Source organism: Esox lucius, chromosome 14, assembly GCF_011004845.1.
Source record: "Esox lucius isolate fEsoLuc1 chromosome 14, fEsoLuc1.pri, whole genome shotgun sequence".
NCBI lineage: Eukaryota > Metazoa > Chordata > Actinopteri > Esociformes > Esocidae > Esox > Esox lucius.
Genome location: NC_047582.1, coordinates 683,496 through 798,824, shown reverse-complemented (window position 1 = coordinate 798,824; position 115,329 = coordinate 683,496). Strand labels below are relative to the sequence as shown.

The 115,329-nt window shown below is 41.6% G+C and overlaps 1 protein-coding gene and 1 long non-coding RNA gene across 5 annotated transcripts; one reads left to right on the top strand and one right to left on the bottom strand.

Annotated features, from left to right (window-relative positions):
• Nucleotides 1-5,505: 5,505 nt before the first annotated feature.
• Nucleotides 5,506-6,083, top strand: LOC117595554. The gene is made up of 3 exons (XR_004576782.1): nt 5,506-5,602; nt 5,688-5,767; nt 6,038-6,083. It is a non-coding gene; the product is annotated as an uncharacterized LOC117595554 (long non-coding RNA).
• A 37,650-nt stretch (nt 6,084-43,733) lies between these two features.
• Nucleotides 43,734-115,020, bottom strand: scarb2c (scavenger receptor class B, member 2c). 4 transcript variants are annotated; one of them, XR_827437.3, is made up of 13 exons: nt 114,356-115,018; nt 113,569-113,726; nt 111,114-111,258; nt 110,769-110,960; nt 110,475-110,566; nt 93,413-93,532; nt 90,448-90,617; nt 89,228-89,346; nt 88,679-88,752; nt 63,967-64,018; nt 58,598-58,750; nt 56,163-56,315; nt 44,679-44,767 (listed from the first exon to the last, which is right to left on the bottom strand). XR_827437.3 is itself a non-coding variant. In XM_010865264.4 (12 exons), the coding sequence occupies exons 1-12, from the start codon at nt 114,476-114,478 to the stop codon at nt 44,561-44,563; spliced, it is 1,605 nt and encodes a 534-aa protein (XP_010863566.2). In that variant the 5' UTR covers nt 114,479-115,020; the 3' UTR covers nt 43,734-44,560. The 4 variants fall into 4 exon arrangements, 3 of the variants coding, with proteins under 3 accessions (XP_010863566.2, XP_010863567.2, XP_010863568.2); XM_010865264.4 differs by lacking the exon at nt 56,163-56,315 and having other exon boundaries at nt 43,734-44,767; nt 114,356-115,020; XM_010865265.3 differs by lacking the exon at nt 44,679-44,767 and having other exon boundaries at nt 55,511-56,315.
• Between the last annotated feature and the right edge of the window lie 309 nt (nt 115,021-115,329).

Here is a 115,329-nt window from a genome sequence, read left to right as displayed (position 1 = left end):
TCATGTCATATGCGTCATTTCTTTGCTGTGCTTGTGTCCATATTTCCCTGTTCATGACTGATGTGAGGGCAAAGCAAAATATCCTACATTAACAAGATTCATAATACACATAGCTTACTGACACTGTTAATTTGTCTGTTATCATTTACATGCTGACTGGAGAATGTTGATGTGTTTTGTGTAGATGTAATTAGAGATTGGATTTCATTACATTTCACAAGTGCAGATACAAATCCAAAGCTTGATAAGCATCAGCCGGAAGATGCAATTGTGACTCAACCATCAGTAGGTTGCAGATGTCTGTGTCACATGGCACTGTTGGTCGAAATGTGCACCTACTCTGACAAAGCTGTAAATCGTCTCTTTCCACTGGGGAAACGCAATCATCAGTTCTGTGGAGTTCAAGGAACATGTACATGACTCTGGGTCGACCACTGGGCACTCTGTCATTCTTTGATGGTCTGATGACATGGGAATCCCATGGGGTAGTCTTATCTAAATCATCCTGGAAAAAAGGTTTATTGGGAAGAAATTAAGTGATTTTTGCAATTTGTTATTCTTTTTTAAATTTTATTTAGGGCCTAACATAAAATATTTAACAAAATGATCTGCTCTTGCCAACAGCATGAATTTAGCTATCTTATTTGCTTCAGCAATCATAAGCAAAAAACCCTTTAATTTCGCACATTCACAGTGTGTTAGCCAGGAGATTCTAAAACGCATAACTTGAAAAAGCTTTTATGTGGTTTAATGTACCTAAACAACGATCAATCATCACCAAATTTCTCTCTCATGTTGCTCCTCATAACCACTGAAAACGGTGATCGCTGATCCTTGTTTAGGTACATTAAACCACGTTAAGCTTTTTCACCTTAGGACAAATAAAGCCCAAGAGAACCGTGGAGAGTCAACCCACAGCTGCTCCGCTGCCCTGCTTAAAATGTGAAGCAGAAACGCTTAATGTCAGATAACATCCATAATAATTAGACTTTGGGTTCAATTTTTTTGGTGATGATTGAACGTTGTTTAGGTACATTAAACCACGTTAAACTTTTCACGTTAAGCGTTTTAGTCCCTTGTGTAAACAATAGCCAAGCAGACGCACAGTGATTTGTGACAGCTTAGGTTTACAGTAACAACGTCTATGTAGCTTACCTGGATCATGCCCATGAAGCAGAACTGAATTAGACCTCGATCTGTCCAAATATGCACCGTCGAACAATCCACGGTCCTTTAGATCAGCAAACAGACAGATGTAAAACTCCATTGATTCTCTCCTGAGGAAGCCCCACCAACTTTCTATCCTCTGATTGGCCGTGCTTGCCCCTTCAATGTAGCTGTCAATAGCAGAGCCATCGTGAATGTTGCGACGGAGAAAGCGCTGACAGTCTCTGACTTTACCATTCTCAGTACCTCGGTCGCCTCGGACAATCCTTGGACAACCACCCAACCTTTCCACTGCCTCCATGTAGTAGCCACCAATAAGTTTTGGGTCACTGCTTGTGGTAAATGCATTCATCCAGATCATTTCCCGCGAAAATCCGTCAATGCAGCCGTTTATACAGATGCCAAAAGGCTTCAATTTGTCATAAGAGTCTAAGTGCCAAATATAATTAGGCCCTATAGCAAAGTAGTTTCGGCAACGTAGCCGTCTCCTCACTCTGAGTTCAACACTCCTTGGCACTAGTTCTCGTAGAATTAACCAAACATCCTCTTTCCTTATGTTTAATCCATTCTCCTTGCATTTTGTGTACATCCACCTATATCCGTGGAGTTGGCCAGATGTTTGTAACTGTTCATAAATGAATGAAATTGCCCGATCCGAATCGCGGTATCCCTTGCGCCGGAATAGATTACAAGACTTTAAATCCGTTTTAAATGTCGTATCGAAACAATATAATGGTGACGACTTACAAGCAAATCAGCAATATCCTTATAATGAAGACCTAGATTAAAATATAGTCCAACTAACTCCTGTACTGTAGTCATTTCTCCAGCTGTCACGGTCTCCAGTATGGCCCAGGCTACATACGACTTTCAAGTGCTCACACAACAGTTTTGCGTGCTCACGTGAAACTTTGATGTGCGCACGTGAAAGTTTCACGTGGGAACATGAAACTTTTTTTTTTTGCTCCTGTACAGAATGGACTTCTTTGGTCTGTATTTCTCATTTTAGTTTAGTAAAAAAAAAAAAGATTTCGGATTTGAAATTGTTGAAGTCTAACACTTCCCCGAGTTGGTTTATTTGAAAGGAGAATAACACACCAGGAGTCAGGTCAATTACCTTACCGCATATTCCGTTTATTACAAAAGCTTTTGGAGACAAGTGTAGCAGCACAATGTCTGAACATGAACAGTCATAACAGCATTATTTATACTTCAAACACGCCTAAAAAGTGGGGGCATTAAGGTAGCCAAGCAGTGTGCCATTGGTCCAATTTATGTTCTATACCTTATATGTGTACATGCAGCACAAGCGTCATATTTGGGGTTTATGTCTTCAGCTTGAAGTTCCTCAGTGTGTGTGTGCGTTGTCAATCTGTGTCCTGTTCCCTGAGACACACAAGCTAAATCAACTTCCTCTTCCTAGCAACCGCCTAAATAAGACTTCCTGTTTTTCTACTTGCAACTTTCAGCAGACATTCAACATTTGGCCTTAATGCTCACAACAGTCCAACAGCCCATACATTCAGTGTATCCACAATTCCCCCTTTTGATCTCTCCCCAGAGAGATCAACCCTATTCGCCCAGCTCCAGTTCTCCCGGGTCGTGCTGTTCCAGTAGAGGCATCAGCATCCCCGGTGGCGGTCCTGGAGCCTTCTCAATGGCTGAAGAGATCACTCTCATAGTGAGCCCTCTTATGCATGGGATACAACAACACCCACAAGTAACCATTATAGCACAAAATGTAGCAAGCGATAAAAGAACAGACATTATCAAACCTTTCCACTGGCCGAACATTGAGGTCATCCATTCCTCCAGCGGATTATCTACCCCAGAATGCTCGTATGCGACCCCTTGACAGTCCAATTCAATGCCCCCAAATTTCCTCAAGCAGGTGTCCTCAGGTGGGGTCGCGAACCTCTTCGCTGGGGGAATGAAGACCCGATGCCAACCTGGGAAACCTGTAACAACATACAACACACATAATAATTCCACCAATGTCCATGTACCACTTCATTCTATTATCATCTCCCCAGACCTTTCTCTTGGTACGAGTGGTAGGAGCCACTCGGTGTCCTATACCCCCTTTTGTTACAGTATTCCTCAGTTCCTTCCCCTAAAAGTCTATTCCCCTGGTGCCGTCCTTTGTCTCCTTCTCTCGCTCGTAGTCCCGCAGTATCCTGGGGTCCGCTCCTGGCACCGGTCGGGCTGGTTTTAGTCCTCCTTCTGTCCACACTGGGGCAAGCTCCTCCTTCCCGGTTTGGATGAGGTCCGTCAGTGATCTCCCTGGCTCCTGCGCTGGTGTACACTGGCTCCAATGGTACCAGGTCTCTCCTTTGTCCCTCAGGCGGACCGCATGGCTTGTTCTCTCCACCACCTGATGAGGACCCGTCCACCTTGGCTCCGACCACTTTCGTTTGATGACCTTCAGCAGCACCCACTCCGCCTGGGGCAGGTTCTGGTCCAGCGGGTGCAGGTTCCTCTGTTCTCCGACTCTGTTGGTGAATTCTGAAACGAGAGCTCGCAATTCATCAAAATACACTCTGTGATCTTTGGGCCACTTTTCCCCTTCCGGGACCGCAGGCCCCACGGCTGGTCCTGGAAACTGCCCCCCCGTCAGCAGCTCGTATGGGGTGAACCCACTGTTTACAGAAGGTAGATAGAGCTACTGCACTATTTGAGCTATCGTGTCCTTTGCATTTTATGATTGCTACCTTTTTGGGCAGGTCCAGGGCCTCGGCTAGTTCTCTCATCTCTGCCTCGTGTTTAATCGGTTTGTCCCCTGCTGTTCTAAACCCAGCTTTTAACCACTGTCCTAGCTCCACGTTTGCTGCGCCTACCGCGTATGCCGAATCTGTGTAAATGTTTACTCTCTTCCCCTTGGCCTGCCTGAGTGCCTTTATCACTGCTCTCACTTCTGCTCTCTGGGCTGACTGCAGCCCCTGGAGCCTCTCTGCTTTCACTGTGACTAGACCCTCTGGTGTTAGTTTCACTACCGCAAAGGCCGCTCTCAGCCCATCTTGTTCGTGTCTGAAACAGTACCCATCAGTGAAGAGGTCCTCTGCTAGTGGGAGACAGAAAAAAGCATTAGCCAGGTCAATGCAGGTGAACCATTTTTAAACAGGGGTCAAATTAGTGAGTGCTACATACGGGTTAGGTACCGGTATGGTGGTTGTGAGTAAAATGTCATTAATGGCTCTGAGATCATGGGCCATACGGTATTTCCCTGTCCCTTTCTTTTCGACCGGGAGGATAGGTGTGTTCCACGCGGAACAGGACTCCTCCAACACCCCTGTGGGCCACAAACCATTCAGTGTTACATCCAACCCTTCCTCCGCCTCTGGTTTGTGTGGGTATTGGGGCAACCATATGGGTTCTCCCGGGCTGATTTTAAAGGTGACACGTCCGTGGGGCCCTTGGACCACAGTGAGTCCGGCAACTCATTAAGTCTTGCCGTGGCTACAGGGTGATCCATCTTTTCCCTCCCATGATCCCGAGTTATCTCCCTTCGCTCTAAATATACCCAATCAGTCCCTGGTGTACGGTGGCCAAGAAGTGCAAAGCAACATTACAAGAATGAAACACTTTTACAAAGCCCGACACAAAATTGCATTTTGGAAAACATTTTACCTACCATAAAACACAAATACATGGGCTAAACACTTTTACAAAGGACAAAACAAATTGACATTTTAGAAAACAAATTAACATTTTAGAAACCAAATTAACAAGACGCAAAACACTTTTACCAGCCCCGAAACAAATTTACAAATGATAGATTCTTCACGGAAAGGGAATGTACCACATACCGGAAGTGACTAGGTGAAAGCGTGTGATAGGTGTTGTTGGTGAGCGCGGTCAATTCGTGTGGTCGTATGAAGTTGAATGAAGTTTGTGGTGACCGAACATGGACTCCGGCCAGTTCATGGAGTACAGAAGCTCGAAGTCACAAGAACGACAGTCTTTTAACTATGGGCCAAAAGGAAAATACAAGCCTAAAGAAAGAAAACACGTCCAGGTAAGTACTGACCGTCCTATACAATTTTGCAATGTTCTATATGTATTTGTGTGTGTGTGTATTTATTTTACCTTTACATTAATTATATCTTTATTTTACTAGATAAACGTAGGATTGATGGGGCCACATGGAACTGATGGAACTGATTTAAAACCTCTAAGAGGGAAAAACACTCCGTTATTTACAGACCCAGAGGTAGCAGCACCTGATCTACTCAAACAAACTGTCCAGAAATTGAGAACATTTAACAAGGACATGCCCGAAGGACCTTATGTCTCTTTTGTATCCAGACTGCTCAGGAGGTGGTCCATGTGCCTGGGTCAGAAAGGTCATTTAAATTGGCAGAATATAAAAAGGAAATAGGAAAGGCATATTCCAGGATAACTTTTTTCATTTGCCTTGAAAAACACTATAAAAGAGGTTAGTGGATCTCATAATTTTTAAATGTTTACATATGTTTAGATACTCTGCTGGAGTTAATGGTGGTTTGATTTATTTTTTTCAGAGTACAATACCTCCGATTCTGATTCTGAAATTGTCATCACAACAAGGAGCAGAGCTGAATTAAATCGAGCTGACACTTTGGTACATCAGTTATTTCACTTTTTTAAAACCTTTATGTATGTTTGTATTTATTCGTTTTCATATAATTTATTAGATGTTCATTGGATTTTAAGGATAACATCAATGTCCTGGTCAATATCTTAGTGAAAAAAGGCTTGTTTTGATTATTTTGCAGTTACTTTTATACAGTAACAAAGACAAACATTAATCATTGATATATACTGTATGTGGTAATGGAAAAATAACGGAAGCTGTTGAAAGTTGTTGATCATTTTATCTGTTTCCTCTCAGGTTTTTGAACCACAAAATCAAAGTACTCCCAAATACAAACTGGAAGATGAATGGTAGGTGTTGCACACTTGGACACAAAGGAACTTTCAGGCGTGCATGGGTTGAAATTATTTCTTTACTTCTTGACTGGAAATGATAATAATAATTCATATTGTATTGGGCTACAGTGCTTTCACCACCAGGTAAATTGCTATTTTATTTTCATTTAACTAACAAAACTGATATAACTACTAGCAGAAATTTCACTACTTATTCACATACACATCATAGGCGCCGATTTATGTTTTCCTCCGTGGGTGCTCATAGGCGCACGCCATTTATATATATATACACCTATTCATTTACTTATTAATAAAGCCGTAAAGTAGATCTTTCAAAATGTACCACTTATCACAAATACAGGATTGGAGATGAAAAGTTTAACTGACACGTAGGCCTAACCGCGATCAGTTCGTGGGAAATTTATGTTTTGCGCTATTATCTAAATATCGATTAAAAAAACGACACATATAGTTTCTGGGAGTTCTCCCTAATTTCTGCTAACGAGTTTTGATAGTGGCATTTTTCATCTGAGAAACGCTGTGATTGGTGGATAGGGAGCAACCCGGAGCAGGCGACTGGTTATGTCGCTGTCACTAACATCGACATAACCATCACAGTGTGACAGACTCTTTACATATCACCAACGGCAAGTTTAATTTAAATGAATGTAGCCTACTGGCGACTGGCGGTCTGGCACACGTGGGTGCTCGTGCTCGGTATTTCGTGGGTGCTCGATATTTTCCGTGGGTGCTCGCTATTTTCCGTGGGTGCTCGAGCCCCGGAGCACCCACGGTATCGGCGCCTATGATACACATTATACATACATTTATATTGCTGCACGAAGCTCAACGTTGCTACATGCAAATCGGCTGTTTCTGTAACTGACTGGTGGTGCCCCTCGCTCCTACCTAAAGGACCCACAGCTTGCCTGTGTGAGCTTTACTTACATCACAGAATAAACCTACTGAATACAGTTGCTTTTGCAGGTGAATAACACAAATTAACCAAACCAATAAAAAAACATGTGAGAATTAAGTGGGGGGTATCCATTGTCCCACAGCATGTCGATCCTATATAGGTACTATAGGCCTTTATTGAAGTGGCACGGTCATCCAGAACCAACTAAAAGAACTCTGACACGTTTCTGCATCTAGCCTTTATCAGGGAGTCAAATAAATGTATGAGAGACAATGTGTTTTTTCCAAGTGGTAATCAACCATATGAAACTTGGCTGTATACATAAGTTTACATGATTTGACTATTGTAGGCCTGAAGGACACCTGCTGGTTTTCAGATGTCTACATCATGTCTACAAAAGTACCTTATAGCTTTATATCATGGAGCTAATCATTTTAATGTTTTATCATGTTTCAGAGATGCACCAGGACAATCATCAACAATTCAGCCAGGACAGGTAATAAAGCAGATTGTGGCAGAATGACATTTCTTGCTTTCGGTTTTGTTGTTTCAGATATTTTAATCTGTTTTTTCAGATAGTAATATCTGATGCTGAGGATCTGGATCCACCTGAAACAATCCAGAAAAAACGTCTTTCTACAGGTAAGTAAAAAAATAAATAAGATAACGACATAATTTTAATTTATTAACTGATTACATGGGGAAGAAATTTTTGTTTGTAATATGTTTTAACATGGAAATGGTAATTTCCCAACAGTAAATACACAGACCTGTATTCACCAAATGTTGAGCAAGAGGACGAAGAGCCGGTTGCTGTCAATGTGAAGAATTTCCAACGCATCCGCACGGTAATATGTCAGCTTTGATTATAGCACTCTAGTTTTTTCACTGTAAAATAGTTTGGTATATCTAGAAATAACCACATGAAGTAACTTTGTCATTACAGAGAGGAAACGCACATTGCATTATCTGACATCGTAGCAAACCTGTCGCTTCCTATTGATCATAAAAAAGTCAGCCGGTTCAACATCTCAAGGGCTAATGTTTGGGATGGGGCAGTCAGAGGTTTCAAGCGTACAACATATTCTGAGACCTGTGACATGCTGGTGAAATTTACTGATGATACTGGTGTTCTGGAAGAGGGAATTGACACTGGTGGTCCAAGACGAGAGGTTTTTAACTCTACTAATGAAAACACCTAAAAGGACCGGCCCATTTTGATGGACCAGAAGGACATTGGTTCTTAGTCTACAATGCAAATGGTATGCATATTGGTTAGATGTGTACTATAGGCTACTAATTTTTTGGTTAATCATTGATATATATCACATGACATATGTGATACACATTATACAGTATATACAGTAATCCATTATTTTTATATTGCTATATGAAATTAATTCACAGCTTGTTAGGGAGGATGAATACTACCTGGTCAGGAAAGATGATTGCTGTGTCAGTTTGGCATGGAGGTCGCAGGACCCCATTTCCTGTCAGAAAGATCTTGTACATTATCTTGCAGGCCAGCCTTCATTCAAAGCAACAATAATTTAATAACTGATGAAGAAATAGGAAAAAGCTTTGCAAGAGGTGAGAATAGCATAAGGCTTTGAAAAAAAGTATGGCAGGGCAGAATTTTAGCATAGTTCTTGCAGTGTTTTGAGAGAATGTTTACTTCCATATAAATGTGAATTAATTGATTTCATTAATTTATTAGTTTTGGATAGTGTAAGATGCTACATAATGTCATTAAAAAATAGGCAAAGAGATACAGTGCACACAGTTATTTACTGGGGTGTTTTATGCCCATTTCATTTCTTTCAGATTGAGAATGCTGCTTCATTGGATGCTCTGCGAGAATGTATGATGAGACACAGCACAATGTTACAGACAGCAAGTTGTCTGAGACATGTGGCTACTGTGGATGAAAAGAAAGAAATCGTGTCAGACTACCTCCAATGGTATATTATTGACCGAAACTCATCAGAAATTGACAGGTGAGATGAGATGTTCAACTTTTTTATGTAAGAATTTTTTGTTTGAAATGCCTCATGGTCCCCATCTTTGGTTTTGCAAGCATCTATATCTGTTATCAATTTTTCACTGTGAAAGACTTTGTCCCTTAGTGTATTTCAACTGATAAGTGATTTTGCTTCATACTCAGTCAAACTACAGTGCCTTTATTAAGTCTTCACACCTACATACATACATACATCTTCTTCCGCTTCATCCGGGGCCGGGTCGCGGGGGCAGCAGTCTAAGCAGAGATGCCCAGACTTTCCTCTCCCCAGACACTTCCTCCAGCTCTTCCGGGGGGACACCGAGGCGTTCCCAGGCCAGCCGGGAGACATAGTCCCTCCAGCGTGTCCTAGGTCTTCCCCGGGGTCTCCTCCCGGTGGGACGGGACCGGAACACCTTCCCAGGAAGGCGTTCCGGAGGCATCCGAAAAAGATGCCCAAGCCACCTCAGCTGACCCCTCTCGATGTGGAGGAGCAGCGGCTCTACTCTGAGCTCCTCCCGGGTGACCGAGCTTCTCACCCTATTTCTAAGGGAACGCCCAGCCACCCTGCGGAGAAAGCTCATTTCGGCCGCCTGTATCCGGGATCTTGTCCTTTCGGTCATGACCCAAAGCTCATGACCATAGGTGAGAGTAGGAACGTAGATTGACTGGTAAATCGAGAGCTTCGCCTTGCGGCTCAGCTCTTTCTAATACATCGACCGCATTACTGCAGAAGCTGCACCGATCCGTCTGTCAATCTCCCGTTCCATCCTTCCCTCACTCGTGAACAAGACCCCTAGATACTTAAACTCCTCCACTTGAGGCAGGCACTCTCCACCAACCTGAAGTGAGCAAGCCACCGTTTTCCGACTGAGGACCATGGCCTCGGATTTGGAGGTACTGATTCTCATCCCCACCGCTTCACACTCGGCTGCAAACCGTCCCAGCGCATGCTGAAGGTCCTGGCGTGAAGAGGCCAACACGACAACATCATCCGCAAAGAGCAGAGACGAGATCGTGTGGTCCCCAAACCTGACACCCTCCGGCCCCTGGCTGCGCCTAGAAATTCTGTCCATAAAAATTATGAACAGAACCGGTGACAAAGGGCAGCCCTGCCGGAGTCCAACATGCACTGGGAACAAGTCTGACTTACTGCCGGCAATGCGGACCAAGCTCCTGCTTCGGTTGTACAGGGACCTGACAGCCCTTAGCAAAGGACCCAGGACCCCATATTCCCGAAGCACTCTCCACAGGATGCTGTGAGGGACACAGTCGAATGCCTTCTCCAAATCCACAAAACACATGTGGATTGGTTGGGCAAACTCCCATGAACCCTCCAACACCCCGTAGAGGGTATAGAGCTGGTCCAGTGTTCCACGGCCCAGACGAAAACCACACTGTTCCTCCTGAATCTGAGGTTCTACTATCAGCCGTATTCTCCTCTCCAGAACCCTGGCATAGACTTTCCCGGGGAGGCTGAGAAGTGTGATCCCCCTGTAGTTTGGAACACACCCTCCGGTCCCCCTTCTTAAAAGAGGGACCACCACCCGGTCTGCCATCCCAAAGGCACTGTCCCCGACCGCCACGCGATGTTGCACAGGCGTGTCAACCAAGACAGCCCCACAACATCCAGAGGACTGAGGTACTCAGGGCGGATCTCATCCACCCCCGGTGCCTTGCCACCGAGGAGTTTCTTGACCACCTCAGTGACTTCAGCCCGGGTGATGGACGAGTCCACCTCTGAGCCCTCATCCTCTGCTTCCTCAATGGAAGATGTGACGGCGGGATTGTGGAGATCCTCGAAGTACTCCTTCCACCGCCCGACGACATTCCCCATTTGAGGTCAACAGCTGCCCACCTCTACTGTAAACAGCGTTGGTAGGGCACTGTTTCCCTCTCCTGAGGCGCCGGACGGTTTGCTTCATACTCGGAGGTGGGAGTTAAAGATCTCTCTGACAGGAGACTCGGCCAGACGTTCCCAGCAGACCCTTACAGTACGCTTGGGCCTGCCGAGTCTGTCCAGCTTCCTCCCCCGCCATCGGATCCAACTCACCACCAGGTGGTGATCAGTTGACAGCTCCGCCCCTCTCTTCACCCGAGTGTCCAAGACATACGGCCGCAAGTCAGATGAAACGACAACAAAGTCGATCATCGACCTGCGGCCTAAGGTGTCCTGGTGCCATGTGCACTGATGGACACCCTTATGCTTGAACATGGTGTTCGTTATGGACAAACTGTGACTAGCACAGAACTCCAATAACTGAACACCACTCGGGTTCAGATCAGGGGGGGCCGTTCCTCCCAATCACACCCCTCCAGGTGTCACTGTCGTTGCCCACGTGGGCGTTGAAGTCCCCCAGTAGAACGATAGAGTCCCCAGTTGGAGCACTTTCCAGCACCCCTCCCAGAGACTCCAAGAAGGTCGGGTACTCTGCACTGCCGTTCGGCTCATAGGCACAAACAACAGTGAGAGACCTATCCCCGACCCGAAGGCGCAGGGAAACGACCCTCTCGTTCACCGGGGTAAACTCCAACACATGGCGGCATAGCTGGGGAGCTATAAGCAAACCCACACCAGCCCGCTGCCTCTCACCATGGGCAACTCCAGAGTGGTGAAGAGTCCATCCTCTCTCAAGGAGTGTGGTTCCAGAGCCCAAGTCGTGCGTAGAGGTGATCCTGACTACCTCCAGTCGGAACCTCTCAACCTCACGCACTATCTCAGGCTCCTTCCCCGCCAGCGAGGTGACGTTCCACGTCCCTAGAGCTAGTTTCCGTGTCCAGGGATCGGGTTGCCTAGGCCCCTGCCTTCGACTGCCGCCCGATCCTCTACGCACCGACCCCTTATGGTCCCTCCATACCGGGCGACGTCACGGAACTCAAATAATTTTTCATCATTAAGGGGTGTTTTGAACCGCTCTTAGTCTCACCCGTCGCCTAGGACCTGTTTTGCCATTGGGAGACCCTACCAGGGGCATATAGCCCCAGACAACATAGCTCCTAGGGTCACTCGGGTACTCAAACCCCTCCACCACGATAAGGTGGCAGTTCATGGAGGAGGTCTTCACACCTTATAGATTAAATTTAAAATATATATTAATCAATTTCCTCATCAATATACACACAATACATCATAATGACAAAGCAAAAACAGAAATTAGATCTCAAATTTCTCCTCCTAGACTAACTCTTCCATAGAGGAAATCAGTCCAGTTACCCCTTAAAGTGATCTGAATCTATTCTGGCCTCAGTTCCCGTAGAGATCATGACATGCAGAGATGTTTTAATATCTCTTGTGAGTGTCCCTGAATATATTATATAATATAAAATCTGATATAAAGAGTGTGGGGATGTTCATGGGCGAGGAATCCAGGCTGGAATTACTTCCAAAGGTGTTTAAACTGCGTACTGAGAAAATGGTTTCAATAACTTGTGAAATGGTGATATTTCAGTTGAAAATTTACATTAAATTTGCTACAATATCTAAAAACCTGTTTTTGCTTTGTCATTATGATTTTATTGGTGTGTAGACTGAGGAAAAAAGAGTTGTTAAAGATGCACTTTAAAGTGCAGTTGCTTAATTCGTTTCTATCTAACAGTATAACATGTATACTGTACACTATATATGTTATATTATATGTTCTATATTATGAATATAGTGTCCATGTTCAATTTGGTGAATCGCTGTTTTAGATCAAGAAACAATAACTTTGTTTTCTATACTAGAAAGTGTAATAAATACTTTTACTATGATTAATTTACTTCACACTTAAATTTTATAATATATTTATATTAAATGTAATACACTTATACACTGCTGCCTGTGGGAACACAATTCAGTGTTTCACCACTAAAGAAAAAAACTTTTTGATCATTTCATAGATGAGCCATTTCTTTTAGTCTCATGTACAGTTCTGATGCAGACTCCCAGTTCTCAGGCTTCTGTAACTGATTGTGTTCCATGGCAGAGTCCAGGTACTCCTGCATGTTTGGGTCCCCACAAGGAGTCATTGACAGGCTAGCCTCAGGAAGGGCATCCAGTTCAGCCTGTTCAATTTGAAATCCACAGTCTCTGGAGCCAAACCTATGTTAAATAGAATACATAATTTAAGTTAATGTTATATTAATACTTTGATCTGTTTATCACCAATGTATCACCTGTGTGGTAAGTAGTAGAGTTCATGGGGCACTCCTCCTGGACATGCTGCTGTTCTGGAAGGGCGAATCCTGTGACTGTTCCACAGTTTCACACACTCATCCAGGTCCTTCTGAAGTATATACATGTTTGAATAATAAAATCAAAGTTTAGTTGTAATGACATTTATGGTCTGTGCATCTTTTGGTCATTCCATTTTTCCAGAAACAACTACTTTTCCTGACGGGAAGGATTTGTTTTACATTTTTTATTGATCTTTATTGTGCTAATTTTTCATCACTCGTTCCTGAGAAGAAAAATCGAATGACTAAAGATGCAATGACCCTTTATGAAGACAACTCACCTTCCCTTACTAAATATAGACCACCAGGACTCAATACGCTGGTTATTCATAGATGAGCGTAGGGTACATTGAAATGCAGCCATTATGCCATTCTCAGTGCCACAATCAGTCCTCAGTCTCATGGGGGTGACATAGTGAAATAGTGAGCAATCACTGTTGGGTTGTTATTTGTTGGTCCACATTCAAGCCACAATACTTTATGTGAAAATCCATCTATGCATCCCGAAATGGCCAAACCGAATGGCTTAAGTTTGTCATAACCATCTGCGTGCCACATATAGTTAGGTCCCATTGAGTGATAGGTTCTTCTTGTAAACCTTCTGCGTGCTCTGTTCTCACACCCTCGAGGATTAAGCTCCCGGAGGAAATTCATCACATCATCTCTCTTCAAAATTGTCAATGGTGGAACGGGACTTAATGTGGGATGGAAAACTATTCCAGAACATGGGATCAGCAACAGACAAAACTAGGCTACATCATCTTTCCTAGAGGGTGGGTCCTTGCTTCTTCTAAATATTCTAAATTGTTTATTTTGAAAGACCAAACATCTTGCCCATGTATATGATCTGATGTTTTAATCCTTAATATAATTGATGCAAATGTTCTTTACTCTTATTTACTCTATCTCCATTATATTCAAGTTCACAGTAGCAGAGGACTTTGAAAATGATGCATAAAAGACCAAATTCACCAGAATGCAGGGAATGAAGCATCTGACACTCATTGGGGAGGACCCCCAGACCCTGCTTCATTTGTGTCCCCCAGGTTTGGGACCACTGGCAAGGTGTCCCTTATTTTTCCACTTAGAAGGTGGCAACCCTAATCTAACCCCACGGCACGATTGACTAGATAACAATATGCAGTTGACTTGTACAGCTGCATTTGGTTCATTCAGTAAGAGTCATGCACATCTAGCTAGTGTTAGTGGTTATACAAATGCGCACATAAGTTTGCATACCTGGCAGAAATTGTGCTATTTTGGCATTGAGTTACAGCTGGGAAATACCCACACCTTGGAAAAAAACTGAAAATATTTTAAACAGACCATAAGGGGACCTAAAGGCTATATAAAGCCAGCGCAAGTACAATAAGGTTGACTTTCAGTACCTCAGGCTCGGTGAGTGAATTGGTTCTAAATAAGCACAACTATAAATATTGTTGAGCGTTAGGAAACGCCGGGTGGCAACATAAAAATTCCTTCTGTTGGAGGATTGATCGATAGGACCGTTCCAGACTTAGGACATGTGTCATAAGCCAGGGTGGAAGCTAACTGACCTTGTAGTGGGTCAAGTTACGCCTTACGCTACATTCCAGTGCCTGGTAAACTGAGTTCGGTGTAATCCTACAGCAAGTGTGAAATAACCAAAGACGCTTGGCGCCATCACCCAATTAAAAACTGAGGTCTGATAAATAATGGGAGGTAAGTTGATCGGGTGATCCCAGAGGTAAAGGCCGCGAAAGTTTGTAAATGTGACTTTGGTAATTTTACATGTGTGTGAGAGAGAAAGAGAGCAATTACACAAGAATGTCTCTTTCTCTCTCTCTCCAGTATGTGTACAACAACACCTGGTAGAAGCAAGTCATTAAAAGAGTTTTGTGGAGCCACGGTGTTTGTTGATGTGTTAAATAAACACATCAGTATCAAGAGGGAGTTTTGTAGCTTTACTGGTATGTATCCTATATTTTGAAATGGTTTGTGCCCCACCAATTTTTTACATATAGAAACGCCACCGAATGTGACATTGCTTGTATGTTAAAATGTTTTAAGAAAGGTTTTAAAAAACAACTGCTGTTTGCATTACTAAACACACCTCACACATAAATACTTCACCTTATAGATGTGGCTTTATTTCTGCCTTTAAAGAAGGATGTTGGGTGGAGTAGAGTAAACTCAAGATGTTCAGTATATCCAGGAAACAGATCTCCTTACAGTATTGAGACCAATTCAAGCCAGAAAACTGGTATCTGCCTGGGCCCAGAAAAGTAAGTATATTTAATCTCATGTAAAATTATTTAAGGTCATCCACAGGGTTTTTATAACCATATATTATTTCTAGCCAGTTAGTACCCATCTAGCAGCCGTTATATTAACATAATATTATGTTTTTCTTTACAGACTCAAATACTGATACATGCTCAATGCCCATTGTCAATAGTCCATGTAGTCCATCAACTTCATCCTCCTGTTCCTCATCCTCACCATTAAGCAGCCACTCCAGAGTTGCTCCAGACTGGGTAGACCGTTTCAACATTCAATGGGAGAAGCTTCCTGAAGCAATGATTCAGTGTTTAGAAAGAAAATACCAAGTTCACGTTTATGTTGAGAAATGGTCAGAATGGTCAGAGAAATGCTGTTGCCAAAAAGTTAATCGCCAAGTACCCAACATCCTTGCATTGAAGGGGATGTAGTTGGCCCAGCATATCATTCACTGGCTAAACTGCTTCAGACTTGTGTTGACAATGTAAAAAGATCCAACACACCACAGTAGTTTATGTAGGGTATATTCTGTCACTTTGGTAATTTATGACCCTGGTGGGTGGGGCTTCCAGATTGATCTGACAGTGGGCAGGACATCTGGTTTGTTGGGTGGGACTTCCTGTATGACGTGTGTTAGAGCAGTGACCGGAATAACGTATGCATGTCCGGTGACTTTGTAATTCATGATTGCATTGATGTGTCCATGTTTAATGTTTTAAAAGGATTGATAAATACCCCGGACAAGTGTTATAACAGGTGTTTGATGTTTAACAAATGGGTCTTAGGGTTCCAGAATGTTACATTCCCAAGCAATAAATGTTATATCAGCAGCAAGATGTTTGGTGTTTAACAAAAGGGCACCAGGGTTCAGCAATGCTCTAACCCCCGGCATTTTATGTTCCAATAAGTGCTACAACAGATGTCCTAGAACCGATGGGTGTTAACCTTCCATGTTTTACAATGTGGATGTAGCATGATGTCACAAGCACAGAATTACGTGTGGGAAACTCGCTTTTTTGTGCAAGATATAAAGAAGGGGTCAGGACTTTCGATTTAGGAGAGTTTCTGCCCATTCGATTTTTATTTTAACAAGAGCTGGGGCTTAAGATCAGATCTTCCCAACGTAATCACTAATTCATATTTAACCAGTCTAACAAACATCAACTATACATCTTTTGCTGCTGGTTGATCTAAGGACCCAGGGTGAAACCAGTGCCTAGGGTTGGTGATACGACCCACGGTCGGTCTCAAAAATCTCAAACCTCCCAGAAGCATTTGCTGTATTCAAATTTGGATACACATCAGCCATAGGTTGACAAATCAAGTGTGTGTGTGGAGTCAAATAATGTAATGTTTATTAAGTTGTGTTATATTGTGATAAATATGTATTATTGTACAAACCCGATTACAAAAAAATTGTGAGTAAAAAAGGAATGGAATAATTTACAAATCTCATAAACTTATATTTAATTCACAATAGAATATAGATAACATATCGAATGTTGAAAGTGAGACATTTTGTAATGGCATGCCAAATATTGGCTCATTTTGGATTTCATGAGAGCTACACATTCCAAAAAAGTTGGGACAGGTAGCAATAAGAGGCTGGAAAAGTTAAATGTACAGATAGGGAACAGCTGGAGGACCAATTTGCAACTTATTATGTCAATTTCTAAAATGTTTGGGTATAAAAAGAGCCTCTCAGAGTAGCAGTGTCTCTCAGAAGTCAAGATGGGAAGAGGATCACCAATTTCCCCAATGCTGCGGTGAGAAATAGTGGAGCAATATCAGAAAGGAGTTTCTCAGAGAAAAATTGCAAAGATTTTGAAGTTATCATCATCTACAGTACATAATATCATCCAAAGATTCAGAGAATCTGGAACAATCTCTGTGCGTAAGGGTCAAGGCCGGAAAACAATACTGGATGCCCGTGATCTTCAGGCCCTCAGACGGCACTGCATCACATACAGGAATGATACTGTAATGGAAATCACAACATGGGCTTAGAAATACTTCCAGAAACCATTGTCGGTGAACACAATCAAACCTGCCATTCGCCATTGCCGGCTAAAACTCTATAGGTCAAGAAAGAAGCCGTATCTAAACAGGATCCAGAAGCGCAGGTGTTTTCTCTGGGCCAAGGATAATTTAAAATGGACTGTGGCAAAGTGGAAACGTGTTCTGTGGTCAGACGAAGTTCATTTTGGAAAACTGGGACGCCATTTCATCCGGACTAAAGAGTACAAGGACAACCCAAGTTGTTATCAGCGCTCAGTTCAGAAGCCTGCATCTCTGATGGCATGGGCAGCCTACACATCTGGAAAGGCACCATCAATGCTGACAGTTATATCCAAGTTCTAGAACAACATATGCTCCCATCCAGACGTCGTCTCTTTCAGGGAAGACCTTGCATTTTCCAACATGACAATGCCAGACCACATACTGCATCAATTACAATGTCATGGCTGCATAGAAGAAGGATCCAGGTACTGAAATGGCCAGCCTGCAGTCCAGATCTTTCACCCATAGAAAACATTTGGCGCATCATAAAGAGGAAGGTGCGACAAAGAAGACTTAAGACAGTTGAGCAACTAGAAGCCTGTATTGGACAAGAATGGGACAACATTCCTATTCATAAACTTGAGAAACTTGTCACCTCAGTCCCCTGACATTCGCAGTCTGTTATAAAAAGAAGAGGGGATGCCACACATTGGTAAACATGGCCTTGTCTCAACTTTTTTGAGATGTGTTGATGCCACGACATTTGAAATCAACTTATTTTTCCCTTAAAGTGATACATTTTCTCAGTTTAAACATTTGATATGTCATCTATGTTGTATTCTGAATAAAATATTGTAATTTGAAACTTCCACATCATTGCATTCTGTTTTTATTCACAATTGTACAGGGTCCCAACTTTTTTGGAATCGGGTTTGTATTATATTGTGTATAATAAGGGTATAATGTTCAATTTGAATCCAAACATGGCATGGTTTAGATTAAAGCAACCTTGTTTTCAACATAATAGGACTCCTAGACATACAGAGTGAACCCTGGTCTGATATATAATCTAGTCATATTTTAATGTCATGTATGAAAGGACAGGCATCACAAAAATGTTCATCTAACTAATATCAGACAATAGTACACTGTAAAAACCAGAAACCAGGCAAGCCTAGTTCAAATAAAATGTGTTAATCGTGCACTCTCGAAAATCAAACCCAGGTCGCCCACGTGAAAGGCTGTGTCATTAATCACTACACCACAGAGCTGTACATTTACCAGGTGTCAGTATAGCCTCTTGACATTATATAATTTTGTCATGCATTAAAATCACGCCAAGTTTGAATATTTCGTTAGTAACCATTAACCATTGCAGTATTAAGGCCAGTCAAATGTGTAGTTTCTAGGAGGCACCACAATTAGAGAAGGGGTGCATATGAATCTAATACAGTAGATTCAAGCATGCCTGTTCAGTTAGGCATCTTGCGTTGTCCTCCAACATTGACCACTGACCAACAATAGCAACCTGTCAGTAGATAATAACAATATTTCAGTTGCCCAACGCACTTGTTTTGGCAACCCTGCGCGCTTGTAATCTACAAAAAAACTAAAACGCAGTAATCGTGTAGACTAACTTGCGGAGAATAGAACGGAAAAAACGATTTCAGTAGGCTCGTCAGGGGCTGCTCTGGAAACAGCATGTCAGATCGCGTAGGCCAATGTCTACTTGTAGTCTGCCTACTACATCCCAGCAAGAAAACGGCCAGTGGGCCGCCGGTGGCTAGTCGCTTTTATGCAATAAACCCAGCGGGATGCCGCACGCCCCAATATTAGGTTTTATTTATAATAATCCTTTATAATCATTTTGGTCATATCACAAATGACAATGAACTGAATAAAATCTAAACAATTTATTTCAAAGAGTGCAAGATGCAAATTAATTGAAATAAAACATTTACAAAATCAAATAGTGCAAGAAAACGTGTCCAGCAACAGATAGTAAAATTACAGTATTTGAATGTGAAAGTACAAAATAAACATAATACAATACAAAATAAACAAGGGCTATGTGACGACTGCGCCCTCTGCTGCCTCTCCTCCCCTTGCAGCAGACAGGCACCAGCATTCGACGTCACCGGCCTTCTGACACCACCGCCCATCTCATTATACATTTCACCTGTGTCTTGTTTAGCGCACCTGGTTCTCATCCTCATCATTCCACCCAGTATATATGTTCCCTCTGCTTCCCCTGTCTTGGTGTGTTATTGTCTCCCTGTAAAGAAGAGCATTGTTACGCTTCGTCATTCATTGTCACTATCATTAAAGAAACCACAAAGACGTATCGTTCTCCTGCTCCTCCTTTCCACTCAAAGCCGTGACAGGCTAGAATGGCAGTAATATACATAAGTATGACCTAGCAGCAATCAATAGTTATTGAATATCATAGATACATCAGTGCAATAAGCTTATGAATGGTGGCATAACACTATAACTACAGTCAGAATTAAGAACATTCACACAGAGCTATAAATATATTAAGAGGATAATGCAATCATATATATGGGTCATTCCTGGGATTCAGTAATATTTCAACTTGGACTTTTTAATTTTTTTAACTACATATGATTACATTTCTAAATACCCCACATTATTAGGCACATATCAAACCTTAAAAAAATCGTATTTTCCCATCTCAGGCTTAAAGACTTTATTATTTTAAACAAAACTTGTTATAGTCATCGCAACATCACGTGGCGGTCGGGGACAGTGCCTTTGGGATGGCAGACCGGGGTGGTGGTCCCTCTTTTTAAGAAGGGGGACCGGAGGGTGTGTTCCAACTATAGGGGGATCACACTTTTCAGCCTCCCCGGGAAAGTCTATGCCAGGGTTCCGGTCCCGTCCCACCGGGAGGAGACCCCGGGGAAGACCTAGGACACGCTGGAGGGACTATGTCTCCCGGCTGGCCTGGGAACGCCTCGGTGTCCCCCCGGAAGAGCTGGAGGAAGTGTCTGGGGAGAGGGAAGTCTGGGCATCTCTGCTTAGACTGCTGCCCCCGCGACCCGGCCCCGGATGAAGCGGAAGAAGATGTATGTATGTATGTCACATTAAACACTTTTTTGTTAGCCAAACCCCCTCGACCTCAAATATTGATATGAAGAACCCCCCAATTCTCTGATGTTGGTTAATAGTCATATAAAAAATATATTTTTAGCAAGTGATTTATTTAAATTTCACAATTTTATAAATTATTAGCTTTTCATCAACTAGAACCCCAGTTCCTTCACATACCCCATGGGTTTAGAAGCCCTAGTTTGGGGAACCAATTACACATTTTCTACTCTCAACTTATGATTCTTCTGCCTGTTGCACTTCACCTTGACAGTAGCTGTGGCATCTCTGGCATATGTTCAGGACTTTGTGGTGGAGTTCTTATGTTTTGTAATGCTTCTCTTCTTTCCTTGCTTCTTGTGTATGCTGCTCTCCACTCTTTATGCCTCTGATGCTGTGCTCTCTCACTTAGGTCACACATTTTTTTTTCTTTCCTGCTTCAACATTCCTTTTCCATCTCTGCCTCTCTCTCTCAAGGTACTGTGCCCTTTTTTCTGGGTCAGCATCTCTGTGTGCACGAAACTGCCTTTGCCTCTCTGCTGCTGATGTGGGTGCCATTTCTGACTGGGATGCCTGTTGAAGTTTAAGTGGACACATTACATCAAATATTTTATCTATAACAAAAATATGAGTTATGATTTTTGTAATAATATATATATACTGAAATTACATTTTTAAATGAAATCATTGATTAAATTAAGTGAATAACTCAACCATGTCACAAAGTTTACAACCCCGAAATGGCCACTGCTCTTAATGTAGTGTATAATAGTAGGCCACATGGCAGCCAATGAAATAAGTATATTTAAAATAAAATTTTGAGAAGTCATCATTTTTCATCTTAATTGTATGTGATGGGGTTGAGTTGATAAGCTTGACAGTACCCTCCCTGACTATAATAGACATAAAAAAATGTATAAAAAGTGTAATATCACTCAGTTTCTTCTGCACCATGCTATTGAAGAGAGCTGAATGATAAATTATGTCACATATGGGTGGAGTCTAAATTATTATGGGCGGAGAATGGTTGGCGTGAAGGGGTTGAGTTCAGACTGAGGGACATGACTTTATAAGTTGTTTTTTATCAAATATCTAGCATTTGTTATTTTTATTTTTTTTCAGAAACAAAAACACAAATAAATACTTGCATTATGGCCAAAAATTATATACACTGTGCACATTTTATTAATTATTTTCCAAGTACAAATTCAGCGAAGAACCTCAGGGACAAGACAAAATGCTTGCTGTAAGACAGAAATAAGATTTATTTTTATAATAAAAATTATTTAAATGTAATAATTATTTGTATTCATTATAAAGGACATACCAAAGTATTGTGAAAAGCTTTTTACATTTCATTTTGGTGAACCACCACTTTCAAAAATCTAGGGGACTGAAATATTACCGAATCCCAGGAATGACCCATATAACACTGTACATAGCAGCAGTAAAAAATTTTTAATAAATACAGTACTGCAGCTTAGCAGCAATATTGATTGTGCTGGAGATGTCATTTATATTCATGGGAGGTCCCTTGTACCGCCGCGACATCTCCCACCTGCACGGTCAGCGGCCCCTTTCTGGTACCTGGGGACCTGGTTCTGGACAGCCTCATCAATGGCATCCCAGTTGGAAAGATTCTTCCGTATGGGTCCTGTAATACAGTAATCAGATATTGTACTTAAATGGTCTGACATGATTTTGAGAATTGCATGACATTCAAGAAAAATGAAATGTTTCATGAAGACAACATGCTAGCGCAACTATAGTCTTGTTTTTACCTGATTGTAGAGCCAGCTGTGCCCTCGGCTTGACATTCTTTTCAGTCAGACGTTTATCAGAAGCTAAAAAGCCGCTGGTGGAAAGCCGCCTGAGATGCAAATTAGCTTATGCAAATTGAGATCAGGAGAAAAGCGGCAAAAGCTGGTGGTCCGCTGGCTGTATTACATTATAGCCGCCGGTGGCCCGCCAGCATCAAAATGGCGGCGGCGTGCCAGCGATTGCTCACAGGGATTTAGGCCTATTTTTTTATTGCCGCGGGAGGGGGGGGGGGGTTTGGTGGTCGAGATTAATGTGTTATTATGAATATTAAATCCAATTATAACGGGAAGTGAAGAATGCGACTTGAGTTGTGGGTTTTGTCCAGCCTGCGCGACCTGGCCCAACTCCCTGTGTTTAACACCTTGCGTCTGTATTTTATCTGCAACTAAAAAACTTTGCTACAGTGAAATCTTTATATTTCTGGACGTTTTCAAACAACTCTAAGACATAACTTGTCAAGGCTTACGCCTACTATTGAGCAATAGAACGGTGCTGGCAGCACGGACACACACACTTCTCCAGTCCTCAACCTGATCATGCGGTTGCCACAATGAAATTAACTGAAAATAGGCCACATGAAAACTAAGTAAATTCTCTGGTTAAATAGTTCTCAAAGCGACCCAATTGTGAATCCATAATGGACAGGGAAACAATGGAACTTGTTTGTGGCTACTTGATTGACAGCGCTCATCGGATAGTTTGCACTCAAGTGTCCAATCACAGTGTTCCAAGCATAAAACACTGCAGTCCAATGAGGAAAGCTCTATCAAATGGGTTAGGTCCCGTCCCATTGCATTTGGATGAAACTTCACACCATCCAAATGAAATGTCTATTGCATTTGGACGACACACAAGTTTACACCATCCAAATTAAATGACTAATGCATTTGGACAACACATAATTTTACAGCATCCAAATTAAATGTCTATTGCATTTGGACTATGCAAAACTTTTTGGACCATCCAAATTAAATGTCTGTTGCATTTGGATCATGCACGAGTGTACACAATGCTAATGCAATTAAAAAAGATATTATGGTTCATTTGGATTACTTGTCTTTGCAATCCAAATGAAATATACAAGTGGGTATGATTGAGGTGTTCCCATTCCGTCTGTGCACACTGAAAACACTGTTACTGGAAACTTGACACTACACAACCTGTATTAATCCAGAAGAATCTGACAAGTAATTGGCGAGATTGCCCGGTTAACAGATACAGGTCTTGTAGATGTTTTAGGTACAATATGCAGGCACCATGTATGAAAATATATTAAATACTGTTCAATTACATCCTACTCGATATTATGCTATGATAAATTTGATTGATATTAAAGTCTCAGTAAAAAGTGCAAAGCAGTTTTCCAAAATCACAAAGCATATCATGCTCTTTTTCTAAACAAATTAATGTTCTATATTGGGCTAGTTTTGGGATTTGTAATAAATCATTTGCAGTATTAAGCCCATTCAAATGTATAGTTTCTAGGAGGTTACACAATTAGGGAAGGATATTGAGACAACATTGACCACTGACCAACAGTAGAAACCTGATGTTAACGATCTTTCAGTTGCACACCGCACTTATTTTGGCCACCTTACAAGCATGTTTTCCCTGCATAAACAAACACAGCAAACCAGAAGCCCAATAGAAAGGGAAAAGCGATTTCAGTATCTCATCAGGGCCGCTCTGGAAAAGGCATGTCAGACTGCTTATGTCTATGCGTAGTCAGTCTGATACATTCAGGCCTATTCAGTTTTTGAATGGGTGTTGGGAGTAACATTTTGTTATGATTGTTAAATCCGATTATAACAGGGAAGTGGAAAATGTGACTTGAGTTGTCTCTGTTTTGTCAAGCCTGCCACGACCTTTCCCAGCTCCCTCTGTTTAACAACTTGTGTCTATGTATTCTATCGGAAATAAAGAACATTGCTACGGTGAAATCTGTATTTTTCATACCTTGTAATGGCTTACGTCTACTATTAAGATATAGATCGGTGCTGGCAGCCTGGCACTAACAAGACACACCCACTTCACCAGTCCTCCACCTGATCACGCACCTACCACATTGAAAGTAGCCTAACTGAAAACAGGCCACATGCTAACAACATACATTTTCTGGCTAAATAGTTCTCAAAGCGACCCAACTGTATGAATCTCATTTGTCTGCTACATGATTGACAGCCCTCATCTGATGGTTTCTTGTTCCAAGCATTAAACACACAGTCCAATGTGGACAGCTATATCAAATGGGTGAGGTCCTATTTCATTTGGACAAGGCATAAGTGTACACAGTGCAAATACAATGTGTATTTATTCATTTATTTGAATATTTATTTATTTCATATATTGGCACATTTAGTTGTAAAAGTCCCTTTGGCAGTAGGACCAAAGGAACCTGCCCACTTTAGTTCCTATGACTATCATTAAAAAAGATATTGAAGAAATATCGAAGGAATTATGTTTCCATTGATTGAAGGATTGATTGATTATTAATAAATCCATAATTACTTTTTCCACCAAAACAAAGCTTGAACAAGTAAGTCAGCTTTCTCAGAATAATATACATCAACTTTGAAGTTCATATGACAATTATTGAAAAAGATACTGAAGAACTGAAAAAGTAGATGGGTTTCCATTGATTGATTGATTATTAATAAATCCATAATTACATTTTCCACCAAAACAAATCTTGAGCAAGTAGGCAAGCTATTTTTATAATAATATACATCAGGTTTTAAGTTCCTAGGACAACCATTGCAAGAGATATTGAAGAAATACCAAATTAAACAATTAAATTGATTTATTGATTAGTGATAAATCAATAAAGATCTTTTTGACAATATGAAATGTGGTATAGTAGCATGTGGACTGATGTTGATGAGAGTCCATAATTAGACCATATTCGTCTTCTAACATTTCGGCAATTACCTGGTTTACTCTTTTATCTCGGTCCCCAAATGTGGAAGGGAGCCTGAACGGAGGGACGAATGTGAATGTGTGTTGAATCTCGAACATAAAACTGATTTCTCCTCGCTAAATTCAAGTCCCTTGACAAATAAAGCCATCAAAATAATTTGACAGTATAGCAACCAATACAGATCGTTTGTCACTAGAAATAATGAGAATTAAACACACACAAAGAAACGATTCCGTAGCTTTTTCCATTTGCATGCCCTGAACAGAAAAACTCCACGCTCAGTCCCATGAGAGCATCTCTTTACAACTAGATTTTATGACATAAAATAGAGCAATCGACCAGAGGAAATCTTTCCTTTTGTGAAGTGCAGTCAATAGCAGGTGCAACAATTAATTTATTCAACACCTGCCTAATACCTAATGATGTTGGTAAGACGCGTTATAGAGACACCGTTGTAGAGACGTGTTCATGTTAAGATCTTCAATTAACAATTAATGTGTCATGTCCATGTTGTGTGTGTGTTGTGGACGTGTTGTCTGTAGAAACGTGTGAGAAAAAACGTCTCCACTGATGGACTGTGTTAATTTAAAACGTTATTTTAAGGTGCAGTTCAGATGTTAAGTGACTTTGTACGTCATACAGTTGTGCTCATAAGTTTGCATACCCTTGGAGAATTGGTAATATATGTACCATTTGCAGTGGTGTAAAGTAACGAAGTAATAATACCTTGTTACAGTAGTAGTTTTATGGAGTATCTGTACTTTACTGGAGTTTCTATATTTCTGTCGACTTTCACTTTTATTTCACTACATTCAAAAAAATATGTATATACTTTTACTCCGTTACATTAACAATGGATTTGTCGTTATTGTACACAATGGAATCTTGATATAATTCTCTTCATAGAAATGTCCGTAATTGTACTCGTGCCGCCAATATTTCAATCATTTCGGGCACACACAAGAGGCACTTCATGCGGTAAGAGAGCTCTGAAATTGTGCTACCAATGAACCAACGCTGGGCTTGTCATCTTCTCAACTCGGTTTCTACAGTAGATGCTGCGAAAGCAACTGCCAACGATGCATACAATAAAGTGTATCAATCAACGTTTTTGTAAGTGTCACGCACTCTGAAATAAATGCAGAAGATCTACTCTAGCAGCCAAAGACATGGAAGACTCTTGGTCCCTCCAGCTGCTATCCCCAAATGTTACGCGTTGGAATGCCTTGTTCCTGTCAAACGCTCATCAAGACAATTAAATATAAGGGAGAGGTGTCCATGAGAGTCGTCTGCCCACTGGGACTCAATGGTCCCAATGTAACTTTGAATTATTAGGTTACTTTTTTTGTCCATTTTAATGTATGTTAATGCCATGTAATGGCTTCAGTTCATGGAATGTCCTTGACTCATATCCAATTATTTCATAATATGAAAGCTCATCTAGGAGGAATTAGCATTTCTTTCTGTAACACAATATTTACTGTGATTTAGTTTAGTATTTACAATATTTACAGTACATTTTCTCACACACACAACATCTCAAAGCAACTGGATGGATTCCTGGCCTGTTCAGCAGATCCCAGGAGGGAGAAAGTGGAAAGAGGGAGGGAGCAAGAGGAGACAGAAGGAGGAAGGAAGCAAGAGGAGAGAGTGAGAAAGCAAGAGGATAGGGGAAGGGGAGAAAGTATTTGAAGGAAAAAGGGGGTAATAAGGCAAATGGTGGGAACACGGAAAGGAAGAGAGCAAGAGGAGAAAGAAGCTGAGTGATGGAGGGAGAAAATAAAGCATGGAGTAAGAAAACCATTTGTCAAGTTTCTTTCTTTTTACTTTTGTACCTTTACTTTTGACATTTTAACACCAGATAAATAATTTTGAAACTTAAGTTTATTTAATATGAGCTGCTTTAAGACCTTTACTCAAGTGATTTTCTTATTGATGACTTTCACTTTTAATAGAGTCACTTTTAAGTAGTGATAGATAAACAAAGCTTCATGAGTGTTATTTTAGCAGCAGGATATTATGCTGGCAGCACTCAGATTTTCTTTATCACAATAAAAGCCATCATTGAAATTTATAAGGCAATATAGTTCTTTCTGGCAACTCGTGTCACGTCCTCCCTACCTTGAGGTGCCGTGTTTTGGTTTCTCCAGGTTGTCGGGGCAACGCATTAGCATTACCAGCTGTTCCCTATTATCTACCACACACTTGTTCCCGCTTGGCTCATCACCGGCTGTATATCTGAGGAGCCCTGACGACACGTCCCTGCCGGATCGTTGATCCACATTCGTATGTGTTATGGCTCATAACGAATTCCTGAAATACGCCTTGCTATTCGGTCTCAACTAATCTTGTCTCCCTGTGACTATAGGAACCACAGCAACGGGCACCGAGGAGGGCACCATGGCACCTGTCCTCCAGGGAGGTCAATAACCACCGCAACAGCCGCAGGCCCCACGGTCACCCAGCTCACCAGTAGTAAATGTGTTTACTCAGCCCCCAGGGCAGGATAGAGGACGTAGTGGGGGACCAAGATACCAAGTTAGAGAAACAAAGGGGTCCAGTGGGTGTGTGTTGGGGATGTAACCAGGCAGGGCACAATAGAGGAAGTTGCCCCACAAACCCGTGGCCTGATAGAACTGGGCCAGACCAAGGGCCCAACAATTGGGGTAGAGCATGGCAACAGCCTCAGCCCCCTCGGGGTCCTGTAAACCAATCAAAAGACCAAATCAAAGATACTGAGGGTGTCCAGAGAATCCTGAAGGGGAGGGTCAGTTTATAGCAATAATGGTACAAACTGATAAGGAACCAATGCTGCAGGTTCAAGTAAATAACAGAGGCACACCAATGATGGTAGATACTGGAGCCACTTACACTTGTGTAAATCCAAATTATGCCTTGCACCTCCCCATGTCAGGAAAATACGCTAAGACAGTAGGATTCTCGGGACAGACGCAGCTCGGGACAGACGCAGCATGACTGCTCCAGTACACCTAACTACGAGCGGACGCTCGGCAAAACTTCCCATTTTGGTCTCAGCAAATACCCCTGTAAATTTACTGGGAAGAGACGCATTGTGTCAATTAGGATTACAGATACAGTGCTCGCCGGATGGAATAATGATAGAGGAGACAGGGGTTGAAAAGCAAATGATGAGGCAGCAGACATCATTAGCAAATGTCTACTGGATAGGGGACATAGAAGAAGAAGTAAGAAGATTGCTTCCAAATGGGGGAAATACATTGAAGCACAAATGCCAGAAGCCAGGAGACCCTCAATGGTTTATCACTGTACATTGAGATATGACCCAAATCAAGACATATTTCTAGAACAGTTGCTGATGCATGTAAATGGGAAGCCAGCTCCTATTACATCTCAATACTTTCTAATAGGTAAACAAGGGGCAGCAATGAAAACATGTGATTCACAGGGATCAGATTTAATCTCTAGATGGTTTGACGTGCCTGGGTCAGACCCACACATCACCTTGCTGATAAATAAGGGTTTCACAGCTAAAGATCTGGGCCCAATGATGAAACGAGCTAAGCAGGAACAGTGGGAAAAGACAGATAACCCGCTAATCTTTTCCTCTCCCAAAAGGGATTTAATCAAGGTTCTTTGTTTTGCAGAAATGATTGGGGAGCCACAGGAATTGGAAATCTCTACAGGCCAACAAATGCAAGTAGGGGAAATTATTGATAAGCAATTATTGGGGAAGCTAAGAAAAGAAATGGAACAGGTGATTCCGGAGAAGGTATGGTCACAACATGACATAGATGTTGGGCTGGTAGAATCTGCAAACCCTGTATACATACAGGTAAAACCCAGCACTAAGCCTGTGTGGAAAAGACAGTATTACATGAAGCCAGAAGCAGAAGCAGGCATTAAGCCAACCATCGAGGGCCTGGTGGAAGCCGGGGTGTTGGAAGAGACAGCCAGCAAATGTAACACCCCCCTGTTCCCAGTCTTAAAAGCAGATAAGAAGAAGTGGAGACTAGTCCACGATTTACGGCCAATAAATGAGATTGTGCAGGACTGCCAAGCGGAGGTACCGAACCCACACACACTGCTGACAAATATCCCAACTGACGCCAAGTACTTCACAGTAATAGATTTATGCAGCGCCTTTTTCAGTGTCCCTCTGGCAGAAGAGTGTAGACACCTGTTTGCTTTTACATATGGTGGGAAACAGTATAGATATACGCGCCTACCTCAGGGGTTCAAACACTCCCCACACATATTCAACCAGGTATTAAAGGCAGATTTGGAGGAACTTGTCTTAGAAGGAACATTAATCCAGTATGTGGACGTTCTGTTAATATGTGCTCCTACGTTGGAGCAGTGCCATACATATTCCATAAAAATACTGCAGAAATTAGCAGAAGGGGGACACAAGGTGTCCAAGAAAAAGTTACAATACTGCCAGACTGAGGTTGAATACCTGGGCAGGACGGTGGCTTATCAATCCAAAACTATAAGCCCGGCCCAGCTAGAAGGGGTAAGCAAAGCCCCGCTGCCACAGACAGTAGGGCAGATGATGACCTTTTTAGGAATGACAGGATTCAGCTCAGACTGGATAGAGGATTACGCGATGTTAAGGGTAATAATATTGACTGGGTCATGTTGTTAAAGAGTACTATTTTGTTGCAGTCTACATCCTAATGAGTGAACTGTTTAAGGTTTGATACCAAGGTTTGACATGGTATCAAGAGGATGGATTGTCAGGGAAATTTCTTTAATAATGTATTCTAACTGATTAAACGACTGAGCAACTGTTTAGATGAGAAAAGGAATGTTGGTTGTGCTGTGGGAAAGGAAGTATGAGGTGTTGAGTTAAACAAAGCTCCAGCAGAACGGGGGTAGATACAGATCAATGGGTTTTAGGACAGATAGGGAAGATACACAACAGGGGGTAGGAAGGATAAGGAACATAGGTGGTTTTATGGTGCGACCATGTGGATTCCTTACCCCACCCCACCCCTGCAAGAAATGATGAAAAATGCTGGACAGCAACAGTTGAGCGCCCGATTGAATTGCAACAGTGATGCATTGGCAGCTTTTGAAATGATAAAACAAGATATGCAGTCTGCATCTGCCCTGGGAACACCAGACTACACCAAGCCGTTTTTATTGTATGTCGCTAATAGAAACGGGGGATATGCGACAGCAGTTTTGATGCAGGACACCTGTAGTGGCAGAAAGAAACAGCCCATTGCATATTATAGCATCAAATTGGATTCGGTGGCACAGGGATACCCGCCCTGTTATCAAGGGTTAGCGGCAGTCCAGTATGCATATGACAAGGCCTCAACCATCACCATGGGATACCCAGTAATTATCCACACCCATCACAAGGTGGCAGAAATGATAGAAAAGGGAAGGTTTGTTTTGACAAATTTGAGGTTGTTGGACTACTTACCTTTGTTGACATATCCAGATATAGTTATCAAGCGGTGTACGACAGTTAACCCAGCTGAGAGAGTCCCCCTGGGCTATGAGGGAGAGCCCCATAATTGTGTGGCCACGTCCTTGACATTCACTAGGCTTAGGCCAGATCTCCTGTCAACCCCAATCCCGGGGGCAGAGGAAGAATTATTTGTGGATGGATCATGTTATAAGGATTATGAAGGAAATCATGCAGGATTCGCAGTAGTCAGAAAAGACAGTAAGGGCCAGTTTCAGACCATAGTTATTCAAGCATGTCCACAGCCATGCTCCATTCAACTAGCGGAGCTGAAGGCTCTGGCAGCTCCTTGTAAGGAAGGACGAGATAATGTAGTGAACATCTACACTGTCTCGGCTTATGCACATGGCGTTTGTCATCTGTTTGGAGCAGTATGTAAGCAGAGGATTCAGGAAAACTGATGGAACACCCATCCTGCATCATAATCATATTCAGGATTCAGAGGTGGGGGACTCGAGTCACATGACTTGACTCGAGTCTGACTCGAGTCACAATTTTCAGGACTTGTGACTTGCTTGATTAAAGTATGAAAATGACTTGACTTGACTTTGACTTGAGAAAAAGTTACTTGAGACTTGACTTGACTTGAAGTGGAAGACTCGACAATGACTTGAACTTATAATAAACAAACAGCAATACAGTTATTTTATATGTTGTGACATCAACAGCACTAATCAGCGTAAGTGCCTTTAACGCTGCACAATTCAAACTGCGCCAAACATGGCAGACAGTAACGTTAGTCGAGCTCCACAAATAGTATCGTTTGGATACAAGGACTTTGAACTGGACCGTGTGAATAAAAAAAGATTTGCCAGATGCAAAATATGCAGCAACGTCAAATTTCATTCGTCATTTTAAGAACCACAAGGAAAGGTAAGAAAGTAAACTCAGTTTCACTAAGATCTATAACGATTAAGTAATGAATTAATCTTTTGTTTGTCATAATTTGGCCTTGGTTGCATATTTTATTTTATTTTTTCTTGTTAGAAATGTGACCATTATCATTACAGAATACATCTGGTAAATAGATGTAATGGAATTTGACTATAACAGTGGCATAGCCTGAATTTTAATGTTGATGGGCATCTTAAAATGAGCGGGCATGTATATTATTACACGTAGGCCATAATGTCTGTATTAAATGTGCGCATTTTCAAGTGGTTGTGGACTGCGTGTGGAAACTAAAAAGCATTGTGCTTACACCATAACAGTTAACTTTACTGCATGAAAGGCTAACATGGAGGCGCCAATGTGATTACTAGCACCTAAACATTTGAAGAGTTTTTTTTTTTTTACTCATACAGACAAGAATAATTACAGCGTAATTACATATTAGGCAGTTTTTCAGTCACAATAATTAGTTTATAAGGTTGTTATTATTATCCCTTATTACATGTATTGGCTGAATTCCAGTGTTATTTCTTGATAACAGACCGTTGCCATTAAAAACAGCGCGTTGCTATGGACGCAGCAGGATTCTAACCAGAGACGGAACGGACTATTTTCTTTAGAGGAAGCAATAGAATCGTTTTTAAATCAATAAATTCCTTTTGAAATCAATATTTTGTGTCAAATTATTGATTTATTTGGTAGGTAGCCATGTAATAAGCGGGATAAGGTATAGCGAGGCGGTTGTTATAGCGAATACAACCCCTTCAGGCTGATTCAAGATCCCCAAAAAATTGTACCGCGGAGGAGAAAAATATTTGATTTTGAAATCGAGCTTCGCACCAAGCGCACGTCAGAAACAGAGGACAGTGTGTGTGTGTGTGTGTGTTCATCTCTTTAGTACTGTGACTTGACTTGACTTGAAACTTATAAGGACTCGACTTGACTTGCTTAGGGTGAACCCTTGACTTGACTTGACTTGCTTGATTTATCTGAACTGTGACTTGAGACTTGACTCGAGACTTGATGGTTAAGACTTGAGACTTGCTTGGACTTGACCATGTGTGACTTGTCCCCATCTCTGTCAGGATTTAATGACGTCTCTACTACTCCCTTTAAAAGTAGCCATTGTAAAGTGTCAGGCACATAAGAAGGGAAATTATTATATCATTCAAGGAAATAATGCAGCAGACGAAGCAGCTAAATTAGCATCAAAGTGTCACAGTGCGATAATGGCACCTTCCATATTATTAGAGGCAGCCCTCGGAATGGATGATATTATCAGGATGCAGGAAAGAGCTAGTGTTTATGAGCACAATGTATGGCTTAAGCGAGGAGCAACTAGAGATGAGACAGGCCTCTGGAGGGCCCACACTGGACATTTAGTGGCACCAGCTGCCCTATTACGAATCCTGATCACCAACGCACACGGTTTCGAACCATTGTGCACGAGGTGAAGTAATGAGGAAAATTAAGGAGCAGGGATTTTGGTCACCATATATGCAGGCGACAGTGGACTGTGGCAGAATGTGAAGTATGTGCACAAAATAATGTCAGAAAAGGGATAACAATGCATGCTTGTAGTAATTGATAGATTCAGCCGATGGGTAGAGGCTGTGCCCTCGAAAGACCAAGGGGCAGGAACGGTGATAAAGTTTTTAACCAGGGAGGAGATGCCAAGGTTTGGCATCCCAACGAAAATTAGCTCTGACAATGGGTCTGCTTTCATTGAGAGAACGCTGAGGCAGGTGGTTCAGTAACTTAGAATTAAGCAGAGACTGGGATGTGTTTATCATCCTCAGTGCCAAGGAATGGCAGAAAGAGTGAATGGAACACTAAAGGCAAAAATCAACAAGATCTGTGCCAGTGCTAGATTGAACTGGGTCGATGCTGGCACTAAGTGAGTTACCGCATGCAGGCTAACAGAATAACCCACCTAACACCGCATGAGATGCTTACAGGTTGACCCATGCCAGTGCTCAGGGGTCCTTATTAAGGACCGCCATTGGAACAGTTAGAACAAGAACTCAGAGAATATGTACGACAACTAATTGCTATACATGAAGTTATTTATCAACAGGAAATCGCACGGGCACCAGAACCAGAGGACGTCCAACCCCGGGCAGTGGAACCAAGAGACCAGGTTTACATAAAGGTCTTCAGGAGGAGGTGGAACGAGCCGAGACGAGAAGGACCATATTGAGTGGTCCAAGCAACACGAGTAGAGGGCAGCAACACTTGGTACCACCTAAACCACTGCACCAAGGTTCCACGGGGAGCAGGACAAAGGCCACAGGAGGAAGAAGAAGGAGATGATGCAGATGATTCAAGTGAACCCGAACCAGCAGGGGTTGAGGGAGACCAGGGACACCCTGCTCTACCCGAGGGGACACCATCGCCTGTCGGAGCAGAGTCCCCGGGAGAAGGCACGTCAGGTGTGGGCATGGGGCATGATGGTGGTCTGTCAGCTGTTGCTCGGTTGTACGCTATGGCCGATGCTATTAGCCCAAGGAGAGATGTGGCGGAAGGTGATGGAGCAGCTTCCGACACCTTGGAATCCAGCGGCCCGCGAAACACAGGAGAGGCACCTGCAAAAGGTACACTGGGAGAATCAGACGCCTCCATCCCTGAACAAGAGTTTGCCACCATCAACCTTGCAGACCTGGACTGGGAGTAATATGACTGAACTTTTATCCAAGATAAATGACTCAGACGTTGACTTGGACAGAAGGAATGAGGTATGCATAGCGGCACTATTAGCAGGATAATGCCATATCACTTGATCACTAGGAGATATAAGGTAACTGTTTTTATTAGCACAGACAATCTTGGGGATCGAAACCAAACATTCTGGCTAGGAATCATAGAAGGAGGAAAACGTTGATTAGAGGTAAAGGCTCGCAGTGAAACAGGAGTGTGCGGCCCATCTGGTAGGAGACAGGTGCAAAATGGGGAATATCAGGTCCTGTGCAGACAAATGAAATGCAGAATCGGAAAAGGACCTAGAATAAACAAAACACAAGCTAGAGAGTTTTTTGAGGTAAAGGGACCCACAACAACAGTAAGAGAGAGAGGTACCGTGGAAATCAAGGGAGAAACATGGGGACGACTATGGGATAGAAACATAGATAGTAAAGAATTAGATACTTACATACCCTGGGACCAAGGGAGAGAGGCTAAGCGAAGAAAAAGGTCTACAAATCTCAAAAATATACTTGAGGTGGTAGATGTGATAATTCCGAGGAAAACTAGATACGAGGTACAAAGGCCCATCAGAGTACGATCTCAGAGTGAGAACAACATGTGCAGTTGGACAGATGACGCTCAATATGGGCAAGCTATCTGGTCAGGGGGTACGTGCCAGATCAGGGTCACAGAGATAGGAGGAACGTGGAAAATAGTGGTTGAGTATGACGGTAGTGAAGAAGGACTGTTTCTTGAGCTAGTCATTACGGACTATAAGAATAGAAGTAAGATACAACGGATAGATTGGAGGCACAGTGACACAGGCTTGGGAGGCACAGAACTAGCAACCAAGATAACACAGGCTCCGGAAAAAGAGCAGCAAATGATGACCCAATTACCTCTGTTGACACCCGTGAAGAAAGATGAGAGTCTAGAACCCGTAGCACAGGCTTTGACCACAAACACGGAAATGACGACACCTAACACGGAGACACTGTAGAATCAGCAGAAGAGATGGAAGGAGATCATATGGAAACAGCTGAAAAATATGATTGGTACAAATGGGCTCAAATGGGCTGTGTTCACGAGCAGGGCATGGAGGGATGGTGGTTGTACCAATCGAGAAAGGATGGGAAGAGTGTCTAGATGAAAAGTTTAGTCTATGGCAGGGGTGTCCAAACCATTCCACGGAGGGCCGTGTGTCTGCAGGTTTTTGGTTTTTCCTATAAATTGGTTCCCAGTTCACACCTAAGAAATCAGGTGAGGGTAGAAACTAACCAATTAGTAACCTAATTAGTCAATCAAATACAAGGAGAGAGTGAAAACCTGCAGACACATGGCCCTCCGTGGAATAGTTTGGACACCCCTGGTCTATGGCGTGAAGGAATTGATGATGATCGCTACCATGCTCCATGTTTTGTCACTTGTCTGGTCTGGTTAGGAAGCTCACGGATTCAAGCAGAAATGAAGAAATATAGTTACTCTATAACAACGGAGTGTGAGGCATTAAATGTAAGGATAAGTTTAGAAAAAGCAGAGGTTACCCTTCCAACACCGGGCTTGAGGATATTGGTAGACATGAATGTAAAATGTAAAACAACTGTCGCTTTGGATAAAGGAGAGGTATCTATAGTTCAAACAGGTAAAGGCTTTACTTTGCTCCAAAGGGAGGGAACCCAAAGCATTTATTTGGAGCAAGACCAGGCCATTGCGGACATATTTTGGATGTGTGGAGGAAGGCTGTTGCGCTCAGTGTTGCCACGTGGTTGATCAGGCACATGCGCTAGAGTTAGAGTAGCCCAAGATGTGACCATAATACCTCATGTTCAGTTACAAACGAATGCAATACAGCACCTTGAGGGGAAATCGGTGAGGTCACGAAGCAAAAGGTCCTATGTGCCAGATCCGCAGGTTACCATTGATGCAATCAGACAACCAAGAGGGATTCCCAATGAATTTAAAGCAAGGAGTGAAATTACTGCAGGGTTTGAGCTGGATAGTACCAGCTAAGAATGCAGAGTGGATCAATTACATACACTCACCTAAAGGATTATTAAGAACACCATACTAATACTGTGTTTGACCCCCTTTCGCCTTCAGAACTGCCTTAATTCTACGTGGCATTGATTCAACAAGGTGCTGAAAGCATTCTTTAGAAATGTTGGCCCATATTGATAGGATAGCATCTTGCCGTTGATGGAGATTTGTGGGATGCACATCCAGGGCACAAAGCTCCCGTTCCACCACATCCCAAAGATGCTCTATTGGGTTGAGATCTGGTGACTGTGGGGGCCATTTCAGTACAGTGAACTCATTGTCATGTTCAAGAAACCAATTTGAAATTATTCGAGCTTTGTGACATGGTGCATTATCCTGCTGGAAGTAGCCATCAGAGGATGGGTACATGGTGGTCATAAAGGGATGGACATGGTCAGAAACAATGCTCAGGTAGGCCGTGGCATTTAAACAATGCCCAATTGGCACTAAGGGGCCTAAAGTGTGCCAAGAAAACATCCCCCACACCATTACACCACCACCACCAGCCTGCACAGTGGTAACAAGGCATGATGGATCCATGTTCTCATACCGTTTTACGCCAAATTCTGACTCTACAATCTGAATGTCTCAACAGAAATCGAGACTCATCAGACCAGGCAACATTCTTCCAGTCTTCAACTGTCCAATTCTGGTGAGCTTGTGCAAATTGTAGCATCTTTTTCCTATTTGTAGTGGAGATGAGTGGTACCCGGTGGGATCTTCTGCTGTTGTAGCCCATCCGCCTCAAGGTTGTGTGTGTTGTTCCTATTTGTAGTGGAGATGAGTGGTACCCTGTGGGGTCTTCTGCTGTTGTAGCCCATCCGCCTCAAGGTTGTGCGTGTTGTGGCTTCACAAATGCTTTGCTGCATACCTCAGTTGTAACAAGTGGCTATTTCAGTCAAAGTTGCTCTTCTATCAGCTTGAATCAGTCGGCCCATTCTCCTCTGACCTCTAGCATCAACAAGGCATTTTCGCCCACAGGACTGCCGCATACTGGATGTTTTTCCCTTTTCACACCAGTCTTTGTAAACCCTAGAAATGGTTGTGTGTGAAAATCCCAGTAACTGAGCAGATTGTGAAATACTCAGACCGGCCCGTCTTGCGCCAACACGCTCAAAATTGCTTAAATCACCTTTCTTTCCCATTCTGACATTCAGTTTGGAGTTCAGGAGATTGTCTTGACCAGGACCACACCCCTAAATGCATTGAAGCAACTGCCATGTGATTGGTTGATTAGATAATTGCATTAATGAGAAATTGAACAGGTGTTCCTAATAATCCTTTAGGTGAGTGTATACTATAATCAGAAGCGGTTTATCAACTACACGGATACAGCCCTGACAGCTCTGGGAGAACAATTACAAGCTACAAGTAAAATGACATGGCAAAATAGGCAGGCGTTAGACTGAATCTTAGCAGAAAAAGGTGGCGTTTGTGTGATGTTTGGGGAGCATTGTTGCACTTTCATTCCGAATAACACTGCCCCAGATGGTTCCTTCACTCAGGCTATGATCAAACTCAAGCAGTTGAGGAAGGAAGTGAAAGATAATGCAGGCTCAGATGCCCACACATGGAACTGGCTGGAAATGCCATTAGGACAGTGGCGCACTACACTAACTAAAGTAGGGATCGTGCTAGGGATAGTATTGGCTGTGTTGGCAGTAGTGGCATGCTGTGTGATCCCTCTCCTTTGAAAAAGTTTGACCAAGACTGTTGTACCTCTAAGGGCAATGGATTCTGCTGCTAGTTACCTGGAAGTTATTCCACTACAGGGTCACCCTGGACAGTACATGGACAAGTATGGGCACCCCTGCAATGCTAAAGGAGGAGCCCTGAACTGCCCATATGGAAACCCAGACTGTGAATGGTCAGTCAGAGCAGGGGCTGGATGGGCGTGTATTGATTACTATCAGAACTCAGCGGGTAACATTGCTGTGGTGGCGCCTGTTGTGAGCAACAACATGTGTGACGATCCTGTGATAAACGGTATTGTGATTAACCAGGGCTATGAGGAAATGGAACTTCAGGCCTGACTAGGCCTAAAACATTACCCCTGCCCTTACAGAGGAGCATGGTGCCGATATTGTATCAACGGAAAATCAATGGGAAAGTATTTTCGGATGGTCATGATCATTATCCAGAACCTTATGATTGTGCATTATGTCAAAGGGGGGATTGTCTATATTGTGCCGAGAAAGATTGTACTCCAGCTTAAAGAAGGTTAAAGACACCTAAGTGGTTGGTAGCCAACTTAGTACGGGGATACTCACAGTTGGAGTTGATGGTTTTATTACTTACTTTTGTTCTTATATCCACTGTATACTCCTGATTATGAGTGATTTCTGTGTTGTACGCCAGTTGTACGCCAAACAGCATGTGAATCCGAATACTTTGTTAAAGTTGAAATATTTTGTAGATTTTGGCAAATGGGGTGGAAATGCCATCATTTGGAAGTTAGCAAATTGAGTCATGTACTGTAGCGCTCCTGTGTGTGAGGATCGGGGCGGGTGTCTGCGAGGTAAGGTACGCATGGTCTATATTTTCAGTGGCAGAGTTATAGGCATGGGGACTTTTTGAGTATTCCGCAGTTTACAAGGAAAATAATAAAAATAGTAGATAATGAATATAGTTGCAAGCAACAACAGGACGGGGTTCTCCTGTGACATGGTGAGCATAGGGAAGCAGTCATATAAATATTGTAAGCATATGACAGCAGAAATAATCACATGGTAAGCACTTTCATACATTTTAGAAAAACATCTTATGTAGATTTAGGTCATTGACACAGTTTTGTACATCCTGGGGAATGAGGAATGTACACAAAGAATCAGCAGTTTAGTTCAATCAGGATACCAATGGCATAATTGTGGGAAAAAAGCATTTAGGCCCGGCCTGTGGCGCATCTTGTGGAGGAATTGGGTCGGATGTCTGTGTGGAAATAGTAACCTGGTCTGTAATTTCATTGTGCTATAATGTAATGCACACATGAATTGTATGCATCCATACCTTTTACGCTGGTCAGCCATTTTATCTTCTTGTATTATATCTCTTAGCCTTTATGACCCTAGTGTGACATTTATAAGACACAGGTTCGCTGATTGCCAGGTCAATCAGAGTTGTTGTTGATTTTAAGTATGTTTTTATAGGTTTAATTAAAATATTCTCTGTACAAAATATCCAGGATAACGGACATAATTGGTTTTTGATGCAACATCGCACCTCCTGGGGAATTAGGCATGCGGACAAAGAATCAGCATTTTGGATAATTCGGGGTGGAAATAGTGTCATTGTGAATACAAATGTATTTGGGCATGGCCTGTGGCGCCCCCTGTGAGGAATCGGGGCCACGGTATAATGCACACATGAAGTTTATGGATGCATTTGCTTTACACTGGTCAGCCATTTTGTCCACAATCTTGCAGTGTATCACTTATTCCTTATCACCCTATAGGGAGTTATGTATGAGACACCGGTATGCCAGGTCAATCAGACTTATTGTTGATTTTAAGTTTTGCCAAATTTACACTGTACATACAAATCCAAGATGGTGGACTTTATCGGTTCTTGTGGCTTTTTTGTTCATCATGAGAAATGAGGTATGTCCACAGAGAATCAGCATTCTAGGTCAATCAGTGGTCAAATCTATATAATTTTTCCATAATATAATGCATACCTGAGGAATTAGGCATTTTTGACAAAGCATCAGCATTCTTGGTGAATCGGGGTGGAAACAGTGTCAGTGTTAAAATAATTCATTGGGGCGAGGCCTGTGGTGCCCCCTGTGAAGGAATTGGGTCCGGTGTCTGTGTGGTAGGTATACATGGTCTATATAATCGGGTCTGGTGTCTATATGTTAGGTATACATAGTCTATATTTTCATTGTCCCATTATTTATTGGATGCATTGGTTTTATACTTGTCAGCCATGTTGTCCACCATCTTGCAATGTATCTCTTATTCCTTATCACCCTATAGGAAGGCATGTATGAGACAGCTGTACACCAAAGGGCAGGTCAATCGGACTTATTGTTGATTTCAAGTACATTTTCATAGGTTTAGCCCAATTTTCACTGTACAGAAATGTCCAAGATGGGTTCTTGAGGCTTTTTTGCTCATCATGAGAAATGAGGCATGTACACAAAGATGCAGCATTCTAGATCAATCGGGTTGGAAAAGGCATCAATGTGAAAAAACTGAATGTGGGTGTGGCCTGTGGCGCTCCCTGTGGAGGAATCGGGTCGGGGTCTGTGTGGATGATATACATGATTTGTATTTTCATTGTGCCATAATTTAATGCACACATGGAGTGTATGTATCGATACGTTTTACACTGGTCAGCGGTTTTTCCGCCATTTTATATTTCTTATTCCTTACAACTCTACTGGGAGGCACCTATGACACACCTGTACACCAACATTCAGGTCAATCAGATTACCGGTTGATTTTAAGGAATTTATTATAGTGGTCATTCGAGTTAGCATAAAGGGCTTACTTTGTGAAGTCATTGCTCAGTAGACTTTTGACATAGCAACTTGTTTCATTATCAGCCTTGTTCAGAAGTATGGCCTAGAGTCTGGAAATTTACTTGCGAGTAAATTTGATGTACAGTTCAGAAGAAGATTAGTTGTAAATGCATTTGTTAGCATTAGCATTAGCTTGTGTTGAAAATTGTCAGATTTCTGGCAGCTGCCGTTTTGCTGTCCTTTGTGATATCAGCAAACAAATGCTCATAGTGTTATATGGGGGTAGTGTCAGAAGGCACAATGAATATGAAGGGTATAGGTTATTGTTCCATAAAGCAATGTAGACATTAATATTTTGCATACATATATTGTACAGTAATCAGACATTTTATCCGCCATCTTGCAAGATATCTCTTATTCCCAAAATAAATCCAAGGAGGAATGTATGAGACACCTGTATGCCAAAGGGCATGTGAATACGACTAACTTGGTAAAAGTATAAATATTTAGTAGGTTTTGGTAAATTTTCAATGTACAGAAAAATCCAAGATAGCGGATTTTATAGGTTATTGAGGCTTTTTTGTTCCTCGTGAGAAATGAGGCTTGTACAAAAAGATGCAGCATTATTGGTCAAAAAGGGTGGAAATGCCATCATTTTGAAAATAGCAAATTAAATAATGTATTGTAGCGCACCTGGTGGAGGAATTGGGGCGGGTTTTTACATGGTAGGTACTTGTGATAGTAGTAAGGGCTGATAAATGTGTTAAGTTTGAGAGTCTTTTGCAGTTTGTCCCAATCATTAGCAGTAGAAAATGTAAATGCTTGAAAGCTGAAGTTGTTGACTATAGTATGAGCAGAGAGAGGTATTTAACAGAGCACAGCAATCTGTCAGGCCTGATGTTGAGGTGCAAACTGAGGTAAGCCAGGGATTTACCTAAGAAGTATTTATACCAGCGAGTAAAGATTGCAATGATGGGTGTTGAAATTATTGGTGACAAAGTGCATAACATTGTAAAAAACTGTCTAATTTCTTGAAATTAATAAAGTTAGTGGCAAAGCTAGTCCAGCAATGGCATGATGGTAATTTTTACAAGATCTTGTTTTGCAGCATGGTGAAAGACACTTTATTGCAGAATAAAAAATCAATTCTGGGTGGATTTTGGACTGGAGATGGCTAAAATGTGGTTCGGAAAGAGTGAAAATGGTCAAACCAAATACAAACATACTTACAGGTATCAATATACTCTAACTCAGATCCATCTAAGGTGAGAATGTTTGTGGGGCAGAGGAAGAAACAGAATGCATATTACTGGAGTAGAGTTGTTGGATGTAAAAAAATATGCTACATGTAATTGAAGCTATGTTAAAGGGTTGTCAACACCAAGTTAATTGGAGAGCCAGAAAAATGCAGAATAGTGTAACCTATATTGCCATACCATTATCTTTATTTTACCAGGTAAGTATGACTAAAAACAGTAATTTTCTGCAACACCCTGGGAGCAATGTGGGAAACTCCTTTGCTTAGGGACAGATTGTTTTGACCTTGTTGTCTCAGACAGATCTTGCAATATTTCGGTCAGATACTCTAGCCACTTGGACAACTGCCCCATTCTTGGTTTAATAATAAAAAATATTTTTACTTTTTAAAGTGGTTTCTGTAGTCACCTATTTGGGTCATGGTCTTATAGTGATATTCTCAAATTATTTTGTTTTTAGGGAACTTTTTTAAGGCTTATATTATGCTCAAATACCCAATCTACTGTCTAAAACTGTAACTTCAGTCAGAACAGCCTCTGTGCTCGCTTTAATCGTGTGTTGGAAAAACTGAATTTGTTACGTTCGCAAGACCAGAAATTAAAGGAAGCATTGCCCCCAACAGGTTAATAAGGTCCTTAGAAGTAATTTGACCAACTACATGTCAGCCACACATTTATATTAATTGTAGCAGAACCATATGCTAGGAATTTTCTACCCAATATGAAAGCTAAGATTCTGTTGAAAGGAATGGCATATGGAACATATTCCTACGTGAATGACAGCTGGAGATACTTCTCGTGTGGATACTCAGTCTTTGATGTGAGCATGTCTTGACAGATTAAAAGTTGTGCCATATTCTTAAAATGTCTTTTGTAATGAACTTAACTGTGCTCCTGGGGATATTCAATGCCTTGCAAATGTTCTTACATCCTACCCCTGGTTAGTGATTTTGAAAAACCTTATTTCATATTTGGTTTAGATGCTTCGCCATCTTCATGTTTGTTTATTAAGAATTGTAATAAACCAACTGTGGGACCTCCCAGAGACATGTGTATTTAACATATGAAACCCCTTACATGAATACAGGTGGATCCTATTCAACTCACAACGTGAGTCTACAGTCTACAGACAACTGGTTGCATCACAGCTCATTCAGGTGTGTTATAGCAAAGGGACTGAATAATTATACAATCAAATATTTTCTGTTTATCATGTGATTCATTTAGACTCATTTGCATATTTTATTGTCACTTTGACCACATAGACATTTTTGGGTGATTATTGGCAAATCTGATTTGGATTTCATGTTGGAACACAATAAAAGGGGGAAAAGCAGTGGTGGCCAAAAGAGGCTTCATTAGCGTTATTTTAGCAGCAGGATATTATGCTGGCAGCGCTCATATTTTCTTTATCACAATAAAAGCCATCATTGAAATTTATAAGGCAATATGGTTAACAATCTAGTCTGTAAAAAAGAACAACATTGGAACGGACATTAAACATAATGTAAAGACTAGATTGTTAACTATATTGCCTTATATATTTCAATTGAGGCTTTTATTTTGAAATACAAAATCTGAGTTACCACTGCTAGCATAATATCCTGCTGCTAGAGGAACTGTAATGAAGCCTTGAATGGCCCTAACTAGGGAAAAGTCCAATCGTGTGAATACTTTTGAGTGGCACTGTAAACAGTTGGAACAGTACTGCAAGATTGCTGGGTTGGAAGTGTTATTTGAGTGAGGCAATTAATACTTATTGCTCTCCAGATGCCCAACGTGGCAGTTCCCTTGCATTTTGGAAGGGTTGGGTTAAAAGAGGAAGTCAAGTTTCAGTTGGACCTTGGACTGCAAATGAATATACAAATAAGTCAATTTATTTATTACATAATAAAACTTGCTCAGAAATCCTGCCTGGAGGCGTGGACTCATTTTGACCACAGGTCAAGTGTTCTTTGAACACCCTACCATACAAACAATACAGACACAAATGCCCTTGCCTGCCCTTATCAGATAGATTACCACCTCTAATATAAAGAGCAGGTTGAGACTTTTGTCTTACTGTGAAGTCTTACTGCAAAGTATTCAGGCCCTAGACTCTGCTAAACTCTGCTCTCTTCATGAAGTCAGTACAGTACATTGCCATCTTCATGTTCCTGGCTCTGGTTTGCGCAGTTCAGGTAGGGTCATAGGCCTGGATAGCAGATGATGTTAACCTGTGTCTAAACAATGTTACATGGTTTTTGGTTTAACATGACAGTTTATTTTTGCCTTGCTCACTTTCCCTGGGATGTTTTTTTTTTAACTGTTAAAGATGTATATTTGTCAGATAAAGAGTCATAGTCATTTGGAAAAAGAGTAATTGTAATTTTGCATATATTGCTTCAAGATAAAATTGCTTCAGATTGTAGTTATGTTGGGAGACACAGCAGATGAGTAGTAACAGGCCATCTACAGAATATACCAGCTACAGTGAGCCCAGATTAAAATAATCAATTTACAGATGCAGACAGCTCCTGTGCCAGACGACTGGACAGGGATGGGGACAGGGCTGATCAGCCGGGCCAAACGTTCTTTGCTCTGGAGATGGAATACTCTGAAGCCTGTTGGGGCTGGCTGCAGGGACCATGCAGAGTGTGGCACCAAATATTGCAGGTACTGCATTTTAAGAGAGATACAATGAAATGCAAAAAAAAAAATTACCATGCTTATTTTCACTGGCATCCTCATATTTTGTTATAAAAATACATTATCATGAAAATGTCATGCTTACAAATGCACATGTCAATAATTCAATATTTTGTCCTATTTTCTGCAGGGGAAATACATGTTCGTTTCACGTTTTAAACTCTTGAACCTCTTGAAAGATGAGATTGCAGATGTGACATTGGACTTGATTAGCCTGCACTGAATTTTAAAACCTAAGAAACAACAAACCAGCAAGAAACTAAGCCACAAAATGCCAAACCTCACCAACACATTAGATACAGAAAAATACATTTAGCTTAGGGTCAGGTTTGAGACCAGTCAGCAAGATATTTAAAATAACTAACTAATTTTAAACTGCTAATATTTCTTGGCCAAAAAGGTACTAGATACAGTGAAACATAAAATAAGCAATACATTTTGTAATGCTTTATCAACAGTGGTGGTATGTAAATACTGAGATATTCACATATGATCAACAAATGTTTGATAACAAAAATCAGACATGATTCACAAAATAACATGTAGCACGTTGAGTTTATTGAAATGCAAAAGACATGTACAACTGTGACAATTAAAACATTAAATTCTTTGTAAATATGTTAAACCGTTTTTTAAGATTGTACCCACTATGTAAATATATTTGTATGGTTTTTGAGAAATTGTAGTGCAACTATGTTTTTTTTCTTCAAGACTGACTGACCGACCAAGTGAGTGTCTGAGTGAGTGATCGAGTGAGTGACTACCCTTTGTTAAAAGGCCTACGCTGATGGTTCAACTGTGGTTAGAGACGCAGTCAGCCACACAGGAGACTAGGTATTAAAGAAACAAAACAAATTAGGATCAGTTGAGGATAAACCAAAACTTCACTGGCTACAAGCTTCAGTAGCTAAAAATACTAAGACAAAGGTAAAACAGTTTATGGTTATGGACGAACTGCAAACAACATATCTACCATCATAAATCGCTTGAAGTGTTGGACTGTGTGTCCTGAAACTCTGCTCACTCAGGAAGAGCAGGTTAGAGTGAGCGCAATGAGAAATATTGCTCTCTCCCTAATGCGCTTGACAGAACTTTGTGAAGGATTACATTAACTGCACAAAAAACGAACAACAAAAACATAATGTTGATTGACAAACAAGTACTATGCATATTTTTCCCACCACCAATTTTCTTAGAGTTGTATACAGACAATCAGTCTTTCCGTTTCTGTTCCTCTTCGGCCTGTTCAACTGTTTTAATAGAACAAGTGAATATAGTCAGTGGCACCGGCAGCTGCAATCCTGTATGCACGGTGTATACATGATTTTGTTTGTTGTTTTCTTTTTTAACATGTATATCTTCAAAATAAAATTCTGATAACAGATCCTATCTTTGGATTCATTTTTTGAATCGTTACTGACGTCGGCGAAGTTGGATTCACCAGTATTTTGTGCAAAATTAAGTAGCCTAGAAATTAGCAAACGAAAAAAATACAAATAAAATGTAAGGCTTTTGAAAATAGAAAGTGAACTATCTGTCCTGCAAGAGTTTGATGCAAGGGGGAGACGCAGAATGAACTTCAAATAGGTAGGAATGCTAGGCCTATTTAATTTTCTAATATGGCTTTTTGGATTGTTTATTGTAGCAGCTTGGTTTAGTCTTGCTGTTGCATATGTTGTTACTAGCTTTATGCTAAATGTTCTTATGATAATACTGGTAAATGAGGAAATCGGTTGCTTTTAATGCTGCCCTTAATGCATTGCATTAAAATAACACCTTTAATATTTCTAACTTTTCTCAGTCTCCTCCAGTTTTACATTTTAGGAGGAGATGAGGTCCTGGTACACACCTGCGGAGTACCTGGTTTGGGGGGCCCGTTGTTGTCCCTGTCCTTGTCCACCTGGTCATACTTTTGACCTAGTCTAGAATCAAATAGACTCTGGATTTAGCCAAGAGAAATGTATTTATTATTCTAATGGGAATAAATAAACTCTTAATATCTCACCCGGCACAGCCAGAAGAGGACTGGTCACCCCTCTGAGCCTGGGTCCTCTCTAGGTTTCTTCCTAAAATTCGGCCTTCTTAGGGAGTTTTTCCTAGCCACTGAATTCCAACTACTGTTGTAAAAAGGGCTTTATAAATAAATTTGATTGGTTGATTGATTGATAATCTGCTCCTCATTGCTTCCATCCATATACCTTGCATAAGCACATGTGCGTCAAGTACGTAGAAATATGTGCAGGACATCCGACAAAATAACATATTCTAAATTTTGACGTATCTAGTAGACATCAGGCATCAGTGGACATGAGGCGTTAAAACTACTTTTATAGCACGTTTCTCTGGGCTATATATAAAAAAGACAATAATGTGAATCAATCACTCTCTCTTGTTCACTCGCTGAGTGTACATGCACACGTGGGAACCTAGTTAGATGTTAAAGGTAGCCCACAAGCGGCGCAGGGTTCTTGTGGATAGCTACTATAAAATAGAATCCTTCCGGCGCCACTGAATTAGTTACCTGAACCAAATCATTATGAACATCGCAAATAACTAGTTGACAGTCACTGTTTTCATTATAGGTAATGTAGGCCATTAGCTAGCCATCTATAGTACCGGTAATCTGTTTCTTATTTAACACGTAAAACGCAGGTTTTTAGACGCAAATGGTGTTTCATACATTAGGTTTTGGATTAGCACAGGGTCATGAGTTTTGGCCACTTCACACAACAAAGCTGGCATTGGCCCATTAATAGCTGCTCTTCAAATCCCCTCCCTCATTCACCACAATCACTTCTATTCATGGCCTGGGTGAACTAGGCTTGCCTAGTTTTTCTTTCTTGTTTTTACAAAACAAACAAACCATGTTAGGTGGATGCATCTCATGTAGCAAGATAAGTTAAGGAAAAGTCCATTTAAATAAATACAAAATCTACTTCAAAAAGTAATTTCTGTTCCTTTATGAATTGAATTAATATGGAATTGTATCCAACCCTTTCTAAATATGGATTAATCAAACAGTGTGTAGACAACTTAACATCCAGCTGAAAAAATTAAGAGACCACTGCACCTTTTTCTTTCCAAAAAAGTTGAAAAGGAAAGTTTTCAGTGAGGAACAGAAGCGTTCAATTTGCAGTGGGAATTTTAACCATTCTGTTCCTCAATTAAAACCTTGCTTTTCAACTTTTTGAAAGTAAAAAAAAGGTGCAAGTGGTCTCTTAATTTTTTCTGGAGCTGTATATTCAATAAACAATATAATTTGGTTTGTCTGCTTTAAGAAACAGCGTTGCCAAATTATAAGTAACACACAAACAACATTACACAACCAAAACATAAAATGGGAACATAAAGGAAACCTGAGAATGAAATTTTTATATCAAATAGATTTTCGAATTAAATCCTATTTATCATCAAAATAGTATTAATTATTAAGATAAGATAACATGTTGAATCTGTAACATACATTATAACATAAAACAAAATACAAAACGTGAACTTAAGGAAAACAATGGTAGTGCTGTAAGATGAGTGGCATCATAACTTGGGCAGCATGTACTGTACCGGTCAAAGGTTTGGACACACTTCCCATTCCAAACTTTGCAATCTTAAATTACGAAAAGACCCATTATTTCCATCAGCCCATTATCGGTCTCTTCCCGGAGGATACGCAAGAATAAACGTTTTAGAACCAATTTAATGTGCTTTACTGTGTCCTAAGGTGGAGGTCTTTGTGGGATCACGAAATATATATCCCTGCCGAACTGTATCAGTGACATTTTTATCCCATACCGAAAACATCCGTCTGATTTGTTGTAAAATGAATACCCAATCAGACTGATATCTAAAGTCGACCATATCCAATCCGAAATATGCTAGGGATGAGGGATGGTCAGATCTTAATTTTCGTCGGATAGCCTAATTAGGATATCAGATAGAAATGCGTCCGAAAGATAAAAAGGCTGCATTAAGTCCGCTAAAATATTTTAACCTGTCTGGCAGTGGCCATTGATATTACACCTGCATTTTATATTATAGCTGGGCCAGTCTCAGATTTCTCATGATCTACAATTTAGTATTTTCATATATATACACACACACTGCTCAACACAATTAAGGGAACATGTAATCATCACCGTATAACTACCAGTGCCAACTGCCAATCCAACCCATCGACCTACATTCATTGCATAAATGAATGCCATGGCTGCACGAAAGAGGAGCAACGCGTGGTGCTATTTCACTGCTATAAATAAAAACATTGTGAACTGCAATGTATGTAGGAAAGTTGTTCACTACTGTGGCAACACCACAAATTTGCTTAAACATATGAAAGCCTACGAGAAAGAGAACTCAGAGCTGCAACAGAAAAGAAGGTAGGAGGGAAATGCCTCAGACAGACCCCCAAAACAGACAGAGTTCACTATCTTTTCAGAGAGGCAAGGAATATCCAGGTATATGGTAGTGAAATATTTTAGTCAAATACAATCTTCAGCATTGGTTAATATTACGTTAATGTTACATACATTTATTACTAACTGTAATTGGTCAGTGGTCATCATTAGCTGTTACTTATATAGACTATATTCAGACATTCAAACAACATATTCAGCCCATTTTTTACCTGAAATATGGAAATATGTAGTTGGTAATAGACTATAGCAGGGGTGGTGAATCTGCTGCTCGCAAGCAGCATGCGTCTCTTTGCCTGCTCCTGTGAAGCTCTTACTGAGCGGCTGTGGGCTGGGTTAAAAAAAAATATATATATATATATATAACTATATACTGTCTATATATACAGGTGCTGGTCATAAAATCTGAATATCATCAAAAAGTTGATTTATTTCAGTAATTTCATTCAAAATGTGAAACTTGTATATTATATTCATTCATTACACACAGACTGATATATTTCAAATGTTTATTTCTTTTAATTGTGATGATTATAACTGACAACTAATGAAAATCCCAAATTCAGTATCTCAGAAAATTAGAATATTACTTAAGACCAACACAAAAATTTTTTTTTAGAAATGTTGGCCAAATGAAAAGTATGAACATGAAAAGTAAGAGCATGTACAGCACTCAATATTTAGTTGGGGCTCCTTTTTCCTGAATTACTGCAGCAAGACAGTCTGTAGCACTGCTCAGGTGCCACAGCACTGCTCTTCTGCATTGTTGGGTCTGGCGTATCGCATCTTCCTCTTCACAATACCCCATAGATATTCTATAGGGTTAAGGTCAGGTGAGTTTGCTGGCCAATTAAGAACAGATAGTCCATGGTCCTTAAACCAGGTACTGGTACCTTTGGCACTGTGTGCAGGTGCCAAGTCCTGTTGGAAAATGAAATCTGCATCTCCATTAAATTGGTCAGCAGCAGGAAGCATGAAGTGCTCTAAAACTTCCTGGTAGACGGCTGACCTTGGACCTCAGAAAACACAGTGGACCAACACCAGCAGATGACATGGCACCCCAAACCATCATTGACTGTGGAAATTTTGCAGTCCAATGTGGATTCTGTACCTCTCCTCTCATCCCCCAGACTCTGGGACCTTGATTTCCAAAGGAAATGCAACATTTACTTTCATCAGAGAACATAACTTTGGACCACTCAACAGCAGTCCAGTCCTTTTTGTCTTTAACCCAGGCGAGACGCTTCTGATGCTGTGTCTTGTTCATGAGTGGCTTGACACAAGGAATGCGACAGCTGAAACCCATGTCTTGCATACGTCTGTGCGTGGTGGTTGCTGAAGCACTGACTCCAGCTGCAGTCCACTCTTTGTGAATCTCACCCACATTCCTGAATGGGATTTGTTTCACAATCCTCTCCAGGGTGCGGTTATCCCTATTGCTTGTACACTTATTTCTACCACATCTTTTCCTTCCCTTCGCCTCTCTATTAATGTACTTGGACACAGAGCTCTGTGAACAGCCAGCTTCTTTAGCAGTGACCTTTTGTGACTTGCCCTCCTTGTGCAAGGTGTCAATGGTCGTCTTTTGGACAGCTGTCAAGTCAGCAATCTTCCCCATGATTGTGTAGCCTACAGAACTAGACTGAGAGACCATTTAAAGGCCTTTGCAGGTGTTTTGAGTTAATGAGCTGATTAAAGTGTGGCATCAGGTGTCTTCAATATTGAACCTTTTCACAATATTCACATTTTCTGAGATACAGAATTTGGGGGTTTTCATTAGCTGTCAGTTATAATCATCAAAATTAAAAGAAAAAAACACTTGAAATATATCAGTCTGTGTGGAATGAATGTATACATTATACAAGTTTCACTCCTTGAATGGAATTACTGAAATAAATCAACTTTTTGATGATATTCTAACTTTATGACCAGCACCAGTATATTGTATACACTCACCTAAAGGATTATTAGGAACACCATACTAATACTGTGTTTGACCCCCTTTCGCCTTCAGAACTGCCTTAATTCTACGTGGCATTGATTCAACAAGGTGCTGAAAACATTCTTTAGAAATGTTGGCCCATATTGATAGGATAGCATCTTGCAGTTGATGTAGATTTGTGGGATGCACATCCAGGGCACGAAGCTCCTGTTCCACCACATCCCAAAGATGCTCTATTGGGTTGAGATCTGGTGACTGTGGGGGCCATTTCAGTACAGTGAACTCATTGTCATGTTCAAGAAACCAATTTGAAATTATTCGAGCTTTGTGACATGGTGCATTATCCTGCTGGAAGTAGCCATCAGAGGATGGGTACATGGTGGTCATAAAGGGATGGACATGGTCAGAAACAATGCTCAGGTAGGCCGTGGCATTTAAACAATGCCCAATTGGCACTAAGGGGCCTAAAGTGTGCCAAGAAAACATCCCCCACACCATTACACCACCACCACCACCAGCCTGCACAGTGGTAACAAGGCATGATGGATCCATGTTCTCATTGTGTTTACGCCAAATTCTGACTCTACAATCTGAATGTCTCAACAGAAATCGAGACTCATCAGACAAGGCAACATTCTTCCAGTCTTCAACTGTCCAATTTTGGTGAGCTCGTGTAAATTGTAGCCTTTTTTTCCCTATTTGTAGTGGAGATGAGTGGTACCCGGATGGGTCTTCTGCTGTTGTAGCCCATCCGCCTCAAGGTTGTGCGTGTTGTGGCTTTGCTGCATACCTCGGTTGTAACGAGTGGTTATTTCAGTCAAAGTTGCTCTTCTATCAGCTTGAATCATACTGGATGTTTTTCCCTTTTCTCACCATTCTTTTAAAACCCTAGAAATGGTTGTGCGTGAAAATCCCACTAACTGAGCAGATTGTGAAATACTCAGACCGGCCCGTCTGGCACCAACAACCATGCCACGCTCAAAATTGTTTAAATCACCTTGACATTCAGTTTGGAGTTCAGGAGATTGTCTTGACCAGGACCACACTCCTAAATGCATTGAAGCAACTGCCATGTGATTGGTTGATTAGATATTTGCATTAATGAGAAATTGAACAGGTGTTCCTAATAATCCTTTAGGTGAGTGTATATGGTCCATTTTGCGTTTCGTATACCATTGGTCGGGTACATCATAGGACGGTAACTATGTGGTTTGTTTAAGTGGTGTTGCCGTAGCTAGCTGTATATCTTATATTGACAATGCAGGGTAGCTGCTGCTAGTGAGTGAGTGAATAATGGCTGGTCAGGAGGGAAAAGTAAAGCTAAGCGCAAATATGAAGAGGAGCACAGGACATTTTTATCTGAGTGGGAGGAACTGTATTTTTTTGTTGAACGAAATGGGAAGCCTTTCTGCATGATCTGCGAGACTTCCCTATTGCATTTTAAAGCATCAAACCTGGAGCGCCACTTCACCTCACTCCATGCTAACATCGCCCGGGATTTCCCCAAAGGCAGTGAACTTCGCAAGCACAAGGTAAACACGTTGAAACGGCAGTCAGAGAAGCAGACAGATTTTTCGAAAATTCAGGAAGCACTTAGAGACTGTCACGTTAGCATCATATCAGGTACCATGGAACATTGCTCGTGCTAAAAAGCCATACAGTGAAGGGGACTTTGTGAAGACAAGTCTCAAAGATATCATCGCTATCCTTGAGCCTGAAAACGACAATTTAAAGCAGTCTGGGTCAGACCTGCAGCTGTCACGGCACACAGTAGAACAGAGAATATCGGATATTAACAACTCCATTGAAACACAGTTACATACGGACCTTGAGAAATGCCTGTATTCCAGCATTGCTTTAGATGAGAGTTGTGACATTCAAGATAAGCCTCAGTTGGCAATATTTGTACGGTCTATGTCAGAGGACGGCAGAATTAAGGAAAAGCTGCTTGACATTGTGCTGTTAAAAGACAGGACCCATTGCATCGACCTGAAAGAGACACTCATGACTGTTGCTGAGAAGGAAAATTTGCAGTTGTCAAAACTGACAGCAATTGCCACAGACTACGCCAGCTATGTTAGGAGCTGCAAATGGCCTTGTTGGGCTGTGTAAAGCCGGATTTTTGGACATTTCACTGCATCATCCATCAAGAGCATCTGGTGTCTAAGAAGCTGAACTTGGACCACATCATGAAACCAGTGTTAGAAATTGTGAATTTTATTCACACTCATGCTCTCAATCACAGACAGTTCAAAAACCTCATAGCTGAACTTGATTAAGATCTTGCCAGTGATCTGCTTTTCCACTGCACTGTGAGATGGCTTTCAAGAGGTAACATGCTTTCCTGCTTTTTTGAAATGTTGAACCCAGTTAAGCTGTTTCTGGAAGAGAAACATAAAGAATATCTTCAGCTACATGTCCCCCAGTGGATTTCAGATTTGGGGTTTCTGGTCAATATGCTGCATCATCTGAACAAACTGAATGTTGATCTGCAAGGAAAGTAAAAAATGCTGCCTGACCTGGTGCAAAGTGTTTTCACATTTGCCAACAAGCTCAAGCTATTCCAGACCCATCTTCAAAAGAGAGAACTCACACATTTCCTGTCCTTGTTGAAGGCAAGTGGAGGAGCAGCTGAGGTCTTACAAAGGAGCACTGCATGCTATGCAACACTGGTTGAAAATCTGCAGCAGAGTTTTGAGGACAGAATCTGCAACCCGAGGGGAAAAACGGCCACAGATCACCTTCCTCACATTTACCCTTTCACTGCTGAATCAGACTGTTTGAAAGCCCCTTTAGTGACAAATGAAGCAACGTCCCAGTTGGAGATGATTGAACTTTGTGAGGATGACAGACTGAAATCTGTGTTGAGAGAAGGAACCACAGAGTTCTTGAAAACAGTGCCCACAGACAGATATCCCAATGCTAAACAGGCTGCACTCAAGCTAATGTCAATGTTTGCAGCAACTTATGTCTGTGAATCAGTGTTTTCTACACTGAAACAAGTAAAGTCAAAATATCGTTCTGTTCTTACCGACACACACGTGAAAGAGTTGCTTCGAGTGGTCACAATGGAGTACAAGCCAGACCTGAAAAGGCTTGTGGATAACAAAGACTGCCAAGTTTCCCACAGAGTCAGTCTAGCTAAGAAAGAAACGTATAAAACTGTTCTGATTTGTATTATGACTGTCATTAGATCTGTAAGCCGCTGTTGTAGTGCGGGCATGCATGTGTTGTGTGGCTCTTTCCTATGGTGCTTTTTTTTTTGGGGCTCTTTATGCCTGGACTGGTTAGCCACCCCTGGGTTATAGACTTAATTATTTTGTTATTTCACCTAGGAGATTCCTCAAGAGCACTGGATATTTCAAGATTCTCTCCCCTACATGAAAGTACCTAAACCGCTTTTAATAATAAAAGGTATTGGTTTTGGTATTGATGTAATTGATTCTGGCCCTGTATTACTTGGTATCAGATCGAACCCAAATTTTGCGGTATTGCTCACCCCTAATGGATGCCTACCGGTCGAACAGGTCTACAGAGGACGCCATCTCCATGGCTCTACACTCTTCCCTGACCCACCTGGACAAAACCAACACCTATGGGAGAAAGCTATTCATAGATTTCAGCTCAGCTTTCCCCTCTAGTCTGGTCAACAAACTGCATGACCTGGGGATCAGCCCGTCTCTGCAACTGGACTATGGACTTCCTAACCAACAGACCCCAGTCTGTCAGGTTAGACAACTTCACCTACTCCTCCCTGATCCTGAACACTCATGTACCACAAGGCTTTATGCTGATTCCTCTCCTGTACTCCCTATTCACCCATGACTGCGTTCCTGTACACAGTTTCAACACCATCGTCAAGTTCGCAGACGACACCATGATGGTAGGCCTGATTAGTGACAATGACAAGTCAGCCTACAGGGACTCATTGTGGATTACAGGAAGTCTTAAAGCTGTAGTCATCATCAATGGTACTGAAGTGGAGCGTGTGTCCAGCTTCAAATTCCTGTGTCCACATCGCAGAGGACCTCTCCTGGTCCCTCAACACCTCAACCTGGTTGCTCATGCTATCCTACTACATAACTCTTGTATTTGCCTCGTTTGCACATCTAGAATGCCATTTAGAAATTGCCACCCGAACAGCTATTATACCACTTGTAACATACACTATACCTAATACTTGTAAACTTTCTACCCTCCTCTATTTGCCTCAATTGCACATTTAGTATTGCCATTTGCACTTCATTTGCCTTCATTGCACATCTGCACATTCCACTTGTAATATATATACACACACACACACAGCTCTGGAGACCACTGCACCTTTTAGTTTCCTTTCAAAAAAGGTTGAAAAGGAAGGTTTGGAGTGAGGAACAGAAGGGTTAAAATTAAGAGACCACTGCAAATTGAATGCTTCTATTCCTCACTCAAAACTTCGCTTTTCTCTTAACTTTTTGATTAGCTTTTTTGGAAAGTGATGAAAAAAGGTGCCAGTGGTCTCTTAATTTTTTCTGGAGCTGTATGTATTTGCGTAATGTGGTAAAAAAATGAAAAGATGTGGATTGTGGTGAGGGTACCTGTTAATGGTGTGGATCAACTGTGCTTTGGTCAGAAATATAAGATGGCCCAACAAACCAGACATAGAATTTCTCAAGCCAAATGAGTCTGAAATTTGCATTAAACACATATCAAAAAACCATGTCCCAGGGTTGTGTAATCTGAGAATGATTTCCCTGTGCTAATGTCAGCAATCCAAATGTGGATATTTAGGTACATTTCTAACTTGAAACAGAAAATTTTGCAGCAACCAAAAATTCAGCCAACTTTCAGGTAGTACATATAAAAATATGACATGACACTCAATTTAAAAGCCAAATTAAAATGTAAACACTGTAGGAATTGTTAACTATAAGGTGAAGATCTCTCAACAAGTTGCTTACCAATATCCTTACAGTAAATGTTAGTTTAGCTGATCTATAGTCAGGTTATGATTATGGGTAGAAAGCTTGATTACATTTTGTGGAGATGGTGTGCAATCTGAAACCTTAACACAGTGAAGAACTCTTGGCAGGGCAATCCTGTCCTCCTAGGAGTCCACATCCTGTTGATGATTCTTTTTTCTGTGGACCTAGGGATTTAGAAGGGGCTGGCGTTCAGCAGAAGAGCTCTGACAAAACAAAAGAACAAATATATTATATATATATATATATATATATATATATATAGACATATACACTCACCTAAAGGATTATTAGGAACACCTGTTCAATTTCTCATTAATGCAATTATCTAATCAACCTATCACATGGCAGTTGCTTCAATGCATTTAGGGGTGTGGTCCTGGTCAAGACAATCTCCTGAACTCCAAACTGAATGTCAGAATGGGAAAGAAAGGTGATTTAAGCAATTTTAAACGTGGCATGGTTGTTGGTGCCAGACGGGCCGGTCTGAGTATTTCACCATCTGCTCAGTTACTGGGATTTTCACGCACAACCATTTCTAGGGTTTACAATGAATGGTGTGAAAAGGGAAAAACATCCAGTATGCGGCAGTCCTGTGGGCGAAAATGCCCTGTTGATGCTAGAGGTCAGAGTAGAATGGGCTGACTGATTCAAGCTGATAGAAGAGCAACTTTGACTGAAATAACCACTCGTTACAACCGAGGTATGCAGCAAAGCATTTGTGAAGCCACAACACGCAAAACCTTGAGGTGGAAAAAGAGGCTACAATTTGCACGAGCTCACCAAAATTGGACAGTTGAAGACTGGAATGAGTTTACTGTACTGAAATGGCCCCCACAGTCACCAGATCTCAACCCAATAGAGCATCTTTGGGATGTGGAGGAACGGGAGCTTCGTGCCTTGGATGTGCATCCCACAAATCTCAATCAACTGCAAGATGCTATCCTATCAATATGGGCCAACATTTCTAAAGAATGCTTTCAGCACCTTGTTGAATCAATGCCACATAGAATTAAGGCAGTTCTGAAGGCGAAAGGGGGTCAAACACAGTATGGTGTTCCTAATAATCCTTTAGGTGAGTGTATACCTGATCAGATGTTTTCAAATGACGTGACCAAATGTTAATGTTTTGAAAACAATGTTAAAGACAGACTTGGGACTACAAACTTTATGTTCCTACAATGAAAGGACAATGGATTTAATTCAAACAATGACTAATAGATTAAAGTGCAGACTGAAAGCTTTACTATTTAGGGTTTTTGGATCCAGACAAGCACATTCCACTTTTTGGCCTTGAAAAACTTGGGGTCACTGTGCTGCTGCAAGGTGCTCTCCAATATGTTTTAAGGGATTTACATGGATCTGTGCAGAAAATGTTTTAGTACACTTAAATTCATCCAACTGCTGCCGTCAACTGCTGCCCACCCCCAAACATTTCGTGCCATCCCTTGGGTAAACATTCATATTTTTCTCATTTGTCCACAATACCTTATTCATGAACTCTACAGGCTCTCTTGGGGTATCCAGGATTTAAGTCTAACTAGTTTTTTCCCCCTTCATTATTGTCTAACATTTGTTCTTCATCATTATTTCCTTCATCATTGTGAGCATTTTGGTCATCCACAGAGATTTTATCTGGTCTACCAGGTTATTTGTCTTTGTTGAGCTAACCTGGGCTGGCTTGCTTACCAAACAGTTGATTTTGGCATCCCTCATTTTAGCTATGTTTCTGATTGATTGCATCATGCTGGCCACATTTTTGCAGATTTGCAATTCTCTTTGCAAGTCTCTTTTACTGCCAATTGTCCAAATACCTTTGGACCCCTTAAATGGGGGGAATTATGTACAAAACACTGTCATTTCTATATAATTAATCTGGTATGGTGAAAATACACACAAAACCAAGTACAGAGCCAAAACAACAAACCCAGTTCAAATGCTTATGCTATCCTGTACATGTGTATTTTTAAACATTCAAAGAAGAAAAGGCCAACTAGGAGTGTTAAAGACTTTTTAAGTACCCATTGTTTCAATAACATCCTAAATGGAAAAAAATCCCTGTATTCTTCTTAGATAGCTGCGTGGGAGCGCTCAGGATGCAGCCAAGGTGGCACATCTTTTTTTATACTGATGCATTGTCAAAAAATGTATTCTGATTGGCTGAAGGCACTTTGCTATCGGGAACGGCCCCTCCAACTGCTAATGTGCCAGGAGTTTTGTAATACCCCTGCTTCCTGGTATGTTCCTTAAACAATGTAGATGGACATGTCAATTACATAAACCCTACCAAATAGAACACAGGATATTTTCATTAAGTAATATCTTACATGGGAGAGTTTAGTGCATGACATTTGACCAGAGCTCTAAAGTGCACAATCACCAATGCGTCTAGATGGTATCAGGCAGGCTAGCTGTTTTAAGCATCTGACCTGTAACTGAATGGTAACAAGACTGAATCCCTGAACCCGACCAATTTATGGGTGCTCACTTCTGGGATCCGTTGACGACACTGGAGCACCATGAAGACCAGGCCCAGGAGGATGCCTAAGGCAATCAGTATGAAGGGAATATTGACTATGATGTTTCCTTCCTCCACAATCACTCCCAATTGCTTGGCTGACCAATCATCGATTACGACACTCTGTGGGGAGAGAAAGAGATGTTAAAAATATGTTTATGGCATGTTTATGAGATTCGTTCCATGCATTATAAGTGAATGCAATACAATTTCAAGGAAAAGCATAAAAGGGTCCCAGTAGCTCACTTGATAAGAGCATGGTGCATGTAACTCTTGGGTTTTAGGTTTGATTTCCATCGGTGGGGGCAGTACAAAACAGTATAAAAATGTCTGCACTCAGTACAGTAAGTTGCTCTAATTAAAAGCATCTGCTTTCAGATCCTCTACAAATCACAGAAACACATTTGTTTTATTTAATGTATGCTCTCAGTAGACAAAACCTCCCATACTGAGATAACAAGGTATCAAGATTGTCCATCCACAGCCTATAACTCAGACCTGATGCCTCTGGGTTTTGTCTAAAAAAACAACTCCTGAAGAAAGATCCTTGATGTGGTGTCAGTTCTGGTCTGTTATATCAAATTATATCTATCGCATTGACTCCCAATGGATCGTGGCAAATCTACCCCATAGGCTTCCACACCTAGCCCTTCTGCTTTATTCCAAATAGTTTCTAGTAAGTCCAGTAGGTGACATGATAATAACACCCCCTGGTTCTCTCTGAAAAGGAATTCATAATAATCCAGCATTTGTGCAGGGGAATTCAGACATTAATAACCAAGCTGCGTGGTACAGAAAACCACCCATGCGCTGCCACTACATAACGGTGGTGATACTGACCTTAGTAACTATCATCTTCAAAATTGTCTAGCCTAGCTAAAACTCTGGAGTCTTAGTGTTAAATACACTGTTGTGTTCTTTCTCAGGTCAAAACTGCATTCTGAATAACCATTAATCTGGTTTAAGAGCTGGCCACAGAACTATTACTGCTACTACATTGGTTATAAATAATACTGCCAAAGCACTGGGTTTTGGTTAGGTGAAAATCTCGTTCAAAACACACATTATGGAGTTGGTGAAGAAGCAATGGATTAGAACTAATTTCATTTTTCAAAATGAAATCATGTCTGCCTTATTATAGAATATAAATCATAGAATGGAAATTACAAATTCCACTTATACGTCAGTCTTGAATTAGGGTGAAGTGAAATATATACATTCCTCACAGTCAGTACTAATCATTGTTTAATACAGTTCAGTTGATTTAAAGCCCCTAACTCAATGAAATGAGTTACAGGTAACATTATGAGTAACATGAAAGTATTTCAGCATTCATGTTAGATGCTTTAATGTCTATAAGGCATTTTAAATGCTTGATAACTGAACTTGTACCACAGTACCTGTCAAAAATGTACAGTACCTGTCAAAAACTCTTGGACATACTTGACTCATTTAAGGGTGTTTCTATAGTTTTACTATTTTCTATATAATAGTAAATAATAGTGAAAACATAAAAACTATGAAATAATACAAAATAGTAAAAACAAAAAATACCCTTGAATGAGTAGGTTTATCCAGATATTTGACTGGTACTGTAAATGTTTTTCATAAATGTGTTTATATATTTTATTAAATATAAAAAATATAAATATTAAACAATATTGTTTGCTATGACAGGGCTCAATTGTAAAAGGTCTGTCAGACTCTGTTTAAATAAAAATATATATAAAATTCTAGGCTTTGCAATCAACTTTAGTTTAGCCTGTAGTTGCATGTAATCTAAGCCTGGTTACCTTTGTTCCAGATAACTGCTCTCAGACATTCCTGGCTCATAAATGGTGATGTTGTCTCATGCAAGAATTGTTAAGCATTGTTGTGAGAGACCTGTTACTCCAACCATGTTTTTGGACTAGGAGTGTACTGACTTTTCACCTACTTTGGAACAATAGCCCATTAATATAGTTTGACATATAACTCGATAACAACAACAATTTCACTCAGCAGTACCACAAAGCGGAAACAGTTGAACAACAAATGAGCATAGATGGGTATTTATGAAATTAAAAGGAACTATTGGGAATTATCTACTATTCATAAATTGCTTGAAAAATGTTTGAAAGTTGACCTTTTCTAACATCACCACAGACTGATTTACTGCAAAAGCTTATGAGACATCCATGAAGGAGATGTAAGAAAAGGTCAAATAAAAAAAAACTGTGACAGATTCATGACATAAAATGTATAAGGTATGTACCAGAATCAATACAGAGAAGAATGGTGTTTATATGGATGGTATACACATACACAATCAGCCATAACATTATGACCACCTCCCTAATATTGTGTAGGTGCTCCTTTTGCTGCCAAAAAGCCCCTGACCCGTCAAGGCATGGACTCCACTAGACCTCTGAATGTGTGCTGTGGTATCTGGCACCAAGACATTAGCAGCAGATCCTTTAAGTCCTGTATGTTGCGAGGTGGGGCCTCCATAGATTGGACTTGTTTGTCCAGCACATCCCACAGATGCTCGATTGAACTGAGATCTGAAGAATTTTGGGGCCAAGTCAACACATTGAACTTGTTGTGTTCCCCAAACCATTCCTGAACCATTTTTGCTTTGTGGCAGAGCGCATTATCCTGCTGAAAGAGGCCAATGCCATCAGGGGAATACCGTTGCCAGGTAGGTACATGTCAAAGTAACATCCACACGAATGGCAGGACCCAAGGTTTCCCAGCAGAACATTGCCCAAAACATAGTGCATCCTGGTGCAATGTGTTCTCCAGGTAAGCAACGCACACACACCCGGCCTTCCACGTGATGTAAAAGAAAACGTGATTCATCAGATCAGGCCACCTTCTTCTATTGCTCCGTGGTCCAGTTCTGATGCGCATGTCCACATTGTAGGTGCTTTCGGCAATGGACAGGGGTCAGCATGGCCACCCTGACTGGTCTGCGGCAACGCAGCACCATACTCAACAAACTATGATGCACTGTTTATTCTGACACCTTTCTATCAGTACCAGCACTAACTTTCAGATATTTGAGCTAGAGTATCTCGTCTGTTGGATTGGACCACACAAGCCAGCTTTCGATCCCCACGTGCATCAGTGAACCTTGGCCGTCCATGACCCTGTCGCAGGTTCACCAATTTTCCTTCTTTGGACCACTTTTGATAGGTACTGGCCACTGCAGACCGGGAACACCCCACAAGAGCTGCAGTTTTAGAGATGCTCTGACCCAGTCATCTAGCCAACACAATTTGGCCCTTTTCAAAGTTGCTCAGATCCTTACGCTTGCCCTTTTTTTCCAGCTTCTAACACATCAACTTTTAGGACAGAAAGTTAATATATGCCACCCACTCACAGGTTCCATGATGACGAGATTATAAGTGTTATTCACTTCACCTGTCAGTGGTCATAATGTTATAGCTGATCAGTGTATATATGGATGGTATTGGCCATGGTGTGATGTTCCGTGGTGGTCACTAGAGGTCAAGGAAGGTAGGAACTCTCATCAAATGGCACAACATTCAGAGTGGAAACAGTACTTGCTATTAGCTTGTGCAACATGATTAATTGTGCAGAAGATAATTCCTCCTACAGTCCCTTATACAGGTCTGGGAATGTGGCCAGTAAAGAGGGCTGGTTAGTCAAAGACAGATAAGATCCCACCTTTGAAACCGGGACAAACTAAGACAGGCACAGCCATGCATCTGGCCACATCATATATATGTACAGAGGTACGCAGACACACAAGTACAGTGTGATGAATAAAGAAGATAATGAATAAAGATATTAATGAGGAAGAACACTGCTCGGAAAGCCAGTGATGGCTAAAGGAATTCATGAACACACTCCCCATTGAGTCTGGCTTACCACCGATTCACAGCCTAATATTTTTGTCCCTGGTTTTGGGGTCCAGTGCCTTCAGCGGATCACAGTGCTTTGGTCGGCGCAATCCATTATAGTTTTTGGTTTGATTGTGAGTGTGTGTCTGTGTGAGGAGGGTGTGTGTTTGGTGGTGTTGGTGTGCAGGTGTATAAAAAAAAGAAAAAAACAATGCTAAGATAGATGGTTTACAGAAAGATAATATCTGCGCAATCACGTCTGATCTACTCCGGGGGGGAAAAATCATAAAAAATAGCAAATTAAGCTAATTGCTAGTGGCATGGGGCCAAGTAGATTTGAATCATTAAAATGTGAGAAATTGTACCTATCCTATGCCAAAGACAGGTAAGTTTACACAGTATGTATGACTTAGCACAGCTAACCTAATTGGGGTAAAACACAAGAAACAATAAACAACAATAATGCATTGTGGTAGGCTATATACACTGCTCAAAAAAATTAAGGGAACACTTAAATCTCACATGGGGTCTCGATGAAGGAAATATATTAAAGATCAAAATCCTTACTATACATTGTGTAATTCATTGAGCACAAAATGACATAGCAAGGGTCAATGGAAACCAAAATCACCAACTGACTGAGGGCTGGATGATGTTGAAGACATTATAATGTTCACCAGAGTCTCCAGACTCTTTCACGTCTGCCAGGTGCTCAGTATGAACCTGCTCTCATCTGTGAAAAGAAGGTGGCACCAATAATGGACCTGCCAATTCTGGCAGCTGGACAGTCCTGGGCTTTGAGAACGGGTCCCACTAGAGGACGTCTGGCTCTCATGCCACCCTCATGGAGTCTGGTTCTGACAGTTTGGTCAGAAAAATGCACACCAGTAGCCCGTTGGAGGTAATTTGGTATGGCAGTGGCTGTGCTCCTCCTGTTCCTTCTCGCACAAAGGAGCTGATACCTGTCGTGCGGCTGGGTTGATGCCCTTCTACGGCCCTGTCCAGCTCTCCACGTGTAATGGCCCATCCCCTGGCATCTCCTCCATGCTCTTGAGACTGTACTGGGAGACACAGCAAACCTTCTTGCGGGGGCACATATGGATGTGCCACCCTGGAGGAGCTGAACAACCTGTGCATCCTGAATGGGCTGCAGGTACTGCTTCATGCTACCAGTAGTGACAAGGACACTAGAAAAACGCAAAACTAGAGAAGTCAGGAAGGATAGAGAGAGAGCAATTGTCTCCTGGCCACAACCTGCAAAACCATTCAATTTTTGGGGGTTGTCTTGATGTTGTCTCTCCAGTGCACCTGTTGTCACTTTCATTTTGCAACAAAACAAGTGACATTGATTCACAACCGCTTATACTTTATAATTGGACAGATGTATATCCCTGAATTGTAACTGACTTGGTGTTATACTGTTATGATTAAGTTTTACCTTAATTCTTTTGAGCAGTTTAGTATGTAAATGAATGACCCAATCCAGCTTACCTCATTAAGGTAGAGCACAGGAAACACTAGCGACCTGATATCCCCCGTTTGGCTAGATGGAGAATAAAGAAAAATAATGTTAGATTAGAACAATTAAACCCCCTTTTTTTCAAATCAAGCAATGTGACTGACAGCCATTCCATTGAATGAAGAATAAGCATCACCCTTTTCAAGTGTACTGTAGTTGGAGCTGAGCACTCAAAATGTTGTCAGGCAGTAACTAAACACGTGCTCTTTATGGAAATCAATTAAGAAAATGTTTCTTGGTTGAAAATCTGTCAAACACCCCAGGCCAACGGATATTACAGAATCCCAGTCTGAATTATATCTCTGCAAGAAATTGCTTGGTTCCCCCCACATACAGAGTCCAGTACCACTTTACACCACTGGCCCTTTTCTATGGGCCAGCACTACCAGGTCTGTTAGGCGACATGCCCTATCCAGAGATGCCTGCTCTATCATACAATGTAAGGCCCAATCCAGAGTGGAGAGCAAACAACTGATCCCCATATTGGTTAAAGTATAATAATACTAATAATAACAAATTTTATTTTTAGGCGCCTTTCTAAGCACTCAAGGTCACCATACAAGACACAAATCCCAATATCTGTCCAGAAAGGTCGCTATGCAGTTTGGCAAGGCAGAGGAACCCTGCAGTAGCAGAATTTCACACTTTCCAAACTTTTGTGAAGGAAAGTCTTTATATTTTCCTTTAAATTCATGAAATAGAAACAAACCATGCAGTGAAAGTCTTCTGTAGTTTGCTAAGGGACAAATATCAAAACAAAACACAAAAAATAAAATTAACAAAGCGTTATTACACTTAATATATTCAAATAAAATAAAATTAAATAAAATAAATAAATGTAGCCGTTTACTTGTTTACCAATATCTTTACACTACTTTAAGTTTTCTTTTTGTTTCAAATTGTATCTTTTGTTTCTTTCTCTTGTTTTACATGAAGCATTTAAGTCTGTTGTGTTTGTATTATCTTGCATCTTAATAGGAAGTATGTGTAAAAAAACATCTAAGCCAAATATTTCTATGGTTTGATCATTAGATTTTGAAAAAGCAAAGATATATTTTTCACACTTAAAAAGAAGCACCGTCTCTTAGAAATTATTATGTTCAAGCATTTAGAATCTACAATACAAATAGCAGAAACTGTGTATTTATAACTTTAGAAGCTAACTAAATAACAACTAGCTAGCTTGACAATCTGGTTAATGTTATACAATACCCATATTGGTAGCCATGGTATAACTATAACCCAAGTGAACAATCGATGTGTACACGTGTGCTAGGCTAATGGCACTGGATATGTGAGTGAGTCACTGAGTTGCTGGATCCAGAATGGCTGGTTTTTATTTAAATAAACAGGTTGTTAATGAAGACTGGTTGAACTGAAAAACTCACGCATTCATGCAACATTTAAGATGGTCCTCATGATGATGACAGAATGTATGGTGGACATCATGGAGTCAAAAGATAGAGCACAATATTTCAGTACTTTGGAAAAAGAAATTAACTCCCTGAATGTAAGTACCCCATATCTGGGGTACCTCTGTTACTTAATTAAATTCAGTCTTATACGAGAACAGTAGGCCCTATCTGGGTATCCAGGGCAGGGGCGGATTGGCCATCGGGAATACCGGGAAAATCCAGAACGGCCGGTCTATTTCAGGCCGAACCGGCCGGTGGTCAATATGTGTTTTTTTGTTTTCTTTCATATGAGACCGGCCGTTAAGCTGCAGCAGAGCGCTGTGTCTGTGTGTGTTTCAGACCGGGCCAAACCAATACTTTCAATCTTGAGGGGGGATACGAGCGGCCCCTCCTAACTTGGACTGATCCTCGTTTATCCTGACATACGATTGGCTCAAACTTAAGGCGCCGAAAAAAGAGTTTACTTTCAGTCAGGTTTGGATTTGTATGAACGCAACAGAGACGGACGTAAAAAAATTGTGAAAAGAAGGAAAGAAGAGAAAAAAATGGGTGGGGCAGAAAAAATAAGAATGAAAAAGTATTTCTTTTTGGCACAAGAGGCAGCTAAATGCGCCAAATGAATAGACCTTTTCCGTGAAAAGTGTGCTGTGGCAGGAGGTAACGTTACACATGAGGAAGGATTCCGGCGATTCCATTACACGCAGTATTAGACTAAAGAATCAGCCGGCGATCGTACATTGTTTACCGGGTGGCAGAGCCACCGACGTAGCCGCAAATCTGGGGTTGGTTAGGATAAAACAGTCAGAGGTTACGAAGCAGAACATAGCATCAGCGTGTAAACTAGCTAGAAAGATGTGTCGGCATCGAGTAATTGTCTCTGGCCCCCTCCCAGCTAGGGGTGGTGACGAACTCTACAGCAGACTTGCGCAACTCAATCGCTGGCTGAAAACGGAGTTCTGCCCGTCGCAGGAGGTTGAGTTTGTAGATAACTGGCTTTCTTTTTGGGACTCTCCCAGAAATAGGGCCAGGCCTGATCTGCTGAGGAGCGACGAACTCCATCCTAGCTGGAGTGGTGCTCTTGTTTTATCTAGGAACATTGACAGGAGTCTCACTCCTATAGCTTTAACATGAGATAGGGTGCAGGTCAGGCTGCAGGCTGTTAGCCAGCATAGCCAGAGTAGTTAGTACAGCTTTACCTATTGCCACTGTGACTCGTTCCAGGCTGAGAAAAGTTAAACAAGGTAGTGCTAACAAAAACAACCTTATTAAGATAAAGCCTTCCTCCACCTCGGTCATAAATAAAAATTATTGTATCACTTCGCATCTCAAAATGGGACTCCTAAATGTTAGATCCCTTGCTCCAAAGGCAGTTGCAGTAAATGAATTAATCTCTGATCATAAACTAGATGCTATTGGTTTATGTGAAACGTGGCTAAAGCCTAATGAATTAATTGCCTTAAATGAGGCCTCTCCTCCTGGTTATACTAGTGATCATATCCCTCGTGCGTCCCGAAAAGGAGGGGTGTTGCTAATATTTATGACAGTAAATATTAATTTACTCTCAAACATATCACTGAGTTTCATTCTTTCGAAGTTTTACTCATGAAAGTTAACCAGGCCGATAAATCGTTTTACATAGCTACTATTTATAGGACCCCCGGGCCATACACAATGTTCCTCAATGAGTTTCCAGAATTCTTGTCTAACCTTGTAGTCATGGCAGATAGTATTCTTATTTTTGGCGATTTCAATATTCATATGGAAAAGTCCAATGATCCTCTTCAAAAAGCCTTTGAAGCCATAATTGACTCAATGGTTTTCATCCAACATGTCTCAGGTCCAACACATTGCCACAATCATACCTTAGATTTAGTCCTGTCACGAGAAATAGATATTGTAGATCTAATAATTTACCCCCAAAATCCTGGATTATCGGATCACTGTCTTATTACATTTACCAATAAAACAAGAAATCCACTTGCCCCCCAAACAATGAGTTTCAAAAGCCGTACTATAAATTCTCGGACTACAAATAAATTCCTTGATATTCTTACAAGTTCGTTCATTAATGACAGAGTAAATAAATCTGTAAACGATCAAATCGAGGATCTAAACTCAATACTGCGAAATACATTAGACACAGTTGCACCACTAAAAACAAAAGAAATACGAAACAAGAAACTTGCTACCTGGTACACAGACAATACTAGAGCACTTAAGCAAGCCTCCAGAAAATTGGAGCGAAAGTAGCGCTCCACCAAGTTGGAAGTATTTAGACTAGCCTGGATAGACAGTACACTACAATACCGAAAATCACTCACGTCTGCTCGATCAGCTTATTTCTCCAACCTGATTGAGGTGAATAAAAACAATCCAAAATTTCTCTTTGATACAGTTGCAAAGTTAACAAAAAATCTAAGCTTAGCAAGTGAAGTGGGTCTTCACTTTAGTTGTAATGAATACATGAACTACTTTGATGAAAAAATCATCACCATTAGAAAACAAATAACTGACTCCTTAAATAGTTATGGTCCTCAAAATCTCAGTTGTCCAAAACATTTCCTGAACCTCCCTGACCAAGTGTCAATGCGGACACTTGAATTTTTTGATACCGTATCGCTCGACACATTTACAAAATTTGTAATGAGTTCTAAACCCACAAACTCTCAGCTAGACCCGATTCCAACAAAATTACTTAAGGAGCTATTTCCTGTGCTAGGTCAGCCAATGCTGAACATAATAAATTGCTCCCTTTCCTCCGGATGCGTACCAAACTCACTAAAAATAGCGGAAATTAAGCCTCTTCTAAAAAAATCTAATCTGGATCCCAACATATTAAACAATTATAGGCCAATATGGAACTTCCCGTTCCTCTCAAAAATCTTAGAAAAATGTGTTTCCCAACAACTGAATGCCTTCCTAAAGACAAATAACATTTATGAAATACTTCAGTCCGGTTTCAGATCCCATCATAGTACTGAGACTGCACTCGTGAAGGTAACATGCATTCGTTACTTCTAGACTAGATTACTGCAATGCTCTTCTCTCTGGTTATCCAGACAAATTAATACATAAACTTCAATTAGTGCTGCACATGGCTGATTTTAAGGTTTTACTCTTAACCTATAAATCAATACATGGACTTACTCCTACTTACCTTGCTGAAATGATCCAGCCATACATACCTACACGTAATCTACGATCACAAGATGCAGGCCTTTTAATTGTACCTAGAATTTCTAAACAAACAGCTGGCGGCAGGGCCTTTTCTCATAGAGCTCCACTCCTGTGGAATGATCTGCCAATTAAGGTTAGAAATGCAAACTCAGTGCAAACTTTCAAGTGTCAACTAAAAACTCATCTCTACAGCACGGTTTATAATTAGGTGTAGCCTGGCCCGGGGGCGTGAAGGTGACCAGTAGGCTTGATACTGTCCACCCTTGCTGTCTTGCCAGGTGGGCTCTCGTCGCCACTGGGATGCCCTCCCTCCAATGCCTTTCGGGGGAAGAGTCACTGGCTTGTTGTTGACTCTCTGTTGCGCACTTGGGCTGTATGCTGCTAGCAATACTCGGCCTTCATTCAGGGGGGTTGCGGTTGGTGGGTGTCCCTTTGGTTGATGCCTGGCAATGTGGTTGGATTGATTTCCTGCCTGTTGGGCCCTGTCCGGGGCCTCCCCCGGGTAGGGCCACAGTGTCACCGGACCCCCCCGTCTCAGTTCCAAGGTGTTACGCTGCTATATTATTGTGCTGGGGGATATGAGGAATGCACTACTAACTTTTCTCAGTCTCCTCCAGTTTTAAATTTTAGGAGGAGATGAGGTCCTGGTCCACACTTGCAGATTACCTGGTTTGGGGGACCCGTTGCTGTCCCTGTCCTTGTCCACCTGGTCATACTTCTGACCTAGTCTAAAATCAAATAGACTCTGGATTTAGCCCAGAGAAATGTATTTATTATTCCAACTGGACTCTTAATATCTCACCCGGCACAGCCAGAAGAGGACTGGTCACCCCTCTGAGCCTGGGTCCTCTCTAGGTTTCTTCCTAAAATTCGACCTTCTTAGGGAGTTTTTCCTAGCCACTGAAATTCAACACTACTGTTGTTTGCTCCTTGGGGTTTAAGGCCGGCTGTCTCTGTAAAGCACTTTGTGACTACTGCTGTTGTAAAAAGGGCTTTATAAATAAATTTGATTGATTGATTGATTGAGGAAGGAGGAACCAGCAACATGGACAGGAAAGGAGCACGATTAGTGATGTGTTTATTATACACTGAAATTATTTATATTTGCATTTAAATATAGGCATATATATTATATAAGCGATAATGTAGAGCGAGGCGGTTTGCTATAAAAAATATTGTATCTAGGAATCTCTGTATCTATGTATGTATATTAGCTGTTAAGGTCAGGAGGAGGAGCAGGAGGAAGGAGAGCAGCAAGAGAAAGAAGAGCAGGAGGAGGAGAATGGAACCAGTATAAAAACAGTGACAGGTACAGGGGCAGTGTCCAGGGCTGGGTAGGCAATCATATTATGCATAGATAGAAAAAGATATAATGACGTTCATCGCATGCAGTACAACCAGTAACGACAGAGGCAGGGTCCAATACAGGGGAAGCTGAGCCAGGGAGCCAAGCTGAGAAAGTAAGGACACACACACAAATCTCTATTTTATGGGACTGCACTGTAGTTTTTGAGTATATAAGTGTGAGTATTTGTAACTATTTTATCTCTCCAACTGACTGTGCACATGACATGCTGGTAGTTAGCAGTATACTGTGACTTATGTGTTCGAGATTAGGTTTAGCTGACCTGGTTGTGTTCAGTGCAGTGGTGACTTGCTTATACAACCTGAGGAGGCAGGTGTCATCCTAAAGTTTCTTGAAGGTCTTCAGCGTAATCTGATTCTCTTTATACCATATAAACACTATTAGAATTAAAATCACTGCAAAAAATCCTTCTGCTCGTGCACCAAGGGCACTCGCGTAAAAGGCCTCTCCATCTTAAAGTCCCGGGCTGAATTTCAGTGGCCAGTACGGCCCTGATCCAGGGTGTCTGCTGAAAGATGAGAGTCTTTCCAGCAGTGCCTTCTAATCTTTGGTGTGACGCACTAGCATAGAAATCTACCATGTTGTTATTACACATAACCGATTACGGGATTAATTGGGATCATTGTGTGTACATTATAGCTCAGAATCATTAAAATAATAGATCAGGGTTTTGTTTCCCTAGGGCCCTGCATTTTACAATGGATACACCCCCTCCTTAAACCACAGTTAGTATTTTTGCTATCATGGGGTTACTACTACATAATACATGAAGTCATGAAAATCATCAGGAATTTTATAAAACACCATTAAAATCTCTGGGTACGGAATGAGGCGTTACCCCAAGTAAAGGAGTTCAAGTATCTCTGGGTCTTGTTCGCGAGTGAGGGGACAATGGAGTGTGAGATTGGCCGGAGAATCGGAGCAGCGGGGGCGGTATTGCATTCGCTTTACTGCACCGTTGTGACGAAAAGAGTCAATTTTCATTCTTACCCTCACCTATGGTCATGAAGGCTGGGTCATGACCGAAAGAACAAGATAGCGAGTACAAGCGGCTGAAATGGGTTTTCTCAGAAGGGTGGCTGGCTTCTCCCTTAGGGATAGGGTGAGAAGCTCAGCCATCCGTGAGGAACTCGGAGTAGAGCCTTTGCGTCAAAAGGAGCTAGTTGAGGTGGTTCGGGCATCTGGTAAGGATGCCCCCAGGACGTCTCCCTAGGGAGGTGTTCCAGGCACGTCCAGCTGGTAGGAGACCTCGGGGTAGGCCCAGGACTAAGTGGAGAGATTCTATTTCGACACTGGCCTTGGAACGCCTCGGGATCCCCCAGTCAGAGCTGGCAAATGTGGCTCGGGTAAAGGGAAGTTTTGGGTCCACTGCTGGAGCTGCTGCACCCGCGACCCGATACCGAATAAGCGGATGAAGATGAGATGGGATATGCTTACTCCCTACATTCCTGAGCCCATAGTTGTCTGTGTGAGTTCAGGCAGCTGGTGAAGGCTGGGTTGACAGTTTTTTTTGGTCTGGAAGAGGCAAAGTACATGGGTTTCACTATCAGCCTGGGAAAAGTGAAGTGGGACCCCAAGGATACATTTTTATCAATTATTACTGACATTCACAATGCAATGTAGACATATGATGAAAATGAATACTTGAACTTCCCCTTTAGCCTATTCTACCCTTTCGGTAAACATTTTTACCCAGTCACATTGACTTACTTTTGCCGGATCTCCTACTGAGTGAGTTAGTGAGTGCCTGACTGACTGAGTACAACTTGTTAAAGCTTAGTGGTTAGAGACGCGGGCTCCAAAAACAGCAGGTCCCGCGTTCGCCTCCCGTAACAGTCAAAATGCATTATGCCTGAGGTTCCGGACAGACAAAATCTTGGCTGGCTACGTAGTAGGAAGCTTAAAATAAAACAGTTCTGGTGGATATTAAGATTTGTTTAAGATAGACAAACACTTTGCTGGCTACATGATTCTCTCGTCTTTTCACTAAACAAAAAATCAATTAGAGGCTTAATTACCGTTCTTCTAGCAGCAGGATATTATTCTAGCAGTGCAAACTTAGATTTTCTTTTCAAAATAATAGCCATCATTGAAATATATAATAATTAATTTTGTTAACAATCTAATCTGTACATTTTATGTTTAATGTCCATTCCAATGTTATTCTTGTCTGTTCTTTTTCACAGACTAGATTGTTAACTATATTGCCTTATACATTTAAATGATGTCTTTTATTGTGATAAAGAAAATATGAGTGTTGCCAGCATAATATCCTGCTGCTAAAATAACGCTAATGAAGCCTTGAATGCCCATTACAAGTCGTCACCTACATTGATAGGTACTGTATCAATGTCATTCACGAATGGCTAATTAGCTGTTAAAATGGCCAGTGGCAAAAGAGCATTTGTTCAGGATAGACAAAAATCTTGCTGGCTACAACCTTGAGTAGTCACGTTATGGGAAGCCTAAAATTAAACTGTTTACTGTTATATTGCGACTATTTCTGGTGGATTTTCGGATTATGTTTCAGGATTTGCTCAGGATAGACAAACACTTTGCTAGCTACTTGATTCTCTCATCTTTTCACTTGACAAAAAAGTCAGTTATCGTCACCTATATTGATACAGTAGTTATTGTATGGAGGTAAACTTGTGGTCGGAGGTAAACTCAATAAGAAACGTTACTCAGTTTAACACAATAGTTAATGGTGTCTAACATAATATTCAAACTAGGTGTGATGTTAATAAGTTACAGAATTGTATAATGTCAAGAGGCTATACTGACACCCAGCAAATGTGCAGCATGGTAGCGTAGTGGTTAATCACACTGCCTTTCACATGGGTGACCTGGGTTTGATTCTTGAGAGGGCAGCCACAATCAACACTTTCTGTTGCGGCCCGGGTGAACTAGGCTTGTCCGGTTTCTTGTTTCTTATGTGTGTGAAATCAACAAAAAGTCTCTCTGTATACCATATACTATGTAAAGCAATTTCCTGAATAGAATTGCAGTGTCTTCCAACTGTTGTATTGGTCATTTTAGAAACTGCTTGTTAACCATTTATATTCTAAACACATAGAATGCTATTATAGTAATGCTTTTGTTGGAGTTCAGAACTAAATAAAACTCTCCACAAGATATGCCACAGTCCATGATGTATTTCCCATCCTTATACTAAGGAAGCTTAAGCAGTACAGTATGTCACGCAACTGCAATGGATACAAGTCATTCAGAATTACTCTGACCCTACTCAAAGTGGACACAAATAGAAGGTCTCATTCACATACTGTCATTATTAACTCCTGACAGGTCCATCTTCTCAGGAATGATCTTTCAATACCCAATCATGTTACGGATCTGTTGCAAATTGACTTAATTAGTTGTATGATATTCCACAAGGTTTAGTTTCTTAGCATTACACAATGTCCCAGCTTTTTTGAAATGTGAGCATGTATTTTTCAAGAAACAATAACATTTCTCAGTTTCAACATTTGATATGTTGTCTTGGTACCATTTTCTTTTGAATATGGATTTATATGATTTGAACATTGTGTGGAATCTGAGCATTAACAATAACAACATGAATGTACCTACATATGTGCCTAGATAATGGGAACAACAGAAACATCACTGTTTAGATTATCTCTCTGTAGGTTGTGCTCTAATGACCATAGGAATGTTTACAATGGCCATCTGGCATGGGGGTTGACTTCCAGAAACATGATCTGTGCTACGTAGAAACGCCCTTAATGTATATGTTAGCTGGCAACTATCTTTACAGTGAGAAGACAATGGAACTTTCATCGAATGACATCTGTGCTGCAATTTTCCAATAAACTTGAGTGAACTTCTCCCTCGATTGACCACTATACGTAACCGCTGATTTCTAACACTTTGGTGCCGTGACCCAGAGGGTTGAAAATTTGGATTCTACCAAAAACTGTTTTTCGCTGGAGTTCCTGTGACGAAGCAGGCTGCGCGCACCCGCAAGGGAGTCGGACTTTGTTCCTGTTTCCTGTGAACAACTGAAAAGTTGGTGAGTCTGAAATCCACACCATTTAACGACAAATCGAGCAATACAAGAGTACAGGTAGTCGAACAAGCCCTATGACAACCCAACTAGGCCATGATTTTTATCGTGTGGAATCTGTCTGCGGATGCAGACGCTAAACTGTATTTTGTGTAACCATATATGACACTGTATGTTTTCTTTTGAAGATTAGAGTGTGATATTATATTTTATGTGGGGCTGCAGCCCCAGATTTCTCATTAAGTGATATGGTTATATTCTTAGCTGGTATCGTAAAACAGAATCGATGAAATTGGAAAAGTGTCAGCAAGACATTTTGGAATTTGGAATCGATGTAGACAAAGATGGTTTGTGGAAGTTGACAGATGTACAGAAGGTGTGGAGTAAAGTGCGAAGGATGAGAAATAAGACAGATAAAACTCGTCGGTCATTGACTGTTTTGGCGGAGATGCGGAAAAGAGAGAAAAAAGCATGTGACCGATGCGCATGATCGCTTGATTAAGATGAAAAAGAGAATGTAAGAGCTTTGTCAGAATTGAAGCAGGAATAAGAAGAGGAATAGAAGAAAATAAAAAATTAATTGTCTGAGATGAAAATGAAGACGATGATTGTAACATATGTTAGTTCTGTTCCTCCCCCCCCTAACCACATGCTGAGTTGAAGCGGCAAAGCTGCAAAGCAATCTCACACGTGGTATGAGGAGGATCTGCCAGGGTGGGGGTCGAGTGAAACAGAAGAGGAGACTATGAATGCGAGACCAATGAAGTCTAAGCTAATGAGAGGTCCAGATGAGGGACATTCTCCTATAATCGTTTATTCTCACAAAGCAGCTTCCCCCAAACAATTGGATGAATGGTCCAAATTATTGAAACACCTATGAGAGGTTGGTTCAAAAACATGAGATCATCTCAAAAGATACAGGAATCTACATAATCTGCATCCATCTGATGCAACGCAACTTTTAAGTTTTATTCTCAACAATAGGGAACATGCTGACTTGGCAGATAAAGTGAAAACCGCCTTAGATGAGGAAAAACAGGACCTCAGACAAGGATGGCGAGCAATTCAACGTTATCTCAAGAGTTTAACTATTGCAACCACAAATTGGGGCAAAATCACAAAATGTGTGCAGAAGCCAAAATATTTTTTTATTTGATTTTGAGGACAGGTTCCGTGCCATAGTAATCAGACACAGTGGCATGTGCGATGATGATGATGATGAGTTGAACAATATGAAGAACGGTGCTATCACTCATCAGTTATTGCAGTCTATTAATGATGATTTGAGGAAAGCATATGTTTCTACAACAACAGGATGGGATATAATCTCATATGGTGACACAGCAGATCACATGTTTAGGTTAGATTGAGACATGAATCAACACATAGCTACATCTATGGTCCACACAATGCATCTTCAAGATGCCTTTGATAAGAAGTCCATCAAGTGTCACAAGTGTGGGAAGTTTGGTCATTTTCTGAAGGACTGTGGATTCCAACTTCGACGTCAAAAAGAAGAAATGGATCAAACAAAGGTGGTTGGACAAAGGAACAAGGTTCCACCAATACAACACTGATGCAGAAGTTTAACAATCTTTCTACTGAACAGCAGCGGAGACTGCTGGATACGGTGGAGGGAAAGTAACTCACCCCCTCTTGCGGGGCATCTCTGCAGGTGTACACATGAAATCAGACGGCATATATGTTAGCATATTGGTAAACCAACATCTAGTTTAATTTTTGGTAGACACAGGAGCTGAACCGTGCTGCCTATTTCCTATGCACAACATATATTGCCCCAGTACACTGGCAAGAAGATGAGGGCTACGGGAGTGGGAGGGGGAAAAACAGAAATGAAACAAATGACACCTTTGCCTATCTCTATTGGTCCTATGATAATCGAAAACAACATTGTGGTTTGGATCTTTTGATCAACCCATATTGGGTCTTGACCTCATTACGAAATTGGACACGACGTTGGACATTCAAGATGGAAAAGTCACGTGGAACCACAGAAAAATTGGAAACTCAAACCTGTCTGCACATTCTATTTGGATTACCTCAAAGAATGAGTGTGAAAATTTGGTCATGGACCCTGTGCGCCTAACGGGTGAAGCACCGCCATGTACTAAACAATATCCTATCAGTAAAGAAACCATGGCTGCAACAAAGGTAGTCATTGGAGAGTTACATGCTAATGGGATTGTTGAAAAGACACACTCTGCTTCTAATAGTCCTGTGTGGCCCGTCCATAAAGCATCAGGGGCGTGGCGTGTAACTGTGGACTATAAGATTTCCAAATTGACCCCTCTGGTAGCAGACACGTCTACCATTTCTGCTTCATTGAAGACAACACACTCAGTGTTTTCAGTCATTGATAAGGCTAACGGTTTTTGGTCTGTGCCCCTACATCCTGAAGTGATGGCTTGCATAAACAGTGGATGGTCAGCAGTACCAATGGACCAGTCTTCCGCAGGGACTACACAATAGCCCCTCCATCTACCACCATTTGCTGAAATAGCACAACCACTCAATGATCTCTTGAGGGGTGACCCACAATCCAGAGACCCTGTCCAGTTCTCTGATCAACAGAGAAACGCATTCATTGCATTGAAGAAAGCACTGTCTATGGTCCCGGCATTGGGGATCCCTGATACAGGGCAGCCGTTTACTCTTTTCATGGCTGAGAAGGATGGCTACATGATATCAGTTCTCACTCAGGACCACATCGACCGTCTGAAACCAGAGGGTTATTATTCCAAGAAATTGGATGATATGGCCCTGGGATGGGGCCCCTGCCTGAGAGCGATGCAAGCCACACACCTTGCAGTTTCAATGGTGGCACCGCTAGTCCTTGAACATCAACTTATAATCAAGTGTCCACATGCCGTGCATACTCTCCTCACGATGAATCGTGCAGCTCAGGTTACTGCCGCCCGGTGGAACAAGTGGTCTACTGTCCTAGAGGCACCCAACATTGTTATTCAGCGTGGCAAACCCACAAACCCCGCCACGTTGTTGCTTCCTTCAGATCCCACATTGCTGGATCATGATTGCACAGAGCTGGTTTTGGATCAACTTGCTGATGAGTTCACAGTCCTACATCCTCTTGTGAACCCGGACCATGTGCTGTTTACTGATGGTTCCAGCATTGTGGAGGTGGGAAAAATTAAGGCTGGATGGGGAGTGACTACAGTAACAGATGTTGTTGCCTTAGGAATCTTACCAGCAGGAACATCTGCGCAGGTGGCAGAACAAGTAGCATTAACAGAGGCCTGTAGATATGCTTAAAGGAAAACAGCTAACATATATACAGACTTGAGATATGCTTTTGGCGTAACACATGATTTTGGAAAGATACAGAGAAACAGGGGTTTCCTGATATCACTGGGAACATCTGTACGAAATGGACCTGAAGTGTTGGCGCTGCTAGAAGCTCTCCAGTTACAAGCACAAGTAGCCATTTTGAAGACGAAGGCTCATGGAAAAATCCTCATGGAGGAAAGCAAAGGCAACGATCTAGCGGACAGAGCTGCAAAAGCAGCAGCAAAGAGAACACCAACCCCACCAAAACTTGTTCGACGATATGTAATGGATACATTGACACATATCAGAGAAATGCAAGACAGCGCTCCAAAGGATGAAGTCAGGAAGTGGATGTCTGCTGGATGCAAATTGGATGGAGAGGGTGTGTGGAAATACAACCATGGTGTGTGGAAATACAACCATCGATGGGTGGCACCAAACGCGTTACTCCCATACCTTATCGCACAGATACATTTTGTGGGACACATAGGGACTGAAAAAGTCCTAAACAGGTTCATAGGCAAATGATGGAACCGAAAGCAAGAAGAGAAATAGAAGCCACTTTAAAAGGATGCCTTACCTGTATGAAAAACAACTCGCATGGGAAAGTGAAGGTGAGAACACGTTGAGCACCTGCCCCAGCATTTTTCATGTTGGGTAGAAGCATACCCGACCAAGAAAGGAACAGCACATCACACAGCAATAAAATTAGTTCGGGAAATAATTCCCTGGTGGGGATTACAAGAACAAATTGATTCCGACCAAGGGACACACTTTACATGAAAGGTGTGCCAAAAAGTGTCTCGGCTGATGAAAACTGAATGGAGAATGCACTGTCCATACCATCCCCTGTCGAGTGCACAGGATGAACGGTGCAATCGTGTACTGAAAGACAGATTGTCAAAAATGCACCAAGAAGGAGGGAAATGGCCAGATGCACTCCCTACTGTTCTCTGCAACATAAGAGCTACACACAACAAAACCACAGGGTTAAATCCATTTGAGGTCATCACTGGACGAACAGTGATGCTGCGTTATGTCGTCAGTGGATGTCTATATTTGTTCAGGTGGGCTGGAGTCAGTGTAGTCAAATTGCTGACCTTTCTGCTTGTGATGGTAGCGATTTTTCTTTATGCACTATGTCTGCAAATCTGACTCTCAGTAATGGATCTGTTGCAGCCTTCCATGCAAACACTCTGGGTATTATTGGGTCCACTGGCATGGTTGCGCCGAATGGTACTTATTTTCTCTGTGGCCCCAATGCCTATGCTATGTCACCTCCTTTCTGGATGGGTTCATGCTATCTGGGATATGTGGTCCCTCATATAAGACAGTGTGGAACCTCCGTTTGCCAAATTACATAGACAGAGTATCTCTGAGTCTGAGAGATTCTTTGCCATAGCATTTCCCTTCAATGGTATGGCCAAATTGGCGCGGAAAGTGATCGGCATTGCCAGTTCATTAGAGGCCTTAGCCAAATTGACTGCTGATGGCTTTACGGCTGTGTTGGCAGAAATGGTGGCTCTGCGTACTGTGGCGAGGCAGAATCATGTGGCTTTGGATTACTTGTTGGTGGCGCAGGGGGGTACGTGTGCAGTTATAGGTACTGAATGTTGTACGTATATTCCTGATAAGACTGATGGTGTTTTGGATCTGGCTGGTAAGATCCGAGAAGAGGGTGCTACATTTCATAATTACACCTTCGATGATATGGGGCTTATGACATGGTTGTCATTGATGTTTGGTAAATGGGGTGGTCCTGTTTAAAATTGCTCCTATCGTTGCGTGTGATGGTCTTTTGCCTCCTTGTTCAGTTGTTCTGTTGCTGTGTCTTTCGGTGTCTTGCTGCTTGTGACCGTCGTGCTGTCGTGTCAGGCCTGCGTCCCCATCTACCATGCCCATATGATGATTGTAGGTGGTGTTCACCAGGGGGGTGTTGGTTGCGGGATGGCCACCTTTACGGTGTCCTTCCTTCTGTTTGTGGTCTATGTTCTCGCCGAGGTTGCTTTTTGTGTAATGACTGCCCTTGTGCCCCTCTGCGTGACTGCGCTGTTCTCGACCACTTCCATCCTGATCATTCTGTTTTATTTTTGTGTCGTCCGCTACAGAATCGTGACAGTTTTTAATGCATTGCCGTCTGAGGGCCCGAATATCACGATGCAAATGCAAGTTATAAAACTCTACCACATAAAACTCTACCATGCAAAGAAGAAACCATACATAAACAACATCCAGATACACCAGTGCCTTCTCTGGGCCAGAGCACATTTTAGATGGACTGAGGCGAAGTGGAAATGGTATGGTGGTGCATTAGTGCCCATGGCATTGGTGACTTGCACAAGAGTCCAAGTACTAAACTCGCCTGCCTGCAGTCCAGACCAGTCCCCTATTGAAAACATTTAGCACATTAATAAATGACAAATACAACAAAGGAGACCCCGAACTGCTGAGAAGCTGAAACCCTTTATCAAGCAATAATGGAGAAACATTCCACATTTAAAACTACAGCAATTGGTCTCCACAGTTCCCAAACTTACAGTGTGGTAAACACGCCCCTGAACAAACTTTTTTTAAACTTATTACTGGCATAAAATTCCAGAAACAATAACATTTTCCACATTTTCAACATTTGATATGTTGTCTTTGTACTATTCTCACATAAATACAGGGAATAAATGATTTGCACATTATTACATTCTGTTTTTATTAGCATTTTATGCAGTGTCCCACACAAACAGGGTTATAAATAAAAATGTTATGAATGACAAATCCTGTATCAAAGTTTGTTGGTATGTGACCCAATTTATATATCTTTATCTTTTGAGACCCACGCTAAGTGAAATCTAACACATCCAAACATTTACACGTAATTTAGTATAACCTAGAGACCTACAGTAGTGAATGCAGTCATTTTCACAGACATTACATACATATATTTCTTTGTTCAAATTGCGATTGCCCTTGGGAATAAACCCACATGTGTTGCAACTGCAGTGCTCTTCCCAAGTGAGTAACAAGGGCCGTAACTGCATCTGTTCTTCCACCTGGAGAACTAAGTCCACGCTTCATAGTCAAGCCATCAATGGGAAACACGATGCAATGCTACAATGGAGCTATTCTGCATCACAATACATTATCTCCATGCCATGGAGTTCAAAGCAAGCACTTCAGACTTACAAATATTGGGTTCACACACTAGGGACCATTACAGACTGTACATGTTGACGGGTTTTGACTGACTAAAGGTCAGCAATTCAGTAATAATTGATAACATTAATAGTTAATCAACGGTTCCGCTTTAGAATTAGTCTCTAATCAGAACATTTTTTTTTTTTTACTCACTGGTAAACAACTTAGCGGTCTATTCACAGAGAGGGACTGGAAGAACGGTGTAGAAAGGCTCTGAGAGGAGCAAGTCTCTTCTCGCCCTAGAGATTCCTTGTGGGACTTTGGGTGCTTGCAAGCTCAATCATGGTTGTTCTAGCAAATGCATTCTCCTCCCACCACGTATGAGGAGGAATATACTTCAGAGCTGAGCGTGATAATTAGCAAGATGGGTTGGCAACCTGTGCATCATCTAGATCCTATTGTTGCAATGAGACAAAGCCCAGAATTGCTAATTGGACATCACAAAAAATAAGGATAACAAGAAAAGGAATCAGGCAAGCCTTGCTCAGCCGGGGATGAATGGTGTTCCCGTCGCTGGATTTGAACCCGAATCACCTATGTGACAGGCTGTGTTAGTAATTAGTAAAAACTCCACAGTTCTCAAAACTACTTCCCTATATTAGCTAACATCCAAACCAACAACAGGCATAACAGGGTTGCTACACTACTATCAACATGTAAAATTATAGAGAGACTACTGTAGATGGCTAGCTATAGAGTAATGAAAACAATGACTCCAATTGCTCGATGGCTGGTTCTACTACTCTATGTGAACTACACTTTGTAAATCGCAATTGAGAGGAATGCATTCGTTGCCAGTGCAATTCATCCATTGGAATATAACTACAAAGTTTTACTTTAGGCTTACTATAATGTAGCCACTGAAGCTTGTAGTCAGCAAAGATTTAGTCTGGCTGTACAGTACCTATAATGAAAACAATGACTCCAATCACTCCATGCTGGGTTTGTTTCTTTAGAAAACAATGACAGTTGAACAGCCAACCACTACACTATGTGAACTACTATTTAAATCGAATGCAATGACTGAATCTCAAATCGCATACTACAAGTACGTACCTCACGGATGATGGTGAAGTACGTACTGTTTTTTATATTGTAAGCTAATATGCCAGTATTGGGACCGATTGGGACAAACCTCATCATAAAATTGCGTCTCGACATTAGATCATGTTGTCACACATTAACATCACGCCAAATTTGAATACTTATCTAGAAACCATTAAGCATTGTGTTAAACAGACTAACGTTTCTTATTAAGTTACTTCTACCATAAATAGCATCTGTGAACTGTATGAATTTTGCCACTCACTGTTTTAACAGCATATTAGCCAGTAATAGGCATACTAGTATCTACTTACTACTTGGAATAGTCATAAGAATTAAGCAATTGTTAGTGTGACTGAAGGTGAACTTTACACTGCCAAAGCAATTTAATTTCATGGCACAACATTGTTTTTCTTTTATTCATGACTGATTCAATAACTATCAATATAGGTGAAGAGAACTGACTTCATTAAGTGAAAAGACGAATTGTGGAAACCCCTACACTTTTAGGGGTTGTGGTCCACATTACCCCAAAAAGCATGCACGGATGTGTACTTCGAAAATCCACCAGAAACAGTCGCAATATAACCATATATAACAGTTTTATTTTAGGCTTACTATAATTAAGCTAGTAACCAGCAAGGTTTTTGTCTATCTTGAACAAATCCTAATGCATGATTTATTTTGTCCATCGAACACCCGTCCCCTAAATGGCAGTCTGCGTCTCTAACCACTATGCTATTTAACAACGGGTAGTCAGTCAGTCACTCACTCACTCACCCACTCACTCACTAAGAGATATTCACTCTTCTTGGCCGGCTGATGAAACTGGAAGCAAAATGACTAACAGGATTTGAACATTAGCGGTTGAAAGTGCTAATGTTCCTTCCTTCAGGCTCCTTCAAAAAGAAACGGTTTCTGGCTATGAAAGGTTTCGCTTTCAGCTACATCCCCTGATCAGTTTTCTGCTGAGATAAGTAATCTATGCGTTTCCTCAACATTACTCAATTTAGAAATTGAGACTGAAGCATGTACATTTCATTTTAGTTATTTTTGCTCACATACAATGCATTTGGGAAGTATTCAGACGCTTTCCCCTTATCCACATTTTGTAGTGTAAAAGACTACTGTTGTGGAAATTTCTCTAACCAATGTATTCTCACTGATTAAAGGACTGAGAGCCCCTTATTCAAATTAGAAAAGGAATGTGGGGGATCTGGTATTTGCCTAGGGGGCATCTATTGTCTGTCCAGATGCTGTAAGAACTCTTAGAATTGAAGAAGTTACCTATGGCAGGAAGGATAAGATGGGGGGACAGCCCACCCTTTGGGTAAAGCCTTTCTGACACAAGACAGATGGGCAACAACTTACCACACCCCTTTTCACTGTAATAAATACAGATTGTGCATGTATGGAGTCAGAGACTCCTCGGACGATTATGTTGGCAAGCGTTTGACGCGTCTCTCTTATTTGCAAATAATATTAAGATGGTTAACTTGTGTTTAGAGAGTTTCGTATCTGTACTTCCTTATTTAAGAGTGTCGATCGATGGAATTACCACCACACTACATTTATAATTGATGACATTTTTGCCATCAATCTACACACAACACAATAAAGCAAAGACATGTTTTTAGAAAAGTGTACCAATTTATTGAGAATGGAAAAATATATGAAATATATGTACTGCAAGCATTCAGATCCTTTATTCAGCACTTTGCAGAAGCGTCTTTGGCAGGGATCACAGCTTTTATTCTACTTCAGTATGCCTCTACCAGCTATACACTCCTAGAGTTTCTCACTTTCTTTCTTAAAGATTCTCTGGATGGATCACTGTAAGGATGGCATTAACCAGGTGAAGAGCAGTACCTTGTTGTAGTGCTTGGCGTTCTGGCCTTGCAGTTCGATTTTCCTCAAGTTTTTTAAGTCCTTCAGGAAGCAATTTTTTTTACAAGCTTCCACAAGTCTCAAAAGTCCCACAGAGAGTTATTTGGACTTCATGGCTTCGGTTCTGCTGACGGGCACTGTGAACTGTGGGACTTTATATAGACAGCTGTGTGCCTTGCTAAATCATGTCTAATCAATTGAAGTGCCACAGGTGTACTCCAAGATCTAGAGCCATTAAGGATAATCAAAGAACCAGAGTTTATGCTAGCCACTGGACATACGTTTTAAATAGCCATATAATAGCCTATATATAAACAGCAATATAACACAAACGCTATGATCCAACAAATGGTTTTATTTAAATTAGTCAGCAGAATGAACTCTTCACAATCTTGGAGAATTGAGCATATAGGCTACAACTAGGGCTGTCACAATTACATAATTGGCTGATCTAAATAATTTGAGCCAGATAGTGATTATTTTTAAAGACAATGATCTTTTTGCACAATATTTTGATTCCCAAGTCATGTTTCCAATCTAAATACAGGATTTCGAGGCCAATGTTAGAAACGTCTCAACAAATACCATGCAATTTGTCAGATTGCATATTAAACGTTTTGCTACGTAAAGAAGGCTATTTCAAATAACTACGCATTTCTGTGGTCTGGCTGGCCTCAGCTTCTTTTCTACCAGCCCAGGGATGTCTGCTTCGCCTTCGACATTTGGGAGACATATGCTTGAGTTGCTGCCATGGTGACTCCTACGCCACACTTAGTCACATGACCAAACACTCAGTAATGTCTTATTGTAAGGCGGTGGCTGGCTGTTTTCTTGGCAACATATCCTATAGGCCACACAATATTAGATATTTAATATGCCATTAATATATCTATTATTAATTAGGCATATTTCCCACCTGACATTTTGGTCATTGATATTTTCATCGGCCGGACATTGATACCAGCAAAAGGCCGGCATTTGCCAGTTAACAAACTCTGCAAAGGACACATCTATGCTTAATTTGGAGAGTCAAAGGGTCTGAATACTTATATTATGTACATTAAATATTTCTGTATTCTATTTTCAATAAATTGGCACAAATTTATAAAAACTTTTTTCACTTTGACATTATGGAGTGTCTTCAGGTTGGTGGAGAGTGCCTGCCTCAAGTGGAGGAGTTTAAGTATCTAGGGGTCTTGTTCACGAGTGAGGGAAGGATGGAACGGGAGATTGACAGACGGATCGGTGCAGCTTCTGCAGTAATGCAGTCGATGTATCGGTCTGTCGTGGTGAAGAAAGAGCTGAGCCGCAAGGCGAAGCTCTCGATTTACCAGTCAATCTACGTTCCTACTCTCACCTATGGTCATGAGCTTTGGGTCATGACCGAAAGGACAAGATCCCGGATACAGGCGGCCGAAATGAGCTTTCTCCGCAGGGTGGCCGGGCGATCCCTTGGAGATAGGGTGAGAAGCTCGGTCACCCGGGAAGAGCTCAGAGTAGAGCCGCTGCTCCTCCACATCGAGAGGGGTCAGCTGAGGTGGCTTGGGCATCTTTTTCGGATGCCTCCGGAACGCCTTCCTGGGAAGGTGTTCCGGTCCCGTCCCACCGGGAGGAGACCCCGGGGAAGACCTAGGACACGCTGGAGGGACTATGTCTCCCGGCTGGCCTGGGAACGCCTCGGTGTCCCCCCGGAAGAGCTAGAGGAAGTGTCTGGGGAGAGGGAAGTCTGGGCATCCCTGCTTAGACTGCTGCCCCCGCGACCCGGCCCCGGATAAGCGGAAGAAGATGGTATGGTATTATGGAGTGTTGTTTGTGGATTGATGGCAAACATGTTGTTAACCCTGTTTCCAAAAAAGTTGGGACGCTGCATTAAGTGTAAATAAAACAGAATGCAATGATGTGCAAATCATTTAAACCATATACAGCTCTGGAAAAAAAATTATAATACATTTTAACCCTTCTGTTCCTCACTCAAGACCATACTTTTCAAAGTTTTTGGAAAGGAAAGAAAAAGGTGCAGTGGTCTCTTAGTTTTTTCAACAACTTATCAAATGTTGAAACTGAAATTTTGTATGGTTTCTTGAAAAATTTATGCCCACTTTGAATTTGATGCCAACAACATGTTTGCATCGAAAGGAGCCATTTGGTTCGGGCATCTGGTAAGGATGCCCCCAGGACATCTCCCTAGGGAGGTGTTCCAGGCACGTCCAGCTGGGAGGAGACCTCGGGGTAGGCCCATAACTAGGTTGAGAGATTCTATTTCGACACTGGCCTGGGAACGACCTCGGGATTCCCCAGTCAGAGCTGGCAAATGTGGCTCGGGAAAGGGAAGTTTGGGGTCCCCTGCTGGAGCTGCTGTCCCTGCGACCTGATACTGGCTAAGCGGATGAAGATGAGATGAACATGTTTCAAAAAAGATGGGACAGAGCCAACAAAAGACTGGAAAAGTTGTGTAATGCTAAAAAACTAAACCTGGTGTTATAACACACAACTTAATAGGACAAATGGGAACAGATCAGTAACATGATTGGGTATTAAATGATCATTCTAGAGAGGATGGGCCTTCACCACTCTGTGAAAGACTGCACAAATAATTAATGCAACCATTTAAGAAAAACGTTTCTCAAAATAAAATTGTGTTTGGGGGATCTCATCATCTATGGTACATAATATCATTAAAAGATTCTGAGAATCTGGAGAAATCGCTGGGACGGGGCCGAAAACGAATACTGGATGTCCGTGATCTTCGGCCCTCAGGCGGCACTGCATTAAAAACAGACATGAATCTGCAGTGGAGAACACTGCATGGGCTCAGGAACACTTCCTGAAAACCATTGTCTGTGAACACAGTAAGTTGCTGCTTCCGTACAAAGAAACCATATATAAACAAGATCCAGAAAGGCTGCAGCCTTCTCTGGGCCTGAGCTGATTTAAGATGGACTTAAGCAAGTGGAAGATTTTACTGTGGTCTGACAAATCTAAATTTGAGAATATTTTTGGGAATCATGGACGCATAACATGGTAATGGAACTTTATAAAGATAGAAAAGGATATAAAAAGTTATCCAAAGCCATGCAAATGCCAGTCAGTACTGTTCAATCACTTATTAAGAAGTTGAAAATGATCTTACTACCAAAACCAAGGTCAGGTAGACCAAGAAAGATTTCAGCCAAAACTGCCAGAAGAATTGTTCGGGATACAAAGAAAAACCCATCGTTAACATCGAGAAATACAGGCTGCTCTGGAAAAAGAAGGTGTGGTTGTTTCAAGGAGCAAAAAAAGACGATACTTTAACAAAAATGAGCTGCATGGTCGAGTTGGCAGAAAGAAGCTTTTACTGCGCCAATGCCACAAAAAAGCCTGGTTACAATATGCCCGATAACACCTTGACATGCCTAACAGCTTCTGGCACACTGTAATTTGGAGTGACAAGACCAAAATAGAGCTTTATGGTCACAACCCTAAGCCCTATGTTTGGAGAGGGGTAAACAAGGCCTATGGGGGTGTGTGAGCTCTAAAGGCACAAAGAATCTTGTGAAAATTCATAACAAAATGAATGCAGCATGTTATCAGAAAATACTGGCAGACAATCTGCATTCTTCTGCACGAAAGCAGCCCATGGGACGCTCTTAGACTTTCCAGTATGACAATCACCCTAAGCACAAGGCCAAGTTGACCCTCTAGTGGTTACAGCAGAAAAAGGTGAAGGTTCTGGAGTGGTCATCACAGTCTCCTGACCTTAATATCATTAAGTCATTCTGGGGAGATCTCAAACGTGCGGTTCCTGCAAGACGACCAAAGACTTTGCATGACCTAGAGGCATTTTGCCAAGACGAATGAGCAGCTATACCACCTGCAAGAAATCAGGCCTCATAGACAACTATTAAAAAAGACTGCATGCTGTTATTGATGCTAAAGGGGGAAATTCACAGTATTAAGAACTAAGGGTATGCAGACTTTTGAACAGGAGTCAGTAAATTTTTTTCTTTGTTGCCATGTTTTGTTTTATGACTGCCATTCTGTTATGACCTACAGTTGAATGTGAATCCCATAAAGAATATAAGGCGTGTTTTGCCTGCTCACTCATGTTTTCTTTACAAATGGTACATATATTACCAATTCTCCAAGGGTATGCAAACTTTTGAGCACATCTGTAATTTCACATAACAAAATGGATACAGTGAAGGGGTCTGAATACTTCTCCGTTGCTCAGGCCAGGACAGTATCATGCTCATGCTCCAGTAGAGCACACCGCAGAGGAAGATTTAGGACCACAGAAAGCCCACATAAGTAGACTGCTGCTCAGAGCCAGGGAACTCTGAATACAGCTCACTTTCTCAAGCCTAAATTAAAAGAAGATCCCAGGAACATAAGTGAGGATAGTAAACTAAAACCCTGTGTGTCTCTGTCAGTACAGACTACAAAACCTAACCCAGAGAATCTGCTCAAATGCGGATCAAAGTAGGAAGCCGAAAAAAATGCCAGAGAAGTCCCTTTCTTTACATGGCAATGGGGCATTTTCTTTACTCGGAACACTGTTCTGTACTCAGCTACCGCTAAAATACAAATCTCCCCTCAACCAAGTCGTAAACACAGTATGTTAGGAGTATTCTGCCACTTTATAGTATGTTGTCACAAAAACCTCACTTGTGAGAGACAGGTTTGTCCATGTTCAAATCTGGCACACAAAGCACATGGCTGCCATCAAGTCAAATCAAATGTTACATGGAACTAACAGGACTACATCTATGTACAACAGTATGCCACTAACCATGGTCCCACGGCTAGCACATTCACTTCCAAATTTTTTTAACAGAGAGCTTGCTAATTTTTAACCAAGTAGAATTCCCAAACAACTAGAAAGTATACTAAGGATTCCTGAGATTGCTTGCAGAAAATAAGATACGATTCAGAATTCAGCACATTCCATAGTTATAGCAAATCACAATGAAGACAGTGTTCTGATTGGCTAAAAGCACTATAAAAAAGTGTACCATAAATGTGACTTCCTGTGAAATAAAAATTTACCGAATAGCCATTTACATTGTTCTGCATCCCACAAAACACCACTATAGATCATACAGGGAATAGCTAACCTATTAATAAAATTCTGAGCAAAAACAACATTGTTATCTAATTGGTAGGTTGTAGAGTTATCCTAGCACTAGGCATTTACCTTTAGGAATTTTTTGTTCTCCTGTGTCAGTAAATTGTGACAACAATAGCATTTAGAAAATGTTTTGGTTTGAGGAATGGAGATTGTCTTAACTTACCTAAAAACAGGGATCTTTTCCACAAACACGTTAACTTGGAGTCTTTTAGAAGCCTGAAGAATCATGCCTGTTAGCTATGGAGACAAAACTGTTATGAACAAACAACAATCACATGTTGGCTACTTATTTGAAAGAAAAATATTCAGTTTCAATGATTACTAGCAAAATTAAATTGACATTACTGGAAACCAACAACACTCCATTACTTTGGCCTCCCCTGCAGGATAATTTAAATAAACACCTGATGGCAGAGCTCTAACTTGTAATCACAAATTGCACCCACATCTCAGTGTAAAAGCATTAGCAGTTTTGACCTTGTGTGGTAAAAGTCTGCCATCCAATGGTCAAACTACAAATGACATGCTGAAGCCAGAGAACATTTTTGCACAGCGGTTTTCAAACATTTCACATCACGTACTGTACCACCTCAGAAAATATTTCAATGAATATATATTCACTCAAGGGAGCACCATGTACCACCAGTGGCACACGTACCATAGTATGAGAACCAGTGGTTTAGCAAAATGCAGAAAAAGATGTCTGAAATACCGGGTTAATATCAATGATTGTTTCGTGTTGCTCCTTGTTAGGTTTCATCCCAAAGATGTCCTTGACAAACTTCTCGTCTGCCTGGTAGAAGTGTGGCGATGACATGACAATTGGAGCACCTAGGATGTGAAATAAGAGGACATCGACATTTTAAATACAATTATTTAGTTTTATAATTTTATATTGAATGTCTGATAGAGAGCACATTACTTTTTTGTATACAGTGTTCATGATGATTTTCTGCAGTCAGAAACAATCAAAGGTAAGATCATTTGTATGCTTGCCATCCTCACCAGCGATTTAACCTGACAGCAGTCATAAACAACTTTAGTGGGCAAATTCTCATCTTTGAATACAATTGGTATGCTGGAGGGGTGTGCTCTTTATGAATGAAACACAGATTCAACTGTACCATGCAGTAACTCAATAAAATCTTTAAAATTGTTGCGTGTTGGATTAATAGTTACAAGAAAAGGTTTGAGAATCCTTCTGAATTATCTACATGCTGGTAAAAATGGCTCCAAAATATAATCAGATCTTCATGTACAATAAATAAACACAGTGTGACTGAACAAGAACTTGCAAAGATGTTTGTTTTACACATTGGTTAAACAGCATAGACAGAAAAAAGTATGCAAACTTCTAATGCCCTCAAACTGGACTCTGGAACTAGGACCCAGTTCCACTTAGTTTCTTCATTGCAACCTTCAAATCAGGGACCAGTTTAGACCTGGGATACCTGGTCCAGGTAGAACAGAAAACCAGCGAGCACCGGATCTCGTAGGGTAAGAGTACCCCTGCTCTAAGGTAATGTGGTTGAGGTTTGGATAGCAGAGTCTCTGCCCATTTTCAGAAAACATTTGAGACTCTACCGTTTCAAAGTGGTTGCCTGTGAAATAACTTGCAGTTTATGTTTATTATTTGTATAGTCTTCTTCCCAACAGTGCATTTTGCTGATGAGAAAATATTTTGTAAAATGTAGTAATGATCAGTTTTTTTCCACTCAGCTTCCACTCAAAATGTATGCACTAACTGTTTAGACAGGAGCATCTGCTAAAAGTGCAAAAACAAAAGGAATTACAGATTTTTTGGGGGGGGATATCAACAGGGACAAAAAAAACAGGGACAAAGGAACGTCTGCGTACGAGGCCTACTAATGCCCGCACAGATGTTGGGGAACTATATAACCGCCTTCAGTTAGTCAGTATATTATATATTACCTTGTTTGCAGGCACTGACGTTAAGCACACCAGAGCCCAGACAGTTCCCTGGTGGGGAGCAGAAGCCAGCATTCTCTGTTGTGTTGGCAAACACACTGCTGGGTGGAGAGAACCTGTAACCAGGGACCCCTTTCACATTCCTCTCTTCCTCAAAGGTGGTATAGATAGATCTTGGGAAAAATTAATATATAGAACAGAGGTTAGACCAATCTATTCTGAAATACAAAATAAAGTAAATACTATAACAAATTAGCTAAATCATGGTCTGGGTTATGCAATAAGGATCAGTGAGATTGTGGTCAGTGGATTTGAAATGTATATAACTTCAAACGCATTCTAAAACATGAAAGCTGTTGAAGTAAAATGTCCATCTTATCCCACTGAGTTGCACATCATTGATGTCATTGCTGTCCAGTACAGCTGCATAATTGCTGTCAGATGTTCAAATCTTGGTCGAGCTGAGGACAACGCAAAATTGCCTCACCATTGCCTTGTCTAATTGTGCTCCAGTTATTCCTTGTGGTTGGTTGCCTGCAAGCGCAATCAGGGTTGTGGGCAGGGGAATGCATTCACTAGCAACAAAAACGTCCATGTTGAACGAGCAGTTAGATTACAAGTTGTCTGGCTTGGTGAGATTTGTCACAGAGCTCATGCCTCAATCTTTGAGTCTCCCACACCTGCTGTGGAGTTGTTGCAATGTGGCAAGTTCATAATCACTAACCTGCAATAAGTCACTTTAGATAAGTGTCTGCTAAATAACTTCCATCTTTCAACTTGAGATTTGAATTATTTACACAGAATCCCTTAAAATTGCATTTTATGCAGTTATTACTAATTAGTTATTACTTTTTTGCCAGACCACGTAAGCGGAGCCAGCCAAGAAGAGCGAATGTCTCTGAGTGACTGACTGCCCCATGTTAAATAGAGCCTCGCCACAGACAAAACAAATTATGCATTAGGATTTTTTCAGAAGAGACAAAAACTTTGCTGGCTACATCCTTCAATAGCTGTGTTATAGTAAGCCTGAAATAAAACTATTTACAGTTATATTGAGACTATTTTTGGTGCATATTCTAAGTATGCATCCATGTATGCTTTTTGGGGTAATATACAGTAGATCACAAGACCTAGCGCAGTAAAAGAGGGGGGGTTTCCAAGATTCTCTCATCCTTTGACCTAGACAAAAAAGTCAGTTATTGTCCCCTATATTGACTGATACAGTAACTATCATTCACGAAAGAAAGAAAACGAACGTTGTTGTTTGTCACAATACAGAGGTCATTGAGGGTAGAGAAACCTCCTCTTGGCACTGAATGATATAATAACCATGAGAATGGATGGCAAGGCACACAAAGGGTAAAGATCATACCATTTTGGCATGTATTGCACAGAGGAAGAAGTCCAGGTTACACTGAAGAAAACAAAAATCAATTACCATACAATGTTTAAATAAACAAATCATATATTAATGTATAATAACACTGTAAAAAAACAGTAACAGACAAAATAATAAAAATAACTAAAATTACAATAATGACGTCCTGTACAATAAATCATAATAAATCATGTCTGTAAATGAAAAACCATAACATTATATCAAACAATGGATACACTAAACTATAACACTATAATAACAACATAATAAGAAAGTTATTAACAAGGACATTTACCTCCTGAAGCAGCAATCCAGGGAACACCACCTATGTGACCAAACATACTGACATGCCTTTCATCTGTCCCCATAACCTTTAAACGATATGCCCCTGCTCATTAGCCCTACCCAATTCTAGGGGAAAACTACACTGTTACTCAATCACGTGTGAACATAGAAACAAAATGCTTGGTCCACTAACCATTTTCCAATATCTTTCCATGCTCCCTATCCATGTTCTGGTCCCGATGACCTAAAAGCTCACTTAGAGTCCACTGCCCCCTATAGCCACCTTCTACCCTGTCTACCCTATACTAATGGACTTTCCCATTATGTGACATGTGTTCCATTATGCAACTCCTCCCTTGAGCTCGCCTATTTAGCTCCAGCAAACAATCATTTCAGTTTCAATACAACCTGCCAACATGTGAGTAGTCTGCTGGATATGAATGAGGTGTGGTTTAGCCAATAAATGTTTCATCATAAATTCTTCTACCTTGTTCTTTGTGATTCCATTTGTATTGTGATTTATTCAACCTGTTAGCCTTTTAGCCTGTAGCCTTTACCACAACTAGATGTGCACCCCCAGCTGTACGGTTTACCAGGCCAGGATCAGAATCCCTTTGCAGGCTATAGCATTGCCATGCTTTTAATGTGACCTAACTGGCCGAGCAGTGGCTGGAGAACGACTCAATGCCACATTATGCCATGAAATAAAACAGCACACAAATTAATTTCACTTAATGAAAAAGTCAGTTATCGTCACCTATAATGATAGTTATTGTATCAGTGTCATTCACGAATGAAAGAAAAACAAACATTGTTTGGCCATGAAATGAAAGCTTTGGCAGTATAAAGTTAATCTTCAGTCTTTCGAATGTAATATTTTGAATGTTAAGTGTTGCAATCCAGTTATACTTGTTGTTGGTTGGTAAAACTGATTAATTATGTATTCATTCTGATTAATTCTGTATTCATAAGCACAATTTACCAACAATCATGACTGAGCATGCAGGTTACCGATCTACCCTACGAGACCAGGTGCAGCACAACGAGACAGGCAGCGTTATGAGACTATTTGCACCCCTCAGATACCTTCAGATATGACCATGCTCGTTAACCTGTATTTGAAGTGTTGCATTATCTTTTTGCAATCTCTTTGAATATCATCAATACAAACAAACATGTGTTAGTATTATCCCTCTATGAAATAATAAAAAGAAAAGTGGAAAGTGAAAGGGGGAAAATATTCTTATTTATATGTATATTTTTTTATAAAAACAAGCAAAAGACAGTGAATAGCTCTAAACCAACCTGCAGAGGTCAGAGTTGAACATATATAGAGTCTCATTCTTGGTGATGATTGGATGAAACGAGGCTCCATTTGTTCCATTGATCATGTTACACTCATCGGTGGTCCACCAATTAAGAACACTGAAAACAGAGACACACCCAGAAATAAACACAATGTCAGTGGAGGAAAATAACACAGGTATCAGGCTAAATGGGTTCTGTCTACAGTTATATCCAGATGTAATGGCAACCTTGATAAATACAAGCAGAAAAAGTCTGTATTCAATAATCTGTCTGTATAGTCTGTAGAAGGAAATAAGCTAAATTATAATTTTCCAACATGTAAAATATATTTTTGTTGCATAATGATTCAAGAGAAGAGAATCAACCAAAATCCTCAATTAATTTCCCCAAAAATGAAATGCCACCCTTGTTGTGCTTTGTGTACCTTATCCTTGCAAGGGTAATGGCATGGAGCCATTGAAAGGGGCAGTCAATTAATACAGACCAATTCTGAACAAAGAAAGTTTCACCGATCAAATTAAGAAATCATAGAAATCATCATTATCTTTGCTGGAGGAGAGGACATTTGTTTCAAAGGAATCAACCAAAATTACACTTATTATTGGGACACTTTAACTAATAAGTATATAATAAGTATTAATAAGTATAATTTTGGTTGATTCCCTTGAATCTTTAATGAAGCATATGTCAGGTCCAGGCAGGGGACCTCTAGGCATCCTTATATCACCTGGGGGCCACAGTCATCTCTGTGTTGCAGTTTTGGATGTCCCCAATTAGAGGCAGCTACTGCTTAGTTTCCACATAGTGTGGATTGTTTGTGCCGAATGCCTCATGTGCCATGCGTTTCTGAAAGAGCAAAAATAAAAGGAATTTACTCGCTCTGTGCCTCATGACCTTCACCAGGACAGTTACAATACATACAAATTGGAAAGGAAAAATCACAATTTGCAGAAATAGGGCCGGGCCCGGGGTTGGGGCTCATATGCGAGCGCCTGGTGGCCGGGCCTTTCCCCACGGGGTCCGGCCGGGCTCAGCCCGAAGGAGCGACGTGGGGCCGCCTTCCTGTGGGCTCACCACCTGCAGGAGGGACCATAAGGGGTCGGTGCGTAGAGGATCGGGCGGCAGTCGAAGGCGGGGGCCTTGACAACCCCATCCCTGGACACGGAAACTAGCTCTAGGGACGTGGAACGTCACCTCGCGGGGAAGGAGCCTGAGATCGTGCGTGAGGTTGATAGGTCCCGACTAGAGATAGTCGGGATCACCTCTACGCACGGCATGGGCTCTGGAACCACACTCCTTGAGAGAGGATGGACTCTGACCCCCTCTGGAGTTGCCCATGGTGAGAGGCGGCGGACTGGTGTGGATTTGCTCATAGCTCCCCAGCTCTGCCGCCATGTGTTGGAGTTCACCCCGGTGAACGAGAGGGTCATTTCCCTGCGCCTACGGGTCGGGTATAGGTCTCTCACTGTTGTTTGTGCCTACGGGCCGAACGGCAGTGCAGAGTACCCGACCTTCTTGGAGTCTCTGGGAGGGGTGCTGGAAAGTGCTCCAACTGGGGACTCCATCGTTCTACTGGGGGACTTCAATGACAGTGACACCTGAAGGGGCGTGATTGGGAACGGCCCCCCTGATCTGAACCCGAGCGGTGTTCAGTTACTAGACTTCTGTGCTAGTCACAGTTTGTCCATAACAAACACCATGTTCAAGCATAAGGGTGTCCATCAGTGCACGTGGCACCAGGACACCCTAGGCCATAGGTCGATGATCGACTTTGTCGTCGTTTCATCTGACCTGCGGCCGTATGTCTTGGACACTCGGGTAAAGAGAGGGGCGGAGCTGTCAACTGATCACCACCTGGTTGTGAGTTGGATCCGATGGCGGGGGAGGAAGCTGGACAGACTCGGCAGGCCCAAGCGTACTGTAAGGGTCTGCTGGGAACGTCTGGCCGAGTCTCCTGTCAGAGAGACCTTTAACTCCCACCTCCGGCAGAGCTTCGACTGGATCCTGAGGGAGGCTGGAGATATTGAGTCCGAGTGGACCATGTTCTCCACCGCCATTGTCGAAGCGGCCGCTCGGAGCTGTGGCCGTAAGGTCTCCGGTGCCTGTCCCTGAACCCGGTGGTGGACACCGGAAGTAAGGGATGCCGTCAAGCTGAAGGAGGAGTCCTATCAGGCCTGGTTGGCTTGTGGGACTCCTGAGGCAGCTGACGGGTACCGGCAGGCGAAGCGGACTGCAGCCCGGGTGGTTGTGGAGGCAAAAACTCAGGCATGGGAGGAGTTCGGTGAGGCCATGGAGAAGGACTATCGGCTGGCCTCGAAGAGATTCTGCCAAACTGTCCGGCGCCTCAGGAGAAGGAAACAGTGCCCTACCAACGCTGTTTACAGTAGAGGTGGGCAGCTGTTGACCTCAACTGGGGATGTCGTCGGGCAGTGGAAGAAGTACTTCAAGGATCTCCTCAATCCCGCAGTCACGTCTTCCATTGAGGAAGCAGAGGATGAGGGCTCAGAGGTGGACTCGTCCATCACCGGGCTGAAGTCACAGAGGTAGTCAAGAAACTCCTCAGTGGCAAGGCAACGGGGTTGGATGAGATCCGCCCTGAGTACCTCAAGTCTCTGGATGTTGTGGGGATGTCTTGGCTGACACGCCTGTGCAACATCGCGTGGCGGTCGGGGAAAGTGCCTCTGGGATGGCAGACCGGGGTGGTGGTCCCTCTTTTTAAGAAGGGGGACTGGAGGGTGTGTTCCAACTACAGCGGGATCACACTTCTCAGCCTCCCCGGGAAAGTCTATGCCAGGGTACTGTTATGGAAATTTTGGACTAAGGTGCATTTGAGAAATGTCTGTCTTTCCATTGGCTGATATGTAAATCTGTACTTTGATTGTGACACACGTCTGTATAATATCAGAGGATTATTAGGTATTTGGGCCATGCCCTCCTGCCTAGAAGAAGGATGTATTCTTTGTCGTCCTATACATGTATGAATGAGTTACTAGTTAAAGATGCCGAGAGGGGTCTGGTGTTTGAATAGGAGACATCCTTGACCGGCACGGGTGGATTAGAGGGGTACTCGTAAATCTGTATAACCCTTTAGTCTCTGTTGACTATCCAGACATTGTGTCTCCTCAGGAGTTGAGAAGGATAAGGTGGGGGGACAGCCTGCCCTTTGGGTAAACTCTTGTGACAAGACAGATGGCAGCATCTTACCACACCCCTTTTTCTATGTAATAAATACGGATTGTTCATGTATTAGAGACTCCTCGGATGATTATGTATGTAAGCGTTTGACGCGTCTCTCTCATTTGCAAATGATTTAATAAACATGTGAAATTGTGCCAAGAGAACTTTGTCTCTGCTTCTTACACCTTTAAGAGTGTAGATACATGGAATTTCCATCACAGTACTGGAGAGGAGAATACGGCCGATAGTAGAACCTCGGATTCAGGAGGAACAGTGTGGTTTTCGTCCGGGCCGTGGAACAATGGACCCTATACCCTCTACGGGGTACTAGTGGGTTCATGGGAGTTTGCCCAACTTCGGTCGTACAGGGACCTGACAGCCCTTAGCAAAGGACCCAGGACCCCATATTCCCCAAGCACCCTCCACAGGATGCCGCGAGGGACACAGTCGAATGCCTTCTCCAAATCCACAAAACACATGTGGATTGGTTGGGCAAACTCCCATGAACCCTCCAACAGCCTGTAGAGGGTATAGAGCTGGTCCAGTGTTCCACGGCCCGGACGAAAACCACACTGTTCCTCCTGAATCCGAGGTTCTACTATCGGCTATATTCTCCTCTCCAGAACCCTGGCATAGACTTTCCCGGGGAGGCTGAGAAGATTTATATCTCTGGATATTATCTAATTTGACGTGTTCATAATTAATAGCCGACCAAGTAGGCTGCAGTCACAGTTAAGTCATTCCTTTAGATCTACGCACAAAGCCGACCTCTTGATGTTAAACATGGAATATGATCCATTCAATGTTTCATACAGTGCCTTGCGAAAGTATTCGGCCCCCTTGAACTTTTCGACCTTTTGCCACATTTCAGGCCTCAAACATAAAGATATAAAAGTGTAATTTTTTGTGAAGAATCAACAACAAGTGGGACACAATTATGAAGTGGAACGAAATTCATTGGATATTTCAAACCTTTTTAACAAATAGAAAACGGAAAAATTGGGCGTGCAAAATTATTCAGCCCCTTTACTTTCAGTGCAGCAAACTCTCTCCAGAAGTTCAGTGGGGATCTCTGAATGATCCAATGTTGACCTAAATGACTAATGATGATAAATACAATCCACCTGTGTGTAATCAAGTCTCTGTATAAATGCACCTGCTCTGTGATAGTCTCAGAGGTCCGTTTAAAGCGCAGAGAGCATCATTAAGAACAGGGAACACACCAGGCAGGTCCGAGATACTGTTGTCGAGAAGTTTAAAGCCGGATTTGGATACAAAAAGATTTCCCAAGCCTTAAACATCCCAAGGAGCACTGTGCAAGCGATAATATTGAAATGGAAGGAGTATCAGACCACTGCAAATCTACGAAGACCCGGCCGTCCCTCTAAACTTTAAGCTCATACAAGGAGAAGACTGATCAGAGATGCAGCCAAGAGGCCCCTGATCACTCTGGATGAACTGCAGAGATCTACAGCTGAGGTGGGAGACTCTGTCCATAGGACAACAATCAGTCGTATACTGCACAAATCTGGCCTTTATGGAAGAGTGGCAAGAAGAAAGCCATTTTTTAAAGATAGCCATAAAAAGTGTCGTTTAAAGTTTGCCACAAGCCACCTGGGAGACACACCAAACATGTGGAAGAAGGTGCTCTGGTCAGATGAAACCAAAATCGAACTTTTTGGCAACAATGCAAAACGTTATGTTTTGCGTAAAAGCAACCCAGCTCATCACCCTGAACACACCATCCCCAAAGTCAAACATGGTGGTGGCAGCATCATGGTTTGGGCCTGCTTTTCTTCAGCAGGGACAGGGAAGATGGTTAAAATTGATGGGAAGATGGATGGAGCCAAATACTGGACCATTCTGGAAGAAAACCTGTTGGAGTCTGCAAAAGACCTGAGACTGGGACGGAGATTTGTCTTCCAACAAGACAATGATCCAAAGCATAAAGCAACATCTACAATGGAATGGTTCACAAATAAACATATCCAGGTGTTAGAATGGCCAAGTCAAAGTCCAGACCTGAATCCAATCGAGAATCTGTGGAAAGAACTGAAAACTGCTGTTCACAAACGCTCTCCATCCAACCTCACTGAGCTCGAGCTGTTTTGCAAGGAGGAATGGGCAAAGATTTCAGTCTCTCAATGTGCAAAACTGATAGAGACATACCCCAAGCAACTTACAGCTGTAATCGCAGCAAAAGGTGGCGCTACAAAGTATTAACTTAAGGGAGCTGAATAATTTTGCAGGCCCAATTTTTCAGTTTATTTGTTAAAAAGTTTTAAAATATCCAATACATTTCATTCAACTTCATGATTGTGTCCCACTTGTTGTTGATTCTTCACAGAAAATTACAGTTTTATAACTTTATGTTTGAAGCCTGAAATGTGGCAAAAGGACTAAAATTTCAAGGGGGCCGAATACTTTCGCAAGGCACTGTACCAACAGCTGACTTCTCTAGGAGGCCTCCAACCGGCCTTCACTACCTTGCCTTTTCCTCGCTAACGTACGATCACTGGTAAACAAAATGGATGAAATACGACTAAGAATAATTTCACAAAAATGCATTATGGATTGCAGCGTAATGATTTTAACGGATCTTAACAAAAACATACCTGACAATGGAATTTGAGCTAGAAGGGCAGATGCATGTTTTTGTTGTTGCAGGAGATTTTAATAACTCAAATCTGAAAACTGATTTTCCCAACATCCAACAAAATGTCTCCTGCCCCACCAGAGACAAACACTAGACCATGTGTATACAACATTCTGGAGGCTTACAAAGCCATTCCCTCCCCTACCCAGGACAGTCTGATCACCTTTCACTGTTTCTTCTCCCTAAGTATATACCCCTCATTAAACGTGTGAAAACATCAGTGAGGAGTGTCAAAGTGTGGCCAGAGGAGTCAGACTCACTTCTACAGCACCAGTTTCCACACACAGACTGGAGTTTGTTTGCCACTCAAGCCACTCTTGACTCCCATACAGACAATGACACAAATGCTTCTTCCGTTCTGGATTACATCAACATCTGCATCAAAAATGTCACCACCCATAAACAAAAAGACCTTCCCCAAACAGGATCCATGGATGAAAAGAGGTCTGACAACTGTTAAAGAACGTAATGCTGCATTCAGATCCAGCGATTCAGAGGCCTACATCTCATCCAGGGCCAACCTGAAAAGGGCATCATGATGGCTAAAAATGACCACAACAACTCTGAACCCCAACACATCCAAGCCATGTTTTTTGGCCGGCAGGAAATCCAAGCCATCACAAACTACCGGCCAAAGAAGCGTACCCCCCCAGCCAGTGACATCTCCTTCACCGACGAGTTAAACAGGTTCGACGCACGCTTCGACAGGGACAACTAAGAGCCCCCCCAGCTTCAAATTCCTGTGTCCACATCTCCAAGGATTTCTCCTGGACCCTCAACACCTCAACCCTGGTCAAAAAGGCAAAGCAGGCACAGCAGTGCATTTTCAGGAGGCTGAAGAAGGCACATCTGTCTTCCAAGATCCTTGTGAAATTATACCACGGCACAATCAAGAGCAGTCTGACTAACTGCGCCACAGTGTAGTTTAGTCTGTGTAGGGCGCAGAGCATCAGAGACCCTTCACATCCATGCCACAAACTGTTTGCCCTTCTGCCATCAGGCAGGTAGTACAGGACTCTTCGTTCCCGCACCAGCATGCTCAGGAACCGTTTCTTTCCATCTACTGTAACCCTTCTGAACTCTGCGACCCATCACTAACCATACCAACCCGCCCACCACTTAGTACTACCTCTCAGGGACCTTGTTGCACTACTCCTTTGTACTACTGGACTCTGACAATGCCTTGCAAAGTCTGATAAGGAGGTTTTCAGTTGTTACATGTACGTGTCTACCTCGGGAACCTCATTGCTGTGATCACTACATTTCAGTTGTAAGCCAGTTTGCACCTTCCATTCGCCTGCACTGCACATTTAGAATTGCCATTGTACTTTTTCCGTTGTTACATATACATGGCTACTTCGGGAACCTCACTGCTGCTATCCCGGCATTGCAGTTGTACAGACTACCATGCACCTCCAATTTGTTTGATTCCACAGTCAGAATTGCACTTGCATTTGCCTCATCGCACAACTATTCATTCCCCACTTGTACACAAATTATAATAAATACTTAATTTATAATTTTCCTCCCCTCCCCTATTTCCCTTCATTGCACATTTAGAATTGCCATTTGTACTGTAAACTATACTTAATACTTTTAAATATCCTGCCCTTTTCTACTTGCAGTTCTGGTTAGATGCTAACTGCATTTCGTAGTACTGTACTTGTACTGTTCAATGACAATTAAATTGAATCAAATCTAAAACTCATTAGATGGCACTTCACCTGCTGGACAAAGACACCAAAAAGATGACGCCCTAAATATGACTATAAGACCCCATAAATAGATACTACTTACAAAGCATGTAGAGGTCTGTAATTCTTATCATAGGTACACTTCAGCTGTGAGAGACAGAATCTAAATCTAAATCCAGAAAATCACATTGTATGATTTTTCTCTAATTAATTTGCATTTTATTGCATGACATAAGTATTTGACAACCTACCAACCAGTAAGAATTCCGGGCTCTCACAGACCTGTTAGTGTTCTTTAGAAGCCCTTCCTGTTCTCACTCATTACCTGTATAGGCAAGCAGCTTGGTAAGAAGGCAACAACTGTTGGCGCAATTATCAGAAAATGGAAGAAGTTCAAGATGACGGTCAATCTCCCTCAGTCTGGGGCTCCATGCAAGATCTCACCTCGTGGGGCATCAATGATCATGAGGAAGGTGAGGGATCAGCCCAGAATTACACGGCAGGACCTGGTCAATGACCTGAAGAGAGCTGGACCACAGTCTCAAGAAAACCATTAGTATTCACACTACGCCGTCATGGATTAAAATCCTGCATCTCACGCAAGGTCCCCCTGCTCAAGCCAGCGCATGTCCAGGCCCATCTTAAGTTTGCCAATGACCATCTGGATGATCCTGACGAGGAAGGGGACAGGACGACTGCACCGTATTGAGGATAGGATGGATGGGCGCCATGAATCGTGAAATCTTGTGATTTTCTGGATTTTGTTTTAGATTCTGTCCTCTCACAGTTGAAGTGTACCTATGATAAAAATTACAGACCTCTACAGGCTTTGTAAGTAGGAAAACCTGCAAAATCAGCAGTGTATCAAATACATGTTCTACCCACTGTACGTGTAAAAGTCCCTAAACAGGACGGAACTAATACTGATGCCGGAGCACGTGTTGGGGTTATCAACTATCTGATAGCCACCCTATTTTCACAAGTGGATGTCTCCTTGGGTGATCGTTTAATTAGTCAGAGTAGCAACACATACCCATACAGAGCCATTATAGAGAGCATTCTGAATTATGGATGTGATACATTAAAAACTTTTCAGCTGGTTTGTTTTACAAGGACGCCGCAAGTCACATGGATGCAGGAGAGACTGATGGACTCACGAAAAGGGCTGCCTATTCAGCGGATAGTACCGCATTTGAAATGGTGAACCAATTTTCATCTAAGACTAATTTCTATGTTGTGCTGGCATGCGACCAACTACCATGGGGCCAGTCCAAGATGTTGCATCAATGATGATTGTTAATACACACCCAAGCAATCACCCCCAGGAAGCAATGGCTGGCTATTTACATAAAGGACGATGGCATTGGAAGGTTTTATGACAGTTTTGGAAACCCCCATGATTTTAAGAATTTTCCCTAGTCAATCAATGCCTTTCTGCAAACCTGTGAGAATGTGGAATACAGTTCAAAACAAGTACAGGACATGGTTTCAACCACATGTGGTCAACATTGTGTGTTCTATCCAAAGACAAAAGGTCTGAGTTATAAAGATGCTATGTCTTTTTATGTTGAGAATTTACAAGAAAATGATGCCCTAGTCTTAAACTTTGTAGCTAAGATGAACCAGAGTAAACGTGATAAGCAAATGTTTCATTGCATACAACATGCTCAATCGTGTGAATCGTTTAATTTGTGTCATGGTTGTTGAAGAAATAGAAAAGCAAATCATGTGTATGTCAACTTTATTATTCAAAAATAAAACCATTTGTAAAACCACATCAATGTTTACATAGTATTTTTCCTACAACAATTATTCAAGGTAAAACATACACTTCACAATGAATCACAAATGATTAAGAAAAAGCATAAAATAAAACCACATTAAAATGGAAGACATTTTGTGGGGTCTGTGGTAGGGGGTACAAAGAAAGCTTTGGTTGGTTGAAAACCAGTTGTGGGTGGAGTGACTAAATCATCCATTGTGTCGCCAGACGTTAGTTTATACAAATTGATTTTACGCCTTACAAGCGCATTTGGAATAGTTGTAAAAGCCATGGCCTATAAAAACACTTCAACGGCCTTCTATCGTCAGCAATTTTACTGGTTGCTCTCACAATTTTAACCAGTTCCAACAGGTGCGAGCCCTTGATTATCTCTCGCAGGCACATTATCCCAAATGTCATCAACAAGGTTAACATTTAGGTCAACAGTTTGCTTAGTCTCAGTCCCGTTTACTAACTGATGTTGTGGCACCAGAAAAAATGTCTGCGCATGATCCATGTTGTTTAACCCTGTATCGATGCAATTAGATTGGTTAGAAGTGGGAACGGCAACACTTATTAATGGTAGTAGAAAACCTCCAGATTGGTTGATGGTTTTTCTGTACCTTGCGACTGAAGTGTTCTTTCTAGACATGTATATCATTTTGGCTTTTTGTCTCATTACTTTTCGGAGCTGCGATTCTGTTAAGGGTATATTTCCGCACCTTAGATTGAGCGCAATTTCACAGAGATAGAATGAGGTTGGTGGAGACGTATTCAAAAAAAAAACTTTTAGTTGACTTGCCGCTGTCTTAAATATCTTCAAAAGTGGTACATTTCTAGGAATCTGTTCAGACATGATCAAACTTTCTTAGGAACATACATGACAGGCCACTCCCCTGATAATTACCCCTTTCTCAGACGGTAGTCTTCTGGTGTTGTAGCTTTAAAGTCAATAAGTAAATAACCAAAAGGCGGATGTGTTGCATCTTTAAAACTCTCCATGAAGAATTGGGAAAGACCGGGGTATATCTGTCTGCCTAAAATTCTAATCTGCTGATTGTCGCGGGGCTTTTTAAATAAGATGAGGTAGTTAGTGTTCAAATTAATAGTTCTACTAGTTTTGCCTTTAACAAACATGTTTTGGACAAGGCAAATTGCACTCAGTTTTCACACAATATTCACCCCACCGTAACCTATCTCCATCTCCAAACTCTCTGATGCACTTTTCATTAAATCGTCAATAATTAAAAGTTTGTTTTTCTGAATTGGTAGCAGATTGTCATCACACAGCGATGTTGGTAGACCTTCTATAAAAGTAATCTCCCTCACCTTCAACATTTCGTCATACAGCGGTTGCCAACATGAATAAACCCTGACGATATTTTGAATTTCTTTGGAGAAAACAACGTCAGCATTATCCAACAACATCTTCACAAAATGTGTTTTACCAGAGTTACTGGGGCCACTAATGGGTGTAAACAGTTGAATGGGTGTTGAAGTCGCGGGTCAAAACCGCTATCCATCCTAGAATGCGGTTTAGTACCCGTAAGGCCTTGTGCTGTAATCAGGGAGCAGTGCATGCTTGTTGTACTCAACTCTGAAATGCTTAGACACTACTCGGTTTCTCAATGCGAATGTTCTTTTATCTCTCGCAATTGTGTCTGCATTAGCAAGGACGTGATCATCATCACCACCCTCGCCCCGTACAAAGTTATCAACCAGTCGTGTTAGCGTCTCCAAGTTAACAATGGATGTGTTGCAGCTGTTGAGCGTAATGCCTTTTGCTTTAAGACAGGTCAGACCTTTAACGGTTTTGTAACCGTATGTCTTTGGCCCACCACTAACAAATTCAGCGATGCTGTCACCATCCGGTAACTCATCGGTCAAGTCACCCAAGAATGGCCGCAGTGGGGGCACCCAATCCCCATGGCGTGTGACAAAGATCACTGAATCAGTGTCTGTGTAGAGTACACGTCTATCCAACTTCTCCAAGAGTGAATACAACTTGAGTCTAGCATAAGCGGTTGTGAACACAGCAACAAATATTTTGCTGTTACGTGGTTTGATTGGTGTCTGTTTTGTGTAACGCCACTGTACTATCACAACTGTGTCTGAGATGAAAGAGAAATAACCAACTTCTATTTCCCCGGAAAAAAGGTATTGGCTTAACTCCTCTGGATCTGTAATTAGCATTGTGTTCTTAAGGTTAGACCACTCACCCATCTTACCCCAAAGACTGTTCATTGCCAATTTACCCAAAGATCGCCTAGCATTGTTTACAACAATGATTTCCTTATCAAGCTGCACACCCTCCTTTTCATGATATTCACGGATATACTGGTCTTTCACATCATCGTCAAACACAGATGGCGGGAAGCCGCTAGCTTCCTGTTTGTGCTTCAGGAATGTTCTCATGTAATCTGTAAAAAGATAATCTGATGTCCTGGTGAAATCCCAGACTTTGAATATTTTCACAATGCGATAACCTTTTTCAACAGCCTTAACCAGCTCAATAGAAACCCAGGTACCAGTTAAAGATCTTTCTGAATCAGTATGTGAACAATCAGTTACCTGGCCTTTCGGTGGACACACCGTAGCCTTAACAATACCAAAGTAGGTGTCTAGCGGTTTGAAATCTTGAAAGATTATGTCTGGATGCCCAATCGGATAAGTCTTTGTCTTGTTGCAGAATGGGTAAACACTACAGACATTGTAATACTAAATAGTCTCCCCTTCTCGAGACGTAAACGTCAAATGAATTGCGTTGATACGACCGCCAAAAAGAGCATCCCGAGGGTCAAGGCTCTCTGGAGCATCAAAGGTCTTCAAGAAAGCTTTGACATTTTTGGATGTGTTTTTAAGCTGATTCCTCTCACACTCCCATATGTATTGAACATGTATGTTGTGTTCTTTTAAAGCCTCTAGCTTTGTCAACCATTGCTGGTGCATCAAACCGTACTGCATCTTTGTCACCAGATTGATGCTTGCTGAACAATGACACTTTGGGTGACCATGCCAGAAACAGCCTAGAAATGCATAGACTGTGCTAAACCCATCGCGTTCAGCATATCTATCAACGTAGCAGGCACCGATTTTCACTTCACCCCTGTTCAGGGCATGCTGTATTGATATATTTTCATCAGAGCAATCATAATTGGGTCAACACCCCCACACTCCAGGAACTTGAGTCTGTAGCGCATAAAACCCTCTCTCAAGATGACCACATCATTCACACAGTAAGCCTTTATTTCATCCTGCATGACAAAGGGGTCTGCAGAAACAGTTGCATACCATTGCAAAAACTCATCTTTTTCTTTAGCCATCATGGTATTCACACCGTAGTAATGCGGATCCGGATGGGGGCCAACATAGTTCTCATTCTCCTTGATGTTAAACTTTTTTATAATCCTTAAAACCCTTAGCACGTGGCAAGGCCAACAGCTTCATCGGTAGGAAGCAATGACTATCAATGTATCTCTTGAATGTGCTGTCTGTACAAATCATGAGCTTGCTACAATTAGCAATAAGTGTTGTGCCAATACCATTGTTAGCAAAGTACTGCATCAAGATGTAACCATCGAAACATTTAGAGTTGTGTGCTATAAATGTGTAGTTATTATATTTCAGTTGTCTAAACTTTTGGAAAAAAGCAGCGACACAACCATCTCTGGCTGAACACCACGTCTCATTATCAAAGCTTACTGCGCACACAAAATGTGCAATGTGTACACCATTCACCAGATTGGCAATTGTCTCAAAATCATAAAATATGTAGCGCTCACTGGGGTACTCAGCCTTGGAGGGTTTTATGAAACACTGATGATTCATTTCAACAGACAGATCCACGTTACAATTGGGACACATGTTAGCCGTGCACTTGTGTGCTTTATAGTTGGTAATACTAACATTGTAAGGACGGCCGCAATCGACACAGTATTTCTTCGGGTCACACCGACTAACCCAACAATCCACAATTTTGTGGTGCTTCAAGCGTTTATGCTGTCTATAACAAAAGTCTGAATAACATATCCGCTTACAGTCTGGGCACTGCTTTGTGCTACAGGGTTGGGTATGACAATGAAGACAGACGCTACAGCTATGTTTACAACCATGATCACCACAGGTGTTAAAACAGGTATAGCACCAGTCACAGACATATGACACACCAAGAAAACCCTTCAGATTCATGATACCATAGAAATGGTTATCGTGTAAGTACATAAAGACGGTTCTAGGGTGGGTGTCCTCGCTGTTTTGAAACTTGGTAAAGTGACCATCCCGTGTTCAATGAAAGACAACAATTTTACACCCAGTCACTTCATCAAACCGAACAATATCTGTGAATGCCACACAATCATCTAACGCTAAACCAGCGCCCATATGTAACTCAGGACCACTAACCAGGGCCTCAGCATATGTGTAGTGCAGGTTCAACATACCCATCAAACAAACGGAAAAACATGTAGAATCATTATTCACAGCCACATATAAATGCCTTATTTTTTACTGATTATCTGCTCTATCAACAGTGTTTGAGCTTTACGTCGCGGGGCACCACCCTCATAGTTTTTGACAATTTGTACCACCAGCTCTAGTGATTCTTCAATCATAATCTCAGCATTACTCTGCATAACACTTTCAAGTAAATTACCAAACGTGTGTTCATTATATTCATCCTCTCTCATGGTCACATGTACGGGAGCTATCAGAGATTCACCAATCAACTCAATCTGCAGATGATCACCAGGCCCGTGTATAAAGTCTGAAGCTCTAACAATCCAAGTATCCAAGCCTGCCATAATAATTGCATAGTGTGCCAAAATCACCAACTTCACCAGTATTTTGTAAATGTATCATCTGTCATAATTCAACATTGTCAAATGCATTACGTTGTGTAACTCTAACATCGCCATCACTGTGTGCATCGGTGTGTAACAAAGTAATGGTTAGTTAATTTGTATTTTGGGGTGTGGTTGGTTGATTATGTGTAGATGTTGTTGGCTGTTCTGTGTCTGGTCTGTTGTTAGCATCATCTTTCGCCAATGCTCTAGTAAATAACAAGCTACTTACAGGTTAAAATATTCCTTGTTTAGCCACACCCGTGTGGTTAATTTTGGTTTTTTCCTGTATAGGATAGGCCACGTCACTAGTTGCTGCTTTTTCTTTTTTTTTTCTTCTTTTGAATTAAAACATGGATTATACCATTCATTACAACTCTGCGGCTGTGTCTTACCGCAACCTGATTCGTGACAGAATGAACCACCTACAAGAGACATGGCAGAGATGGACGGTAAGGGAACTCCTTTGTAGGAAGAGGAGAACCCCTACCGTCCCCCGCTGCAAACCTGGCCAGCTCAGTGCCGACCCCGGAGCAGGTCCGTGAGTCAGCCCCAATAATTGTTTGGGGGGGGGGTGCTGTGGGGACGGTCGGAGGAACCCGAAGCGCGGCTGCCATCCCCAGAGGCCTTCCCGGAGGTTGGGCGGAGTGAGGACTGGTGGGGCTTTAGGGACCCGCCGTACTGGTTCTCGCCGTCAGAGGAAGAGTCCCCGGCCAGCTTTGTGCGGCCAACGCCTGGCTTACATCCGGTGCCAGCCCCAAGGCGACGGGTGTTTCCAGTGCCCCAGGAGCCACAGCCAGCGCCCCGCGCTGACCAGGGGCCGCAGCCACCAGCTCCTCTCGCTGCCCAGGGGCCGCAGCCGCCAGCTCCTCTGGCTGCCCAGGGGCCGCAGCCGCCAGCTCCTCTGGCTGAACCGTGGCCGCAGCCGCCAGCTCCTCCCACTGCCCAGTGGCCACAGCCGTCAGTTCCCCCCACTGCCCTGTTTTTGCCACCGCCAGAACCCGCCGAGGACTGGCCGCCGCCCGGGCCCGCCGGGAGAGCCGGCGGAGGGGCAAGAGCCGGCGGAGGGACAGGAGCCGAGAGAGCCGGCGGAGGGGCAGGAGGCGGGAGAGCCGGCGGAGGGGCAGGAGGCGGGAGAGCCGGCGGAGGGGCAGGAGGCGGGAGAGCCGGCGGAGGGGCAGGAGACGGGAGAGCCGCCGGAGTGGCAGGAGACGGGAGAGCCGGCGGAGGGGCAGGAGACGGGAGAGCCGGCGGAGGGGCTCTCTTTATGGGGACCCTATTTATGTTCCTTGTTTAGCCACACCTGTTTTTTCCCTGTATAGGATAGCCCACGGCACTAGTTGCTGCTTTTGTTTTGTTTTGTCTTCTTTTGAATTAAAACATGGAATATACCATTCATTACGACTCTGCGCCTGTGTCCTACTGCAACCTGATTCGTGACAGATTCAAATTCTGGATAAAACGTAACTATTTAGTTCTGATGATTGTTGACGTTTGACAACCAAATATATTGATACTTTTTCTTACCTGTCCGGTAGAAACAGCGTTCTCGTTAGTTATCGCAGCTCAGCCGTGAGATCACGTCATATCATTTTATATATTAATGATAAACTCATCCGCTTACATATAAACGCTGTCTATTGTCACCATATTGCCATTAATCTGTTCAACATTTAACAAACACAAGACCATAATACAGCAATCAAAAATGTGATTTCACGAGTTGCTCATTACAAAAATGCAACACATCTTACCCAGAAGTCACGGCATCCGCCCATAATAACACAAATTGGTTATTACAGTTTTTTAACCAACATTGCCTATTATGAAAACAATCTTGCGTTGATCCCCTTTGTACAATTTCTAAAGACGCCTTTACATATGTTTTGATTATCTGAAATAACATATATTACCCTGTCAACGATTCACCGTTGTTCATGCAAATTTATACGCAACGTTCCGGGTAACTTTGTAACGTTTTGCCATATAATGCAACTTAAAAGTTAATGACGACTTAAAACAACCATTTTTATTACAAAATTCACCATTGCACATACATACACACACGTACCAAAATCCTTGTTTTTCTTTTTAACAATATTTTAAACCCCTACCGCGACACAATCAACCTATACATATTGTCTGGTTGGCCCAGGCCATGACCGTTCCTTCAAAATAATAGCATTGCTCATGCGATGTTTGTTTGCTGTGGTGTTGTGTTGGACTACAAACCGTGAAACACGGAACATTTTCAACCTGCATATACTACAGTTTGTAATACTGGTTATTAGGGAATCATTACTACAGGGCAGATCTGATCTCAAGGCCCATCTCTTGTTAAAAAGAAAAATGGGCTGAAACAACCCCTTCTTTATTCCTTACAAAATTGCATCCCACACGTGATTCTGTGCTTGTGGAAAAACACCTTGCTACACGCACATTGTAAAACCCACCAGTTGTATGGCATCTGTTGCACCACTTGTCATTCTATAAAATCCCGGGGGGTTAAAGAATTGCTGGACCCTGTCACCCTTTTGTTGAACACCAATCATCTTGCCGCTGACACAACACTTATTTATTGCCTGGGAATTGAACATTCCGGAACCCTAAGACCCATTTGTTAAACATCAAACATAACCCACATGTTATAACACTAGTCTGGTTTGCTCATCAGGCGTTGTAAAACATCAAACACGGATACATCAATAGTACCCTAACACACGCCATACAGGAAGTCCATACGTCACAACGGAAGTCTCACCCTACAAATCAGATGTCCCGCCCACCTGTCACATCAATCTGGAAGTCCTGCCCTCCAGGGCCATAAATCACCATTCTGACAAATGATTCCCTACATTTACTACTGTAACAGTATGGACTCGAGACAACATGGCAACAGAAAATAAGAAACAGTCAAACTGATATGACTTACCTTTGACCTTTCCACTGATCTATAACAGCAAAGTCCTGATAATCCTGTTGACCAGTCAGGAACACATACTCCCCATCATCTGAAGCATTTTGCTGAAATACAAAGATACACGCACTGTGAAACATCCATGTGCTGTTATTTAACTGTCTGTTAAACAAAATAATTTCCATTGGTGGCTGGATCTATTCAGATCTAAAATAAATGAAAGTCCTCTATTCAATTTCACATTCATCAGATGACAATCCTTTAATCCAACTTGTTAGAAAAAAAGCATTTAGTAGTGAGGAGCCAAACCTTGTAGAAGAGACCAAATACATCATTCAATGTAGGTTGGAACTTTTTAAGAGCCTTGAGCAGACCATCTTCATAGCCCCAAAGTAGCTCTCCCACAGTGTGTGTAGTCATTAGGTTTTCATTGACCGACTTCATGTAAGCTGATATGAAATTGGCTATCAATGGCATGTCCTTGAAATCTTCCATTACAGTCTGGAAAAAGAGAAAGAAAAAAAGAAAAATAATACTCAAGACTAGAAGAATAGGACTAATGCTTTTCAAGCAATAGTAATCTCATTTTAGACAGTGGTACTGACTTGACCTGTTCCTTAAGATTTTAAGTTTTGATTGTTTGTTGCACCCTACCATGGCCGGAATGTTGACTGTTCTGATCAGGTCATCCTGTAAGCCTTTAGACATGTTGGGCTGGAACACGTAGGTCTTCACATTGACAGCAGATACTTTGGTTCCGTTCTCCAGGAAATTCACTCTCTCCATTGGCCGAAACTCCCTAAGCAAGAAAACAGTTCAGATCACAAGGGTACACGTAAGAAGTCTGTTTAAGAAAATATAAGAAAGGTCATGCAAGGGAATGTCAGATAATGTTTATAAGATGTGTATGGCCAAATAACCTGATATCATAATTGGAAATCGCATGATAACTGAAACAGGGTGGTACCCAAGGTATGGACAAATTTAGGCTTGTCTCAATGGTCCTTGAAATGTAAATGAATCTGAAAAAATCAACTAGTGTTTGATCTTTATTGTTTCACTTAGAGCTACAAAATGGGTCTACTTAGCCCCACTAATTCGTACAAACAGGTGACAAATTAAAGGAAAAACCTGAATGAGTGGAGGAACAAAACAAATGTGGATGATTTCATAGAAGTGTTCAGTGTGTTGCAATTAACATTGTATCATGCACTGTGGCATGTATAAAAATGCTGAGCAGGCCCAGTTGACCTCGATTGTGGATCAAGGTGGCACTAAGAAAGGATCAAATTGATTTGGAAAGTGTCTCTTTAAGGTTGACAATGCCCCATCCACACTTCACAAGGGGTCACTGAATGGTTTGATGAGTATGAAAATGATGTGAATCATATGCTATGGCCATATCAGTCCCCAGATCTCAACCCAATTAAACTCCTATGGGAGACTTTGTATCAATGGGTTAAACAGCTCTCTCCACCACCACCATTAAAACAACAAATGAGGGATTATCTTTTGTAATAATGGTGTTCCATCCCTCCGGTAAAGTTCTACAGACTTGTAGAGTATTTTTCAAGGTGCACAATAGCTGTTCAGCGGCTCATGGTGTCCAAACACCTTACTGAGGCTCTTTAGGTCGGTTTTTCCTTTAATTTGTCACTTGACTGTATGTATATGACTGACACATCAGTAAATTTTTCCACTTCCTCCAATACTATGATGAGTTCATGCCCAGCTCTTCAAGCACTGCTTAGCCCAGCTTCTCTTAATTATTTGCGGCTTAATTAGTGTCTCTCAAAAGTATTCGCTCCTCTTGAACTTTTCCACATTTCATTGTTACAACACAAAATCAAAATGAATTAAATTAGGAGTTCTTGCCACTAATCACCACAAAAAGTCCATAATGTCTAAATGGAAAATATAATCTACAAATTAACTACAAATACAAAACAGAAAATAATTGATTGCATAAGTATTTACCTATCAATATTTGGTGGAGACACCTGCAGCAGTAATTACAGCCATTCATCTAAGTTTCTTCCAGCTTTGCACATCTGGTCACAGCAATTTTTGCCTGTTCCTCATTTCAAAATTACTCAAGCTCTATCAACTTGGATGGGGACCTTTGGTGAAGAGAAATGTTGAACTCTTTGCACATATTCTCAGTTGGATTGAGGTGCAGGCTTTCACTGGGCCATTCGAGCACCTTCACAGACTTATTCAGAAGACACACCTGTGTGCTTTGGGTCTTGCTGAAAGATTATTGTTCAGGTCCTGTGAGCTCTGGATCAAGCATCCTCGTAACATTATTCTCAACAATGCTTTAAATTAGGGATCTAATTTGAGAATAACATATCAATATTGGTCTCATTAGAGAATAGAATATTCTTTCACATGGTAAACTTCAGCTGAGATATGATGTGTTTTTTTCTTTCACCATTCTCCCACGAAGGCCACTTTTTTGAAGAACCCAGGCTATTGTTTTTGTATGCAGTCTCCCACCTCAGCAGTGGAAAACTGTAACTCTTTTGGAGTTGTCAGAGGACTCTTGGTGGCCTCTTATTTACCTTCTTGCCCAGATACTCACTTTAGATGCCCTGTTCTAGTCAGATTCACAGTAGCGCTAAATCCTCCATTTCTTAATAACGGGGACTATACTACAAATTATATTCAATGCCCTGGAAATGTTCTTATAGCCTACAACTGATTGGTGCTATCAACTGTGACACCTCTGAGAGCCATGTTTATTACACCTGAAAACATGTGAAATACCTTTATTGCAATTAGGTGTACTCCATTCCACTAATTATATGACCTCAAAGAAAATGTGTTGCACCATAGCTCATTCAGGTGTCAGAGTTGATTACTTATGCAATAGATTAAAATTGTTTTAGAACAATTTGCAAAAACTCCTAATTAAATCCATTTTGACAATAAAATGTGGAAAACTCCAAAAAGGGTCAATACTTTTGACAGCCACTAACCCTTTGTGGCTAAATACTACATAACTACACCCAGTGTATTAGTAACCAAAATCCAATATGCCAGTACTGCATAATGGATTTTGAAAAAGTTATCAAAAAAATATTCACAACTCAAAATAGTCTCTCACCTGTATGTGTAAGGTCCAACTTCTATAACGGCAGGTCGCTCTCCTTTCAGTATTTCTGAAGGGTTGGTCACATTGAAAAAGTAGAACTGCATGTATACGGGAGCCGGCGGGTTTTCCCACACATTAAATGCTTGAGTTCCATTTCTGAGCACAATCTCCTATTGGTCAAATTGCATAAGATTAAACACAATTGACCAATATCCAAAGAACACAAAAACTTAGTTATGGGTTAGGGTGTTATGATGAAATCAAAATCACCCATGGCTATTCACTGAAGTACATGTCAACTTGTGTTTTTAATAAAAACGTAAATATGTGTCGTCAGCACTGCAGTCCACATACCCTAATGGTTTGGATTTCATCTTACGTTTTCAACTACTTTTTAACAAATCTGGCAACCAGGGTGTAGTTAGGCCAACGGTGAGTTAGCTAACTAGCTTTGTAGAGTACTGTGGCTGATTTAGCACTACAAACTAACTACTGCTGAACCTAGATCCTGTGGCTAATGAAGCTAACAACAGTACTGTAGAATTCAGACTCTTCTCGTCGTTGGTTTACACATGAACCAGCTAGTTAGATGACTAGGCATTGCACGCTCACTACAAGCCTAGTCCACCTCTGAACTGTTCATACGTATGCCTACAACTCCGTTGTCACTTAATTATGTTGTTCTGTACAGCCAAACGTGGGTAGGAGAGCAGAAAACGACTCGGACACAGACTGGCTAGCCGCTATCAAAGGCTAGCTGTAGCTGGCTAGGAGATGTAGTAACAAATTCGTAACTCACCTCTTTAATCTTCGCATAAAGGACGTTTTGAAACACTTGCAATAGCACCATAACTATGCCTGCTATCAAAATTAGAATGGAAAGCACTCCTGTGCTGTAAACACAACATGATTTCACTGACATGGTTGTTGTTCAAGTATACAGTACGACCAACGGAAATAAATATAGAAACAAAAAGTAACTACTTCTTAGCCTTCACCTATTACAACCTGGCACTAGTAACTACGTTTTTTACGTTTGAGATTGTTGGTTATATAGCAACGTGTCTAAAGACAGTGAATTATTTTTGTCAACGAGATGTAAACAACTGTGACGCATGCGCAAGGCGCAGGGAATGCGTGAACTTCAGTTTACGTCGGAAAATTCAATGATGAAATTCAATGATGATAGTCACTCCATGCTAGATCACCAACTCCTGTAGGTTCTAACATGCCATAGATGGCTACAGCCTCTCTTCTCAGTCAACACCAACATGTTTGTGAAATTCAAACAGCTATTCTATTATACTGGCAATTATGAGTTAGGGATTTTGGAATCATATTAATTCGACTTCTTTTTAGAGAAAGGAAAAAACGTGTAACGTCTCTGTTCCTCCACTCCCAACTGTCCGTTGGAAGAAGAGGGACAGCAAAGAAGATTATCATCGTTGTGGTAGGAGTACGACAGGGGCGCAGAGTCGAGGAAAAGGGTATAATCCATGTTTTAATTGAAAAGAAAGACACAAAACAAAACAAAACAAAACAAAACAAAACAAAACAAAACAAAACAAAACAAAACAAAACAAAACAAAAGCAGCAACCAGTGACTTCAGGTATTCCATACAAAGGCAAAACCAAAATGAACCACACGGGTGTGGCTAAACATGGACCATAAATAAGGTCCCCAATTGGAGGCAACGATCAACACCTGCCTCCAACTGGGAAAACCAAAAGGATTGGAGGTGCCACCTCATGTCCTGACTATGCCCCCAGCCC

What these genes read in the sequence shown, in the direction of transcription:
- scarb2c (XM_010865264.4), bottom strand. Translation starts at nt 114,478, where the DNA reads ATGTCAGTGAAATCATGTTGTGTTTACAGCACAGGAGTGCTTTCCATT. An exon ending in CAGTCAACATTCCGGCCATG is followed by an intron (nt 110,961 to 111,113) that starts GTAGGGTGCAAC and finishes CTCTTTTTCCAG; the next exon opens with ACTGTAATGGAAGATTTCAA. An exon ending in TTCAACTCTGACCTCTGCAG is followed by an intron (nt 90,618 to 93,412) that starts GTTGGTTTAGAG and finishes ATTTTTCCCAAG; the next exon opens with ATCTATCTATACCACCTTTG.